The sequence below is a fragment of the Scophthalmus maximus genome, chromosome 21, assembly GCF_022379125.1.
Source record: "Scophthalmus maximus strain ysfricsl-2021 chromosome 21, ASM2237912v1, whole genome shotgun sequence".
Taxonomy (NCBI): Eukaryota; Metazoa; Chordata; class Actinopteri; order Pleuronectiformes; family Scophthalmidae; genus Scophthalmus; species Scophthalmus maximus.
This window is the reverse complement of record NC_061535.1, coordinates 6,624,145-6,768,323: the sequence shown is the minus strand read 5'-3', so window position 1 is coordinate 6,768,323 and position 144,179 is coordinate 6,624,145. Positions and strand designations below refer to the sequence as shown.

The window sequence follows — 144,179 nt, the reverse complement described above, 5'->3', positions numbered from 1 at the left end:
TGTGTGCGTCTACATTGTTTGGCTTTCTCTGTTCGTCTCATCTGGCCGCAATCTGCCCAACTGTAAACTTTTGTCCAATGATGGTCTTTGGATTAGGTTTTCTTACACATGGAGCGAAAGCTGATATTACCTTGGCTCTCTATACCGAAAACCCTTTAAATAAAAATCCAAATCTCTCTTTTTTTGGCATAGATGCACTGTTTTCTTTGCAGGTCAACGATGCTGACGCATGAGGCAAACTGAGCCATGTTTACCAGCTGTGACACAAAGTAACAAGCGAAATCCCTCAAGACTTTTCTAAACGAATAATCTGTAAATTAAGGCACGGAAAAACACACTAATGATGCCCAGGAAAACATTTGACACCGCAGCCTGTCATGTTTTTGAATGGCCCTCAGACTTCACTTTGTTGCATTATACATCAACCATTACCCTCCGTATTACATTTGCAATCCACGGGCAAATATTTTCAATTGTGGTTGGGGGTAGAAGAGGGGGGATTTCTATGCTCGAGCAATTTGATAGCACAGCACTTGAGACTTATCACCGGAGTGGCCGTAAGCTCCGGAGCAATTCATAATTGTGTTCTCTCATCTCATATTGCAGCTGCTCAAGTTTTTACTTTTTTATTTATTTTTCTATGCTGTGTGTACACACACACACACACACACACAGATATCTCATCCCAGCACTTTTTTTGAAGATACATTAAATGGTGTAAAGTTGCATCTTGCTCTGTGTGCACATGTACGTACTGTATGTGTGTGTGTGTGTGTGTGTGTGGTGTGTGTGTGTGTGTGTGTGTGTGCGCGTGTGTTTGTGTTTGAAGCAGGGTCCCTCCACCTGTGCTGGTTGGGAGTTAATCCGGTTAGGACCCAGTCTCGTCTCCACTGCTAAACAGTCTGGTTGAAGCTCCACAGTGCCCTGGGGCCTGGGGCGCCTCTCCAGCCCAACGCCTTGGCCTAAGCGTGGCGCGTTAAGGAGATGAGACCGGCTTGGCCCTCGTTACAGAAATTAGATGGATCAGGGAGTAAACATAACCAGCTTTTTATATGATCTCCAGCTCAGAGCAGAGAAGATGGAGGAAGAGAAGGCAAGATTCCTCCTCTAATTACTTCATGGGTCACTTCTCCTGCAGGCAGATGTCAAAATCCAACACTTTCTGATGCGAGGAGAGGACTGGAGAATGGGCTGGGATTGAGTAGTGGGGGGGGGTAATGAGGACAGGAAGAAGGATGAGATGTAAAATGAGAAAAAAGAGGAGATTTGGGAGGAGAATAAAATAGTGAATTGGAGAGTGGGTAACAGAAATAAAGCAAGGGTAGGAGGATGATAGAAGAGCAAGAGAGAGGGTGGATGAAAGGAGAAAGTGAGTGGGGATTTAGCGAAGCGGGGAGGGAGGGGTAGAAGGCGCTGGAATGGACGAATTGGAGGGGTGGAACACGTTGTCAGGATATAGTGGGTGAATGTAGTGCTGGTGACACAGATTGGTGACCTGGGATGGCCTGTGTCTGACGGAGAGGTAGCAGACAAACACAAGGACCTTCAGATTTGCCACATGCCCCCCGGCTCATTGAAAAACCACTGACACCCCAACCACAACGGCAAACTGGCACTGCCCTGTCAGGAATTGTGATGCACCCTTTAGTATCCAGAGAAGTGATGCCTACATGTCAAAGTTCCACATGATCCCAATTATGGTTTTGAGAGAGACAGTTGTTAATCCAGCACTTGTTTTCCAAAATTCTCCTTCTAAATGTTTTATAGTACATAAACATATACTTATTTTTGCCACGTACTGCAAACAAACCACCACGTTTAAAACCTTTGCTAACCAGACTCAACTGAAAAAACTCTTGTCTCACAATGGTGGTGTTCAGTCTGTGATGAGATCTCCGAAAGCAAAATATCGAATTTTAGCGGCAAAGAGAAGCGAGGGGCTTCTAAAGATGTGGGCTGATGTTTCAATGTGATACGTTGATACTTCGGTGCCAAGGATACTGAAAAGCAGCTGGATGGAAACTGTTTCAGTTGGCCGTCAAACAAGTACTTCTACTATAAGCTTGCTCTGAATGTCCATCCACAACCATGTATTCCCCCATTTGCTCATGAAAGCGAAATGTAACCACTACAATCCAATCCGTAGGTTTATGTGTATCATAGTGTATACTTCCAAACTGTGCTACTGTTTTCAGAGAGGAGAAACAAAGCTATCAGTCCCAAACACCTCCACACTGCACAGAGAAAGCAGGTAGTGTTGTGGGTGCTTAGGAATTGAAGGGAATCTTGAATATACTCTTTGGTTGGCTTGGTTTGATTGAAACATCCGCCTCAGTTACAATTCCATCATCTGTTTGCACTGATTTGTAACGGAAACCAACTTAACGGAGAAATGCTTGGGAAGTGAAATGATTAGGCCTCATATCCATTTGACACACACAGCTACACACACCTCCCACACGCGAAAAAAAACACAGAACCTGTGTTTGTGGGTGGCTTGATTTTCAGTCAGTGGTGCACGGGGCTCTCTGAGGGCAGATTGAGGCTGATTTGGTCTCAGTGAATATGTCTCACTCCCCCCCTCAGCAGACCTGGCATGCCCCCAGGACCTACTGATTTGTGGGCTGCCTCTGTCAAAGCTAGGAACCATTCAGGCCTCGAGGAGACATATACTACAGTAAACACACACACACACACACACACACACACACACACACACACACACACACAGCCATAATCATACACACACAGTACAATATTTATTTGTGTATTGCTGCAGACATGGAACCTGCCCTCTACCACTTTGCACATACCACACAGGATATAGATAGATAGATAGATAGATAGATAGATAGATAGATAGATAGATAGATAGAAAGGGAGGCTAAACGTACAAGCAGATGGAGATCCCTTCAGCAATGACTTCTAAGCCCTGGTCTCCAGGGGATGGTGGGATTTTCATTTCAATGGGCCCTTAATATTCATCACTTTCCCTCTCCCCCATCTTTAAATCCTTCTGTCGGCTGTTTGAGCTGTAGATGCTCCCAAAGTGGCGACCTAGCCAGGAAAAGCGAAACAAACACTGGGCCTGGATAGACCTTCTAGTGGGTGGATGAAGCGGGCAGACACACACACACACACACACACACACACACACACACACACACGCACACGCATGCAGTCATACATGCAACCCCCTCTTCATCACACACACACACACACACGCGCGCACACACACCAAACGAATTGTACAGAGCCAAGAGCCAACAATGTGCTTTTGTTTTAAAGAAGGCTCTTTTATTAAATCAAATATCAGCGCGGTCTTTCAAGCCAGCCTTTGTCTGTCTGCAGCTCACTCCTCTCTGGCCTCTCGGCCTCCGACGGCCTCTGCGTGAGTGTTAAGAGAACCCATTGACATCCCCGGATTAACATATATTAAGGGGTTAAATGAAAATGCCATTATCGTGGTTGAAGGGTGAAAGCGGCCTGTGGGATATTATACTACCCACTTGAAGCTATGAATGGCTAATGCTAAACAGCACTTCATTATGAGAACACGCTCCATTGACAGTGTCTTTCAGAACCGGGAAATCTCCACTTGAAGAGTTAAACAGCCTGAATCTGAACAGGTTGGGTTTGAAGTGTCAAGGAGTGAAGGAGTCTATGCAACGCTTCACTGGTTAATAAAACACAATTGTGATTCTGTGTTTTTAAGGATTTTACATGGATTGCTTGTCTCTGAAAATAAAGAAATAAATAAAAAATTCAAAATAACACATTGCATTGCATATTCACTATACTGAGTAGTACATTAGCTGTCAAATGACCGGAAAAAAAAAAAAATGTTTAGAATTCTGCAACAGGTTCTGGACTAATTCCCTTACCCACCGTGATATGTTGCATGCTAATTAAATGCAACAAAAATGTAATGTACACAATTACAAATGCGAGAGTTACTAATTTTTGAATACTTTAGAGGAGCAGAAAATATAAGCTCATGAGTCATGAGGTTGTTTGTGTCATCTATTGTAATAACACATTTCCACATGAAACAATCCCACCCAATTACAGGAAATATAATTATCAAATGAATCTTTTAAATAAGTGATTCACAGTGTGGGGACTTTTACTCCAAAACCACAACTATTGCTTTCACTTGTGAAGTGCATGTGACAGTAGGGATTTAGTCAGTTAAAGCCATGCACGTGTACGTGGATGTTTTTCGTATCAGAAATCCTCTCTGCGACGGTTCCTCAAGACAAACTGACACTTTGGAACTATTTTACGTTGTCCGTTTTTTAGCAGTACGACTGCAGCAACAGGGCTCCTTCACAAATCGGCCTTCAGTATGAGGTTTCAGCCTCTTAGCTATACTCACCACAAGACCTGCCTGCATAACATTGTTTCTGTCAAAATGTGGTCTTGTGAGAGCAGCCGGTTGGGGACGCTGGGCATTAACTTGATCCAAGCACAGTTCCAGTTTAGCTGCATGTTTCCAGCTGCAATGATGGTCGTGATAGTTTTTTCATGGTTTAAAAAAAAAAAAAATCATTAGAACCACATCTCTGCAAATGGGGCACACTGGCCTGTCTTTTCTTTTACTTTTACTTTTCTTTTTCTGACAGTCACCATGATGCTTGTCAGCTATGAAACATAACAGCTACACATGTGTGTTGTTCACCCCAACCCTGGTCTACAGACATACAGCCACAAGGGGCCACCCTGAAGGATGAAGAATGTTATTTTCTTTTGTAGGAAACCCCCCCAAAAAAATCATTGTCATGAGATTTGTTTTTTTCATTTTTGAGACATGGGCTGCATCAAATTGTCTAATGCTATTAAACTGAAACTGCTTCTTTGCATAAATATTCAGTTACAAGAAACATTAAATAATCACAAATACATACTTTTGCTCTTCTCACAGAAGTTTTGTGAAATTGCACGTGTATGACTCTTTCATCCAGATAAAAGCAGCAACTGGGAAACAGGATTTTGGCAGATCATGATCACCATTAGGTGTCCGCACATGTGCACTCATCTCAGAGGTCTTTTCTTTTCTTTTTTTTCTGGAACCAGGCCTGGATGCGGCATAAGGATGTGGCCGCAGGTATTCATTACAGTACAGGGGATCTGTGACGGGGTTTTCCAGAATTTGCTGCTACTGACATGGATCTGAGGAGCAAATGAAATTGAGAGGCATTATACTGTGTTGTGTCATCTCCACATACAGGATCTGGTTACGGCCATCATGTCTAAAAAAAACCCTAAAAAAAAACAGTGAAAAAAAAAAAAAAGGTTGTTGTCATGTGAGCTATAGAATGAAGAGAATGAAGAGAGGTACACTTAGAAAATATACCTCATTAGTAGCTGCAAACAATTCATGATTTACTCAGAGGGTTGGTATATTGTAGATTACCTGGTTGGACTGACAGATTAGTAGTCAATAACACTTCTGTAAACTCACACACACCAAACAAAAGTGGAAATGTACAATAACCGGGCTGGCTTCACGCTTCTGCAGACAGGCGGTGTGAAATGTCTGTGTGGGTGCAGACAGGAAAGTGTGAGAGTAAGGCATCTATCTCCCGCTTGCCGCGCCATATCTGTCAGAGGAGAATAGACATAAATGAGAGCAAACTGGATGGAGACGGCATTCGTCCAGTCCGAGGCCTCAGCGTTATGGCTGCCGTCCTTTTGATCATCCCCTTTTTTCCCTCTCTCTCCTTCTGCCCAGCGTGTCTGTCTCTTGTCTCTGCTGTTACCCTGTTGCCTCAAAGTGGAAACCACAAAGATTTGGTCCCGGTTGATTGTGTGGTGACACCTGGAGAAACCGGCAGAAAATAAATCCAATGCAGTTAACAGGTCACAGAAATCTGGAGGCTATAAAACTAACTATTGCAGTTTTAATAAAGAAAAACAGTGACCTGGTTTCATGCAGCACACAGCATGAGTCTGCGAACAGCAGGAGAAGGTGAATGGAGTTGGTGACCTCGCTGAGAAGTTGGAGTTGTGCCGCCTGTCGTATAGACAACTGCCCAACCATCAGCTCTCTGTGGCCCGATCCTTGTTCTATTACTCCCTGCAACAATTCAAACTGATCCGCCGTCGGAAAAAAGACAAAAATGTTTGTCGTTTTGTAGATGCAATTTTGAAGACCGATAGGTGCAAGTGCTAAGATCAAACACAATGCATCTCCTGTGATAATATCAGCAGGGTTATCCCCACAGACACTCAGTTTACAATACTGTTAACATATACATTTTTAGAAAGGTATTTAACAAAATGTATTCATAGTAAAATAAATACAGAATGTGAGTTAACTGAAAATAGGTCAAATAGTTAGTTTGACAGTATAATAATTAGTTTGAATAAATTTGAGACAATTTCAATAAACATTAAAAAACGTTAGTTTGAATTGATTGTTTGGTGACATTGGCAGCATAATCACTGACAGGCTTTTTCTTCCTTTTATATCTTTGCATTGCAACAAGCCACTTTTCATTTGAAATGAAGAACTTGCAGCTGCAGCTTTGTACCAGAGGCAGTACAAATACAATCGGGCAAAGCTGGCTGTTCACAGTGACTCTGTTCAATTCAAAGTGTACGGTTGTAGGGACCGAATTTAATACTAAACTTCATTGTGGTGAGCATTGTTTTGATTATTATGAAAAGAAACAACCATGACTTGCCTTTGTCTGTAAGACACAGAAAGTTTACACCACGTCTGTTTTCTTTAAACTACAAAAACAAAAAACTATACATTCTATTTTTGTTCCTTGAGTTTTTTTCCATCACACTGACCACCGTGACCAAACCAACCCCCACCTACCATGCACATGCATACACACAACAACACACTACCGCTGTCTCTCCAGCATCTCATTTCACTTTTCCTGATAAAGATTTAGGGTTGGCACTGATCAAATTCATACATGTATGCGTATTAAATCTTAATACTTGATAAATAAATAATTTAAACCAAAATTGACAGGTGTTCCCAGATATGTGCAATCTCAGTGCATGTCTCTGAACCTGTTTTGCAGCAGCTCTGACTTGACCGTAAGTATCTGTCTCGGGTATTAACAGAAACACAGAACTGTGCAGGAAGTGGAAGCCTTCTGAGTGTTGATGTGCATGACACCTGTCAAGACAACCCAAAGGTCAGAGGTGAAATCTACTTTTCTTCTCACTGAAGGAAGGGAGCAGGTAATCCAATCTAGGTGAAGTCACCGGTTGAGATTTGGAATCCATTGTGGAGGCAGCAGGGTGCGGCGTAAAGGAGAACTGATGAGTGTGCAGTTGAATCTGTCATGTGTCAAAGTGCAGCGCTTTTTTAATTGTGTTACTTTTGAAACACTTTCAAAAGTTAAAGAGCAACAGCGGATGCTATGCTTCACTCATTCACATTACCCATCACGGTACACAACACTTTATTTTGACGAATCATTTCTTGAGATAATTTTCTTTCTCAAACCTACAGGCCCATCAGTGGCATGGCTCCTCTCATCATCAGAATAAGAACATGCCCTGAGGATTACACAGTTTTGTCTCTGGCTTTCAGCAACAAATCTCTGATCCTTTGTTATTAAGATGAAACTACCCCCCTCCCACCACTCAAGTCTCTCCAGACTGAGTAAACAAAGCCAATAGAAAATAATGCCAGCCTGATTAACCTGCCTTATGACATTGTTTGCATTGAACATTGTTAGCAACAACAGTCACTTCTCATGCCAAAGTAAGAACCACCGCCTGTAGATAATTTGTACAACAAATAGACTATTATTGAATAGAAGATCAAATGGGACATTTGGCAAAAAACAGAAAAAAAGGTCATGTAGTACAATTATATTTCCAAACCTTAAATCAACAACATTAAGACTAACTATGATTAATTATAAAATATTAAACTTTACGTTTCCGAAGATACAGCAAGTAGCTCCTGTCATGTCTCTGAAACCCTGTGTGGGATCAGTAATAAATTACTCTGTTCTTGTAGTAATGCAATAAAATGGTCAAGGTAAATGGTATGGTTAATTAAAAAAACAAAGGGGGAATCCATCTAAACTGGTGAGTAATGCAGATTATTTCTGCAGCAGGTCAAGTAATGCAGCTGACGTGTCGTTTCACAAAAACAAGTAACACCAGTGTGTAAACGTATCCCCCCTGTTGAGTGATAGATGGAAGGTGGTGTTTTTTTAATTTTTATTTTTGAAAGGTAAAGTTTATCCCTTCAGAGTTCTTTCACAGGGAAAAGGCCTGCTTCGCTGTGTGACAGACCCAGATCATGTGACCAGGCAGATGAGGAAGTGTTGACAGAAGATTCCCTTAAAATGCACGTATAATAAGACGCACACATACACAAAACACAATCTTGTGAAAGGTGATATCTTGTGAAACCCCTTGCAGGCTCTTAAAGAGAGGAAGAAGGGATTAGGGGGGAAAAAAGGATGGAGAGAAGGGGGGAAAAAAAGGACAAAGATGGGAGAGCAAACCAAATTCATGCTCTTTTTTTACTCTTTTCATCCATGCACTGTCTGTCTCCTTCCTTGCAGCTATGAACCAGAAGTGATTGTCCCCCATTGGTCCCAGGGTCCCCGTGGTGGAGGCCCACCCTACAGCTATGCTCCCAGACACAGAGTCTGATGAGGAGCACAAGGCCACGAAGGCTTACCCTGAAAGCCCTGGGGAACACACACACACGAACACACGAACACACACACACACACACACACACACACACACACAGAGGCAGGCAAGCACAAACACATGCACAGAGGCGAGCAGGCACATGTACAATCAGCCAGACATATACAGTTCACATATGAACACGCAAACAGACAGATAAACACAAAAGCAGGTGGATGCACTTACTCACTGGCACACTCACACACAGACTGGCACAGAATCAAAATCACAATAAACCACAGACCAACACAAACACAGACCCGCTGGTAATCCCTGGCACAGCAACTTGCCTTTACATCAATCGTGTAACTGTACTAGCAGGGGAAAAAAACTGTACCAAATCAATATTTTCACTTTTTCGGTCATATTCAATCTTTATATTCCGATAAGTCGCAATGGGATGGACATGGCTTTCACTCATTGTAGTGAAAAATGGCATGAATGAAAACAATATAGCAAGTTCATTCAAGAGGAGGAAAAACAAGCAGTGTCTGCTGCTTCATCTCTTTTGTTACAGTTATTAGTATGAAAATGTATCTGCTAAAAAGGGTTAGGGTTAGGGTTAATCGTATAGTATAAGAATGTAATTATTGTTGAGAATGCAAAAAGGCCCAACAATCAAACCGCAAAAGATGGAGAAGATGCATTTGTTGTGAATATTGTGTTTCTATGATAATTTGGGCCAACAGAAAAAAAACATTTATACAATGTACTGCATGTTGCAAGTGACTATCCTAACTGGACCTTTGTCGACTTTGTAACAATAAAACAGACATGATTAAGTTTAAATGTAGCCTAACAATAATGTCTGGGTCATAATAAGCTGTTTCACAGATGACCTTAGGATTGTTGCGGGGTTTTTTTCGTTACAAGGGGGGGGCAGTCTCGTATCTCAGTGGGACCAATTTTCGGATTTTTCCCAAACAGATCTGAACCAGCGAAGAAGAATAAAGCGTCATCTGCTATTGACATAAAGAGCTTAATCCAGTACCATTAACTGGCTCTTCTACGACTGCACCTCTCATCTCTGCCTCGGCTAACTAGGCACCACTCCTGCCTGTTGGCTACACACCTGCCCCGATATCACCTGGAGGCACAGTTGGACCCCACGAGAACGTGCACACACACATTTATGCATAAGCCCGCGTATGTGTACTCACATCACACAAACACAGATAGAAAAGGCTCATGGGCCACTCCTGCGAAAAGACACACATACATGCACCTGCATACCTCCTACACACAGACACACACTCATATTTCCATGCACACCCAGTTTATGTTTCCCTCACTGACTTTCCTTTTGTTAGTGCTGTGTGCAATTATAGCCAACAAGCACACACCATGGTGCTGGGCAACCTGGTGTGCCAAAGTAAATTAGTAATATTAAAGAATGTGCGCTCATCATTGGCAGTCAATTTCCTGTCGCTAATGAGATTAGAAACAATGTTGTCAGTCAAGAAATAGTGGCAAAACATTTCCATTTCATTATTTTCTTTCCCCCCCTCTCCATAATCAAACCATTGGAACCATTGGTTTAATAATCATGAAAATAGCAGGATATGGCAGCGCCGTTTAATTACATTTTGAATATCATGGAGTTTTTAGTCACTCGAAAATGTCATTTCATATGATATTGGATTAATATTAACAGTAAATGAGGTATATAATATGAAATTTGAATTTCTTCCTGGATATGACAAGGGAATAGGATAATAACCAGAGCACAAACAAACAATTTTAATTGTTATGTTGAGGGTTACGCAAGATAACAAATACTAATGGAAACCGCCTCGTCGTATTTTCGTGTTGCTGTCAGACGAATGTGCAATTCGTTTTAAAGATCTACCTTGTACAGCAAGTTCTTTGTTATCACATATTTCCACATCATCTGTTTCTTGCTCTCTTGCTTTTCATCATCATCTCTTCATCACTTGTAGTCTGATGTTGGTTGCATCACCCTCAACCCGACCCTCCCCACACCTCTCGGACACCGTTTCCCTGAATCCCCTCCCCCAGTGTGGACTGTCAGTGTGGATGATGGTGGTGGTGACCAGAAGAGGGCAGACATACTGTATTTAATCTCATATGCCGTTATACATTCTCTCTCTCTCTGGTGTCTGTACTTTGATAATCAAGAGGAATTTCTGACCCCCACCGACCCTCACCTTCACCCACTTTTCCCCCTCCTCCTAACGTCTCTGGTGTCCACATATATATATGCATACATATGCATTGTTTTTGTGGTATTGTTTACATTTAAATATTAACAGAATTGTTATAAACAGTTGAGACCAATTGACCTGCAGGCATATAATGTATTTATGCCAGTTTACAACTAATACGACAAATCTGAAAATCGCGTGGGTTATTTTATACGACGGAAGTTTGTTTTGTTGCAACAAAAATCATACACTTGTTAACTTTGTTAGTCCAGTTTTAATTGTATTGCAAAAATGTATCCCTGCTATTCACAATTTATATTGATATTGACATTTCAATGCCGAATCATTAAACATATTTAACTTTTTATTTGAGTATGGAAGACGTGCTTGTATATATTTCTCCTTGAATGTATTGCTCAATATTTTTCATCACAATTTTCTCTTTGCTTACAGTAATTCAAAACAAACCTTACAATGAACTTCAATTTAAATTGGATCAAATAATCATGAACCTTAATGTTGTAGAACGTCAACTGTTTAACATTCCTTGAATTCTTTAATTTTAACAAATAGAATTCTTCCATTTTTGCAACATTAAGGAACAGGGTGTATAGATCCATGGTTGTATAGTGTTATTGGATGCGGGTGTACCTCTTTAGTGTATTTCAAGTTAATGAGACAATGGTAAAAAGTTTTTGTGTCAACTACACAATGAGTTTGGACAGGATTTCTGGGTTCTATTAAAAATGTCTCAAAAATGTTAAACATCTGAAGCCATGTTTTCATAAATGTTTCTCTGAGGCCCGAGGCCTACAATGACACCTAATCCTGAATTTTCACATAAACAGAAAATCATGTCTGTTGGTCATGGGAACAAATTTATCACCGCTGCCTTGATGTACACTCACAGAGCACTTGTGTTATTCATGGAATTATGCAATTAGCCAATCATGTGCCAGCAGTGCAATGCATAAAATGAAACAAATACAGGTCAGCAGCTTCAGTTAATGTTCACATCAAACATCAGAGTAGGAGGAACACGTGATATCAGTGACTTTGACCATGACATGACGGTGCCAGATGGGCTGGTTTAGAATTTCTGAAACCTCTTGGATCCTCTGATCTTCATGATAACGTAATCTCTAGAGTTTCTTCTCAGAATAGTGGGAAACACCTTGTTGATGACAGAGGTCAGAGGAGAATGGCCTGGGTGAAATGAGAGGAGTGAGGGTTATGGTATACCCTTAATTCCAATTAATTGTGGTTTGAATGCAACGGCCTATCAGAATATTGTTGCTGACCACGCGCTTCACCTTATGGCCACAGTTTACCATCTTCCACTGGCTTCAGTACATCCAGCATGATACTGCATCATGTCACAAAGCAAAAGTTGTGTCAAACTCATTGCAGGGCATTGTGTACTTCAATGGACTCCGCTATGGAATTATATCTTTATTCAAGACTGTGGTCTCTCTTTTTGCGAGCATTGTTTATTAATTTCATATCCAGATTGTGTGATACTTTCCCTCCAAACCTTGGTCACGTACAAATTTCCTTTGCTCCTGCTCAAAACTGTTTGTCTGCACTCATGTATGCTGTTGCTTGTTCTCAACACGCTCAGGCGGCTTCTGTGAAACTTCTGCTCTCAGTTTTCTGATCTCGCTTTTGCATTTTTCTGAAATCATCCTGTCGAATGCCAGGTGTGACGTTGACCAATGGAACCTCGACAGCCTCATTGCGGGGAACGTTCACTTTACCTCTTACAACCTCTCTTTAAAGGCAGATACTGTTACTACCAGGTTCAGCACATCACTCGGCCAGCATGGATCCCATTTTATTTTATTGGTTCTATTACTTTCTTCAAATTGAATAGCTAAAGTCATATTTGCAGCATTGGAAAAGCAGTATTTCTTGCTTACCTATTGCTGGTTTTCCAGCAGACAGCTAACCAGGATGGATAGTTTTCTACGGGCGTTTAAGGATGTCTGATGTCAGTGATGCATCTTGTTTTGCAATCTCAGATGTGACATCTCCCTGTAGGAAAAGTAAATTAATAAACGCAGTTACATTTTGTGAAAAAAAGAAATCATTGTGCATTTGTCTAATATAAATGTAGTGAGGCCAATAAACTAAATTGATTAAGTCAATTAAAGCTGTGTGTTTGTATGAATTCATTCTCCACTATCTTAAAATCAAATCATGAGTAGATTAGAAAAATGGATTTTTTTGTATTTAGAAAATCCAGTTGTTGGTATGCATAGCTTAAAAAGTACACACATTTCCTAAACCCTCAAGGAGCTGAATCCGTCATTTTATCTGTAAAATTCAAATTCAGTAAACTTTGGGGCTATTTGGGTGACATCATTTTTCTACAGGGATGAGCACTGAAAAAGAGTTAACAGATTATTTGTTTGTTTGTAAATGCAGCCAACCAAATGCTTGACAGAGACTCTCGTGCTCGGACTCATCCAGGAAAAAGGTAGGGCCAGAGACGGCGCTGGGCATTATTACATATTAGTGGAAACCCCTCCTCCTTTCCTCTGTTTTATCTGATCAGACACAGGCACAGCGGCCAACCTCTCTCTCTCCTCCATATATGCTTCTATCCTCTGTTCTTTTCCTGAAACCTCCCTCTGGTGCATTTCGGATCCCGGATGCCTGAGGCTTTTGCACCCCCCCCCCCCCCCCCCCCCCGCCCCCCAAAACCACCCACCCCACACCCCCTTCAGTGCTAATGAGTCCGTGGTGCTAGCAGTACAGTACAGAGGCTAGGTAGCCCGCTGATGAAATGTAAATGGGCAGTAATGAGCACATTCACAGTCACTTGAGGGGAACATTTTGCCACAGCCAACTGTACTGTCCCACCCTGCCTCTGTCTTCCCATCACTGTGTTCCTGACGGACAGGCCCCGGTCCCAGGGTGGGCATGAGACTGACAGGGCTCGGCGCCTGAGAGGAACCTAGTGGGCCTCTAGAGTGGCCCTCCATGACTGACCGTAGGGAGAGGGATGGTGACGGCGACTTGGATCTCACTGGCCGTTCTAAACTGGTCCATTAATTACACCAAACCCTTAGAGAAAATGAACAGGCAAATTTAATAACATGGAGGAGGAGGAGGTTAGTGTGTATGGGTCTATGTATTTGTGTGTGTGTGTGTGTGTGAGAGAGAGGGATTGCATCCATACACACTGGTGCTATCCACCCCCTGCTACTGTGATGAAGGACCGCTCCAAGCTTATTGTCACCACAGACAGCCATCACACAGGGTCTTCTGTCACATAAGGTCAATTATTTAAGGCCCAACAACAGGTTTAGTGAGGTTCAATCGTCTTCAATCGTGATTCGTGACAAAGCATGAATGGTATTTCTCCACATGGAACTTTGATCATATTGAAAAGCTTCACTAGCTTAGAGCAACTGACTCTATGTTGCATTTGACATAGGATTAGGGATATATATATATATATATATCCCTAATCCTATGTCAAATATATATATATATAACTCTTGGCGTGACTGGATTCTGGAATACTTTTTGGCTTGATGACAAAATCAGGTAGTGTAACTTTAAATCTTTAAATCTGAATTGTTCAGCACAAGTTTAACCCAGGAGCGAAGGGGGCTCAGAAACTTACTTTAAATTAACTAACATAACAACAGACGTGATGGCATTAACCAAAACTTCACATGTGAAACGGTCTTGTCATACTGATCTTTAACCAGGAAATTCCTCTGCAACTCACATGCACGTATCTAAGAAATACAATGGTTGGAAGCACAAGAAATGTGTATGTCACTGCATAATATCAATGTGCTCTGGGAGATTTGTAAAAGGAAATTCAACTTGAGACAGCAAGTGGAAATCCCTGAGTGCAATCACTACATTTCAATGTTGTGTTTTGCTCAGTGAACAGTATGTCACAGCCCGTGTCTCACTCGCTGCACAGCTCAAAAGATAGATATGCTAATGCCGAAAGTAGGTTGACTATATGGGTATTATTCCTTGGAACACAGTAGCAAAACCATCAGCTTGGCATATATCAAACTCTTGTGTATGTGTACGTGTGCATGCGTGCAGATATGGGAAACAGAAGAAGAGAGGAGTTTTGGGGTTGCTGTGGCCCACTTCTTCTTCTCCTTCTGCTCTGAATTCCCTCTTTCTCTGCGGTGCTGTCAGTCTCCCTGGGGTCGGATCAGCGCCGCCACAATAGGTAGGCCGAGGCTATCAAAGTACACGTTTTAACTTTTTAAGACTTTGCAGGTTGGCTTTGTTCTCCTTTTCTCTCTGTTGTGCGGGCTCTCCTGGGTCCTGGGTTGGGGAGTCTCTCTGGGTGCTGGCGAGTGGCTCTGGGCTATTAAATTTTTTTTTTTCTAGTTATCTACTGGGAGAAGTGAAGGAGTCTTTCAAATTGGAGTGAGAGCTCACGACCAAAGACGGAGTTTGGAGATGAACGCGGGGTGCAGGTTGCTGGTTATGATGTACATGTGAGGGTAAAGGGGTATTTTTGAGTGTGTGTACACAGTGTCCATGTGCTTGATGCAGAGGAACATAATTATTAGACAGTAAAGTGTCTTTAGTGTTTCTTGGTATGTTTTGCAAATCACTGAATACCCCTCTACCGTGTGAATGCATGCATGCGTACATGCATTCATACAAACACACACAGACACCTGCTTTATCACCTTCCCCCTCCATGTACACACACAATCAGCTGCTTCCACCACCAGTACTACCACCACCACTTCTCCTACCCCGGGCCTTTGGGATGATTTGATTAGCAATGATATCGGAAAACGGCCTCATCGTGCTAACAAGATTAAGCTGAGGCCCTGTCTGTTTTCAGTGCTGGAAATTTGCTAGGTGATTAAAACTGGCTCTCTCTGCTGGAACAGGAGCCTTTGTCGACTAGTGGGACCGTTGCCAGGTAACAAGACTTGACTGCTGTTTCAATGGGGCTTACATACGCAAAGCTACGGTAGGCTGGTAGGAGATAAAGTGGAAAACCTCTGTCCCTTGCCAGGCCATACAGCCCATAAACCTTCCTTCACATGATGTACAGAGCAGCTAGAGCATAGCACTGAAAACAACCATGGAAGCTGCAATCTTTGATCACAATGAGACATGAAATCGCCAATATTAACAAAGAATTACTTTCAGAAAAAGTGATTCTTTCATTTCAAGTCATTCTCTCTTCACGTCCAAAGTTCCCTGGACAATTCGGCTTCCTATTTTGTTTTAATTACCAGGCTCATTTGCATTGTTTCAATACATATCAAAAATGTGCCCATGTCCAATATCAAAAAAGTTTTTGTTTAATAATCTTAAGTGCCTCAGCATTATGGATTGTCAGGATGTTCTTTGGCAAAGGGTAGACAGTGATGGCTTATTGCAGAGCAGAGGTTTCCTCTCTGGTGTCTTGCCATAGACTACATGCCCCTTCAACGATTTGTGTAAAGAACACTCATCAATAAAGATGTTAATAAGCTCAATGATGCCTTTAAGCCCTTACCATGTTACTTTGGCCCACTTTTGGGGAGAGCTACAATGCAATTTTGTCTCCATCTATAGATATTTTTGGCCTACTGTTAACTTGGAAACTCCATTTCCAAATGTGTGCAAATTAACAATTAATGATCACATGTTTTGGACACGGTCTACATCAGCAGACGCTTCTTGTGGATAGAAGAGTATAACTATTGTTTTTTTATTTGTTTTGAACTTCTGTTAATGTGATTTACTGACAGGGTTCCAACTTTCCCTGTGAATGTATTCAATATGGACAAGAACAACACTATGGTGTGTTGGTGTGTGTGTTATTTGTTGAAAAATATTGTGATGGTTTATCAGCTGTTACTTGGTTGAAGATCTATACACAAATACAGGTAATAATAAAGGATTCACATACTTTTTTTGTGCCACTCATTAGTTTAGTCTGTATATTAAATACTTTTACTCTAATACGGCAAGGGGGATTTCAGTAGTGATATATTAAGCCACTGAAAGGGTTTAGCTGTTCTAAAACATTATTATTATTATTACATTTGTACACCTCAGAGTATATTTCACTATACAATTCCATGTAAACAGGAGTCAAGGTGCAGAATCTCCAACTTTCAGTTTACCATAGGAGGGCTATTAATTCTTCACTCCAGCACTGTATTTATTCAATTGGATTATGCATGCATGGGAGGCCTAATGAAGGCTTAAAAATGCAATTATTGCTTAAGAAAAAAATGTGACTTTTTTGATAAATGTTTCTATTACCTAATAAATGGAGAATCAACAGACTTAGGAAACTGTTTTATTCAGGGCTTGAAATTAGCCCATCAATCATTTGCGGGTTTTGTTAACTATTCCTCTCCTTCTTGCTTCCTTTTTTTCCCCCTATCGCCCCATCCTCAGAAATCTGGCAATATGCAAAAACGAAGAAGAGGAAGGAGGGAGAGAGAGAGTAGACGATGGGACAAATTGCACATGATAACTCTGGAAAAAACAACGGCGGAGAAAATAGTCTCAGTTAGAACAAAAAAGGAAACACTGACATGTAGCGTAAGGACTATATGATAATGTACATTTCTAATTAATGAAGTCTACAGGCAGAGGCCACTGGTGCAATGTGAGTAGGGTTAATCAGAAGCAAGGTGGTCATGGAGCGCCAAAAGGTTGTTCTGATTTTTTATGAGCGTATTGATTATGTTTTCACCACAACGAATATCACATAGGCATATGGGTGTGCTATTGTATTGATTTGGTGAGTTCTCATCCACATGTGGCCTGCAAATAAAATTTGACCCCAATCAATGGGCTATTACAATAAGCAAGAAAGTCATTCAGTGGGTCAGAAACTGACCAATAGGACTGCATCAGGAATAAAATAGTATTAATATTTGAATTTGCAAAAGCACATGAGCAGTACATTTATATAATAATGTATAAAACAAGGATTCCAACACCGTCATTGTTGTTGTTGTTGTTTTTTGTTTATTTATGTTAATCAAAAGTCATGGGGTCTTCTGATATGTAAACCTCCATCTATTGGTTATTCAGTGTCGTACACACTTACATTAAACAGTAGGTGGGATATGGGACCACACCTGGGGGAAGCTGGGGGTTTGAAGACAGATATCCAGTAGCTTCTGTTATCACTTATGTCAGTCAGTTCAGCTTAGCCTCTATCTATCCCCACATACAGTAATCTGAAGTATGGGAGAGAGGCCAGCACATTTCTATGGAGGAAAATAAACAAAAAACATTAAGGCCATTTCATTGTATATCTTTGCATACCTTCATCCAGTCTAAATGAGAGGAAAGTGTCACTTCCTTGTCAAAATTGTTTGGGAAATGTTGTAATATGGGTGATGCGTGACACGGGACAGATGACATGAATGCATATATGCCCTGCTGTACATCAATTCAAATGCAGGCGAAGGGAATATTCAAAATATATTCATGGAATGTTCAGAGCTATTTCAGCGAGGGATCACAAAATATTACCTCCACATGGTGATAAGATAAGGTATTTTTCATATTTCCACGTGTTTTCATTCTTTTCCCCATTTTGGGGAAGGAGGAGGAAGAAATTGGCCCTGGGCAAGATTAATAAGCATTTAAAACGGTTTCACTGCTAACCGGCAAATCACAGTGTGTGTTTCAGAGTATTGTTCACTACTGAGTGGCCATGAATGACATAAATAGATTGCCCTGGTATACCTTGCCAGCGAGCTATTGAAGGCACGGCCAAATAAATAAACAACAGAGCACACAGAATCTACCTATAGAATTCTCTCTCGTACACACATGCAAATGCAGTGTGTATACATACATAGAACCAAACACACACCAAACAAAATGTATATGACACATATCTCATCTCCCTTCCGAGCTATGATTAAATGAAAACTTGCCTTCCAGTGTTTTTTTCCCTCTCAAAAGAATTCAAAACACTTAACCCCCTTTTAGATACCAACTGGCAACCCAGGCTAAAATGGGTGCTGAAGCCATTGGCTAAGACCAAGTTAGTGTAAATGTCTGGATGACAGTCTGCCCGACACATGAATTCTCAAACACCAATCAAAAAAAATCTTACCATCCAACAGGAATCACCCCTACTGTATACATGCACACACGCAAACACCCAAACAAACTTGTGCTCCAGCCGTACAACTGTAAAATAGTTTAATGGCTGATGTTCAAACAAGCGAGTGCTGCCGTCATAATTGAAGCCCTCCCCAAATTGTGTTTTTATTTTGCTCCCCAGTTCTGAAATATAATCAGTTTACCTAATTTTATTGCATTTCCTAATGATGCTCGCCCAGAGCAATTGTTCTGTGTGTTCCTTAGCAAACAGCCCGTGTCAGCTCACTGAGATTAATCTTGATTACTTTAGCCCTTGATGAAGTAGGCTACAGTAATGCTCTAATTGGGGAATATTACCACATAGAGAAAAAAAAAAGAAAACAGTGATAGATAGACCGGGAGATGGATGTTTGACTCCAAACTGCACTAACCGTAATGCCGCTCGGAGTGATTAACTTTGGATGGATCAGTGGCGATGGTGGAAGGCAGAACACAAACAACAAATAGGGTGCCACATCCATGACTGCAGTTGTTGTTATTATGTTTTCACTGTGCCGCAGACTCAAATTTATTACCGAGACAAAGATAATGCTCTGTAAAAGTCAGTGCCCTACATGATATCCAGTGTTGATCTTTATTTTTTCCGAGTAATTTCCTTACTGCATTTACATGTTTTCACTGGTTTCATTTGGTCCTGGCATTCATATTATGGTGGCTGCTCCGAATAAATGAAGCAATATAGAATGACAATTAGATCCTGCCTATTTCAAAGCCATATGACAATAATAAAAATATTAATAATAGCATGTGTTTTTAATTTTGAAACCTAAGTGTGTCATCACTTCAATCTTTTCTGTATTAAGCAGAGCTAAAATGTGTACAATTTGGTAATGATTCAACAAAACAATATCATAAGGCCATTGTATACAAAGATAAAGCAGTACTTGTCAGGTATAACAGAAGTTGAGAAATTTGCTTCATTATTGTTGTGTTTTTATGTTATGGGACTCACATGTGTGCAAAGTGGCCAAATAGTCTTTGCGTGCAAAAATCACAACATAGTCCTTCTTCTCACACAATAGATGAGACAAACAACAACACACAAAAGTCTTTTACTTAACTGAAAATGCCCTGTGCTGTTAGCATAAGTTCCTGGTGGTGTTCAAGTATTAGATTCATAAGTAGGCCACCCCAAACAGCTGTAATTTGCAGCATGCGGTCATAAAGGGAAACCGGCGTGGATTCTTTGTGCTCAGACTCCTTTCTTTGTCTCGTCTCGAAGCCTTAAAGATTGAATCAGCGGCCATCCCTCCAGCCTCATTACCTGGACCTGCAGTATAATGAAGCCCCCAAAAAACGCGGGTCTAAGGCCTGTCATGTCACTGCTTATGGAGACTACAGTACACACCCTGGGGGCAACGCCCAAATCTGCTCATGCAGCTCTCCTGCTATTCTGCCCCATCTTCACTTGTGTAGTATTGTACATGACACGGATGGGAACACACACACACACACACACACACACACACACACACACACACACACACACACACACACACACACACACACACACACACACACACACACACACACACACACACACACACACACACACACACACACACACTGTAAAGTACAGTGCATCCTATGCAAACACACAGCTGCATGCCACACTGTGCCGAAGCAGTAGGAGAGAGACCCAATTTGCTTGGTTGGGACAGTTGTCTTGCGAGGTGTTGTACGCTGACTGGACGTATGCTGACCCCTTCCATTTTTTTTTGTGCTGACTTTCTTGTTGGTGCCTCTTTGTGTCATGACTTTGTCCTTAGTTTTCAGAAGGGATGTGCAAAGAGAGGAAAGTGGTTGTTAGTAGTGTATAGAGAATGTTCCTTATTTGTCTTTGTTTGGAGCAATGGTTGTGAGTGGTGCAGTTGTTGGATTGTGTGTATGTGTAGCTGAAATATGCCATCTGAAAAGTGTAGATACGTGAATAAAATAATGTACACAAACTCATGCACATACACACACTCACTTTTTGAGAAGGTGAATGAACCCAACCTGTAAAACAAAATGATTTTAAACGACAAAATAAGTTTAAAATCATCATCATTGCTGTTGGCTCAGAATTAAACCTTTCAAAACCCATCATGGACATACACCAACGTGCCACAAAATTATGTGTGTTCAGACAAATAGTCTTTCTCAAACAACACAGTGTTTTTATGTTTTTTTTCACTCCCAGCTCAGTCTCTCCCCAGTCTATGTGAGTGACACCTGACAGAATGTGCGAGCAAAGTTAAAGGTAAACATGCACACTCGCACCTCCAGAGAGCAGCAGGCGAGTTGACGAGAAGAACCTTGGATAGGAGAGGGGGGAATGGGGACAACAGCCTAACAGTGTGGACATTGGTACTGTCTTGTGAAGGTGTGAATGTGTCATTATAGAACATCACAGCTTGCACACGCACAGTCTCAACAGGACACACATTGGCACGCCAAATGCATGTACACATAGGCAAACAGAATCCTTACTTGGAGAACATGTACAAATACAAGCATGTGTATATTCTTGCACACACAGAGGTGCACACGGTCCTTGGTTAGGACTAGCAAGTCACCCACCGTAAAAGTCTACTGTTCATCATGCCACGTCAAATCCTGCTGCACCGTGTCTGTGCATGTCAAAAAGGCCTTTCTCTGAGTAGCCTGACAAGATGCAGAAGGATCAGTCATGCTGTACTAGAAAGATAACGTCACCAGAATCTGTTAGGACACATTGCGGGGGGAGGGGAAAAAAAAAAGTGACACGTTCAACAAAAGCCATGCTTAAATCAGGAGCTGTACAGTTATTTGGTGATATTAATGTATGACGACAACTAGCAGGAAAAAAAATCAATAAAATGTTTTATGACATCTCCCTTGGCCAGCGTGTCTATAATACTATTCAAATGGGAGCAATGATGATAAGGTTTGGCCAAGGCATCTATGAATGGGGGTGGGGGGAGTGCGGTGAGGCTGGAAGACAAGGATGATAGAAGGCCCCCAGATAGCTCGCTTCGGGCTGTCTGGAGTATAAGCTGTTGTTCTATTTGTCGTTTTGTGGATGGAATCAGAGGAACAAATTCAGTTCATAGTTGGCAGCGAGGTCTGAGGGTTACCCCCGTCTCTGAAACCATATAACGCACAATCTACATACTGCATGCTAAGCAATGAATTACACAAACTGTGTCATCTTGTATCTGTGCATGGGAACGTGGCCAGAGATTGAAGCTGTGTGTTGGTCCAGCAATGCTAGCTGTACAATCCGTACTACATGTTTAATGTTGTTGTCCAAAACATATATATACAAATAACAACAATCAATATATTAATTAATGTTGGATTTGTTATAGTCCAACCATAACAGTACAAAATACAGCTAATCTATATTTGCCAAAACAATTAATAGAAATTCTCAAAGTGGTGGTGGTGTGATGGTACATGTTTTCTCCTCTTAGGCCCCCCCTCAGTACCAATCAATCATCGTTTGAGTGCCACAGCCTATCAGAGTATTGTTTCTGATTTTGCGCATCCCTTTATTTGCCCATTTTCTAATGGCTGCTTCCAGCGCGATATGCACCGTGTAACAAAGAAAAAAAGTTGTCTTACTGCCATGAAGAAGGCGGTCCCAAAGGCGTTCCCAATAGAAGGCTCGGTGAGTGTATTTGCTGCTTACGAGTGTAGTTTTCTCAGAGAGTTAGAGTGACTTTCATTCTAATCTTCTGGATTTACTCCATGTACAGTCCAACGGCAGCTTCGGCTTACAGGAATGTTTGACGGTTGACAGTCGGCAGTCTTGTCTTGTTAGAGCTCAGCAAGCCTAGCGCAAGCACACAAGCTCATTTCACACATAAGAGCAGAGGGAGAGCCAACTGTACACTAAATAAACCTGCTTGTCGTAATAATGATGAGAGCCGACTCCATTATGTTCTTTTGAGTTTATTTCTCTGATTTACCGCAGTCAAAGTGACGCGTGCCTGGGACAGTCTCCAAGGTTGCTGTCAGGGGGAATTTAATGTCCTTGGCTTTAGCGTCTTTCTGAGAGCCTGTCACATCGGCTCAGCGCTGACTCGCATACCAGCCGGGACCTCTGGCATTGTTAATATTAATAGAATATTGATACCACCAAAATATCGTGGTAGAATTCTCATGTCACCCCCCATGTCTCTCTGTAAGGCTAAACCCCCCTATTTCCTTCCCCTGTCTCTTTGCTGTTGTGCTCTTTTTCTTAATCAAACCTGCCACTTCTAATATTATGCAAAACCAATTAATTAGTATTTTTTTACTACCTCTCCTTCTCATTTAATTAATTATTACTTAAGCAAAGAATTCAGGTGTATTTAATGTGTTTTTCAATCATCAGCAGAGACTTCTATGGTCTGGAAGCACACTAGTTGGAGCATAGATGGTTGAGACTTGGCTATTTCATAGGAATAGATATAGGCATAAGCCAGCCTATGGATGTATCGTCATCTAGACATTTTTTAATAACAATGACTCAGCCATGGGGAAACTGGGAGATTGTACAACTATCTTTATTCATGTTTCTGCCTCCGCAGTTACACCATCAAGTACTGGCATGACCCCAAAAGGGCTTTAAATAATCTCATAATATTACTTAACTGATACTGGTTTCCTTTCTCAGGCTCCTTTTGGACTGACTGGGGGGGGGCAAATGCAGTTATACAGCACACGTTTAATTGGTTGAGAACTGAAATGTCACTTTGCTGTTGTACTTTATACCCCTTAAAAACTTGCTTTTGAATATTTAGTATTTCTGACAAAAAGTCATGAATATAGCAGCAACAACCAAAGCTAAATGGTGTTAGTTAAATTTGACTATATATATATATATATATATATATATATATATATATATATATATTAATACATACCTATGTTTTGGGCATGTAGGACCCCATTGCTTATAATAGGGAGCTCACAAAGAAAAAATAAGATTTCTGGGCCTTCATATAGTTTTACTACAGTAAATTCAAAACCCAAACTTTGAAAACAAAACTATCATGAAGTATACAACTTCACTGCGTTACGTTCATATAGTATTGAACCGCATGACAAACTAACATATTTTACTACATGGGCAATTGATTTGGATGTAAACATAATTATCAAAGAGCGTCAGACTAAATTGGCCTGAAAAGATAGAGAGTTCATTATCAGCCAAAACACTTGGGAGTGTGTTACTCTAATTAATTTTCTATAATGAACCCAATGTTTTTGTTAAGATCCAAAATACCTCAGTGACACATTGCTGACTCTGAGACCTCATCCAATCTCCATTGGGTTTTTCAGTGAAGCTTGTGTTGGGTTGTGAATGGCAGTAATCTGGTGTACTGTACATCAGCACTGGTTGAAGTACAAATTCATAATCACATTTAAAAATCTGACATCATGTCGCAGGATTTAATGATTTTAAAAGAGCTTGATGAAGTTATTATATTCTGCACTCACGTCTTGTCTGCAAAGAAGTTCAACCTGGAATTCAACGCTGTACTTCTTTTTAAAACATTTAAAAAATAGTTTCTAAAGTTTCTACATTTTGGTGAAATCAGTGTTGTCCCCTCTCTGCGTGCAACTCTTGGGCGGTGGCATCAGAAACTATTTTCAATAATTGATTCCACACTGTAATTGAACAGCATGAGTGAACGACATAGCTCATTACTTTACTCATTAGTTAATTATCGGAGAAGTAGGACAAGTCAATAAAAGTGAAGGCAGTAAATTTCGATACTAATTAGCCGCGCTTCCTTTGAGACATACTTAAAGGCAGATTAGTTACCTGAATGTCCCGCAACGGGATAGGAGGGGGCTGGTGGAGGGAGAGTGGCGTGTGTGTGTGTGTGTGTGCATGTGTAGGAGGGGTGGTGTTGGTGTTGGCTAAGGTTAGCTGCTTGATATCAATAAAGAGATAATAGTTAAAGCAACGTGATAGAACTCCCTAGAAGACAATATCTTTAACAATATCAGGATTCAAGGTAATAAGAAAAATTACTGGCAAGGAAACATAAAATTGGGAGAAAGTCTCAATTATGGCATTTTCTGTTTGCCTTTCTGATGCAATTATACTTTGTTAGTGTTCTGGTTTTATTTATCTTTTTCATTTCAATAAATATAAATGTAAAAAAGTAGTGAAATATAAAAAAATATCTTTCCAGAGTAAATGCCAAAAATAATGGGAACAAATATAAAACCACAATGATCCCTTGTGAATTATAAGCTCCACAGAACAATATTGTCTTTCACTCATCAACATTATCAGCTGGGCTTGTGTCTTTGACGTATTGCTCCAAAATTGATTAATGAGGAGAATCGATTAAAGCAATTTCATTATGGGCCTTTCTGCCTCTATTTGTTTTCTTGGCTAACGCTGCCAATAATAACCGTTTGACATACAGGGCCCACTGTGAATAACCGTGACTGGGTTCATGCACTCCTAACAGGGGGTCTTTACAACAGTGTATAGCGCAGATGCCCCGTCAGCCAATCGTGAGGCACGAAAGAGGGCCAGGCGACGCGAACGCTAGTGTCTTTTTCACATGCAAATTCTACAATGTGATAATAAACACCTGACATGGAGCATGACTGAATTATCCTGCCTGTTTAATCAATGGCGCTGCCTATTGCAGTTCCCAATCCTTTGTTGCCCTCCTCTTTTATTCACCTTCTTCAATGTTTAACATAATGTTACCTTCTCTTCCCTTATTCTGTCTAGATTCATATTCCTATTTCTCTCTATAACCCACCTTTTTCTCCTCCTCTTTACTTTCTCTTTCTCTCTACCTTCTTCACATCCACTTCCTGTCCTTTTAACCCCCCCTCCCCTTATATCACTCAGCTGTTTCACAGTCATACATTATCACTTTTTCCGTCAATTGGCTTTAACCGTGCTAAGTTTTGTGAGGAGCCATCAGCAGGGTCCCCTTGGGGACAAGGAAATGACAGAGGGCGGCCTTTATTTACCTCTGTGGCCCCTACCGTGTCGTCTGCTTAATCATGTGGCTAATCGACAACACTGTCTCCCCGCTCGCCCGCACCCGGACAATGGGGAACCTCATTCATATTTGATACAATGGAGTGTTTAAGTCACTGCACGTGTCTGAGGAGGAGGATATTGTGTTTCATTGTGAAGGGCTCCACAGGGACCTCCTCCCTGCCCACCCAGGCCTCCCTATCTGTCCTCCTCCTCCCAACGAGCATATGCTTGGCACTTCTGGTGTTAAGCAGGCTGGGCCCGGCCAGTGCAGCTGGCTGGACGCAAGGGCCCCGGCTTGGTATCAAAGAATTAATTCCCATGATTAATTCAAATGGTTAATTCTACTTTATCGTGGCTTAAGAAAAATTACCAAGACAAATATGTACTCCACCGAAGAATGAATTACACAGAGACGTGTTTAATAATGCAACAGGGCGTATAATAGGGGCTCTTTTCTGCACTAATCTCCTCCCCACCTCCACTTTAGAGAGCGCGGTGTCAGACACTGGGCGCCATGTGCTGCCTCTGTTGTTTAATATCTCTAAGAGGGGAGTCATCCCGCAGAACAGATCATTGTGCCCTGTATCTGTTTAAGTGTTGCTACTTAATCACTCCCAGCAGCCACTCAAAATGGCTTTTCAGTAGTCCAGCTTGGCTTTAGTTGAAAACTACTGCAAACACTTCTAAAGATGTGAGCAGCTCATATCTAGTTCCTCTCTTACTTCCTGTGAGTCCCCCCCCCCCCCTCCCTCTCTCTCGCTGTCTTTTCTCCTCCCTGTTACTTTGAAAGATTAACCAGGGTCATTAAGGACACTGAGAAGGTTCATTTCGTTGTTACGAGTGGCAAATTAATCATGGGGGGATGCCATTTAATGACACACTTCCCTGGACTGATTACTTGTGTTCTTGCTAATTACATTGGTTAACTACAGTGCACCTATGAAGGTCCTTTTGGTATTTGGTCTCTAAAGTCCACGGGCCTCCTTAAAGACACACTTGCACGCTTTTTTTTTCTCCTTCGAGCAAATTAAAGAACATAAAAAAAACAGCTGTGTATGGCGCGGCGCCCTGACGAGCCCATTACTGACACGTTTGCCTGTACCACGGAAGGAACTTAACTGTGTCCTATAACCTTAAAATGAGGGTGCGCCATTCACCGCAGTTTTACTGTCGCAGTGCTGCAGAGGTTTTCCTCCTCATCTCTCCTCATCCCTCACTCCTTGTCTAAATGAAAAAGCACAAAAGCTCAGTGTCATTAAAAAACCACCACCATCAGGGCTGGCTGGCTTCATTTGTCCTCCATTATTACTGAAGACAGCTCAGCCATCAGAGCCTCAGCGGTGGGTAGGAGGGTGATGGGCAATAGGATACAGGTTAGACACAGGGCCAAAGAGCAGTTAATAAGGGAGAGAATCTTGGGGCAGGTAAGGGTCAAACTGGACACTTCCTAGCATGCAGCGAGGAGCCATTCATCTGAATGGAAATGTCAGTGGAGACCATCAGGTCAACAGCTCCGGGCTAACTTGGACCTGGGTGTGACTCCTGACACTCAGCAGTGGACAGGGGCCAGATAATGGGTTTAGGACCCTGATGGTTATCTCTTCGACTCTGGCTTGTTTTCATTCCTCCCCTCCCCTCTACCCCTCCTTCAATCCCTCCATCCTCTTTCCCTCCCTCCCTCCCTCTAATGACAACTGAGGAAGAGTTAAACCACAGAGATATTTGGATGGAGAAGATGCACAGCAGATGTATCGCGATGAACGGATAAAAGCAGCGCTGGCGTTACTTAGAGCAACTCAGACCCAAAGACATGAATGGGAATGTTGTTTCCTTTGTGATGAGTGCCAGAACTACTCACTCTGTGTGTGTGTGCGTGTAGAGGGGGTATGTCAGCTAAGGTCAGCTGCTTGCTATCAATAAAGAGATTATAGTTACAGCAATGAGATGTGTGTATGTGTGTGTGTGCGGGTGTGTGTGTGTGTGTGTGTGTGTGTGTGTGTGAACAACAGGAAGTTCTGATTTATTTTTGTACTTTTTTTTAAAGATAACCCAAATTATTCCTTTTAATACCCTCCCTAAAACATTAAGTATTTTATTAATTAAAGTGAGTCAGTAGTTGGAAATTACATATTTTATTTGATGATTTCAACATAAACAAATCCTCAAGGGGATTAATGTACTCTCGACCTGCCCAAGGTGTGTACCCCGCCTCCCACCCAATGTCAGAAAGGATTGTCTCCGACCAGTGCGACTCTTAAAGGATAAGCAGAAATGGACGGGCGGAACACCCTTTTTTTCCAAGCATGCAACCCATTTGTGTGGAAAACAGCAGACAAATATCCACATCGTCCTCATGTCAAAATCTGTCGAAGCATTTGGAGTCCTTTGATTCCCCCCCGCTTCTAGCTCATATTGAGACGGCTTAGAGGAGATCCTGAAAAGACCTTTTGAAATGGACCAGAGCTGGCAGTCTGGCTATTTGGTAACCCCCTCCTTTTCCTTAGCCTGTTTTACAATCTCATTAAATCGGCCCTTTGTTTTGCCACTTTCCAAGCTCTGATCTCTGGCTTAGGACGAGTCAAGAGGCCAAGACAGTTTGAAAAAGCCTCCCTCCGCCACAATGAGGCCTCTTGTTCGCAATCATGCTCCACTTCAACACCACCCGGACAAAAAAGAGAGGGAAAGAGCAAGAGGGTCATTCACTCGTGTGATATCGTGAGAACTTAATGAAAGTTTTATAACTCTTGAAATGTTTATGACCTCGTCACTCAGTAGCTTGTCCCGCCAATTAATGGCTTCTGACAAGAGTCGAAGTCTCTAGCCGGTATCAAATATATATAATAATAATGAAAATGATAATAAAATAAACAAAAGTAGAGCAACTGTTTCAAATATGTGACATTGCTGAATGCACTATATTTATTGCCGATAAACTTTTTAATACTGTGAATTTTCTATTTTAGTCTAGATAGGACAGACTACACTTGACCTGTTATTTACTCTTTGATACTGTACATCAAGACATATGCCATCAGTACTTTACCTCGGCTGTTTAGTTACCACAGGGAGTCACAGCACACACAGAAAAGGCCTCTAAGGCACTGCGAACAAACTTCTTCTTCTCTTCCTTGCCCATTATCTTTCCAGCTCTTGATAAACGCTGCTCTTATTATGCAACATTCGATTCAGTCATGTCACTATATTTACGTGGTGCAAAAACGAAGTAAATGAAGACTTGAAAAGGCGACAATCAACGTCTGATTCTGCTGTTTCTGCATCAAGTTAAAAGCTAACTAATGCATTGAACAGTGTTGCACCAAAGACCAAAATGAACACTGAATGGAGCTTCATTTGCTCAGCAGACAGCAGTTACTGAATTATTCTTGCAGGGACTTAGCACAGCTCCATCTTGGTACTGTGAACCTGTCATGGAGCAATGAAGGGGAATCCAGAACCCATCTGAAACAAATGACAAAGTCTATTGCCCAAGGCCCCTCTCTCCCTCTTCTTAACAGCTATGCTTAGAAGCCATCACTGTCCACAAAATATGATAAAACCCATGCCATAATAGGATTCATAAACATGCCCAAATACAATTTGCTGAGATGTATTTCAGGAAAAGACAATCATTTACAACTTCTGAGGGGGATTTAGAATAAGTATGTTTGTATGCAAATCCGGCAAACACGTTTTATGTACTCCGCTCCCACAGATCATGAAAGCGCATTAGATTTATGGCAATGTCTGTGCATAATTGTGAAGATGGTGGGGAGGGTGGGGGGAAATAAGTAGAAGACGAAGAAGAGGAAGAAGAAGAAGAAGAGGAAGAAGAAGAAGACGACGAAGAAGAAGAAGTCTCTGGATTTATACTGAGACCTTATTGGGGGTTTTGATTAGTGTAGAATGAGCTCAGCTTTCATGCCCCAGACATGAAAAACAATCGCTGCCACTTGGCTGAGTCGTGGGCATCTAGGCCCCCATTGCTTCCACATGGGATGCCGCCAACATTTGCTTTTGGCAATAAAGATAGCTGGGGACAAAAGACAGGCAGCAAGTACCTCTTGGCAAATTCTTATTTGCAAGCAGACCTTCTTAATTTATAGTTGATTTTTTCTTCAAAACAAGGTTTAATAAGAATATATATATATCACTGGCAAATATAACATTGTTTTATTAGTGAAGGAATTTATCTTACACCATTAACTAGTCTATATATTTGTGGACTAAAACCAGAGAGTTGTTGTTATAACATGTACGAGAAAATTTAAGTTAGTTAAGGTGGTTTCGATTTTCTGTTTTTGAGACATAACTTAGAAAAAAAATTCTCCAACATATGTCCTGATTATTTTTTTTTTCCATGTCCAATGTCTGAATTCTGAACTTTTACAGGATATATATATATATATATATATCTGTGTAAGGTCAAATTCTCCAGTAAAGAAACTGAGGTAACCTGGTTGGCCTTTTACAAACGTTTGCACTTTAAACGTAGTGCTATAATGTCTGAGAACTTTCTACTACATTGGCCACAATTGGAACATTTTATCCAATAAAGACACATTCACAGACTCATTTACTACCAATAAAGCAGAGGAGAATCACCAGATTCATGCCACCTTAATGTCATTTTTTTTTTCAGGTGTGTTTTTCTTTTGTCTCTCACTCAGTTTGGCGAAATCATTGCAATGTGGCATGGATTTGGGGGTCTGAGACAGCAGCCTCCTCTTCCTCTATCTCAGTCATTGGTGGGAGAGGAGAAGGAAAGGAGTGGGGGGGTATGGGATTGACCCAGGAATCTGGAGTTTTTTGGGAATTAGGGTTCAAAGGAACTCCCCGCAGTCTACATAAACCACCCTCAATTGGCACAAAGAGGAAACTCAATTTGCAGGGAACTGTGCTGTATACTTTTTATAGAGGAACTTTTAGTCATTAGGCCATATACTCCATCTCACTCAAAGAGCCAGGCAACGCGGCAGGAGGCCCCAAGTGCTTTTGTACAAAAAAGGAGGGCAGAACCCCCCACCCCCCAAAGAAGAAAAATGTCTCTTAATGAGAGCCCAGTTAGTTCCTGTGTCTTCAGATGGTGTCCTGTTTGTTCAGCAGAGCAGGGGGATCTGTGTTAACCCTTCCACAACGAAATCTGCTTAGAAGGTGTAATCCTATCTAGTATGCATGTAGCAGTCTTCAGGCAGGGCTGTGCAGGAAAAACAGCCAAAGATGCTGTATCAAATTAAACATATGTGCGCACTCTTTCGGGCAACAATCGGTCCGCATTGAAAGAGAATGAATTTTTTTGAAAATCTAGTTTAAGGTTGTCACATACATTTGAGTCAAACGGGATTTGGGAACAAAACACAGTTTGAAACATGACAAAAAACAGACCCAGTAGTTGATCTGTTTACAAAAACATGATTCACTAAGCATACTGTACTTTCATCAAAGCAAGGCCATAACTGCTTTCATGAAATATGATTTAATTCTAAATGCAGATTTACAATGCATTCATTTAATATTATTACATTAAATACTTGAATGTATGCCATAAAATGAAATATATGTGATCAAAATGTAATAGGTGTGTAATTTTATGTAATTTATATTTCAAACAACAAATGAGAAAATGTGGACCCAATCTGTTGATTGATCAGTACCAAGACAAAATAGTAAAAATATTTTATGATTTAAGGATTTTAATCATTTGCCCAGTGATCCCACTAACTAGTGAAGAACAACAAAAGCAAAATTCAAGAATGCTGAACCTTTATTTAAACTTTTAAAAGGGTTATTACTGATAATATTTTAAAATATCATATAATTATACATTTTTACCCTTCCAGCTAAGGCAGTGGGTAACATAAATGCCTTTTTTTTTTTTTTTCCAATGGCCGAGGTACCAGAAAATGGTCATGGCTGTGTATGAGAATAATACATTACGTCGAATAGTTCCAGGTTTTGCAGTAGACCTCTCTTTAGTTCACAATGTGTGGTGTCCATGTTTTATAATAACCCATCTTGCAATAAATGTGAATCAGAATCCCTCACAAGGACATAGTTTTGTTACGATTGCTCAGCTCTCATTTAGGCAAGAGTTGATAATAAATAGACTGTAAGTTACAAGAAAAAGTGTACAAATGTAAATACGCAAAAGCTAAAAAGTAACATGTGAGGTTGGATTACAGTAGGAACTAAAGTCCAAAACTGAAAAGTTAACAGGTTAACAGCAATTTAACAGTAAATCATTTGTAATCTGCAAAGGTAAATTGAATGTAAGGTGTATTGTGGGTCAACAGTAAATTAACAGTAGTTTAACAGTAGTTTTGATTAAGATGTGCAAATGTGGGGTTCAGTGGAGCACTTAGTCATTCTGGCTCATTCTGAGATTCTGGCTGAACCTGCTCCTCTGACAAATATAAGGCTGCGAAGAGGGTGGGAGAGTGTTGTGACAACATCCTTCCTCTCCACACGTATATGCTGCAGGTCCAGCTCCAACCCCTGGACTCTTTAAACACACTGCTGATGTTGATATGCAGGTGATTCAGCTCACACCAGTCCAAAAAAACTGTCCACCACCCTCTGGCGCTCTGACCAATCCTCCTCCCTGATGCATCCAACTACTACAGAGTGATAGGAGAATTTCTCTACATGGGAGTAAGGTAATCTGTGATTCAGGACCCCAGAAGAGTATCAATCTGCATGACAGCCATCTTCTTGGCCACCAGGGCAGAATGGATGGTGTTAAAGGTGCTGGAAAATTTCAAAGAACATGATTTATGATTTATTTTAATGTCTAGTCTTTGTACGTTGCAAAACTCCTCATGTGTGTGTTCCCCGTTAAACTCTCTGTCCAACCATCATCTTTCATAATCTCCCTCTCCCTTCGTCCACCTGGGTTCTTGCTAACCCCTGTGAACTTTGACCTTACCACAGAGCCCTTGCCAGCCATCATATTTGTCTCTTTGTGTCCTTTGTTGCCCTTCTGTCCCCCATTCTCCCCCTTCGCCATATATGGCAGATTAATGACAGCTAATAATATCTGATGTTCCTGGACATTGCGCCTGGTAATGAGATGCATTCCCAATGGGTAGGCAAGGTGTCACCACTAACAAATTCCCCGTTGCTGTGTGCAATTAGCCTGTAAAAAGGGTGGAAAAATACACTAAATCAGTATCGGCTAAGATGGATGAAGTGCGCTGAAAGAAAAATACCCCTTTGTTACCAAACACCCAACACGGAGGAAGAGAGAAAGAGAGAGGGAAAAAAAAATGTCTCTTTTCCTCCTCCACATCTTTCTCCTGGAGGAGATGTGGACAGGTTACCTTTATGGAAACATTATTCCTTGACTGCTCCCTGGCAGGAGTTCATTACAGCTCAGCCTAACGTTGAAATATTCTCTGCAAAATGTCAACATATGTAAATGAGGACTCAGCCCTCATTCCCGTGTCATGTTTTGTTAAAAGTTGTTGCAACCTTTCTTTCCTACTTATTTCTGGCTTTCCCTTCCCCAGTCCTCCTCATTACAAGGAATTCTGTTGATTTCCGAAATAATATATACCCATTTGGAGGAAAAACAAAGAAATAAAAGGAAACTACGTACATATTGCTTGACAATGATCATTTACATCAGTAAAGACACAAAGGATACACTTCGTTGTTAGTAATTATCCCTGTAATGCTGACATTTTGTCAATAAATAATGCCATTACATGCATATTAATATATATATATATATATATGGATAGCTCTTGAAATGAAACCCATGCGATTTGATTCCTGCATTACCAACATTCTGAAGAAGTTAAGTCAAACACCGAATAACCAATTCCTGTGTTATGTGGCTGCATTTATATCTGCAATGGTAGGCCACATTAAATCATGTTCAACAACATCGATCCCTCAGGGCACTTTAAATATTAGTGAGCATTAAATCAATATCAACGGAGACTGTGGTTACACACTAAAAGGACACTGGCATGATTCAACATTTATGCAAAACAACAGCTAAACTGTGGCATAATGTCTTGGCTGGTGCCATTCTCAGTGCGGAGCCCCATGGCTACTGCGGGTGACGAGAATGGATAGAGCTTCCATTCACAGCCACCCATGTGTGCCCAGTAGCTCAAAGCATTGACTAGTTGCCCCGTCATCCCCCAATGTGACAGTTAGCGCCACTCTGAGCAAGCAAGGCTAGTGTTACACTAATACTGAAACACCATCTACTTCACCCATAAAACTCACAGAGGCTGTGCTGATGATGTGCAGCATCAGGTTCAAAAAGGCTCTCTTGCCTCCCAGGGTGAGTGTGAGGCAGCTACAGATGCAGGGCTTCATGGTAAAAAAAAGAATTAAAAAAAAAAAAACACCATGGATGGGCTTACAGGGGGAGTTCTGTTTAGTTCATGCTGCTATGTATGTATGAATGCATCAACTTCTCTGTCTTGCATTGTCGGGAATTCATTTCATGCAGGGGTACTGAAGATGCCAACTAGTTCACCTCGAGCTCCGAGTGAAGGGGTTCTGGCGCATTGTGCCTCTGAACAGAACGCGGCATCACTCCCATATTCAGCAGCCAGCTCCCTGCTCTGCTTTGTGCCCCTTACTGTACCCTACTGTTCACAGGCTGAATCTGTGGGGGCTCTATCAGCCTAATGAAAATTACATTCACGCCCGCGCCACTCCTGCCTATACAGCCTACATTATGCAACAGATGAGCATTGGGGGCCAGGGTGTCTAAGTTTGATAGCATTTCTTACGCAGGATCAAACTGGAAGCACAGGAGGAGTATTGGCAGTGATGTGAATTTGATGAGTTCAACAGTAAAAATATTCACTTTTCACGTATAATGAGAACGACAAACCCGCTCGGAGCCGGGTTGATTTTTGGAGATTTTTTTTTTTTATGGGGGTGGGGTGTCTTCATTGCAATATCATTACGTGGGGTAAAATTGATATAAAAATGAACTTTTTGGAATAATTGACTCTGTGCTCATAACAAGAGGGGATCCCATCATTTGTTATGAGCCAAATGTATGCTACAATATAGGAAATCCAGTTAGTAGAAAAGTGATGAGTTTCAGGAAGGCACTGAAATCTACATGCAAATGCATAATAATCACACATCTACAATATTGCAGAGTTAAGAAAAAAAATACCTTGGATTCAATTATCATGTGGGCTGGAATAATCATAATGTTATTGGAAACTCAATTATGGAGGCAAGCCATGTCTGGAAATTAGCTGAACTTAGCTAAGGCAAGTCAGCCCCTTGAATTCATCAAGTATGGATTATCACAATATTACATGATCACTTTGATTCCGCTGTCCAAAGACAAACATTCACAGTCACTGCTGCATACTCCCCACGTTTGTTTTATTCATGAACTGCGCTCTGATCTATTATACATACAAAACTGATTCTATGCTGATCGCCTCAGGCTAACAGGCGCAGACATAGAATTAATTATATTATATACACATGCAAGATAATTGTGTACAATTCGGCCAAAAACAGAGGTATTTCTCTATGTGTGATTACCAGTGTTGCTTCACCGGCAATTATTTTCATTATTGTTGCTAATATTGTTAATGTTATTGTTTTCTCATTACAGCATTTCTCTGGGGCTTATTTTTAGGATATTAGGATGTATGTGACCGCTACTCTGGAATGAATCATGGCATTGGCTGACGGAGCCCATGACATTAATACCTAAGCTGCACTCTCATATACCAAGAAAATTACTTTGAAATTAAACACAGGGCTAACACAGGTCGGGCACAGGAAGTACAGATAAGGGTGCTAATTCATTAAAAAACATTAATGAAATATCGCCCTCGACACTGTATTCACGGAGACAACCATACTTTTGAATATTGCAACACATTGAAAAAAATATATTTCTTCTGGCTGATTTGAAGGGTAGATCTTTCTCTATTATTCATATCATATTGGTTGATACTTGTGCTCTGCTTTCCATGCCTGAGCATGATTGAAAATATAATTTCCATTTAATACTGGGAGTGTCATGCATGGTTTGGTTATCAAATTCCAACACACACTGCAAGGTCCAATACGATCCCACCTTAATATTGTCCGAGGACATTTACAATAAATAACCAGGCTAAGGCAGATTTTTCTATGGAGAAAAAATAAAAGTGTTGGACCTACAGAGGTCAATTGCATGCCTGGGTGACATTTCTAATAAGCATAATCTATTTAGGCACGGGCCAGAAAGGTGTAACAATTGATATTTGCATACATAAATCCAGCTACAGCATGAGTGAAAATACAGTATAGCAGGAACATGTATGTATATGCTGTATATAGAACATAAAGTTTGTTCATAATGTGAAAGTGAAAATCTAAATGCTTTTGTATTGTAATTGGGTAATTGCAACAATTATCAAGCATGTAAGCAGCCTCAACCCTTCCGACTAACTTGTAAGATGAGGATGGGGGAAAAAAAAATACAAAATCAACCAAGTGCTAAAATCCCCACTCGCCAGCAACAATGATTGTAGTACTTTACATGCTCCTGCTTCGGATTCTATCAACTTCGAGAGTTCCTTTCAGTTCACTCTGTCACCAGCCTCACCCCCTGTTTTCCCCCTACACTGCTGCCTGCCATGGCTGAGCTGGGAGAACATGCAGCCTCGCTCCGAGACGACTTCAATCCCCTATTATCAGGGGCGCGCACATTGCCGCTCACAAGGGTTTAATTTATTTGTGCCTGTTTCAGCCCAAGATTAAAGTTTAATTGGCACTGACTGGCAGCTCCCAAGTTTTGACTAATTCTCCTTATCGGGAATCCTTACCGAGTAGCTCTGGGCAATGTGAGGTCTGCCTGCCTGCCTGCCTCCCTGTGTGCGTGGCAACAGTGCCCACACACGCACACACACACATGCACATGCACATCCGCACACACACACATGCACACGCACACGCACACACACAAACACACACACACACACACACACACACACACACACACACACACACACACACACACACACACACACATGTTGTCAACATCGTAATCTCTTATTTTAATTGGTCCATACCTGTGACTATATGTTTATTTGAGTTGCGTCTTTCATAGGTGTGCGCTTGATTGTATGCAATTATGCATGTTTGCATTTGGTGTGTTTGAGTGGTAATACATGTGTTAGCTCCACACGCAAGGCCCCCAAAAGCTTCTGGATTGTTGGGTAATTAGACATGCATCCCATTATTTACTCCAGACTTTATAATTGATTAGTAAACGTGGAACCATCATGCTATACTGCAGACCGCTCTTGTGTTTCCAAAACACAGACTGAGCCTTTGCTACTTGATGTGTATGGATGTACATTTATAAGCGACATTACGCAGTCAGTAGGAAGAATGCTGGCTGAAGAAAAAAAATAAATATTGGATTGTCGGTCGATGCTGCTTGTTTTGCCATATTTTCCACGAACTGTTCAAACATAAATCATTGTAAAGCGAATTACTGTGGCGGGATCGCATTTCCATAAGTGCATCTTTATGCCAGAGTGATACACAAGCGTAAATAACACTGATAATCTCCGCCTGTGTTTCATCAGCCAAGTCTGAGTGTGAGGGTGCAATCATTTGTGACCTGTGATATTAGTGGCAGCTATTAAAAGCTGTGGAGGATTTGCAAAGCGTCATTTAGTCGGTCGGGGAGATGTGCGTGAAATAGCGTTCCTTTGGTCGTAACTAATGTCCCTAATTCTAATGAGCGGAGCTTTCGGTGTTGCAGCTATGAGCTCCCACACTGGGAAAGCACTGGATTAAGAGAGTTTGTGTGAGGGCAAATGGACTCAAGTTCAAAGTCACTGGCTTTGATCCGGCACGGAGATGAACACACCGGCACAAAAGCTTGTGTCTAATGATTCTAATGATGCTCTTTAAATGTGTGGCTGAACATACACACTTGCTTTCATCCTACCAAAATAATGACGATAAACTAGAAGTGTTACAAAATTTGCATCAGCATTTTTAAGCGCATTTGAAGATATGACACATTTCCAACAAGGGTGGCATTTATAATGTGTATTCCCAGAGATTTGGCAGTAAGCACAAAGTGATTCATCTTCAGGTTATGTCCTCTAGTGAATCACGAGTGTTTGGAATGCCTTAACGAAAAAAAGAAGACATGGGAGATCCACTGCAAAAGAAGAACAGATTCAAAATTGTTTGGGGGGAGAAGTAAAAAAAAAAGGAAAGCCACATGTAGTTTCAGGGAAGGAGAAAAGGAGGTAGTCAACCTGGCCAAGTTTGTCATTTGCCAAAGCAAATCTTGGAAAATGCCAAACTCACAGGTAACATGCGCGCTCTGTCCAGCCGTGGACAGCAGGCTAATGCAAGTGATGGGTTAATATGACATCCGTGGGCTTATTACATTAAATGTCTCCTATCTCCAGCCCCTGCTCTCTCCTCCTTCATCTCCCTCAGATCTGCCATCCTGCATCCTTCCACCAGATGTCCCCTGACTTTTTTCTGATATTGCACTTGCTAACTTTTTATCTCAGCTTCCGTCACCGGCTCCTTGTCGGTTTATGTGCCCTCGTGCCTATTAGCTGCGTTTTGTAACTACCTGCCTGTTTACCAGCCTGCATACCTGCCTGCCAGCTCGTCTGCCCGTCTGCCTGTGAGCCTGTTTATTTTCAATTAAAATATCTCCGCTCAATGTGCTTGCGTAAAAATGCTTGTGTTTGTTTGCGTTGGTTTCCAGTGGCGTGACAAGATACCTGTATGCCTACGGAGGACAAAGTGAAAACACAACCCTGCTTGGAGTTGTGCACATCAGCCCATTTGTACGGTAGGTCGACAAAGACGTTTCTAAGTTGTATCGAGTCGGTCTGCAATGATCTGTAGGAGATCATTTTAATTCCACTGAAGTCATTGTCACGTTCATGTATCCACTGTGAGACATCAGCGACAATACTCAGACAGGCTGGGGCATTCAATCATCGCATGAGGCTTCATTTTTCATCCTCACCTGTCCAGTTTAGATGAGCCTGTGCCCACTGCAGCTTCAGATCTTTGGACTTGGCTGACAGTTGTGGAACCCAGCATAGTCCTTTTTTCTATTGTAGCTCACTGCAGTTGATAAAAGTGCTTATCTGAGATACCGTAAAGCCTTCTAGTCAGCTGAAACAAGTCTGGTGATTCTCCGCCAACCTCTCTGAGCAACAAGGTGTTTCTGTCCACAGAACTGTTGCGCCTTGTTTTCTTTTCTTCTTTTTTTTTTTTGTCCCCATCTTGGGTAAAAGCCCTGTGACAATGGCCTATATCTGCACAAATCTATGTATGGCACTGCTGCCATGTGAATGGCTGATTGGATAATTGTCGGACAAGCAGGCACACAGGTTTTTCTTCGTGAAGTTCTCAGTGAGTGTACCTCACAATCACCATTGTAAAATAGTCTGCCCTGACGTTTGACTGGAAGAGACAGCAAGCCTGTTGGACCGTGGAAGACGATACTTGTGACTGATGTTTTGTGGTTTGGCCTGGTGTTGGCTAAAGTGGCCTGGAGCATTGCACATCTGCACAGGGGACGACAGAAAAGATCGGAGGCGCACACATGCGCTGAAAAACAAACACATTAATTCACATGGATATATCCTTCTTGAGAGTTGGCGAGGCTTTTAGCTGGGAGTCATTATTTGGAGCTGTGGGATCGGACTGGAATGACGTGTGTCCGCTGTGTGTTTGTTTGTATGCGCGCGTGTCAACGGTTTAAGTGTGAAGGACTGTCGGTGCACTGCGATGGGGGAGGTTGTCCCTAATGAATCCCCCAGGTCTGAGGGGTCTTTCGTTGATGGCTGCTAATTTCACCTGACACTATACTGAGCGGCTGCCGAGCAAGGCCTGGCAACCAATCAGCACACATCAGCTTCAATCAGGGGGGAGATGCCCCCTCTCTGGCGCCCATACTCTCACGCACACAAACACACCATTTAACACAGGGTCGGGGCTGGTATCACATCGTTCATCCCCAAGGTGAGCACCTGATCCTGACCAGAAGGATGGCTTCGCTGCTCCTGACTTCACCTGACCTCCAGCTGCTAAATACAGACATGACACGGTTGTCACACCTGAGGGAGCAAGATATATCTCTGTGGAGAAACACACAGATACAATGCTCAGGGCTTCTTCTCTTCCCTGCTTTATATCTGAAGCGAACTCTTGATGGCATCACCTCGCCTTATTGTCACCTTTTGCCTGCCTCATGACAACTCCTCTAGAACGCTGCGTGCTCCACCTGTGGAGTGGTAGAGTGGATTCCTTTGTAGCCCAAGTCAAGCAGCACCAAAAAAACAGCACCCAGTCGACAGATGGTGTCACGGTGCTGAGCTGAAGCACAGCCAATGAAGTTTGCCAATTATTATATAACTGCCTGTGTGGATGCATATTGTAAAGGCCATTTTTTAGCATTGCGGTTGCACTTTGGGCTCTGTATATTTAATGTAGTCTATTATGAATCTATTATGATGAGATGAAATACCCTTAACTTTCACCTTAAAATAATAAGAGTTATTGTTGGAAGTCCTAGCTTCATTTAAAATTTTATTGATGATGTGCAGAGATGTAGTCTGTTTTGTTGTATACAGTAGCACCCACTGCTGTGCAACAAAAGCTAAACAGACGCATCTTTAATTCATAAATATAACAAATGCACAACCATCTTCTGCCTTAATCATCCTGCAACTGGTCCTTTTACTTAGCCGTTTTTCCAGGGCTCTTACTCTGGGGCATGTTTCTATCTGCCATCCAGTGTTGAGTTAAGATGGACAAGTGAGGCAGGATTTGTTTACAGGAGCAAATGAAAGAAAATATTGGAACGTCATTTAGTTTTCCCAAAACAATTAATGGTGCTTATGGCAGACGGAAGCACTCATGGCCAAAACCCATCTCTCGGCCTCCTCATTGATGTGTGTTGTCAACAGTGTGTGTTCCTCAATGTGTCATAAAGGAAAACATTTAAATATGTATGACTAAAGACAAATGCCAACAACAATGCATCATCAACAAAATACAAAATTCTCAGCAAACACCTGAGCTCTAAGCTTTGGCATTGACAGAAATGTCACATATAATATATATCATATTGTCTTGAGCTTCCAAAAGACAGAGATTGTTCTTTTTCAGCGCCACCATAGTTTCACATTCAAAGACGATTTATATAGGTACACAAATTCCCACTTGGGAGCCGCAGGCCAACACAGTGCTTTGCCGAAGTGTGGGAATGACAGCACTATTATAGTTGTTAGCAAGATAGATTGTGCTGCGGCTTTTTTTAATGCATAAATAAAGTTCTACAGTTCAAGTTGAAAAAACTGTTGAGCCACTTGCATCAACTCAAGCTCTTTTCTATTTGTACAATACAGTACCATCCTACATTAAGAAACTGATCACAAGCAAAACACAGAGATGTCTGATGTGGTCGTTCACAATGTATCAAACTGCAGAATTAATTATTATTAAAAGTATTGGCGAACAATTTCATTGAGTGAAATGTATATAATCATATTTTTGCATATTTGCTTTCTGGGCCTCTGACTGTATAAGCCATGAAGCATTGTCTGGAGGTGAGTCAACTGTCTTCTCTTACACACACACTAAAGTGCCCCTGTCATTAGCACTCTGACGACCCCCAACACGGACCCACCTGACAGCTTCTCCCAACCACGTCTGCAGAGGAAGACACAACACGCACTCACACCCCTCATGACGCTGAAACAGAGTCCCGGAGAAGGAAACTTCCACGCCGGAGTTTGAACTGATGTTGCCTGACATCGTCAAAACAAAGCTCAGTGTTCCTTCGCTGCTACGTTAAGCATCAGGGCACTGCGCACCAGGTCTTACCTGCTTCCTGTTTGAAGGCTCCACGGAAACCCATTGTGACGACGCCACCTGGTCAGTGTCAGCTGAAGTCAGCGCGAGCAGTCTGGAGAAGAAACAGAGAAGGGGGAGGGAGACCTGGAAGAAAGGCACACCGTATCCTCCTATGCTCCTACTGTATTGCTTACGGAGACTGTTCTGGGGGAGCAACATGGTGTACCATTTGCCCAGGCTACACTGTCCAATAAACCAACCTTTCCACTTAAGTTAGACAGCAACAATTAACTCAACTCTTAATCACTCAGGATTAATGTCAAATAAACGCTTAAATTCTTTACTTATTTAGCTATTTTCAGTACAATAGTTTGCACATTAGTAGTAAAGCACAACACAGATTCATTCATCCCCTGAGTCCACTGCTTTTTTTCTTTTTTTTTGTTGGGCTGTAGTGTTGTCAAAAAGTTGCATATAGAGGCTAGAGAGTAATGTTATAGCTTTGGGGGATTTTTTTTTAAGCTACTGGTGAATTTTAAAATATTTTACATAAGATTTATTCATTGTGTCAGCCCACTGTTTATTGATCACTCAAGTTGTGCCACATGCTTTCATTTAGTTCAAGATTGATTAATATTATTGTTATTTTTAATAAAAACACAAATAATAATAGTAATACTACTACTTTTAATAATAATAATAGATTTAGGTCTAAGATAGGGGAGCATTGTATTATAATGTGACTGTGGGCATAATCGAAGCTGTTAGAAGATTCAAATTACAGTTGAATATGTAAAATGTAGTGGTTTTTAAAGGAAGTGAAAAACAATAAATACATTTGCCTAATAGAACATACTGAAACAAGTCCGCAAACCTGCCTACTGATTTGCAGCATTTGTTTGTGTGTGTGTAAAAATCACAATTGTGAACGATTACAGTGAAAACAACTACTAAAAAAAGACAAACACAGTGTATGCACAAGAAGATGCAAAAGGAAGGAAGAGCAGGGTACTAGTATGTGTTTACAGCCTTACCCCAGATTGAGGCCACACTTTTAAGGTCAACGTGGGTGCGAGGAAATGCAGCGGGTTGCAGAATTTTGCTGGCACTTTGCTCGGCGCACTTCTGGACCTCATAGATGTTTGTGGCAAGGTCACTGCAGGAAGCGCAAATGGAAGTTGATGGCTCTGTTGTTCCGCGTCATCGGCCGTGCTCTCCACCACTCTTAGGAGACGGCACTGGTGAGTGCAGCTGACACTGTGTACCATCCACGATCAGGGAGGCAGGGGGATGTTGAAACAGCCAGGCAAAAATAGAGCCCGGCTCAACACAAGCTTCAGTTAACCCACACAATGTGATGATGGAATATAATTGATGCATTTCCTGTCCCTTACCCAAGAGAGCCTTTCATGCTACACAACGCACATCTTTGTTTCTTACTGCATGTTAGTGCAATTTTTTTTGTAAGTATTTGCTGGCTATTTTGTTCGCTCCTTTTTTTTTTTTTAAATTGAGAGGGATAATGGAAATTCATGATGAGAGGCTAGAGTGGTCCTGATGCTCCACTCACCCTTTTTTCTACTCAAGACTTTTCTTCTTTTTTTTCTACTTTGCAGATGCATTGTTTTACTGCAAATTATAACCATAAAAAAGACTCTGATCACCCATTCTGTTAAATTAATAGAATTACACAAAAAATGTAATGATAGCAATTAAGTCTTGAAAATGCAAATTTTATAGTCAAGGACGATTACCTCATTTATAGCATGTGCTGGAATGATGCCAGACGAAGGTAATTTAGATCCGGGTTGCTCACGGTTACATCATGATGAATATCAGACGAGCGGGGCCTCATCACGCACCTCCAGTCACACAACTCTCAATCAAACGGAGAGATGGGGGGTTGGAGTTTGGGGGAATGAGGGGACATGAATGCTGTCAGGGACAACTCTTCTGCAGGGAAGGAAGACATACATCAGGACGACACCGGCACCCCTGATGTATGTTTGATTGGACTGGAGGAGTATGAGGATAAAAATGGCAGCTTTTATCCAAAAGGACGAGGTGAGTGCTAAAACATTTCAAGGGGCTCCAAAAGGCTAACTCCTGCACTGACCATAAACTCTAAATGGCCTATTCTTGACTTCCAGGACATTACAAACATTATGCATTCCAACAATTTCACACAGAGAAAAGCTGATGAATTTTACAACTAATGCTGACATTTTAGAGCGAAATGGATTCCGACGCAGGTTTGATGGAAGTCTTTTAGGGCGACGCGGCGACGCTTCCTTCACCGTGCCCTGTTAACCTCACCAATGTTTATTGCCCGAGATTAAAAATCCATATCAAAACTCAACGCCTCAATGACATTTAAATGCAAGGATTTTTAAACCGTAACTGCGTTTGGCTGAGTTAAATACTCACATTAGTTAATTATTCGAGAAAGGCAGATGTACCGGCATGAATCTTTTATGGGGGCCTGCCTGGTGCCATGATCCCTAATAGCTTAACATTTCACTTTAGCACTTCCTTCATTCCAGGGCAAACTAAGACTCTTCTTATCAACAACTGTTTAACACGCTGGACTATGATACAGGGGGCAGCATGACACTTTAAAAAAAAAAAAGATCGCTGCCTCAGTCTATCTGTCATAGAGGAAAAAAAAATAAAAATAGGATAAGTGTCATTACTTTTCCTGAAAGCAAAAAATGGATAACTTACAAATGATGAATGACAACTTTACTCAAAATTTCCACAGAGCTGAAATCATCATGTGGACCAGATATTTCCCACCCATAATGTTTTGAAATATGATTTGATTTAGTACGATATCACCTCTGGGGAGATTTTATGGTGCAAAAAGCACTGGGATAAAATAAGAGAAATAGCACAGGTATCCCTCTTGTTTCTTTTAAAACTGGAAAGCTATTTAACTAACATTTCACCCAGGTTCAGCTATTACACAGTCTATTGACACATATTGCACCTGGGTCGGACTCTTTCTCAACCCCATCCATCGGTCACACAGATTGTCCCCTGGTAGGCAGAGGCCTGCGACGTTAATGGAAATGGGGCAATGCTGGGAGCATAGAGCCTGGAGAAGCCTGGATGATCCCTCAGGCCATGGCTGCCATGGGATGAAATAGAGAGACTATTACAGTGGAGTTGTAAAACCCCACACGCTCCACACACTATCATAATAGAATATTGATTCTATCAGATGCCAGGCCCCAGCCTGTCCCTGCAATGAAGAAAAGAGCACTAAAGGTCATTGTGTGAAAGAAGAGAGTGTGGGGGGGAGAGAGAGAGGGGGAGGGGGGGGGGGGGGGGGGGGGGGGGGGGGTTGACGGAAGAGCAGAGAGGTAGAGAGGAACAGAATAGACTGGACAGAGGAGAAAGAGTGGACTCCTGCTATTGTGATACTGTATTTCTGTTCTCGCAGCACAATGCATGAAACAAAGCCATTACAAAAAAGGTAAGACGACAACTAGAAATTATTTCAGTGTATTAATAAAGTCGCACAAAATTTTAACTTATTTCTGTTGTTCAATTACCCCCCCCCCCCTTTTTGTTTTGTTTTTGCATTGCTGCATCTGTCTCCACAGCCATAAGTAACAGAGAAGCAATTTCAACCATTAATTGTTGATCAAGGCAGTTGGGAAAAGCGCCAAAGGAAAAGGATGACAAATAAGCGCCCACCATGCGAACAGCAGTTCAAATTACACCACAAGCAGGATACGTTTATGCTTGATTGGAGCAATTTAATGTTTTCTTCCCCAAAAAAAAAAAAAAAAGCTCGCAAATCCTGGGAGGACAGTTAAGGAAATGACTTTTTAATCATCCAAGGAGCCGCTGCGCCTTGTCTCTCCTGATAGCCCCATATTGAAGACTTTGAGCCATTAGGAGGAGGGGTTGGTTGGTAGAGGCCATTCTAGGCAACTTTTATAGGATGCAACTAGTCCTAACTGAATAGGAAGAGTTTGAACTGGGGATGAAACAGTTGAAGCAGGCCTCTGATGATGATTATCTTTAATTCTTTATTTTGTTTAGGTCTTAAAAACATGCACTGCTTGATAGATACTTTTTAAAATACGAAATATATCAACACACATCAACATTGGAGTGCTTACACACAAAAAAATCCCCTGTAACTTTAAATGTATTGCCATTAAACTTTAATACTTAATAACAAAGTCATTGCAGTCCGTCTGTTACTATCATACTCGGTAACTAAGTCAGGGGAGGCATATGTTTAACAGTGCCACAGTAACATGCACCATACATTACAAGGAATTGACTAATCTCTGCTGTGACATTATGGCCTGTACAAAAGTCATGATGAATTCTGTTTTTCCAGGGCCCTTGGAAAATATATTCATGAAATTTCAATGTCCGACGAAACAAGCCATCTTTTAACCAGAGCTTGACTGTGACATACCATTCATTTCTATCCCAGGCAATGGTTTATTTTAGTCAAATAAATATCCATTTGTCTTGCCGTTTTTATTTATTTATTTATTATTATATTTTTTCAAATTCACACAGCCACGGTAATTGAACAGCAGTTGTTGGTGCGGGCTTCGGCAAATGAAACTGCCATTGTAGCATCAAAAATAATCAATTTGATGAGTCTTGTATATACTCCCATACTCAAAGTAATGTGATATTGATTCGGCACTCTGATTTAGTACTCCTTTCCTGCAACAGAATGATTATTGGCTTTTGACAAATTCCAGCACAAGCTTTAATACCTCCCACCTCCATTGCTGCCCGGCCTCCTCTTTTGTTTCCAAGCACCGGTGCCAAAGGCCTCAACTCCAGGTCGACTCTGCAGACTGACGTTGTGTCTGTAAACACACTTAGGCAATCAAGATCATAGCATCTTTCTGTCTAACCACAGCAGGGATACAACATACCATTTCAGTTATTATATTATCACGTATGTGGTAGCTCTGAAAAATAATTTTACATAATTCAATTCAAAATCACCCTCCTTTGTCCGGCAATTTTATGCACTAAATAGCAATAATGCCAGTAATGCTACCTCTCTCTCCGTCTCACACACACACACTCACACACACTCACTCTCACACACATATACACACTCTTTGTTGATTGATAATGCCTTTGTTCACACAGGAATCTCTCTTTTTCCTGGAATACCAAGGTCCTGAACTATTATGGATGAAGTGCTACTTGAAGCTTATGGTGAAGGAAGGAAGGAAGGATGGAATGATTGGAGAAATGAATGGTGGCAGGTGGTGGAGGGGAAAAAGAGATGACAACAGAGAACAGAAGTAAAGATGGACAGGTGGCAGGCCCCAACACCAGGCCAGTCTGTATTGAAAAGTGTATGTAATAAAGAAAAGAATACACTTGGCCCCAGAGAAGACATGGTTCATTTGGTGTCTGCTTTAACAAGGGGTGTACTGCATGTGTGTGTCTGTGTGTGTGTGTGTTTGAGATCTAAAGCCACTAAATATGCCGATGCGTGCATTTTACACACAGAAATGCCTATGGGTGTCTATAGAAATGAATAAATGATGTATGTGTGTGCACGAGTGTGTGCACCTGTGTATGTGTCTATTTGTCTGTGTCGGACCTTGTGCAGTGCGTGCGAGCATGTGTTTGTGCACACTGCGGGCTGCATCCCCAATGTGCCGTGCATGAAAACACCTCCCGCGCACAACAGGGGCCTGCTCATGGAAAAATCAATATGCTGGTGGTAGAAATATGCTAGAATGTTCTCTAGGTGAAAGATTGATCTGAGCTCCACAGAGGATCTGTCCAAAACCAAATAATGGTTAGGGGCCAGCGACCTCCAGATCTCCACAGAAAACAATAATTATAACCACACTGTGTATGTGAAGACTAAGCATAAAGGCTGTGGTCAATGAAGGCTAAATGCTACCAATGCAATCGTTGTTCACCATGAGGAAATACATGAGCTTTCACCAATAATTAAGTCAACAATGTAAACAGTGTTTTAAAGCCTCTATTTTCCAAAATTACAAAAAATAATATTTCATGTAGATAGTTATTACGCTGATTTTGAGATATGCAACCATAACCACTCCAACTGAACAGCGGTGAGTGGAATTTTATGTGGCCCTCACGGCGTTGAAAAATTATAATATATGATATTACTATAGTACCTTTACCCACAGAAATATCAGCCAACGTGTAAAGAGCAATTTGGGAAAAAAAAAGTTTCACAATTTTGATTGATGACTAAGGTCGTCAATGTCTTCAGCTGAAGAGGGATGTTCAGCCCAAAGCAACCTGGATCATGATAATTTCATCCTCGAGATTGCATCTGGTCACACGATGAAAATTCAGTGTGACCAGAATTACTGTAGATGCATGTATGCATGGTTGCTATAGCACAGTGGCCACTAGTTAAGCTGCCCAGCACCATGCATGTGTAACGGAGCCACACCCAGTCTATCTGCTATGTGTATAAACCAAATAAAGAGTACTCACTCAGATTCATACATGTTTTGCCCATAGGGACATTACAAAAATCTGATTGAAACCAACAACATGGCCGTCGAGTGTGCCTTTGTTTGCCCATCGATAGAGTGCCATGGCGTTGTTGTCCAGCTCTGTCCTGGCAGGTGCAGTAATGTAAGATGTCTGTGTCGAAAGCGACCAGGCACATGGACACATCAACTCACCAACACTCATCAGGCATTTTCTCTGCTATTCATGGTAATTTTATCTGAATATGTTACAGGGGGCTAATGGTGTGCATACCAAACATGTTGCTGGGCTAATCTTATTGTATTTGGTTAAAAATATGCTATCTAAAATGGCCGCTACATTTTTTGAAGTAGTTCTTAATAATCTCAATATATACTAACATATAAAGTGGTTTTATTTTGCCGATCTCGATTGGCATGCAGAACAACCTGATATCACCTAGCCAGCATATCATCAGCACAGCCACTGTTTGAGTGATGAGTCTCCTACAGGAACCAACAGCTGTATGTGCAAATCATGCATATAAATCAATTACTGGGGCCCTATGTACTTTAAATGCACCCATTAATTAAGCAATGTCAGACACAATGAACCGTGAAGTTCATTACATTTTTAGCATTCAAAACCGGGATTATTTGAAGAGTGCACGGCAGAGAGAGAGACCGGTTTACCTAATGATTAGCCCCATAGCTCAATGTCAGGCAGACGCCAGCGGAAATTATAGGAAAGCTGTTGAGAGAGGAGTCAGAACAGCAGCAAGCTGTCTCAGCAATCTTCAGAAACACGGAGGGCGTTGATCAAAAGGAAAGCAAGAAACAACAACAGCTATGAGCTGTGCCTACTTTTGAACTTTAAACTCAAGAAGCGATAGAGCCAGCCTCGTGCATTCTTACACAACGGTCCACACAAGTTCCACCATGGTGGACTGATATGGGTCAAATGTTTAATACTCAACTTGCATTTTCATTTTCGTATGTTAAGTTCTGCACAAATGAAACGTGCAACATGCAGTTACCAGCATGGGTATTCTGTAAATATTGACATGCAAGGATAGTATATACTGACATGGCAAATATGACACAATACAATTTTTTTACTTATCCAGCATGTGCGTCGCAAAAGCTAAAGAATCAACAAAATACGAATCTACAAGGTTGTGTGTGTGTGTGTGTGTGTGTGTGTGTGTGTGTGTGTGTGTGTGTGTGTCCTCCATGTTGCCTCATGCCAGGCTGTAGTTTGTTTCAACTTGCTGTGAGATGACAGGGGAGGTTGGGGGGAGGGTGGGAGTTGCAGAGAGAAGAAGCTGGGCCCAGATGACTGGCATTAAACAATGACCTCTGCATAATGAAAGATGGCGACAACGTTTCCCACTCATTACAAGGTTCCACACTGTGACAAAATTAGCATATTCATATATTTTTTTCCCTCTACCCCCCCCCCCCCCCCTCTTTTTTCACCACAAATTATTTTTTCCCTGTGAGCAGGACATCTGCCTCCCTGACACTGCTCTGGAAGAGGAAAAATAAATAAATATGTGTGCAGAGAGGCACATGATCTGTCCAGATGCCACAGAAATATGGCACGATGTTGACATCATCGCACACCCCGACCGTGTGTGTTTTCCACGACTTAAGCACCAGGAAATCATGTTCGGGGTCAGTGGAGAAGAATACAGCTTCGGAATGTATATCTGCTTTGCATATTATTGTTCTGCCACAGTGACATGAATTCCATCGTAACACTGGTGTTGCAGGTAGTCAGGTCCAACTAGGATTCATATCAAAGGGGAGAGGATCGATACACGTGTTACTGAGCCAAACACAGCGGCTCTTTCATCTGACTAGTTTGGTATAACCTTAAAGCGGATGTGAGTTTTCTTTGGAAAAGAAACAGCATTAAAAGAATGGAGGGGAAAGAAAGCACAAAAACATGGAACATACATTTAGTTTTGTGTATGCCACAACACAGCTTGGAATAAAGTTGTAGTAGCATTGAGATTTAATATTTACGATTATATTTTTCTTGTGAAAATGCTCCAGGTACACACATCAAAAAAACATCCGAACACCAAGCTCTTCCACCGTCTACAAGACATAATTACATTTCAACATCAAACAAATGAAGTTGGGCAAATAGAAAATACAGACATGTATGCAAAGACAGTAAATGTGCAAACTGTTTCATCAAAAGAAATGCTTGTGGATTCTTAGAAAAAAAGAAAAAATAGCCAGAAAATGTTTGCAGAGAATAAAAGTGGGAATTTGAATCCATTTTATTTAGTTGGGTAACTTTAATTCAAATGAATCAGGCAGAGCTGCTCCCGCCAACCGTGCCCGAAGAGTTGCCGATCTCTACATGCAGCATAACGATCACCGCAGCACTTCTCAATACAAACTGTTTTATGTGAATACCTCAAGCTGAGGGCTATATAAATATAGAATTAGACAAAGTGTTATTTTTTTCTTTTTATGTTTTATTTTTTCTCACTCTCCAGCAACATCCCCAGGTTGGGCTGGCTCTAAGCAGATGCAGGCGCTGCAGTTCTCTTGTGATAGTTCTGCAGAAAAAAAGGTTTTCTTTCAACTTAAATCAGCAAATTGTGGAGCAGTGACCTTGGGGTATGTTCCTCTCCCCCCCCCCTTGAAATACTTGCTCCCAGGGATCAATTTGAAATTTAAATTGTGTTGAAATGGTGTTTGTCATTAACAATCAAATATTTGAACCATTGAAATACCTTTGCCCCTTCTGCATCTGCACCCTCTGCCCCCATTTTTGAAAATACTGCACAGGGCATTGTTTTGAAGACGATGATTCAAAAAAAGGTGGTGACGCGCTCAGAAAACGCCACACGAGACCGAAAGCAAGAGGAGAACAGAAAAACCGCTCATTGCAATTTGTAGATTCATATATTGAAATATCGGAGGAGAAAAAAACTGGAGACCGGTAGAATATTCACTCTTTTCAACCGTGTTGATGTTCCTCTTCAGATCAACGTCAAAGATAGACAACAGAGTAGGCAAAAAGAAAACCAAAGAGTTAGGTTAAATGATGCAGCCAGTAAGGTAGGACAAATGGAGAGAGAGAGAGAGAGGAGGATCCTGTCATCTCTGAGAGACAGTGTCTCTGCTTAATGTTCATTAGGGGGCTGATTGAATTGGGGGGTGTAGCACTGTCACTGTTAATGGAATGATCTCTAATTGGGGCGCATTAGCTCTATAGGATCTGGCTAGTGTCAAAGGCAGACAGAGGGGCAGGTTGCAACATGAGAGTCTATGACATCCGACCATGACGATGTGTAGCGTTTTCCTCATTCCACGTCTTAGACTAACTTCTTTTACATTTGCCCTTTTTTCTTTTTATGAGAACCTCAAGGCTGGAAAGGCATTTGCTCCAACAGACCTCCGTGGATCAGAAACTTAAGTGTTCAATGTGTGTGTGTGAGAGAGAATGTGTTGTGTGTGTGTACATATGCACTGTGCACCACCCAGGGGAAATGACCGCGAAGGTTTAGACATGGAGGTGAGGAGCAACTCCAAGGCCAAAGTAAGGTGTATTCATGATAATGACGAGCACAAATGACCGCTATCGCCATCGAACAGGACCCAGAACTTGATCTGTAATGGCTGCCCATAAAGGAGAATCATCATCAATGAAAATGACAGGTTATTAAGATCCAATTTTAGGGGGGCTATGGCTTTAGTATGATAGGTTAGCTATCTATAAAACCTTTACAGCCTTGGCCCTGAACGACATCGGCCCCGATTCCCCATCTCCCTGAGCCTCGTGCCACAGACACATGCTAATAAGCTCACAACCTTTAATTAAGCAATATGTGTAAGTCGGTGGTCATTATGGCCTGATTTGTGAGCCACTTCATTACACTGAGCACCAGCTAGCAGACACATATTCAATACAAATCAAGCTGGCCAGAATATTATCCTGCTTAATGTGAGGCCAATATTGATATTTTATCACTCGTGTTCTGATTAGAGACTTTTAGAAAATCATGATTTTCTTTTTCATCGTTTTGAGGCACCACTCAACTACCTGCCTTAATTAGATGAGCTCCTGAACATTGTAATTTAAATTACAAAGAGCTAATCAGTTCACATTTACTATGTTTATTAAAGGAGACATATTATGGTTCTTCAGTTTTTCCCATTTCTCTAATGTGTTTTTTTTTTTTTGTGTACGTAAAAGGTATGCAAAGTTAAAAAGCCAGTCTGCGGTAAAGAGAGCTTTTCTCCCTGACAAAAAACTCTGCTCCTGCAGCCCCTGAAACGCCTTGTCAGTAGTCCGGCCGATGCTTCCATATCATCTATCTTCATACCATTGTGATATATGATATCACAATGCTAGTTAAGTGGCACACCAGCAGCTAGTCTGGCACGTCAAACCAGGCCGACACTTCCTACATACGCCGGAAGCAGCTGACCAATCAAAACCATGTGGGCCAGCTGGCCAATCAGAGCAGAGTTGAGAGAGACAAGAGACAGGAGCTAAAACCATGTGTTTCAGAGAGAGGCTGCAAGAGGAGCTGCATGAATGAACAGCATGAGGAAACTGGTGCATTTTCTGAACATTAGAGCATGTAAACCTTTCAAGTAATAACACAAATTACAATTCTGAATCTGAATATGAGCATAACATGTCTCCTTTAAGGTTGCAGTTAAAATAAAATCTAGTGATTTGTATTTGGATGTTTGTCATCGTTTAGTTGTCATTATATATATATATATATATTACTGCATTTTCTTTCAGTCATTTATGGGTAAAGTTCCCGCAAAGTACAACACAAACATATAAAAGAATATTCAAATATCCAACAATAACTAGTTTGGCAGAATACTGTAAAGTCTTAAAGTCAAACAGACGGTTGATGAGAGAACTTACATCAGTTAAGGCTGCAGCTATCTCTCTTTGCTTTGATGTCATTGGTTGAGGTCTTACACTGCAAAACTGGAGCCACACCCGCTTCCTCCTACTGGCTCAACGCGATGGGACCCTGAGGGAACCAAACACACGATGTAACTGTGTAAATTCAATTGAGCAAACAGAAACTAAGAAAAGTTGCACAGGGAAGAGGGTAACGTGTGAGATAAGGTGATGGGTTAGGTTTGAGTGTGTACTCATCTTTGTGTGCTCTCAAATATGGTGAGCTACATGCAAATACGATTCAGGTTAACACTCACGGCAAAATAGTTTCTTCCGTTTCCGTAGCTGCTGTGGAGCACTTACGCCTTCTTTGTCTTCCCTCTGATTGGCTGAGCCCTGACCTGGGCAGGGGGCCATCCTGGGATCGCTGTGTGCCCCCTCCATGTCACCTATCACCTTCAGAAACCCCCCCCCCAAAAAAAACCCAACATGCAGTCAATGATGCTCAGACAGGCATGAATGGAAGAATTATAATAAATGGACTGTAAGAACAAAGATGAAAAAACATTGCTTCTGCATATTCCGGGGGTCAAAATTTATCAAACATCTCAAAGTACGGGCTGAACTTGACTGTGAAGATTAGCAGGAGAAACACTATTTTCCTCAAGAGCGCTTTTGACATGTATATTGTCTTCCCCTGACCTGGTGCTTACAGTGAACTTGGAGGACAAGCAGGAACTGAGACTCCATGACACACTCCCTCTCGTCCCAGAGGGGAAACAGCTCTCACAACTCTGAATTGGCCTACTTATGTGCAATGATCGGAAATACGACTTAAAGCTCACTGGTATAGCCCACGATGAAACCATTGAGTGTAAATTTGTCCAACAACAAAATATGGTTTAACAATTAATATATGAAGAAATTAGATTAAATTAAAGTATAAATAACCGTGTGATGGGTTAAGTCAAAATTACTTCTGCATTCTTTTCGCACAACTTACACTCAATATTTCATTACAGCAGCATCGAGTAGTTAAGTCAAATATGTAGGCTGGTATTTCTGAAGCTGCAAATTTCACAGATAAGATAAGTGCCACAGAGTGCTTCTTTGTCTGAAACTAGTATAAACAGGCCAGATAATTATGTGTGGTGTACTTTGGAGAAGTCCTTCTCCGAAGCAGATATGGCTGCCAGGGAGGCATTAATCTGTTCATGCAACATAGTACGTAGCCAAGGACATTCCCCTCCCTCTCTCCTTCTGAGAGAGACACACACACACACACACACACACACACACACACACACACACACACACACACACACACACACACACACACACACACACACACACACACACACACACACACACACACACACACACACACACACACACACACACACACACACACACACACACACACACACACAGAGGCAGAGGCAGGCAGCAGACAGCGCAAACTCACTTCCTGTATAAATCATATTCATATTTCTGAGGGCTGCCGATGACCTCACGGCAAATGAAGCGTGGGTCCTCAGCTCCGCAGCGGCAATCAAACGTGCGGCAGAGTAATTACAAAAGAGGGGTAGGAGGGAAAATTGACGTGGTTTGTCAATTAATGTTGCTGCAAGGTGTTTTTTCGAAAGGTTAACTTCTTCATATTCTCTGCATGCTAAATTAGGTCAATATTGGTCCGGCGAAGAGTCGTCGCGATGTGCAGACGGACGACGGGCTGAGTCACGGAGCGTCGGGAAAAAGAGTCCTCGTTAAATGGGAGATTTGAGAGCATATCATGATGATGAGGTGTCCCTCATGTCGAAGATCAAGCCCATGTGCTCTCTCCAACTTTGTATTTTTCTGCTCTCTATTTCTCACACAATAACGACTGGTAATTATACAAACTATGCTCAATACAACTCAGACAAGTCTGCTGCTTTTAACCCTAATGAAATCAAATGCCGTTAAACAAACCTGCTATGTGAAGAAACTGCACACCTTTTGTTTCTACAAACGCTTAAGCACATTCCCAAAAAAGGGAGGGGGGAAAAAAAAGAAGGAGCTTGGCTGAAATTGCAGAGAAAAGTGTTTTTATTTATAGAAGTCGCAGGAGATGCTCATCATCAGCGTTTTTTCCGAGCCATAAATAATTTGTGGAGAGAGGTAATATTCAAGCTGGCAGAGCCTTAGTTGTGCATCTTTAATGGAAGTTTTACAGAAGCTGAGCCAGTTCTTGCATATGCTGCTGCCTCCCATATGGAGGAAAGGAGACAAAAGGAGCACAGTTGGCTTGTCCTATCTTTTCATAAGTCCATCTACACTTAAATGCTAGCCTGGGAGGAAAAACGACACAGGGGGACATAAACCCACTGTGGTTTTAGGAGGGAAGATAATGGCTTTGCCTGCATTAATTTCTTCATCAGCCATCTTGTTTCTTCAGACAGAGTGGTTACGAGGCCCTCTCTGAAGGTCCTAGGTTATATAGATGCATTTCCCCGCATAATTTTGGCCCCAACAGTTGTTGTCAGCAGCACATTTTGTGAGTGAGCAGCTGGTGAACATCTGTTTATAGGTAATGAGTGTTTGAAAAGCAACACCTCACTTTACCTGTAATGTCTTTTATTGGAGCGCACTGATGGGAACGTAGCTTTAACTTTTTTTTTTTCGCATGCTTGCGATTCAGCCAGAAGATTCCTTCAATGTGGTCAATATTACAGATGCCTGCCTTGGGCACCAGACTGAATGAGAGCATATGATGGATCATTAATATTAAGTTTCTTTAAACAGAATTCAATATGCAAGTCAATAAAGACTTCATTATTGTTATATTTTTTACTACACACACACACACACATCAAATTGTCTCCTTCCAATCCAACTAACCTGCAAAATAATGTAAAACATCTTTCAGTCAAAATTGCTAGTTCAATAATAGCTGAATAAAGAACAGAAATATTTAGTTTCTCATGACTCTTGCTCAGCCTCTCGCATTCCAGCAAATCAAACAGGACACACCTCACTGTTCTGTTCCTTCCAAACAGTGTCTAACAGTGTCTATAGCTCAGGGCACTTCTTCCAGGACTTGCTTTTTAAGGTGTTCGTTTAGACAAATATAGTGTGTAAATTTGTGGGTATTATGCAAAGCTGCCGGCCCCCGAAGCTGTGGTCATGTTAGTCTAAGGGAGGAGCGAGTCCTCGGGGGCATTGGTATCCAGGACACTGCCTGCGAAAACAGAGATCATAAAAGGAAATAAGTCATTCGTCAATATTTCCTCAGTGAATGGAAACAGACTTCTTAAAGTAGCAGGATTAGCCTTTTACCTAACTGGGATGGAGGAGAAGTTACAGTATCACACAGTCAAATTAAGTTAAATATTTTTGACACATGCATTAAACCCCCTGCTCGAAGGACCGTCTTCCCTGAAGATCAAGATTTTAGGACAGAAAAACAAAGAACATACTGTGTACTATATTACTACTAATGTCAACAACAAAAAAGGGTTATCTATAGTGTATGGTACATAGCTTCAATTGAAATGTTAAATTACAAGTATGTTAATACATTGCAAATTGGCCTCTGAAAATAGCAAAGCATACCTCAGCATATCTGGATTAAAGTGAAAAAAAGCTATATTAGTTATTTTTGTATTATCCAAATATAATTCATGCCATGTAATACTTAATAAGTTACATAGCAGTTTAACCACATCACCATAAACCATCATATTATTTGGATAAACCACAAGCCTATACTATCAAACCAATTAAATTCCTCTATAATGTCACGGCAACCACGATGAACTTATTTGCATTAGTGTGATCACTGCACCCTACAGTAGAGCATTCTACAGTATATTTTTGAGCTATTTAAATTTTGTATAAGTGGCCTGCTTGGATGTTATTGCTCTCTGAGGAGCTGTCACCTTACATCTGAAGGCAGTTTGTACACAGCACCCCGTCGCAGTGTGTGTATCGCTGCCAGAATTATATAAAGCACTAATAAAATCAGCTCAAGTGTTCTTCCGAGTACTGGGGATGCCCTTTGGTGATCCCTGGATCTTGCTCTATACATAAAAACCAGTCTACATATTCAGGGGAGGATTAGTTTTGAATATGTAAAGTGGGGGGTCTGTGCTGTGAGGCGAAGGGGATTGGCATAGTGCTCTCTCGGCGACGCCGAGCACCGGTGTTATCGCTCCCCACTACCAGCGAGTGAAAGAGGACGCCATCGGCATCTTTTGCTACTGGAGGCCCCTGCCTGTTATGTTGCAAGGGACAGACAGCAACACCCACGGGACACAGTGGGTGTGAGAAAAGAGAGCATCAGAGAGCAATAGAAAGAGAGAGAGAGCGTGTGTGTGTTTGTGTGTGTGTTCCAAGGACAGTAACACCTATATTTCACTTAGGTGGCCTCTATGAAACTCCCTTCACAGCTTTAAGAATCGAGAGTTGGCAGGGTAGAAATGAGTTCTCGCAGCAGAAATGTCAGGAATTAACTGTGTTTCACTCAGTAAACAGCAGAGGTGTGTGTGTGTGTGTGTGTGTGTGTGTCTAGGTTATACGTGTAGTAAATATATGTAGGCCTGCGCATTTGCGTGTGTATTTCTTTTTCATTTTGTAGGAGGCAAAGAGTGCTTGTCTCAATATGTGCATGCTCTGTTTGGCTATATAAAACTTGAAAACCAGATGTCTTATCTACTATGCAGAGGTCTGGAGGCCACGCGCACACACACACACACACATATGCACGCACGCAGTGAAAGTAATAAATGTACCATGCTATATGTTTACTCACATAAGCTCACCATCACTCAAATTATGCTGGAGAACCATTAGAAGAAAACAGTGCCTCAGAGCTAACTGTTTGTAACTCCTCTGACACTCAAATGTCAAAATATTAATTTCATTGGGATGATCCAGGTTGCTCTTGGGGGGACTGACAAAATGATCGAAGAAAGTTTTTTTAAATCATTTTTTTAACCCTTTTTTTTTCCTAAGTCATAAACACGGTGTCAAACAGGATTAGGTGTTGGGGTTTATAACACGATACATTTATGAAAGGTTGTTACCATTTCTGCAGAAGGCGCAAAGGGTGATTTTTGTTCAATAAGTTTTTGCAAGTTATAGTTATGGGATAGTATGTTTTAAAAAAAATTTTAATTCACCCATTCAGTACTGTACTTTTGTATATATTATTGAACAGTCTGAAGAATAAGGAAGTAGTTTCTGCATCAATTGCTGTTAGATGGCAGAATTGTTGGACTGTTAAATTTCTATGGTAAATTTGTGTATTATATTGCAAAAATAAATATTTCATTGAGAAAAAGCAAGGTATGATATAACAAAATAAACTGAACATTTGCAAAAAATTTATGCAATATGTTGATATCACACCTCAACGATAGCCCCATTTGACTGTCGGAGGAAGTGTCGGTATCTCTGTTTCCGGCCACTCAGGTACAGGGTGTAGACGACCACATGTGTGCTGGTCTCGCCCTCTGGCAGGGGCGCACCCTCCCTCGATGGGTCATCACTGGAAGCTGCAGAGCCTGAGAAGGGGTCTTCTGCTGTCCAGATATAGTCATGGACTGCCACCTACAAAGTACACAATTTATTTTTTTATTCAAACATTATAACACACAAATAAACAGACAAGGGAAGAAAAAATATATATCACACCTAAGACATATTCCATTACATACTTTCAAGCCTTTGCTCCAGTGTACATTGTAGTTGAGTGTGTGACCAGAAAAAAAGGGTCAATAACTAAATGTTTATTTAATTAATACAACCCAAGTTTAAAAACCCAGGCGCGTCCTACTAAAATACATCTAAACCTACCCATGCCGTTCATTTTAATTACACACAACTGCAGCCACCAGATAAGCACCACTGGTGTGCAGTACATCAGCATGTTAATTCCTAGTAGTGCATGAGTCCTATGGGGCCTGATCTGTGGCAGATAAAGAGACAGGTTGTTTTTGAGATCATGCATTCACGTATAATCCTGATGGCAGGCCTGTTTATGACTCATTGTGTGTGTGCGTGTGTGTGCATTCGGGCCATACACACCTGTAATGTGCTGCCCTTCTCTATTAGGATGAGACACAGGTAGCAAGCGGACCGTATAACGTGTTATATAGGTCATGTAACTCGAAGTCATCCATGTATGAAGATCATGGAAGCTCTCTCCCTCTTTGATAGTGTGATAGTGCTGGTTAAGGCTTGGAGGTCTACCGATCACGTGCATTACAAAGACAAAGCAGTAAATCCACGCAGAGTAAATATAATTATAGAATAGCAGAACTGGTTTGTCCTAAATTAATCCCAAATTCATATTCCAGACTGCCAGGCAAAATGTAGGTCCAAATCTCTTGATTTATGATGTGATAAGTAGTTGCAAGACCTCATCTACACATACTGCACAGCCATCATCTCTATCACTGTAACTTTCATTTCAAATTTGAGACACAATGATGAAACCACACACACACACACACACACAGAGCCCAAATGGGAGCATCCATTGCTCTTGTGATGTGCGCACAATCATGGAAAAGGTGTGTTTTCATTAGTGTATATGAGAGACTCTTTAGATGGATTTCTGTTTGCTTGTGTGTATGCATTCATGTGCTATAAGGTAATATTGCAAACTCACATGACAAACACACAGAGTTTTGTCAAGTAGTTTGTGAAACTCAAGGTGACCCTGTTATTGGTTGAGTAATTATGAGTTGTTTAAAAATACACGGAGAAAAAAAAAAAAAGCCGGTCTCATTCAGCGGGCCAATATGTGGCAGGGTCAAGCTGAAGGAGAAGTTTAATTTAGTGGCATATGGATGTCACCCCACACTTGTAAACACTTAGCCAAACACAACTCTAGGCAATTCACTGTGAAAACAGTGGGAGCCATTATCACACTTGTAATTAGAGACATTGCATGAATTGAGAACTCGACAGCCAGTGAGTAGGAGAGACCTCATTGTCAAAAAGTCAAAAAGTCACGAGTGCATAGAAAAAAAGAGTACAAGCTAAGAAAATGTAAAGGTGTATGTGTGTGTGTGTGTGTGTGTGTGTGTGTGTGTACACGTGTGTAAGGAAGGGGGGATGCATCTCTTCGATGCTAATTCAGCCGCTCATTAGTGAAATCGCCTCAACTGTGCCTTGCCTCTAGCTTGGCCTTGGTCCACACTGGGGCAAAGTGATTACCTGAATTCCGTCAGTAAACAGCAGCAATCAGTCTGTTTGGATAGTGTGTGTATTTTGATTTACTGCTTTTTTTTCGGGGTTGGGAGGACTAAACACAAGCAGGAGTGTGCAGAAAACCCCAGATCTCTTCCTATATTGTGGTTCTCAGCCTGCTTATGATACAGTTTAAAAAAACAAACATTTAAAATCTTTTACGAAAGAGCGAGAAATCACCCTTTCCTCCTCTACTGGCCACAGGAAGTGTTGGGACCCGGCCCCAGTCCAGGATTTGCAAGAACTGTACAGTGTTGACAGGAGCACCGTGTATTCACCCTGTGTTCACCTGTGCCCTGTGTGGTGGGCATGTGTATGTATTTTGACTTGCATGAAAATAGATTTTTTTCCATGTTAACCACGCCACCATCCTATGCTTATAAGCATGGGAAATCTAGTTGACAAGATGAGACAAAAGCCTGAAAAGGTGTTTGTGTGTTCGGTTTGGGTGATGCCATTTCATGTAATGCACCATGGCTCCCAGGATGCATCATTGCTGAGAGACACAAAAAAGCAAAGAGCATTAGAGGGGCCCGTCTGCTCTACACTACTCTGTTCTGGTCTGTTGTGTTGTGTTTTGCTACTAGCCTGGCTCCTAGTCTTAGCCTGAGTGCTCTCTCCACTCCACCATTGTTCCATGTGATAGCACTAAGTGACTGATTTAGGTTCAATGCCTGCACGGAGCAGACAGGCCAGCTGTGGGTTAAGCAGATAGCATTCAAGTGAGCTAACCCAATTCAAATCCAATCAAGCTGGGATTTATTGTTGGGGTCTGTATTTAGAAATCTGATAGAGTCTGCATCAGTCCCTTGACTTACATCAGGAGCGACAGGCCTTATTTCTTTTAGCGGATGACTATAAATGGCAAACCATGTTTTCCAGCAGGGACATAAATTTCAGGATTTGTAGACATTACTGCAAATGCACATGGCAAATGGGAGGGGAGGGGCAGGGACACAGGAAGTGGGGATGGCACAGCTGCAGACATGGCTCCACGGTTCACAAATATAGTCTGTCTGTCTTTCTGGGAGAAGATGCGATTTCACACCTTCCCAATCGTACCATATACCACACATGAATGCAGAATAAAAGCAATCAGTGCTTGAATACAGGTGACTGTGGAAAGGTTTTGTTTTAAAAAAATCCACTGCGACAAGTGATAAAATGTGTCTGACCTGTCAATCATTTTTATGCAAGTGTGTGCAATAGGGATGCACCAATCCAACATTTTTTGTCTCATACTGATAGAGGGGCTTTGGGTGTCTGTCGACACATTCAATACCAGTGTGCAATTATTCAGCTGTATGCTTTACTGTGCGAAACAGCACAAAAAAAGCAAGTTGGAAATACTTCCTAACTGCTGACCCTTTGATTTTAGCTGCCTCCATGCTATGTGAGCTCCCCTTCTGGCAAAATATACAGGTCTACCAGCAAGCTGCTGCTGCATGAGGTAGTACGTGCATGTAGAAATAAACAACATAGAACTGAATTGGATAGATAGGCGCAACTATCAACGATACCCAAACCAGGTATTTGAGTCAGTATTATACAGATATCCAATATCAGCATTGGATTGTTGCATCCCTCTAGTGTGCAAATACTGTCTATCATCTATCATAGGGTGAATTTGGAATTTCTGTCACTGAAATCATAGTTTGAGACTACAAAAAAGGGCATCACTGCCTCGGTAATAAGGATAAATGCACTTCATTCTTAAAAGGATATTCCTTTGTGTTATATTTAAAAACTGACCCATATTCATACCTAAATTAAGATCTAAACTTCCAACTAACAGCTAAAAAGAGGGCAGACAGTTTATGGGAATTAAATAGTGATTTTCCACTGGGTGACACACTGATCTAGTAATAGGTTTGTCTGGGAGTGAGGTACACTGGATTTTAGATTTTTTTGTCTCACACGTCCTTGACCGTCACAAATATCAATGCCTGACATTTTCCTCCATTTTGTCACACATCAGATACAAACACAGTGTCTAGAAGAAGTCTAGTGACCCCATCTGCACAGTCTCTGCTGACAACCAAGACAGTTTGCAAACTTCACCTTGTGACCTTGCAGAAAAATATTGCCATAGCCAGTTGCAAAATGGGAACCAATTACAGGGTCTAGAGAGCAAATATGAAGTCACCAGCAGCCAAATAATGTATCCCAAAATCCGCCTTTTTGAAAATACTGCCTTAAGGGGGGGATGCATCACTGATTAATAAACACAAACTATCAAGGCTCCAGAGTGAGCTGTCCATTGGTATTAAATGCTAAGCTTTTATTGGGAATGTGTGGTTATATACATGTGTCCACGTAAGTTAGTATTCCAATGCAGCTGTTTGCATTTGTGTATGATATAGAAGTACATATGCTTGTGTGTGACTGGAGGGATGAGAGAAGGAGAAGTCTCCATGGGCGGGCAGGCTGATAAGCCAGGCTGGCGACTGTCCAGGCCAGGAGCCTAAGGCGTGGGCACGTACGGGCCTGTCAGTCGCCCTGATCCTTATGTGACTGATCCAAACTAGATAACCATCATTACAATTTATGCACCCTCTCATCCCCAGGTATCTTTTCCTCTGTCTAATTTTACCTTCCATTTGCATGTTCCCACGGACTAATTAAATCTTTCTCTTCTCTCTCTCTCTCTGTGTCTCTCCGACTCACTCTCTCGGTCTTATTCTCTCCATGGCCATTGGTATGAAAAATAATGCAGCACATTTTTGGCACATTATTATGTATGAAATGTGAGGGCATAATGTATTCCAGTTGGTTGAAGTTCTCTAGACCCTGTATGTAACGAGCACAACACAAGTAGGCTCATTACACAGCCTCTGCGAATGTTATACCTCCCTTTTCTCCACGTCTCTCTCTCTCTCACTCAAATCTTAGAGACACGAGATGCTGACCTTCCCTCTTCACCACACATACACCTCATACACTTTCCTCACTCCCTTACCCACCCTGTACCAGTCATGCATAGGAGGGCTGGGGTTTTCTCCTGCCTCCACCATGATCCTTTTGGTTTGTAATTCTGTCCCACTTGGCTTTAATTTACAGTGGGAAAAAAAATAATTAGAATCTCACTTTTGCAAAGAGTGGAGTGAAAATGTAAACAATGCTTCCCTGCGGGCGGGTGCTTCATCACTTTGACAGGTGCATTTGAATTTGCCTGGGTGGCGGACAGGCTTGGTTATTTATGTGTCAGTCGCACATGGAAGCCCCGGCTGTGGCTGGGACTACGGTTGGGACTGAGACTATAGGGAAGAGACTGGAGCTATGTTGAGTGTTGAGTGTGTGTGTGTGTGTGTGGGGGGGGGGGGTTCCAAATCTGGTTCTGGACCTGGTATTTGGAACAGGGCAGTGGCTGGTTCTGGCATGAAACTTGAGATTTGGCACTCCAATGAATAGAGCGCTGAAGATGGAAAAGTTAACTAGTACTGATACCCTCAGGAGAAAGGATTTAGACAAGGGTAGAGAGAGATATAGTTGTCCATGTATATTGCGTCGTGGATGGTGCTTGAGTTGGTTTTGAAATGAAAATAGAAGAAAAAGGTTTTCTAAGGGGTTTTTCTTGGGCTGGTTGGAGCATGTTATACTATTAAGAAGAGCTTCCTTTGTATGAGGAGTAATTTGACCTCACAGATCCTCAGGTATGTCTTATACGGTTCCAATTCACCTGGTTATTAGCCAGCTTTCTGTAATAAAGTTTTGATGCTAAAGATGAACCAGATCTGAGTCAGGGATAACATACCGAGAAATATTTGGAACGATTTACGATCAAGACCACTGTACATGTTAAAGCCAGGTGCTCAATGAGTCATGGCAATGGATTGGGCCTAATTGTGTCCATGATGTTTTTTATTTTAATGAGTAAAGATGGAAATCTCAATTCACTTTGCTGATTCCAATCATCTCAGAGGCGGTCGGGTACACACAGCAGTAGGCTCATGGGTGATTTAATGCATGGGCTTTCCTCCGCTGAAAGAGAGATCAGCAGTTGATGTTTCAAAGTTTCAAAAAAGGCTAAAAACGCAAATTGCGAAGCACGTGCAAGTCCCTGTGGCACCACTGCCAGATGCATTGGCTAGAGCTGCTGTTGGTATGATGCCCCAAGAGAGTGGCATAAGGAAATCCCCTTGCCTGTCCACGCTTTGCTTCTGCCGTAGAATTAAAATACATTTAGTTTTTTGAACTTTGCCTTTTGGAGTTTTTGCATTTGGGTCCAATCTGCCTCCAGTCACCCCTTAACAGTTATACTGGTGGTAGTGTTTGCAGTTGTGCTGAAATTATGCATGGTTACATGAAATACTGTCGGAGAGGTGTTTATGTTACTTGGAAGATGTAATGAAGTATAAATTAAGTGAATGCATGTACAGTAAAGTTGTTATGGTGAGGCTTAGCAGTATCACTATGTGCAGTAGTTGTATGTGGTTGTTGGTTTACAGGCTTAGTCAGGCCCAGAGGCCTATGACAGGATTAAATCGCCCCTGAGTAGGTGAACGTATGACAGTTCAAAGGCACATCAGTTCAACAGTAAACAAATGCATCACTGTTCACGCAGCCCAATGTCTTCAAGTTCAGTAGTACGTTCAGGCCGCTTGTGGTTTCGTCCGCGCCAGAACTGAACTAGCCAATACATGCACTGCACATGAGGTTAATACCAATTATTTATAGCCGAGTTATCATTTTGGGAGTGTTTTTTTGGCTTTCATGGTCTTCTAATGAGCTGCTGATGAGGAAGTAACGTACTGTGAATCATAGCTGAGATTAAAACTGTGCTCTTAGTCACTATAGTGGGCAGAGCTCTGCTGCTCAAATCCAGGGTTTTCCTTACTATTATACGACGTATTTTTGCACAGTGCCTTAACCTTGACTTGTATGCCACATAGACATTTCATCTTGCTCATGATAACTTAATCAGCCGCTGTCTGGAAGCTTCTGAATCTTAAACCGGACAACAGAAATACACAGGTAGAGAAAAGAAACCATAACCGTGTGAGAGGGTAGACATTGTTACTTCTTTTGTCCACAGTTACACACACACACACACACACACACACACACTCACGCACACACACACACACACACACACACACACACACACACACTCACGCACACACACACACACACACACACACACACACACACACACACACACACACACACACACACACACACACACACACACACACACACACACACACACACACACACACACACACACACACGCTCACAAACAGACAAAGCCTCACACAGTGAGGCAACGCATGCATGCATCTCCAATGCCTGCAGGCACTTGGGGGTAGGCAGCAGGGAGAAGGGGGATTGATGAAGGGGGGGATGTGGGGAGATGAAGAAGAGAGGGCAGGGAGGGGGGGGTGGTACTGTGCAGATGCTCTCTAAGCTATAGAAGGTCAATCCCTCCACTCCACAACCACCACCACCACCACCACCCTGTGAATCAGAGCTGGCCTGGGTTCATGGCCCGTTTGCTGAGCTCTGGGCTCATACCACGGATACAGATTGTAAGTAGGCATACAAACACATGTGCCAACACGGGCTCCTAGACACATGAACCAGCGCATATGTACTGGGTTCACACACTGTCATACAAATTTGAATAAATGGGCAAGTATACTGTAGCACAGATGCACAAATGTTATACATCGTGGGTCATACTGCATAAGTGCACATGCTCACTCACATTGGTACCGATGTATAGACGTACAGTATGAACCCAGTTACGTAGCCACACACTGACTTCATGGAACACACACACAAGCACAGCTAAACCGGGGCTACAGCACATTGCACATGGCAGGGAAAGGACCAAACCACAAAGCATAAAAGACCACAGACATACATGCATGGATAAGCCAAGCAATGTCAGCCATTAGAATGGAAATAGATATGCTATTATTGTAAATTTGGCCAATATGTGGTTGGTCGGCAGATATAATTGGAGCAGCTTGAAAATGGCATGGATGCACACTGTCTGCGTTGGGCCTGATTTGGCTGAAGCAAAGGTCTGTGTCTGGTTAACGCACCACTGGACAAGACAAGCAACCCATTCATATTTGCATGCAGGGACACAAACATACTGTATGCACAGCGTAGTGACAAAATGGCTAGTATGCTACAGTAGCTTTCATCCACCCTCCTCTCATTACTGTGCCTATAAAGCAAAGATCACAGTCTATGAATATTTCAACTTCAATAAGCATAGTTAAAATGCAATAATACTCTCGATCCTAAAGTGGCACAGACCAAATTGGACGTCAGGAAAAGATAAACAAGCAACAATGACTATATTTACATTCAGAATAAACCGAACAACTTTAAAAGAGATTATCCAGTGTGATAGTATCTCTGAGTGGCTAAAATAATCCAGAAAATAAGATATGCATAATTCACTGTAACTAATCTCCTTTGCAGAAAATAAAGCCTACTCCCCAGCCTACAGTAAACAACTCAGATAGCAGCCCATCTTTTACTTCCAAGCAAAGTCTGACTCACCCTGGGCCCCAAGGAGATCACTTTTCCAGGTTTGTTCTGGAGCATGTCTAAGTTACCTGCCGCTTTATTTATCAAGGGAAAATTAGTCATTTCCATATCTTAATTCTAATTTTAATTTCTAATTTTGTCCATTTTGTTTTGTCGGGTATCATATGTATAGGTGATTCAAATGTTGCACAGATGAAATTAATTACTGGACCTGCAAATATGCAACCTCAATCCGGCAACTACACACACACAATCCTGATATAACATAATTAACGTGTGTGCATCCACTGACATTAAAACACATGTCTCTATATGAATTCATGCCATTCGACAAACAATTTAGTGCACTGCAACCAGAGGCAGTTAACATACCTTTTGTATTATCAAACCCAAACCAATCACATCACCTAGACATGCCTCGCTCGTGTGATCCCTTTTGTGGTCCTCGCTCTCACTCTAGTTGCATGGCAAACACATTTTAAGATGTCATGCTTAGTTCTGAAAAAAATTCAGGACACCAAGCGTTGTATTACGATGCAGCAGAGACATGCCAAAGTTGAGCTTTGCCTTTGATATCCAAAATTTGACTTTGGATTAGCTTACATCTAATCAGGCCTTGGAGGCTGAAGGTGATAAGTATCCAAGCCAATCACACACACACGTGCGCGCGCTCGCGCGCACACACACACACACACACACACCACTCTGTCTCTTTAAGGTTATGAGCTGAAAAAAAAAAAAATCCAAATGTCTATCTCTCCTTGGGATGTCATGTGGGGCTGTTAAAACACGACACCTGTCACAATCACCAGACCTTCTTCATCCCCTCCAGGCCACAGGAAGCAGCCAAGGTCAAACTCTTTAAAGCAAAGGAAGGGACAGAAGGGAAAAGAAGTGACTAACGACGGACAGTCACAAAGAATCAGATCTGTCAAGTTCAAGCTGTAAAACCTCTGCGAGTCAAAGGCTGCATATGCATGTTTGTGTTGTGTGTCTGAGTGTGCAGACAATACTGTCATCTCGCAGGTCTACACGTCACTTTAATCCATATATTTATTTTTTTATGTAAACCATTTTCTACACACAGCACACACAACCAAGCCAGCCGATGGCGTGAGATGAGCCCTCTTAACATGAATAACGTGTTTGGAGAACGTCTGCAAAAATATTTTCTCATTTCTCAACAGTCCAATGTTGTTGCCGTCTGTGTCACATTATGGAATGGCAGGGGAACAGGCCGGAGAAAGACGTCGGAGGGGGATTTGACAGCTGATGGGTATGAAGAAGTTAAGGGAACAAGCTCTTTCTCATTGATGATGACTCATAGAGAGGCATTGGAAGAACAAAATATTTTGCAACAATCCCTAATCATATTAGCTTGATCCTTCTATGTGACACAGAGGTTGACCACATCACTGGCGTCTAACCAAGGACACTTCCTTGTTTTGACTTGCTATTTCTTCTTCAATTTCTCATTCCCTCCCTCTTTTCCCTCTGACAGAAAAGCCTGCCCAGGCCCATGCTTTGGTAGATAATGACATCCTCTCCCTGGATTAATTGTGAGGGACACATTAAGCAATGGGGCTGACACTCCCTGTAATTAAACTGTTCACACCGACGAGTTCATACTGGAACACTTTCTCCTCTCTCTCTCTCTCTCTCCATCTACTGCAGGAATGGTGGGATGGTCTAGAAATAGTATGTTATTGGAAAAGGAATATTATAGTGGGGTGTTTGAGGGAAAAGCAAGTGTATCACCTTGTGGAATTTTAAAACGGGATGTACTTTGAAGTATCTGTCTGTGTTCATAGAATGACAATGATTAAATCAATTCCAATAAAATAATTAAATCAAAACCCAAGCCTGCCAAATCAAATCCTACCTGAGAAGAGTGAACCCTAACATACAGTATTGGTATTGATTGTAACCTAAAGGAAGATTAACATGCAGTAATAGTGATCGTCTGTCCACTTTACCAATCAACCTTTTAAATGAACATAGTCTGCAGAACTACTGAGGCTCGAGAAATAGTGCTTTCTGTGTCCATGCCTCCACATGTCCAGGTATCTTGAAAAAGTGGTAGGTGGGACAGGATTAGAATGTACCATGTGACCTTTTGCTCCTGCCAGCAGGTGCTAAACAGAAGTCAAAGAAGAGGCACATATGTCATAGAGAACAATGCTAAGAAAGGGGGGGCAAAAGTTATACAAATGGGAAACTTGTCTTCTATCTTTTTAAGACACAGTACAAACAAGTTGAGTTCCCGATGCACTACACCCACTTGCAAATGGAAAATGTGGCCTGCTAATAAAGTATAACAATTTCTGTTGCCCATCTGTACAAAAAAAACTTTGAATATATGCTTGTATTTGTCACTGAAGCTTCAAAGCCCAGAAAGTGGTATTTGCGATATTTCACAAAATAACATTGTGGTAGATAAATTGGAAGGAGTGTACACTATTTTTTTAAACACTATGCACCACTTTCACGCATGACTGCCCAGCAAGGTCTGTGTCTTTTTAAGGGAACACAGGCATGTAGCGTTTGCAATCATATCTCATATTGAGCTCCCTAATGCTCAGACTGTGGATGCTGTGTTTGCTCTTACGTCACTCCTGTCCTTTCCTGCCAGCTTGCTGTTGCCTCGGGCCAGCGGGGCCCTCAGCGATGTCCACTAAAAACAAAACCATCCGCTGTAATTGAAGAAGCCACTCTAATGTGACATGCACACGGAGGCACGCGGCAAGGTTTGCATGCGTGTACCCACAAATGTGCATGACGATACACACACGTGACCAGACGTACTGTGTAAATGAACTCTGTATGTAGGTTAACAGCCCTGCATTCAGAGACATTCAGCTAGGCACATGAATACACATGCACGCATGCCCGCACTCTGACCACATTGCTCTTTGGTAGAGGTGACTGGGGGGTTGGGACGACTCCTGTGACCCGACAGTTATGCACATGCTCTCTCTCTCTCTCTCACTCTCACTCTCACACACACACACACACACACACACACACACACACACACACACACACACACACACACACACACACACACACACACACACACACACACACACACACACACACACACACACACACACACACACACACACACACACACACACACACACACACACACACACACACACACACACACACACAAAACGCACGCACGCACACACACACAGACACACACACAGACGCAAGCACACCATAAACCCATAGATGCCCTCTGATTCCAGATGACCCTTCCTTTGCCACCGAAGCACTCAGCTCCTCCTCTCCTCTTCTGCTGTTCCTGTGTTGCTGTTATGGGTTCCTGTTCAGGAGCTGAGGGCTCTTTTGTTATGTGACAGCGGTTCCTGTGTATTCTGCCACGGCCTGCCGCTCCCTCTGTTCGCCTTCCTCTCAGAGCTCCGTCTTCCTTTACTTGACTTGACTTTAGCTCAGCGTCTCAGGTGGCCTGATACTCACTTTACTGTACTATTAGCACTGTTGGACTGATGCATGAACCAGATTAAGCCCCGCGTTATTTTTGATTTGTTTCTAATGAATTGCTTTTTTTTAGAGTGTCAGAGATAGTCCCGTCTGTGGTTATGGTTAGTGGTTTTGGTGAAAATGTCAATAAACAAGTTGTAGATAAACAAGTTATGTCTGTACTGAACCAGATTTTTTTTCCCATCCCTAACCAAGTGCTGAGCATAAACATAAATGTATTTGTCAAGTTGCAAATACATGAATTATCAATTTATCCTCAATACGCAATAGAAAATGTAATACAGCAGCAATTATAATCCATATAAAATGGCTCTGTTGATGTTGTACATTTGTTGCAGAGAAGCATCATTTTCAGGAGACTTGTTCATGTTCTGTACCCAAATACATTTATATCATGGTAGTTTGCCTGAAAGGCAAGGTAATTGATACAATTTCAAAATCAACTTCTCTGATGAGATTTAAACTGTGCTTTATATTGTCCTTAGGTTATTAGTAGAACGAGGATGAACCTGGTATCTCTGTATGGTCAGGTAGTAGCATCATGCTGCTATTGTAGATCAAAATTAGAACACATTTCATATGATTAAAAGCCAGACTCCCCGACTCAGATTATCATTAACACTCCAATCTGTGCTATTTGACTCTCAACAGGTTTACTCCCCACCAACCACGCTGCTGTTGCAAAGCACCTTGGGTGTTCCCAAACTCAGCCGCTGGTAACCCATTACCCAGACATATGGAGACAAACGTCACGAAGGTACGCAAATGTTCAGAGTGCGAAAACATCTCCAGGGCCACCATACAAACCCCCTCTCTGCTTTCTCCTTCCTTCCCCACGTCTTTTAATCGCTCCCCCTCTCTTTCAATTATCACAATGTCACCACCACCACTGGGAAAGTTTCCTTTTGGAGAATTAACAGCCAAAGAGCTTTGCAGAGGGTAAGCCAGCACTCTGTCATTGTCAAAGTGGTGGCTCTGACAAAACAGTTTGCGTACCTGCTTAAGTATTACAGAAATTAACACCTCCCTTCCAGGTACAGTAATCAAGAGGGTGACAGGAGACAATTAATTAGGTCTATCTGCATCACTGCCTTTACATAATTAATGGGGCTCATTACTCAACCCCCAGTATGGTGTAGAGCATGCTAGCATTAGCTAAGAGCGCCATAGCACTTACAGAAACTAGTGAAGTAAAGGTTTTTGTCCATGAGTTTTATGTCTTACAATTAGCATCCAATGAGTGTACATTGCCTGTGATGTTAAAAGAAATAAAGGAACAACAACACACTTTGCTGATACAAACCTTTCTTTTTGGTGGGGAACGAAAGGTGCAACGTAATTCTTAAAAATGTTCAATTATGAAAAATACCTTAATTGGTGGGTGAACTTATGCCCTCTCTCTGTCAACCTGTTCATCAACAACACTTGAGGCTAATGGTCTTTGGTGGAAGCTAATTCGCTTTCCTTCCTTCCTGAGATCAAATTAAAGAGCACACAGGTAGGTCCCTGACTCATTCACCCTCTTTGCTTGGCCAGTAAGCTCTACTGCTGACATCTGAACCTGAGAGTAATATTAAAACCTTGAAGCAACTCAAATGATCATATGGCAAGGAAGGATCTCCAACATAAAGTTAATTGGTGAGAAAGTAGATATTAGATTATGTTTAATGACAACCTTGTGAAAATTACAAGTTTGATAATAACAGGCCATTTGAAGGTTGGTAATTGAATGTGGATTCATTTTTTTATTGTTTCAGTGCTGGAGGGAGACGCAGTATCAGAGAGATTTTGTCAAGTTTTCAGGTACCACACAGCACAGACAACTTGTGATAATCTAATTAATCATCACGGGATCACTCAACTTAAGTTTCCCAACATAAACAATAGCAAAGACACAATACTTTACATGATTTAGCCAAACCTTTGATGCTATGCACACTGCAAATGCATTTCCTCCATCAATGCCACATTTTATTACCTTCTGTCTTATGTTATAATGTTACAGAACTCTATACAATGTTTCTCTGTAAATATAATGAAGCGTTGTTCCATTAGCCTTAGTCTTCTAGTTATTGTAAATAGTGCAGATGGTTTCCAGATCTAAAAACTGGAAACAAACAAAAATAGGATTCCCAGTCAAGCAATGTGCAAATGGGCTGAAAAACTTCTAACTTGAAGCACAGTCAAGCAACAGGCAGCTTCTACCTGTGATCCACTGTGGCTAAAAAACGCCTCTAGGGTATATACAGAAAAGGTTATAAAATCACTATGCATGTTAGCCTCTTCTTAGTACTATATTAACCGTAATCACCACTTGTGATTCTTCCAATGATTTTCCATTTTCAGTTACCCCGCCTGGCACCTGACATAGAACTGGTATCAAATTGGGGTAAAACACACAAAGGACCTTTGGTTCCTCTTTACCCAAGGTCTGATTTGTTGAAAATGTCATACTTTATCCTTTTAAGAGTGTACTGTTCAATAACTTTCCCAAAATTTGCTCAATATCAGACCCCTGCTGTTCCTGTGACTGCCTTGTTTTCTTCCTCCTCATCCCTCCTTTCTCTCACTCTGCTAATGAAGGCCTTGTGGCCCACTGTTATTAAAATTACGCCCTTGCCTCCGATATTAATTGGGTCCGTAATAAGGAATGCGTCAGATTCATTATTTAATTGCAAGGGCACATTTGGAATACAGTTTCTGAAATGTATTTTTAATGAAAAACACTACATCCTGACCTAATCATATCAACCTTATTCTATCTAATTAAGGATTCAAAAAATCATTAGAGTTGCAAAATATTAGTTTCAGCTCTGTCAGACTGCTCCTGTGCTCGCCTTCATGAATATTTTTTTTTCCTGTCTACGATAAATAGTTAATGAGGGAAAAATGACAAAAATTTGCATGTAGGCAAATCAGTCTAATCGGGATATGTCTTTGCTGAGTTAGGAAAGTGACCCTTTTTACACAAGAAATTGTTACAATAATTATGAAGTGATGGTGATGCCTATGTTATTTTCATGAAAAATGGTCCACTTTAATAAAATAATATGTATAAATTACTAAATGAAATAGCCCTATATTTGCATCATGCTGGAGAATGTGTTAATTTGTAAACATTTGATCAGTTTAATAATGCTAAATTAAGGACAGTATGAAGTATGCTGTAATTGTTGCTGTGGAGGCAGGTGCCAGCAAGAGGAAATCTAAAGGCACCTAAATGAAGAATTTTCTTCATCAGAAATGTTGGTGTAACTGATTTCAAAGTCTCCAAACAGATAACATTTTCTCCCAATAAACATGTTCATCATCCTCCTTTTATATTTAGTCTCCACTCTGCCAGGGTTGAAGTTCATTAATGCTTACAAGATAGGTGAAAAACAAATTGGCCCTTGGACTAATAAAATGAGAAGTTTAAAACTTAAGCATTTATGCAATACTGGTCATACCTATCAACCACCCAAAGCCATTTGGAGATTATATCTCACTTACCCATCCACTCACACATCTCATACACTAATGACGTAGCTTCTTACTCTCAGAGCCGGTAATGGAACCAGGAACGTTGTAACATCTAACCACTCTCTCACTGTGGCCATGACGCCCCATTAACTCATTTGAACAATTTAGATTGAAACAATAGGAGTTTCCCTCATTGACTTAAAAACATAAATCTTGTATTTATTTGTAAACACTGGATACATTTGCAGATATTTTTGGACTTCAGGAAGCATCTTTTGGTGTTGGTTAAATCTGTTTTCACAGCCTTGTAAGACAGAATGGTACACCAGTTCCCGGCTTTCATGTCCATCTTTTGCCAGAACCAGAGAACGTAATGTGGTTACGGGTTCTATTTTTACCCCTCTATAGCCACATGAACTTGTGCAAGCAAAGAGCAAGGGAGTTAATGAACATGGTGAACACTGAGCGATGTATTCAACTAACAAATCCTGCCTATTAAATTAAAGGCAGCTGCAGTTTGATCGCTGCATGCTTCATCCCTTATCTCAACAAGTCACATTTTCAATCACTATGCAAAGATTTTACATCGGGTGTGAGCTGCAATGCACTGCCCTACCCTGTGCCATTACAATTGACCTACACCAGGCTGTCATGTGACAGCCTCTCCCAAGCGATAGTAATTTCATGGGGACATATATTTATGCAAAGTGGAGTCCCTCATTCCCAGACACCAAGTTTTCCACATTCAGAGGATTCCCAGTACAGCATATGTATCCTACTACTGTTAAGCATTTAAAAAAAAGGATGTTTGGAAATAGGTTTCCACAGACTAATCAAGCAACTCACCGGCTGAGCTTTTGTTTGGGTAATTATCTTGTACGAATTAGAATGTGAAGTTAGAATATGAAGTATAAGAGGCATTCTGACATCAACATGGCTGCCACTGAATGTTTCAGCTAGGATTAGCTGTAGTGCCATCCTGTGACAGTGACGTCCCAGAGGTACAAATAACCAACTCTAATCCCTATCCCTTATGCATACCAAGTCCGAGTCCTATCAATGACATTTTAGCAAATCATGTCATCCCAAAAACAACACTGAGCTCAATTGGTCACCAATGGTTTGAGGTGAAGAGCATTGCTTACCTTGCGCCTCTCCCCATTAAAGCCTCTCCACTGCTCTGCCTTCTTGACAATGTAGCACAGTTCCTGATTGGACAGCTCCATATCTTGAGGAAGGAAGTACACGCCCTCTTTGGCTGTTAGCCGCTGAAAGATGTCCAGCATGTGGCCATCATTGTGGAATCTGGGAGGTTCCGGGTGAAACAAAAAGTGAGAAGGGTTAAGTGGAGGCAAGAGTGCTGTGTATTGATTCACTGTCTGTGCCATGCAAAGATCAAACAGGGTTAAATGCCAAAGCAAGGAAAGACATTCATCTTTCCCTTGTGTCATTGAAGAAATAAATGGGTCTTTGGTTACCTCTGTGCCATTTGTACCATCATGTCCACTTGTATCGTCTTTATTTTTTACTAGTGTTGGCTTCTATTGAACATGTAACGCTATAAAAGTCAAAGACAATGAAAGAGATAAAGGAATCAAACAAATTGCCCTGTGAGGGGGAGGCACTTTGCTTAACACAAGCTGGCACTGTAGACATGCCTGTGTATAGTTGTGCATCTGCATGGCCGTACAACTGCTAATGTGTGGGAGTCAGATCCTTGGTGGTTGTTCACTGTGAATGCTGAGCTTCAAAGATGGCCGATGCAACAGATGTGCTGGCTGCAGATGTGTCAGTAGAGACCACCCTGAGTCATAAGAAAACGTTCAGCCCAGCAGAAAGCATATTGATTCATACCTCCAGATGAGTGCACATCACCAAAGTGTTATTTTTTTTTCTTTGCCACACAAGGCTGCATGCAGCCAATCCCTAAAAAGAATCACCATGTCTGTAAACAAATGCCTTGGCTGACCATCAAATCCAGCAGACCTTGTGCCCTTCCATAGAGATTCTAGCCTGTCAGAGGGTAATCAACTCTCAAATAAAACCAACATCAAGGAGACAGGGATTTACAGAAGAAGCTGGTAGGGAGCTTTGAACTCAGCATCATTCCCCATCGCTCCTGGGAGAGGGGTGTTTGAAGAATCTTGACCTCAGACACAGGAATAGCATGCATTCATCCTACACTTGAGTTGTGCTTCTCATTCATTTATGCGTCTTTTCACTTGGAGAGATTCACCATCTTTGCAGCTCTGTGCTTCAAAACAGGTTGATTTCCTCAGTGTAGAAAGAGTCTAAATGTGAGATATGACCTGGACCATATGGCCCACATCAGTTCTCTTTATGTCTAGGGGTCACCATAACGACTTGCAGAAAATGATGGAATACATTTGCACCGTGGTAGGCAAAAAGACGAACAGGGTAGGGTATATTTGTGTGGGGACACATTATATTAATATTACTAAAATTGTTTCTAAATACTGCATACAATATTAATATTTCATCCATTGCTATTTGTGAATTCATGGTCTTTCTATCTCATTACTGACTACAGGAAATTTTCAAAAAAGGAATTATATATCGTTGCCGTTGCTTTGACTTTAAATATAATTAAGATGACTAAATATGCTTTCATTCAATGCCAAACACAATACCTCTTAAGCTCTTACCAATATGTATGAAATGAACAAATACAACAACTAATCAAAGAATGTTCCTGTAAGAAGAGGCGGTCAGTGATGGAACCTTTTGTACTATAGGTTAAAAAAAAAAGTGTCTCTATACGACTTAACTACAAACACAAATATGTTTTGTATGAGACATAATTACAAATTCCAATATACAACAACATATATTTAAAAACAATCAACCTTACTCAAGCTTTTCATAACTTTAACTAAAGAACGTTGGCTGACTATCACGTGACTCCCAAACCACGTCGTTGGTTACTGCACTTCATGCCTTCAAAAACAATTTTGCCTTCGAACATGATACAGCCACCAATTAACTTTTCTATAGAAGGCATTTTCTGTTTCAGTTTAATTGTATAGAAACAGGATTTTTTAGGAGACATGCTTGACTGAATATCCTTCCAAAAGATGCTCACAAAAATACAGAAAGACACATTATTGAACCTTGTAACTGTCTGGATGAGAGCTGCGCTGCTATCGGTGTAAAATTGGTGTTTATTAAGTTTCAAAGAGAATAGAGGTGTAAAACACATCGCTGATATGTATTTTTCAGCCAATGAATAAAGACTTCGTAAAATGTAATTAAAAAAGGATAACAGTCCATTCTATCTATACATATAGCCCTAGGCACTTTTTAAGAAATAGGTCACGCTCTGTGTCAGAGCCCCTTCCTTGCAGCCAATAGGAAACTGTAACCCATAAAATTATCATCCTTGCTTCAGCCTCGTGGCCTACATTCAATACAAACCCGAGTGGCGGCTGAGTGGCAGAAGTCATTATTACTAGCTGCTGTTTTAATATTGTCCATTTAGTGGGAGCCCGATAAGCGTCCCGCTTACTGAAATTAGATGGCACCTTCTCCTCTGCCGCCAATCTCAAACTGATTAATTCAATAAGGGTTTTCTTACATTTTGAGCCATTAATGGAATTTTAGTCTAATATGAGGGTGGGGGAACACACCTTGGTTGAATGCCGGGTTACATTATTCAGTCATTTATCACCCAACCTTATTCTTTTTACTTCCATGGTGCAAAATCTGTAAAATGAATAACATCGATGTTTTATAGATCCCATATGGTAAAAATCAAGATTCACATGCATATTCTGATTATATCACAGGCCGAGGTGCTGTATAAAAATACTGTGATCAGTATCAATCCACCAAGACATGCATTCAGCTCATGTTCAGAAACTGTGTCTCTGAACGCACCATTAGGACTAAAATGTTTCGATGTCACAACTACAGAGTCGCCACTTTCAGCCACGCCTCCAGGATAGCCTAAATAGACCCATCGTCCAGCCTCACAGGATTTGGTTTCTCAGAGTATTTCCTTTTATTTGTTATATTTCATTTTGATCAATCTCTTAAAGACTCTTAGAAGTGTTTTGCATCCCCTCTCTATGATCATTATTACACGTGGACAGCCATTGTTATGGCTGAGTGTATGGGCTAGAAACATGCTTAATCACAGTTAAGGGATGATATTGAACTCAGTGGACAAGGGGCTTGACGGCTTTGTTTCCATAACTGCTGCCCAGGTGAAGCGTATTTCATATAAATGCAGTATTCCAACCAAGCTGCCCAAGCTGCATGATCATCTTTCATCCAAGTAGTCTCTCTAGGATTCTGTGGCAACACATAATGGCTGACCCTTGGGTAGCAGTCATTCTTATAAAATTAAGAAAAACAGGCAACGTTTGACTCAAAAGTGAGGAAAAAAAGCATTTAAAGAAAAAAAATAGGTTGTGAGGAATCCACATATTAATGTTTTGTACTTCTCTGAAGCCTCGGTAGAGAATTTTGCTCAGATTTGCTGTCTGAGGTGTTGAATCACAATACAGACCTAGCAAGTAAAATGCTTCAGCATGGCTGACCTTAATCTGCAAGACATGAGTGGAACACACAGCGCATTAAGATAGAGTATGTGCATTCACCGCCATGTATACGCAGTCCATTTCAGAATGTATGAAACCTGCAGTGACACCAACCATGCAAAACATTCAGCCTAATCGGATAATGTAAGGCCTTACATGTTCACGCTATATCAAAACACATAACTTTTGAATTAGAAACGCTTTAAATTTTTTCCTACCGGTTGCAAAGTATGGTATGTTCCAAAAGAAAGCTCTATTGAGCATTTGTGTATTTCTGCTTTTTTGTTTCTAATAAATCAATGTGCGTGTGGGTCTGGATGCATAAGGTTGATGTCTAAACTCAAAAGTAATTCCACGCCACTGTAAATTCAAATGAATTAATATTAATTTTCATTTTCTGTTGTTTTCGGGGGGTTTTTGTAGACAGATAAGGGAAAGAAGTGGCGGATGCTGGGGAATGGCCACGAGGCTGCAGGGGGCGGAAGGAGTTATTTCTGAACGGACGCTTGAGAATAGTTGGCTGATGAGGTCCACAGTTTTTCAGAAAGGGTCTTCCTTGTCATTTACACACCGACAGTCTAGGGTCCATGTCAATTCAAAAATACCAAAATGATAATTCTAATAGTTTGTTCTAAAGTGTACAGTACCTACTGTTTGACCTAAATGACCTCTGTCACAGTTCTTTACTTGACATTGCCCATTGTACATTTCGACTGTTAGACTATGCCAGATGGAATTCATTAGTCACTGGTATATGTTTTTTTTTAAATGTATGATGAAAAAGGGGATAACTGTGGTATAGAATTTACTGAAACTGCTGAATCACTGTTGGCCTTTTGCATTAACTCTTACAGGTCACTGTTACCTTTGACACCAGAAGACTGTAGTGTCTCAGTGTCTGAGAGATTCTTATTCTAAACTGTTCTCACTGGAATATGTCATTCAGAGAAGAGACTGACTATGACCTTGGCCTCATTGCAGTTTTGTGTAGTCGGCTGTTGGGGGAAGGAATGGTTAAGCAAACTCTGTACTTTACTTTTTCCTCAAGTGTGCAGTCTGTTTCCTGGGCCCAGAGTTAATACATTAATTTGAGACAACAGACACTGATCACAGAGCGTCTTCTTTTTTTTTTATGTACATTAGCATGTACACCATCTTCCTGTTTGTCTCACCTGAGCAGGTAAATGGAGAGGATGGTGATGGAGAGCAGAAAAAGAACTGCATAGAGGAAGAGAGTGATGATCACTCCCGCTGCACCTGATTGGTCAGCTCGGTAGTAGTGCCAGTAAAGCTTGGCTGCATCTCCCACTGGTGTGTCAGGGCTGTAGGCGAGACGCTGAGGAGACAGAGATTGAATAAGTTAAAAAAAAAAAAAAAATGGACATTAGTAAAGAAGGGAAGATAAGAACAAAAATCACATGATGGCTTAAAGTTTAATATTCAAAAACTTAAGCAGGTGTTCCTTTCACAGTTCCTTACAGGACATAAATATAACAAATATAATTATTTAAATAAATATATATCATTAAATAGTACAACATGAGTTATAAGGTCAGACACAACCATCACAGCCATGTAACTGTGATTTTATTTAGAGTTCTTTTGTCAAATGATTCACTATTGTGAACAGTCAAAATCATTTTGGTCCTCCTCATTGACAAAGCCTTAAAAAAGACACCCATCTATCCTTGCATATTTTCATTCTCACCCTCTCCCCTTTTTTTTTTGTAATTTAAAGTCACTTTGCCAAGATAAAGTGAACTCCTATTTAAAGTGCACAAGTGTCCAAGCTATTTTTAAGTGACTTACCCCAAGGACGGCGTCCACTGCAAAGACTGCCAGAGGGTCGAGGACTGTCCACACTCCCTGAGCCATGATAAACTTTGACGTGAAGGAAGGGAGTGAGCCAAATATCTGTTGACAGCCCCATCTGATCAGAACCAGCAGGAACGTTAATGCATTCAAGGTCAGGGGACCCACCACCAGCATCACCAGCTCCTCCCAGATGTGGAGCAAGGAACTCTGGTATACAAGCTCCACCGTGTGTGCGTGGAACTGGACCCTGGCGGAAGAGGAAATGGGGGCGGGTGATGTGCATGTATGTGTGAATCGTGTGCATGTGTCAATATGAGTGTGTAGTATATTTGTGTTTGTGACGCTTTGCAGCTCAAGGGCAACTGGTTACAGTAGTTCCCACACTATGTTATATATTGTTTGTGCTTGATTCAATCATATTTAATTAGTCTGATGACAATTAACATTATAATTGGCTGTTTTACTAGTCTGTGCTGCCTTATTGATTACATGGTTACGTGTAATATGAATTAAATTTGATTATTTATTAGCTTTAAAATTTGGAGTTATATTAATAAAAGTAAAAGGCAGAGATAAAGTAACAAATCTGACGGACGCAACAAGTTATTTTATTAATACATATACTGTTTGATGACAAAGCTTCTCCAGGTCCCCTATTGTAAGTTAGGCTCCTCATTCACAGCAAGCCTCATGAATCTCTTAATCTTGCCATCAGTCAGGAGGTAAAGCCAGTGGTGGGAGAGGAAAGGTCCAGTTTTTGCTCATTAATTTCCATCTGATTTGCTCCAAGAGTCGAGCATTTCTCAGATTCTCTCCATTAATCTGACAGTAGAGGTCCATTATTTTTTTGTGTCTTATTTTCTTTCATCTCAGACATATCTCTAAAGTGTTTTATACGTGCAGCAATTTACATGGCTTTATCTCATTGCCAGGGTGAGAACAAACTGAGACCCTGCCTTAGTTCTCAGTCACCTGCAACAGGCGTTGGACTGATTTCTACATGTATGTAAAGGATTAAGGGGGAAAAAAAGAAGATCTCACAGGTGACTGAAGCAGTACTGGGGTCAGAGACTCTGTTGCTACTGGGGACACTTTGTTGTCTGCTGATGTCCGACAGCGGATTGTTGGGAAGAAAGAGGCTGAGAGACTGAGGTAGAGAGGAGGAAAAGGAGAGTGAAATAGAAACAATGGGGAGGGAGGCTGCAATCACACCAGACACTCTTAATGTCACTTGGTCTCTCTCTCTTCCTCCGTCACTGGGCACCACCAGCTCTGGCCACTGCATGGAGAGAGAAGTGCTCGGAGGGAGAGCGGCAGAGTCGGACATGTGGAACTTGTCATCCGACGTTGACCCCCTCTGTTTTCACATATTCGTTGTTTTTTTATCCTTCTATAGTCCATCCATTCATTTTTTTTTTATATATGGACACTTTTTCTTTTTCTTTTTCTTTTTCTCTGTGCCTTCCTCTATCACTTTCCATGATTTAATGTGTGATGTTTGCACCCCACATGTTATTGTAATAAAATCCTGCCCGCATGCATGTTTGCAGCCGGCTCTTTTTATAGTGATGAATTAAATCAGCACCATATGCTATGCTGCAATGCGATTTAACCGTTCTGTGGTATTTTATTGCTATTTATTATCAATGCTGTGTACCAAATAATAACAATAAATTCCTTCCAAATAATGTAGCCTTTTGTGGCTTAAAGCCGTGTGGTGAAATCAACAAACTCCTTCTACAATGGGTTTGTTAATATTGAGAGTCTTGTTAAAATGTTAACGGGGGGATTCCAAACCAATGATTTGGGTGTATCCAGTTTGGTGTGTGTGTGCGCGTGTGCGTGTGCAATTTCCCTAAACACATCAGTGACCTATGTATCTGTCCTCCACATAGTGGGACTTGTGTCAGCAACGATGGGTGTGCTCCAAAGGTGTCTGTTTACAGGTAGTTCTGCTCCCTGTCTGCGCATGTGTATTCATACGTTTCCCCCCGCCGCCCGTGTGTGAGTGTGTGTGTGTGTCTGTGTCAGTGCAGGGCGATATCAAAGGAAGCAAACTCACTTGTTGACAGGAACTGCTATGGCCTGGAGGTAGAGCCACTGGCTGCAGTAATGCAGGTAGAGCCTCACAAACCACATCAAAGCCATCAGCAGCATAATGAGGCTGAGCTGCCGAACAGAGCAACGCCAGCTCGCATGCGGCTGCCGTTGCCCCAGCAACGGCGGGCCCAGGTCGGACAACAGCATGCGGAGGGCCAGGTGGGCTCGATGAGACAGGCAAGAGGGGCGGGAGCCCGGCCCCGTCAGTGCTGATCTGTTTTCAGACACACCACATGACAACTGAAAGGTTTTTTTTTTTCATGCTTTACGACATTACATATGCAGCTGGAACAGTTGAACACGGGATGATTAAACCGCTCCTGCACATTGGCATCACTGTCAGTTGTGATCATTTTACTAGAGACATTTACCATGTATTGACATTTAGTGCACTTCAGCAGGTACCACACTAGATGCAATCACTTTGGATTTACGGTGAAAATCTTTGCATCACATATAAATGTTATTTAAATGCATTTTTACCATCATCAGATAAGGCAGGAAAAAGAACTGACACACACACCAACCACACAACCACAGAGACACACACAGATAGGAATCCCTTCCAGCAGTGCTCGGCTTCCTTCAGCACCTCTGCCTCCTCTGTGCCGCCCTTTGTCAGGCCTGCTCAACTATTCCCTTTCATATAGAGGGTACAGATGGAGTAGTGAGAGGAGAGGAAAATGAGAGAAATGATATCCCCAAAAACCCTTTTACATACATTACTGTACAACATGTGAAATAAATTAGATTGAAAATCTACAATGTGCACAGACCTACATAGATGCATACTATAGTTTACACATATAGTCAACAAAGCTGACATCGATGACCCCGACCCTCTGGCTGAAAGTAATTAGACCAAGGCTGAAATAGGTGTATACAGTAGATATGTGAGTATCACAGAGTGTGACTTCAGGCCTTTGCCTGTGGACATCCCTGTGTCTTACCACTGTGTCCCAGAACAAAGTTGGAATTCACTTTGTAGTGTATATCTAGGGAAAATGATACACTGCCTAAAGACAAAAAATCTGGAAAAAAAACCAAAACAGAATCAGTTGTATTGCTTTCTCATCCTCTCTGCAAATAATTAGGCTAGACTTACATCAAAATGCAGCATTGCGTTTTTCTGCCCTGCTTGTATTGCCGCTGAAATACAAACAGTCCCACAGTTGCATTTAAAACAACAACAACAATAAAAAGAAAGATAATCTTTGCTCTCCCAGTGAGGTGGGAATAATCTCTGTATTGTTAAATTATTTGAAGTTTCTTATTGGATGCACATGGTACTGTAGGGTACAGTTCATGTGGGAGAAGTCAGGATTCATTTTGAGCTCAGACAGCCAGTTCGACTGATAAACATTCACAGCTTGGCCGGAATGAACGCATAAGAGTCAGTTATACTGGTCAGTTCTGTGGTTGCAATTTGAATACCGCATGATTTCAAAGTTTGCCACTGTATATACAGTATATGTACCATATATTTACTGTAAGGTCACAGAGATGCTGTGGATGCAAAATAATGTATGCGATAGGGATGTAGAGAGACTTGCATTGCTTATGTTGATTTCTCATTTCACATTAAATCGTCTGAACGCAGTGTTTATTGTTTTTTTTAAAACGAAACTGCTTCCCCGTCTGCAAAAGTGGAATTACAGAGTAAAAATTTTAATTTTGTGTCACAGACACAGGCAAGATGCTCCCTTGTCAAGTGGCATTATGAGATAAATAGTAAATGCAGTGTGATGCCCATCTCTCATGAAATGAAGATATTGATGATGCATGAAAGAGACATATTTTTAGATATTTTCCACGTTGTGGTGGCCTCTTCCAAAGTAAAACGGGAACGTGATTGTGAAATCTGTTGTCGCCAACTGAATTGATTGCATTGTGGCACCTCCAATTACAAAAGTATAATACAGAAAAAGAGGGGAAGGCAGGGGGTGGAGGTGGGGGGGGTTTATCTTGCAGGAAAGGAGGATATTTCATTCCAATATCACAGCTTGTCTCCCAAACGACTGATGGCATGTGGCATAGCGGCCTACAGATTAAACTAACCATTTTAACAGGCATGCATTGGCACATAATGCTATATTTTAACTGTAGTTTATATGCATTTGTGAAATCCAGGCCAGAAGCTGTATCCTCATTATCTTAGTCCTGATACGTTTGTTGCTCATTCCCATGTCATCAAAGCACATTGCAAAAGGACTCATCATTCTCTCTAAACCTTTCCCGAGTGTGCCAAGGCCTGTGAATCAGATTTAACCAGCGTATATCTGTCAACCGTTGGAGCAAGAAGCATTTCCTGGACTGGTTTTCTCAGACTGTGTCGCTATATGTTGTACGCAACGACAACAGATAGCTGTGCTGTTAAAAATAGCACCAGCAAGTACAGATCAGTATTAAACCTTTAAGATGGCATGGGTAATGAGAGATGCAGGGGGAGGGGAGGAGTACCGTGGGGTATTACATTTTAAATAGCAGATTTATTGTGAGAAGGCTCCAGGGCCGAGGAGAGTGAAGGTAACTCTCAGAATCCCTCTGCATAGCCCTAATTGCTTAAACCCCCCGGTCTAAGGCCACTTTAAGTATTGGACTTATCCCTTTATTTAGAGGATTACTTTCTGTCACTTTCTTATTTGGGCCACCGGCATTGTTTATAAATGTACCAAAACCACACATCGTATCCCCGCATATTCAAAGAATGGTTTGCTGTTGGGGGAAATAGAGGAAGAAAAAAAAGTGTGAAAATAGATTTAAAAGATTGACAGATAACAATGATTGTTTTTCAGTGGCCCAGATGCACAAGTTTTGTGGTGATTACACCTGTTTTGAATTTCTCAGGTGTCAAGAGATAGAAGTGAAGATACTACAGCTTCATTTACATGTCGTTTTTTTGAAGAACGCTGAAGATGCGTTTTTGGATTGTGGCAGTATATGTCGTCTGTCTTCGATTGGTTGTGAAACCATTTCCTCTTTTGAGGTGTTATAAAGTGATAGATGCAAAATAAACAACTTTGTGTAACTTGGTAACGCATCAACAAATGGACACGTGAACGATCTCATGTTCTAAATCTAAATGAGAAAAAGGAAAGGATTTCAAAACCAATTAAAAATGTGCAACCCAAAATAAACAACCATTATGAGAAAAGTGTCTCCATGATGAAGTAACAATTCTAACCGAAGCTTTGCTCACTTCACAGTTTCCTTTGCAATTTGCTGTCTCGGAAAGATGTTACAAGTTATACAGTCAAGTGTAAAGTCATTACTTTAATGAGATTTTGCTGAGATTTGGTATGAGAGTTTACGCTTGAGGTTTAAGTTAATATGTCTGAAACATACCATACTACTGTTCAAATGACATACGAATCTGAAAAATAAAACAATTTGGGGAGCGGTCTGTTTGTTCAGTATATATACAGATCCACCCTCATACCAGTTGATGTTATGCATATGTCTGTCTGTGCATAGATAATGCATATCACATTCAGTGCACTGATTGCTCATGTGTATGCATTCCATTCGTGTTTCCATTCGTTTGCAGAAATAAGATCCAGTGTACATGTTTGGATATAAGGAAAATGTTAATGTATGTTAACTCTGTGTGCGCTTGCCAATTTAAGTTTACAAGTACAGATGCTAGTCATTCCCATAGTACAAATATTAAGCTTTAACTGCCTATTTATTGCATTCACAAAGAAGCGCTTTTAAAATGACTGGCATATATGCATGGTTTTGCACAGGTGGGGAGAATACACTGCAAAGTCAAAGTGGAAATCATAAAAAAACCTGCTCCCACAAGATGTAATAAATGTTAATCCAATAATAATCCATAATTTCCAAAGCATCCTGAATGTGTGTATAAAAACAAGTTAAACAGAGCAGTGGTTTCAAACTGCTCTAAGAACATTGAGTAATTTTTATATCCTTTTGTAAGAAATGTTCTTAAAGAAATATTGCAAAGAATATAAAAACACTGTGCTCCATTTTACTCTCGCTCTCACACCTCTTTTTTTTTTTTAAATCATAGTTCTTCCAAGAACAATTACCTCACCATTTGAGGGCTTTATAAGCACAGTGGTTTACAGAGACCCTGGCAGAGCAAGAATACACATAAATGAGTTTCATTGACAATATGGGAGTACAGTGGCAGGTATTTGAGGTGTAGTTAAAAGAGAATTACAGAACTGTGACTCAGCTGCAAAACTGGAGTCCATTACCATGTAATTAAAATAGTATAACGATGCACAACCAAATTATCAGAATTATTTGCTGACAGGGACCGGAGGAGAACATAATCAGAGGCAGTGAAAAAAAAAAATGTTCCACTTAATTAGGAATCCATGCTTGACTAATAGTTGGCTGCTCATTTTTACAATGCAAGAGAGGTTCTCACGTACAGGCAGGCAACAGGGCCACGGAAAACACCACAAGTGCTTTGTGTTGTTGTTGATCAGCTGGCAGTGCGTGAGAAGCAATGGTTGCACAGAATCTGAACCTGATAGAAAAACTAATTAATAACTATGTAACAAGCAACAGATTTTCAGAAACATTCAGGTTAGCACTGGCAAGCAACTTTAGGCAGGCAACTACAAATACTAATAACCATCAAAAATGGCCGGTAACTTCATTAACCCTGACACCATTGACTAAAACAAAAGCATGGAAAAAACTATGTGTAATTTTTATACTTTGATTTTCTTTCTTTTGATATTAAATAAACAAGATTTAGAGCATCTATATAATATAATCTGTTTTTATTAGCCCTGGACAGAGATGGGCGATCTGTTGCCAGTCTGTTTAGCGAAACAGCTGGTGACTGTAGCTTCATGTTTAATGCACAGATGTGAGGGTGGTATCGATTTTCTAATGAGGCCCTCAGAAGGTGAAAATGTTGATTTATGCCTTTAACACACCATAAAAACATGAATATAATTCCAATTCCTGGTGCAACAGCTGACGTCCCATCCCTCTACCTCCTCTACACGATCAAGGAGAAGGCGAGCGTGTGTCTCTTATGATAACATGGTCAGATGATGAAACTGAAAACTACAACTCAATAATATAATTTGTTCATTGGCAAGCCTCTAACGCTACCAATACCATTCCAGAACAATAATTCGATGAGCAGTAGTCCAGCGTGGCTCTGGCCAAACATATGTCCCCTCTGCAAAAATGTGTTTTGGCCTCCTCACACACCTTGGAATAGTTTACATGCATACATGAGGTAGCCGTTTCACTGCCGTGCAACATGTGGTGTTTTTTATGGAGAGCCTGACTTAGCACAAGAGGGGATTAAAACATGGAAATGGCAGGTCCCTTGGTGCACCATAAACTAGGGTGGAAACATTTCAAATGCAGATGCACCTGGGATCGGCAAACACACAGGGACTTCCCAGGCACTCGTTACACAAGCAGTTACTACAGCTAGCCACATTAGTTCTTAACAATAAAGAACAGGTTGTTTCTCTGTCTATAAATGTTTGTTTTTTTCAGGGCATTGAGAAAATACACACAATATAGTGCAAATAAAATTTTAATACGTCGAATGATTAATGCAGGACAAATAATATATATAATGTTCTAAGGGAATCTATCTATTCATCAATTTGGATGAGGCGTACGGGGAGGAGTGCTGCAGAGGCTGAGTATGGGCCTCCGGAGAGTTGCATCAGTATTTAAATGGATTTCACTTCTCTGACCTTGCCTCATTACTGCAGGACATTGTCACCAGAGAGATAGAGACACAGAGAGAATGAGGAAAGGGTGGAAAGAGAAAGATGGAGAAAATTACATGCAGAGAAAGTGAGATAAGAGAATTAACAGGAGGGAGAAGGGAGTAATTATGAGCCATGTGTTATGAGTGTGTATGCATGTAAAGAGCAAGTACATGAGTGATGGACAAAGAATAAAAATAGTTTTGTTTTTTTTATGTGGCCAGCCAATGACCTGAAATGCAAAAGTGAAATGGGCCGAAAAAGGTGAAGAACCACGCTGTTCACTTGTCCTTTAGGCTTTTTTTTCATAAAGGCAATATCATATCTCAACGTATTCTGAATTTTATTATACTCCGATCAAATTCTGCTGTAAAATTGTTTTCCTGTATTGCTCCAACTGTCCACAACTACTACATTACAACTCCCATCACAGAATCAAACCTTGAGGCAAACAACATGGGGAAAAAAAACACACCATAAATTAAGTGTGGCTCTAGGTTGTCACTCAAAGTCCTGCAACCCAGCTGACCATATAGGTCACTTGTCCCTACCGTTGGATAGGAGATATACGATTAAAGCAAAACAGGGGCAGGCATACCAGCCATTTGTTGTCATGGTAACAATAATCCGACCTGAAGGAGCGTACATGCGGCTGATGTACTACTTCCGTCATCATGTTAGCAATAATAAACATGCGGATAATGTTTAGACCCAAACACTACTTGGTCCTGGTTTTGAAACGGCCGAGGTTTGGGTTACACGAGTACTTGAGGTTAACTTTGTTGTCATGGTTACAATAATACAAATGTGGCGGGCATCACATCATACTCGTGTATACACAAACATTACACTGTGCATCGAATTGTGATTATATCTAGAGCTCGTCAGTTATATCACAAGAGCTGTCTTTCAGTGATGTTTTCATAAAGGTTCATATTTATTTACGCAAGGGAACAGCGCATTAGCAACTGTTTGCACTACAGTGCATTAGCTAATAATTTATCTGCATGTAAGAATCGACTTTTGAATTCTTGGGGAGCTGTTTGTTGACTTTTGCCATCTTTTTCAGATGTTTATGTCAGGGTGATTACAGATGAAAAAAGAAGAGTGTGAGGGGAGCGTCACCTCTGGCCTTGCTCTGTCACACACACACACACACACACACACACACACGCACACACACACACACGCACACACACACACACACACACACACACACACACACACACACACACACACACACACACACACACACACACACACACACACACACACACACACACACACACACACACACACACACACACACACACACACACACACACACACACACACAACTCATATGTTCTCACACATTGTTCCTGTGAGGTTTCTCTCTCTCTCTCTCTCTATCTCTCTCTCTCTCTCTGAACCTCCCCTCTCTAACGACACATAAGGGTGGGAAAGACATTTATTTGACCCAGACCACCAATGGGACCGCAGTCAGCTCTGACTGACAGCCATATCACCACAGATTAACCAGTCATATTGCAACGTTAGCCTGTCAGAGAGCTGACAGCTCTGATTTCCATAAAGGAAGCAACACGTTGATTGTGTGTATGTGTGTGTGTGTGTGTGTGTGTGTGAGAGATCCGAAGTGACCTCGGGCACGTCTGGCCGCACAAAACCCTAACATGTGCACTCGGTTGCGGTAGCCAGGGGCCTCTCTTTCACACATGCACGCACTAACGCATGCACACACGCAGACACATTCCTCCTCCCTCAGAACAGGAAAGAGCCCTGGAAAGCACTAGAGACCACGGGGTGACCGGCGCTGCCATCTCCACCCACCTCTCCTACCAGCATTACATCAGAATTGATTGACCCTTGCACCGAGTTGTGATTCGGAGCCGCAGTGTGCAGGGGATTGACAGCCTGGAACTTGCTGTTATTTCAGGTGGTTCTCTCTCTTCCTCTGTCCTTTTTCTCCAGGCCAATCTCCCTCTTTCTCTCCACGAGAGTGAGCGGTTCCTCTTTAGCAAAGGGACGACACGGCAGGGTGCACGGTATCAAGGCGTATGCTCCTGTGTAATTAGTAGCACAGACCAGTGCGGAGGAGCAGCCCCGAACAATATAACTGTACCGTCTTTACTGCTAATCTTACTCTTGAGCATGTATAGAGGCTGGAACAGATGGAGGGCACGGGAAGACAGAGACAAACAGTGAGTGCTCTGATGGGCTTGGCTGGGGGAAATGGGTGCAGAGGAACGTTGGTCCCCAACGAGCCGAGCTAACTGGGGGAAATTAGGTCAGTGTGTTCCCACTGACTCCACAGCAAGAACAGGCTGCGCACGTGTGTGTGTGTGTGTGTGTTTTGCCGGTGCACCTACATTGCCATACCGCACCACTATAGTAACATACTGTGCGTGTCTGTGCTTGTGTTTGTGTCGCTCGTTTGCAGCAGGGTGAATGTTGGGCCTGATTTCAAAACAGGTGATAATTATTTCCACCACGATTTCTTCCACAGCACGGCTTTAATCCAGACTCAAGGATAAGCTTGAACTCGTCCTTTATTTTGACACATCACTCTTCTAACTGAAACGAGCTAGCATTTAACTAATCATAACATCATAATCAATAACCAAATAGTTCTGCAGATGACACACATGAATAAAGGTTATGTGACATTAATCCCCAAATGGCCATATATACAGTCTTTTGAAATAAAAGCTTTGGGGACAGATGGGAGGCAGTTCTGCTGTGATTTGGCCTCCAGAGGATGAGTGTACTCTTCTATCCCACCTCCTGCAAAGCTTTGTCTTAACTCTCTCTCTCTCTCTCTCTTCATGTCTCCTGATCAGGACAAGCCAAACATAGTATAATTGATATGAGATTTAGGGGGTATATTTCAATGTAATTAGAATCTTGATAATTAGACTAATTAGGTCTAATTGCTGTGTGAGAATGACTTTGATTAAAACAGTTTTCTCTCTTCCAAATCAGAAGCAGAAAGAAAAAAAAAAACCTAGGTGACAACGCCGAGACACAATGCTAAGGCTAATTGACAATAACCATGGATGGATAAGAAATCAAAAGCAACACATATGATGAGCTATTTTCCTAAAAAAAACAAGAATGAATAATTCTTCAATATTTGTGAGGGTGGAGGCGATTTTTCTCCCCGAAATGTAACATAAGATGAGGTTTTAAAAAGCGTAAATGCCAGCCAGTAACAGGAACTTATCACCGTGCTTAGTTTAAAGCGCAGCTAAAGTCCCCTCTTTAGTGTAAAATTAATTCATTTCGAGTATGTTTACCTTTGCTGGAAGTTGCCACGCGATCCGAAAGCATTAAATTGGCCATATCAAATAACAACAGCCGTATTGAATCAGGTGCTTTGATTTTGCTCAGTGCTGTTCTGTGAGAAAAAAAAGGTGGTTGAGATTACATAGACATCAAATAAGCTGGAAGGTCGGCGAGAGACTTTCATGCATGTTCAAACAGACGGCAGCAGCATAGGGACTCTGCAGAAAGAAAGAAAGAAAGAAAGAAAGAAAGAAAAAAGACAAAGAAAAGAAGAATCATTCTTGGCTTGTTTTCATGATCTTTTTCATTTGCCCAGAATAGACTCACAGTTGTCAATACTTGCAGTAAAATGTGTTTTATATTGTTTTGGAAATTATTATATGGTTTATGGTTATTATGATACCATGTACCATTTTTTAGAGGGGAAAATGTTCTTTTGGGGTCACCGACCAAGAACAATTTTAAATGAAGTGAAAATCAAACAAAACATAGAACAATCAAATCATTAAGATGGAAGCTGATCGGGGAAAAAACAACCTTTAAATATGAAAATTCATCTTTGGATAAAACCCTGAACACACTGAGCGGTGCTTTCAAACAAAGCTCCCAGATGTCGAATTTTTTAATCAATTTGTCTGTTTTTGGAATAGAGGGTTTAAGTTGATGCCAACTTTTGTGTGACTGATACCTTCATTAGATGCATTCATGCAAACTGTATATTGATATTGGCCCTACCTCACACAGTATCATTTTATTTTTAGACAACCGTTTGAGTTCTCAACATGAAGTTGTCAGACACTTGGAAACCCCCCACCTGCTGCCGCAGCCTGAAGTTAAATTATTCAAAAGAATGTAAAGCATGTACTGCACGTATAGCGTGATATCTATTCATCTCATGAGTACATAATGTGGAGCACTGGGAGACGTCCGCTTGCTTCATTTCGATACATTTCTGTGCATTCATTTTACATGGTGAACCAAGTGCTCTTGCACGCTGAAATGAATACATTGTGCTGAAGCTTGTATGATTCTCTCACCATCCTAACTAAATCTTGCTGTTTCAAAGTGTTTGCTCAATAATGCATGAGCATCTGATTTGCACGTCTGTGTCGGAACGCCCTATAAAAATCTCAATGAGCTCAGTCTCTCGTGGCTCAATAGATGGCAGTAATACCCCCCAATCACGGCGCTATGAATAGTGATCCTACATAAAGTACATGTACACACAGACACATAGCACACAGTCAAGACACTCCAGCACACACGCCCGCACAGATGCAAATACACACAAACACAGATACAAAGAGAAGTCGGAAAATACCGGAAGATTTGACATTGTCATGTCAAAAAAAAAAGAAGAAAGAAGTAAATAATTCCTTTTGTCTGCATGTCTGTCAGTCCTCAGGTAATGTGGAGAAGCTGCAGAATAAGTCAAACAGCAAATTGGGGGAGACGTCTGAGCATAAAACTGTGTCTTTAAATTAATTGTGAAAAAAAACCCCTGATGATTTCTTTCTGATTAGGTGAGGGCACAGAAGCAGCTCGGAGATTCTGTAATGTGTGTGCTTGTAAAGATGGAGTCAATAGCTCCAGCACCTTCACAGGGCACCAGGGAACAGCCAGGGCTCCGACTCAATACATTCCTTTCCCCTCGCTGACAGAAATGTCTCATCTCACGGAACCTGCCGACTGCTCAGAAGTTAAAAAAGAAAAAAAGCAGCACTATGAATAATCGTGAAAACCATTTAATTGTGTCCCTTTTGTGCGCTGCCTACATGGGCTTCTGTGTTCGTTTTGTGCTCGCTTTCCCTCAAGATAGTCTCTGTGGCGTCATTTATTGGCAGGATACGCTGGTAATCATTTGAATTCCCCAAGTATGTTCAGAAGATGTCAGGGAGTAGTCTCTGATCTTGTTTAATATGTGACCAGCAGCTATAAATTACCAACTCCCAGAAATGAGGAAACATGGGTTCTTTTAAGTCTCCAGGGAGAGCTCGCTTTCTGTCTCCCTCACACATAGACTCCCTCTCTCCAGCAGCCCCCCCCCCACACACACACCCTCTCCCCCATGTTGTAGTGTGTGTGGCAGTCCCCTCCCCTTAATTTAGTTGATGTTCAAATAAAAACAAACCTGACATTTTCTTTCTCTCTCTGTGGTTGAAATAAGCAATTTAGCTTTTAGCCTATTTTGAAGGTCCACGGGCAGACGCTGCTGCACCTTGAAGCTTTCATGCTTTTAACACATTTGGCCAAGGTGTTTCACATGATGTGCTTTCCTGCTCTGTTCATATTTCACATATTCCTGCTTTCTCATTAAAATAAAAATGCTGTGAGACACGATGAAGAGAGAGGGGGGGGGGGGGGGTAACAAACCTCTGTTGGATTCTGTTGTACAGAGTAGTGAGAAAGAACTAAACCGCAGTGACATTGGGAGAGTAGGTTGAGCAATGTTTGCTTTGGCTTCAATAGGAAACATTGTTTCCGTACCAAAAAGCGTTTGAATGAAAGTTGATGGGAATACATTTTCTTTTGGAACTGAAAAATTTAAGTTCTGCAATTGACTTTGAAAAATCTACTATAGACCTTGAAGTCCAAATTAATTCACATGCAGATCAAGGGGCTAAAAGGGGAAAGGGACTTTTTTTAAATTCTGAGATGTAAAATATGAGCCCTATAAGCCCCCCCCCCCCCCCCCCCCCCCCCCCCCCGGGAGAGGGACTGGCTATAGGCAATGAGGCTCTTGAAATGACTCTGCTTGTAACTTTTTATGTTAACAAGTTAACACTCAACTAGATAAAATTAAAGCTATAGTAGAAGCAATCTGGATTCCCCCTGAAGGACATGTGACTACTGCGCCTATAGCTGCGGAGGACGTGTTCTCGGCACGTTGCGTTGTCGGTGGCTGTCTGCTCGGTGCCATGCACACCACTGTCTGCGAGGCGCAGGAACCAGTTGTCGACCATTTTTTCTTTTTCTTTTCGTGTTGAATTTTTAGCACGGCTGAGGCGGGATAATGAGTGGTGAGACTTACTGTAGGGAGAATGTATACTCCTCCGTCTCCTCCGTGGAGACGCTCTCCGTTGAACGCTGCATCTTCTGTTTGCCTGCCTGCCGAGGCGGTGCGCCGCCGCTGCTCATGCTGGGGCCGCAGCTATTTGTCTTCTTGATTGGCTTCTTCTGTGAGGGGCAGAAATCGGGGGGAACACATGCGGATGTCATTTGTAATCAAAGCAGGAAACAGGCCTCTGAATTTATCTTGGGGGATGCACACGGTGACAGTGACAGTATGCGTGGCACTTTGGAGCCTCTCCTATATCTCAACCGCGCCTCAATTGACACGAGACAAGACTGACGGCAAAATCGCATACGGCACGCCATCATTCAAGCTGGGTTCATTTGGGAAGTGTGTGTACAGTGACGGTGGTGTTAAATATGTGATATTTGAGCAGCTGGCACTGTTTCCCCCCCCACACAAGTCGTTTACTGTCGACGTTATGAACACAGTCAAATGGAGTTAGGAAGTGGGGTTTTAAATATTTCACCGAGGTACTTGGGAGCAGATATTATTTGTTAAGCCGCCAACCTGTTAACGGCTTCCTATCCCTGGCCCTGTCAGTCCCGCCTGTTTTGCCCTTGGGTGGGCTTAGTGCTTTTCTTCTTGAAGTTGTGAAATATTCACTGATGTATGTTAATGAGATCCACAGTTGGAATAAGCAACCTCTCGCTTTCTTCCGCCCCTGTCTCACTCAAACTCTAATTCTCTCATTTATTTCTTTATTTATTTTGTGTCTTTTCCTCTCCTCTCTCTCTCTCTCTCTCCCCCCTTCTCTTTCTGAGATAAACTAGAAGTAGTAAATGGGCAGGGCTCCATAAAGGCTCCATCAGCTTTCATAGGGCAATCTTTGCCAAAGCAAGCTTGGATTCCAGAGTGATGATCACAATAAAAAGGTGAGGGAAAGAAAGCGGAGGGGGGGGGGGGGGGGGAAATGCCTCAGATATATAAACCGCAAAGTTCTCCGGTGTCTCCCCACAATAGATTTAATGCAATACCTTAAGAGCAAATTCAGTATATAGCTGGACTCTTGCCCTGTGGGCAAAGTGGTCGCCTGGAGAAAATTCATTTTAATTAGGCCTGCACTGCAGGTTGAAGGGTTGAAATCTGATCCCTAGCACTCCCTGACTAGGGCAGGTTGGAGATCACACCACTTAATCATTAGACAACTGGGTTCCACACCACGACATTTGACAGATTTAGCAAGGTTTTAAAGATACGGCCAAGAGGAAGGAGAAAAAAAAAAAAATACACGGTCTACAGAGGCTGCAGAGAAATAAAACCTCATATCAACAAACTCATTTATTTAACAGGTCACTGCTGATTAATGGCGGTCTGAAGAGCCTCGTACATCAGTAGTAGGAGGTTAGTGGGAATAAAGACTTGGAGGGATGGAGGAGAGAGGCATGTGTGTGGGTGAGAGAGGCCGAGACCTGATGCTCGGCTTCTGGCTACCTCAACAGCCACACCACAACAAAAGGCCACAGAGGAGACGCAGTGGACGGGGCAGACCAGGGAGGCAGCAGTGTCAGAGCAGCACACAGAGTCATTTTGCATTTGCTACATCAAAGTATGGCAGGTAACATGCAGGCTTTGATTCACTTAGCTTAAGTCCTCTGTGGCACAGGAAGAGGCGTGTTCAGAGTGACTTGGAAGAAAAAAAAGGAAAAAAAAGAAAAAGAAGAGAGGCCTGCTGGCATTGCTGATTTCATAGAATTTGAGCTGCTTTGGCTTGACAAGCAGATCAAACCGAGCTTTGAAGGCTGAAAAATACCTGTTAGTGTGAAATGTATTTTGACAAATCTTAGATAATAAGCCAGGGAGGTGTGTGTAGGGGCGTAGAGAGGGGCCGAGAGGGTAGGCAAAGGGGAAAGCGTTATTTCAAGGGCGGGAGCACTTCCCTTTCAAATCACAGCGTTACCTTGTGGTGAATTCCACCCTCTGCTTTCCCCCTGCACGGATCACCCTTCTCTCCTGTGTTTCCAGAAATGGCTCCTGAGGAGGAATTCTTCCCTGCATCCCCCCCCAAAAAAGAGGAGTGATGTTCAAGTGATGTGCATAAGAAAGAAAGAAAGGTTTGTGTTTGCTTTCATTCACAAACCGCATTTGGCAAATACATCTGGTAATATTTAGATTACAAAATCATTAACTCGCATGCAACTGATAAAATATCCAAACACGCAATGATGGAAATAAATAAACATGTTCAACTGTAAAAAATACTATATTTAAACAGAATTTAATATTTATATTTAATTTAGCAAAATGAATTCAAAACGGAGCTAAAAATTACTGAAATGTCGAGGTTTGTAAAACATAGTTCAAACAGAAATAAAACAGAATAAAGCAAATAAAAAAAATATTTGCACATCTGAAAACACGTCAAGCGCGGCTTTTGTCTTGTGCTTCTGCTCTGGACCAGGTAGTGAGATTGTTTTGGATTAATATCTGGAGACATGAAAAATACAAAAAAAAAGCAGATTTGACTTTGTCCAGAGAGAAGTAGGAGTGTAAACTTAAGGAGGTCCGAACGCACATCTCTGTCTCCTACTATCTCAAAGCTGAACCTTCCCCAATACTCTAACGTATACAATTAGAAATGATGAAAAAGCCCCCCAAAAAAAGAAAGAAAGAAATATTTTATTTGGTTGTAATACATTTTCCCATTCTGCTCTGCTTTGGAAAATTACTTTTGAAGTGAGTATTTTTTTCATCCTCACCCTCTTTTTCTTTTCTCTCCTTTTCCCCCCTTTCTATCTTTCTCCCTTTTTTGTATTTTGCTGTAATTTAAATGGTAAGCGGCCAGATGTGTGTCTCATGCTTGACGAGTCAGAGATCTGCATTATTTAGCATATTAACATTCACAGAATTTAAAAAAGGGTTCCTGCGTTGCCTGGAGGTTGTAATTAAGTAAACCTTAGCTTGATACATGTAAAAATCTCACTGTGTGAAACTTTGTTTCCCCCTGTGGAACAAGTCACATCTATATAATACATATAGAAACCTCTGCGATGAAATAATTTTTTCTCTTGCAGTAGGATTAAATATATTACTTATAATATATTAAACACAGGCAACACAGAAATCATTCCGACAGCTATAATATTCTCAAATGACAGAGTAAGTGTACTCCCTCATCTTAAATTAAATTCAAATATACTAATACATAATATTTAACTAAATTATTCAAGTATGGTATATTTTTTTTCTATTTCCAGAATGATATGAATCATATTTGAAGCTTTATTACCCAACTAAATTATGTGTCAGTGTCAATATTCCAATAATTATATCTAATGTAGATGGTATAAACATATCTTAAGATATGTTTTGAAGTGCTTACATTTTTTTTAACAAAAAACTTTGTGTTGATGAAAGATTGATGAAGTCAGAGACTCTTTTGTGTCAAAGTTACAAAATATGAAAACCTGATCAGTATTGCAGTTTCTGCATTTCCTACTTTTGTCAAAGCTGAAATCCATTTTTCATTCAAGTTGAAGTGCAAGGTTTCAGTTTTTTTCATTGCTAAATTTCTAGGTAAAAGTGCACACGAGCAAATATTACATTGCAAAGTTGATGTGTGTTTCTTTGCAGACAGTCAGAGACACAGCCAAGCAAGCCTTTGCCAGCTGCCTTTGCACGCACGCACACACACACATACACACACACACTCATTACACCAGGCTCGACATGCTAATGGGCAGAGCGCTGTGGAACCAGAATGAGCGCGGAGGCAGCATCGACAGCTTCGACAGCTAAGGGCTACGTCCGTGAACTAAGAGCGCTGGAGCTGCCACAACTCCAGCCTCTCCGGGCACTCAAGGCCAACAACAAACTCCTTGTTATCCCCTGCGCTCTGAGCTGTGTTAAGACCAGCACACACACACACACACATACTCATCCAGTGCATAAACTGCATTGAGGCACCCACACACGGGAAAGACATACAAACAAACAAAAAATATTAATATTGCATATACATGCACAAACATTTTCCAGGGTAGAAAGTGAGTGTACCTCACACATGCATAACTGAACAACTCAACACACCTCTTTTGCTTCTGCTTACACACAAAAAACGGCCAAGGAAGGCGAAAAGCCCGAGGGCTGTAACACTGTTGAAATCCCATCACCGCGTTGCCGGTGAGATGCAGCCAAAATGAGATGGCGGCTCTTGCTCACCTAGGCCCCTAATTGCCTGATGACTGGTCCAAAGTTACAGAGGAATCGGAGGTCAGTGACTCACGGATTTCCCCTGAGTCCATATCGGGTGTCAGGATCTTGTGTTAAGGTTGCTATGATCCGGTAAGGTCTTGGTGTTGTTTAACACAAGAGCCTATTCCTGTACATATTTGAATACTCACTGGCAAAGTCTCTCACTCCAGACAATCAAAAGTGCCTTGGATAATGGTAAGTGAACAACACAGGATGCACTTGTTACATCACCCAAAAACTAGGAATTATCGGTGTGGCTTGTCCCATACGCTCTGTATTGTGTCCTTTCGCCTTGTTTACTACAACCACTGTGAGGGTTCACTTGTGTATCCCTGCAACCACGGCTTCAAAGGTTGAATCCATCCAGTTGGAATCCGGACATTGTTTGAATTAATTGGCAGGATGCAGAGTGCGACTGATTGGGATGGTATGATGTCATATTGTGGTCTGAAACTCTGAAGACTGGGACCAGCCTCGAGGGGATCACATCCTAAAAGTGCAGCGCGGTGCTCCAACGAAGACATCAGATGAGGAATCCTTGAAAATCACCCTCTGTGTCCAAGGGATGGATGTTATGATGTTTTTGAAAAAAAAAACGAAGGGAAAAAAAAAAGTCAAGAAATAAAGCAGTGATACAGTATGGCAGAATCATCTGCGTGCTCATAGTGATCCACTAAAGGCAATCATGAAACAAGATGCTAATGTAATTAGTCATGTGGATTCAGACAAACCCCATGTAACTAGATCATTCAGTTAATGTAAAAGGTCACTTCACCCAGTTTGCCTCGGGCTAATTTTGATGTTAAAAACTGAAATACACTCTAGGATGGTTAGATGTGTCAACTCAGGTAATTCTGAATATTATCATCCAATGGTAAGTCAATATGAAACACTCAAAAAAAAAAAACAGAAAAAAAAAAAACATCAGACCAAATTAAATCCTGTCAGTAATCATCTTAGATTTGTATGTCAGACTTTGTTCTGTAATAGACACCTCACCATTCACTGTGATTTTTCAATGGGGATTAATTAACTTCAGGCCTCAGGAACACAAACTTCTAGTCTTACTGTCAAACTCCGCTGCGTTTACGTTATTGCAATGACAAGAGGACTCCCGATTCTGAGACAAATGGATAATGACGAAAATCCTGCCGTCACATGCGCGGGGAAAGCGATCCCCACACAGCACACATTAGAAACAGAGGGGAATGAAATGGAAAGGAAATGCCTGAAACCCTCAGACTTGACGGAGGAACAGAGGATAATTTGCTCCTCTTTTCCTCGCTGAATTGGATTTCCATTTTTGGCTAGGTTAAAGTTGTCCGTCCAATCATTCCCTTCAACCTCTTAATAATCTCCTCATCTCAATGCCATAATTCACTCCAGAGGTAATGCAACACGAACGGATCTGTATGCAAATGCGGCACAGACGTCAGGTTGGTTTAGGGAACAGCGTGGATGAGGTGTTGTGCAGGACACCTTTTGATCCATTATTTCACTTACGGATAGGGTTCACTTCCCGAGCAACCTCCTCACCTGGCTGTGATCATGTGTGTGTCCGTGACGTCCGAGGCTGTGTGAAAGCCAGAGTCTGCAGCCATGTGTGTGTTAAAGAGACCTGGTACCTTTTGCCTTGTGTGGCAGAACATAAATCTCCCATCGTGAGCGACTCCCTCCATTGCACGCTCTCTCCTTCTCTCTCTCTCTCAGTCAGTTTGTTGGGGACACTTCCCTTGTGGGCGTTAGGATCTCTATGGGGGGTCACAGGTCAGCCGGCGGAGGAAGCGACAAGCTGTGAAATGTAAAAGACCAATTTCTTCCACATGTTTCAGTGCTGGGAGAACACTGCCAAGCTGTCAGCCGGCATCATGTTTAAAATGGGCCAGGGTGCTACCCAGCAGACCTGTCACAACTCATTTGTAATTAAAAAGCCTGTGTGATGTTTAAAGCAGAGCACCCCAGAAACTTTTGAGGACTGTTAAATAAAGATGAGCTGTGCATGCAAAAAAAAGAAAGAAAAGAAAAAGAAAAAAAAAAAAAGAAAAGAAAAAAAAGGGGGGTGTATTAATAACAAAGAATCTAGCCAGTTGTCTTTGTAGTAGATCAATACCAAATGAGACTGGATTTGATTTCTGGCTGTTGCCAGCATGCTGGGTGACTTGGAACTAGGTGGGAAACAAGAAAAGTGTGTTTTTTAAAACAAGGAAGTGGATACAATTACTATTAACAGAAGTCATTAGCCACCTCCAGATGTGGTAATAATTGTGGTGTGACCTTGTGTGGACCACCAGAAAAGCAGGACAACTACATCAGCATCATTCATCCGCACATCTGACGGACCATTCGGGATTGTGTTGGAGCTCATTCTAGCATGCACTGAACAAAAAAAAAGTCCATCGTAGTACTAACACATTGCAATTTAATCACATTCACACTTTGGGACTGTAAGTTTCAAAACAAACTGACCTGCACGTCTTTGGACCGTACGAGGAAACCAGAGCGCCAAGAGGAAAATCACACGCGGCGGAAACACATTCTTCAAGAGAGCTTCAAAGTTTGGAAACATAGACCGCTGCCATGGTAATAGATGTCAAAATCAGTTTAGAAACCCTGCCTTTTTTTTTCAATGCATCACCACAACAATCCCCATGGCCCATGAAACGAGAAATTGTCATCCAACAATATTCAACCAAATATTCTACAATGCAAGCAAGATGATCCCCAAAACGTCGAGTGCCAGACACGCCCATGGAAACTGGAAAAATCCAAATGTACAGTGCGCTTAGCAAATCACCTGAAAGCTGTAACTAAAATCGTGGCCATCTCGCAATCCCAATCGCAGTATCAAAGCACCAACATGTAACAACAAATTCACACAAAAAAAGGGCAGACATTTTTTAATAGCTTAGGAAATGTTTTCCATACTGACGTTTTTGTGTTTTTTTGGAGAGAGTGGTGGTGTTGGTGTGTATCTTAATATGTTACAAGTCTATCAGCGTCCATGCTTGCTGTTCAAATACATGTATTTGCCTGAACCAACACTAATGCTACAGTCTATCTGTTGGTTTTTTTGCATATGATCTAACCGAGAAAACATCCTTTGTTTGATGTAACTTCTGTCTGTCAAGCTTGACATACTGTCTCGAACCAACCCTGCCCTCGAGCACACTCACCTCAGTGGAGAACTGCTCTAAGTGACACCTGCCAGTCTTCTCAGCCCAATGCTGGTGACATTAGTGTGACATTTTCTCCCCACTGTGGCATAGTTGGGGGTTTGAACAGTGGACCCCTACCTGGCAGAGATGAGGAAGAGCAAGCAGAATCAGCTGACAGGTGGAGAGGAGACCCCCGGTGAGAATATACCACAGTGAGCTCCGCTGCTCTGCTGCTGGGGCCTGCGTGCGGCTGCTGCTGCTGCTGCTGGGGGTACAACTGGGGCTGAGGGTGAATGGACTGAGTGCAAAGCTGCGGCTGCAGTGGCAGTTGGCTCTGGAGTGGGTCATGGTGCACCTCTGGGTGGGGCATTGCTGGGGGTTTAGCAGGGGGTATCAACACAGTGATGCCATGCTCCGGCCCCTCCGACACTCCGGACGGGAGCCTTTTTACCTGGAACACAACAAACAAGCAGGGAGTAGGTTTGTCTGTCAGTGTGTGTTAGAGGGCAACACATGGGTTCAGTGAACATTAATATAACCTCTTCATGTTAATGCCATCGGTAGTTATGTTCATAATATTCCATTGCATCACCATCGTTTGTGGGAAAACAGCATGTGTGCATCACCACAGGTGTTAGTGATCAACCTGCAGACAAAGCCAACTATTAGAGTTTGTCATGGTGTTTCCTAATGTTATAAAATAATTCAATTAAGACCATAATCGTGACTGTTGTACATGCTGTTCGGCAGAGATGTTCAAAAATGTGGCTGTTTACATCCATCAGATATCAAAGCGACTGTAGACAACTGTGATGATAATACAAACAACATGTCACAGTCAGAGGGACAAATAACAAGACAAACCCAAGACAGAGGGCTTTGTTCTGGCTTTTAATTCAATTAAGATGTTTACTAATCTAATCATTGCATCCGGTCAAATGCATCCAGAATTGCTGGGTAAAGATGTGGTTCTTGTTTGCTCTTGTTTGCAGTTTGCTCTCTGGGAGCAATTTCCAATTTCTCCGTAAACGCTTTGTATCACAGAAAAAGTCCAACCCCCATCTACCCAGATCCACCATCCTGCCTCCCAAATAGTAAGGAAGGGTCAGAGTGAGGGTAAAAATGACACACACACACACACACACACACACACACAAGTCAGAACCATAACTTATGGTGTCAGTGTCAATATTCACAGTCATGACCACAAAATGCAGAAAGAACCTATTAGAATCTTTACAAGAAACATGCATGCTCATACACCAAGCACACACACAAACACACACCTGAAAGTACATGTTGCACAGCCAGTGGTCGAGATCAGAGGAGAGGAGGCCTTCAATTTTTCGAAACTGGTCCAGTTGTGTGTTGGGCTCACCCCTGACGAGAGGGGTTTTGAACCTGGTGTGATAACACATTAGCAGTCATTGTCATTGTGCAAATTTTTTTGATTAACACCTTTAACACTTTTAATCAGATGATTGATTGTTATTTTATGTAATTGTATGCTACCAATCATAGTAGTTAATTGAGGTGAAACACAAAGTCCTTGCGGTGCAACAGCTCACTGTGATCCGCAATTGACCCACCTGCCCTGGACTAGGCTGAGGCTTGGGCCGCAAACAGGAAATGCCCCCCAAGCCACAACAGAGCGGTCTCCTCGCAATGCAATCAGCTGAAATATCAGGACCATGGACGGGATAACCTGACAGGCTGCAGGTAAGATCTGCAGAAAACATAGAAAGCCACAAAAAGTCACTCAACATATAGAGTACAAGATGAGTGAAGCATTCACAGACTTGCTCACAACCACTAAGTCAATGACAAACAGAAACACAGAGGGTAACTAACAGGACAGGAGCCCTCAGGGAGCCACTTAATTACATCCTAGACTTGTATCCTCCAACTTATTCCTGGGTTTTTTAGAGCTTTCTTAACTGCCATTCTTACCCGTCCAACTAAACAAATTGCCTAAAAGGAGATGTTGGAGTGATAAAAACTGTCAATAGCAAACACAGGGCGGAGGAGAACCCGAGACCGCCGCTGTAGTCTGCGGAGCTTACAGTTACTGGATTTATGATGAAGTGAGGCCACCATCAATCAAACTGATGATATTGAAAGTATCTTGCACGAAGAAAAAGGTGTTAGTGGTTAGCAGTCGATGGCAAACATTCTTATTTACACAGAGAATGGGGGGGTTTACTTAAAAATGAACTGACAGTGAGGTGTGTGCCACTCCATTCATCACTGGGTGGGAATATTTTACCCCTTTATTAGTTGTAATGGAAAAAGCAGAGGATTTGTTTTAACACATAAATCATGTGTATCCCTCCCACCCCCATGCTAATCTGCTTGTGGTGTGCACCTGCGAAATGAAGGGTAGTAGCGTATGACGCGGGACACAAATTTATGGCATAATATCGCGGATTATGGATATTGAGGATATTTCATATTATTCATTTACTGTAAGAAATATGACCTGCATAAATAGTAATTTGTGTGCATGTATGAGTGCATATGTATGAAGTGCCTGCATGTATACGTTTGCATATGCCGTTTTACTGTGAGACTGGATCATGTGCATCAGAGGGTTTTCTCTCTCCCGTCTGCTAGAGGAGCCTCTTAAATCCTTAGAAATATAATGTTTATTGGGAAATAGACTGTTTTCCATTTTTCTTTTTATTTGTGAATTTCTCCACAAAAGGAGTGAGGAAAATTGTGACAATCATTGTGAAAGATGGCTAAATGCTTTGTCAAATGTTGAACTCAGTAAACAGTAAACAAAAAGATTTAAAAGGGGCAATAACACATCCTCCTAGAACACCGTCAAATCTTCCTCTCCTTTATCCTTTGATATTAAAATTTGGAATAGTATACATCTTTGCATTTTGTGTAAAAACTGCAAAAAACACTGGCTCAACTGTTCTGAAGCCTACCCACGCCCCTACAGCCAGCATATCCAAGACATCTCCAACTGAACTGCACTGTTTCCGTCTAAATCCAAACCCAGACACACAAAGGGTGAATGAAAAAAATAAATAAAAATAGAGCGAGAGACAGAGAGAGGGAGGAAAGGAAAATAAGCTCCTGGCTTCCTCCTACCATCAATAATTCCTCATTTCCTCCTCAAAGGCACTGCGAGCACTCCTGAAATCACACGCTATCGTGTGGGGAAGAGAGAGAGAAAACATCCAATCCAATCCTGATAGTCTCAGACAAATCTGATCACCGTTTCCAAAACTATCAATGAGGACAAAACAACAACAGGTCTGTCTGTAAAGTGTGACTGAGAGTCTGTGGAGGAGACGAGTAAAGTAAGAGTGACATGAGGCATTTACGACGCCCCGCTTAAAATCTTTTGTTTTTACCCCTGAATCAGATCCCAGGTCCGCATTCAGTTTATGCCAGGTTTTACCCCGTCCTTTATGTGTGATGGGAGCTGGAGACAATATTATCTGGATGCTCTGTGAATACGCCCACCAGCACATTGACAGTGTCCACATGCGCTAAATGCTCCAGCTAAGGCCTTTAGAGTTGCCGTCGGAAGACTGACGAAGTCCTCACTGAGCCTGCGCTAAACTCTATGGGATCAGGAGGGACAGTGGATTAAGTGGCTTCTGTTCTAGGGTTCCTCTTGTGGATCTTTTATACGTTGCTGTACACATCAATGCATAAACGCAGACAAAGATTTCTAATCCACTGGTCAATTTCAACCATCCGAAATTTGTATTTGTATTTTTTTTTTTAAGATTACAGCAGCTTCTACAAAAGATTTTTTTTTTCTCTTTTCCTTGATATGAGGGGTTTGGAAAGAGGTTGGGAAATGTACATGGATTTGAATTAATGCAATCTAATGTGTTAGTTCCTGAAACACACTTTTTTTTTTTAACTCTGCCTTGGAAATAGAGGTTGTGATTTTTACTCTACTCTTTGAAAAGAATATAGTCACTTTTTCATTCTCTTTTTGCCTTCCAACCCCTTGCCACGATCCAGCTCAGCTAAGTTACAGATGCTCAAAGAAATACGGAGAAGACACTGAATTTTTCACTGCATTTGTATTTCATATTCATTCCAATAAAGCATTACTTCCTTATATAAATGAATAATTGATCTTGGGTTTGATTTACATGCATGGATTAAATGTCACGTTTGAAAAGTTGTTGTTTTATTCATATGGAGATTCCTGGAGAAAAGAGGAAAAAAAACCTAGAGGCTGTGTGTGTGGCATGTTTTCATATGCCATCTTTTACAGCAATATAACTTCTCATAACCATTTCAATCTAAAATCTGCTCCCATCTCCACTGCAACTGATGAAACCATGGGAAACGGCAAGAGGAAGAGGTGTTTGGAAATACTGTGGTTTTGTCATATCAGCACATAATGTTTTTTTGTTTTTTTTTGCTTTTATCTGAGGAGACTTTCTTTTTTTTTTTAGATCATTTTACTTGAATTTCCCATTGAATTTTACATCAAAGGATGTGAGCATGTCATTGGAAGTCAGTGTGTTTTAATTCAGGGTCTCTAAATGTCAAAATTGCTTTCAGATGACATGTTTATATTTATTCCCTTTTTTGTTGTTGAAAAAGAAAAAAAATACATATTTTCAAAGCAGCTTCTTTGAGCATCACATAACAGGGTTCTTATTTAATACCACTGCAGCGTCACAAATCACAACCTGATTCTGTTCTTTATTTGTTTAATGAAAACATATTAGTGTCTCTCTCAAGTCTTAATTGTGAATGCCAGTGCATTACCATTTTATTTTTGACTTACGTCACATATACTCCGTCACACTGAAGAGTTGGCAAAGTGTTTGTGATGTCCTGTGGAAAAAAAACTGCAATGTTTTGCAAATTATCCATTTTGCGTTTGGAGCCTTGCATGGGGCTGGGGACAATCCCAGCTGACATTGGACCATAGTTGGGGCAGGCTGCAAGTATATGATGACTAGAACCCAAAACACTCACATTCATAACCATGGGCAATTTAGAATCGCTAAGCAACTAAACTTGTGGAAATCCAGGTACGGGCAGAGAAAACAACAAGCAAACTCCACACAAAAAGGGCCCAGAGAGGAACCAAGCTTCAAACCAACAACCGTCCTGCTATGAGGTGCCAACCACTGCTGCCCTTTTTTTTTACCAGCCCTCATCAAAAGTTCCTCACCATGAACAGGTTCTGGTTAATGGGCAGGTCGGTGTCGTCGAAGCGGCCTCGGTGCTCGACCGGTTCAGTGCACACAGGCCACTGTTGCTGCTCCCTCTTACTGCACCAAGCTAGAGCTGAACCCCCCAGACGACTGTCAAGGGACACACTGACAGCGTAGAGGCCCCTGGGTAGTTTGTCTCTGGCGGCTCTCAGGCAGCACACGCACACCTCCACAGGCTGCGGAGTTCTGCTCTGGTTCACCTGTGACACAAAAAAGTTCAGAACACGTCACACATGTAAAAGTAAATCGTTCACCTGCAAGACAAACAAAAGATCTAAATGATGATCTTATCCAAATCCCTGCTGCACCACAGCTTCCATATTGAGCTCACTGTTCACTTCCCCCAGATGCTATGCAGACCATACGATATGAAAACAATGAAAACAAAACTGGGATTGCACATCTGGAGTTAAGAAAGCACGGCCACAGTGTGACAAGTTTTTCCTGTGTTACTCACTCTCCATTGGACATGATATAACCCCCTAACTTTGGAGTCATCTTTTTCTCAACCTAAGGTATGTTTCCTGAACAACGGATTTGTTTTTGTCCAGCTGCATAGTCAAGCAGGCGTACACTCTTACACACTGTGTACGACCCAATACAGCTGCAGGCTCCTATCTATTGATCTCCATTCAGCCATTGATGAGGTGAAGTGCCCTGCTCAAGCAGCCACCTCACTAACCTTCAGATACAACCCTGTCTCCTGGAACCGGAAATATGCTTTGTAGAAAACATAGTTGACTGGATTATATTCAGAGTCAATGTGTACTGAAGAATGCATCAACACAATGAATTGTTTGATGTCACTGGATTGTTTTTCTGTGTTGAACCAGAACCCCATATTGTTCGCAACCTTGACTAAATAATGCGAGTGCCTTGTAAGTACCCTAACCCTAATGGAGAGAATGTATGTAGTTGATCTGGATCAGGACGACGGAAACTGTGGATGTCTCACGCAGAGGTGTTTATTACAGAGATCAGTATTATTGAGGGGGATTTCTGGTTTGTCCCACAGATCAACGAGTGGTCAGTGCATGCACATCCAAAACGCCTCCATGTATTCAACCCTCTCAGAATCACGTGTCGTCGTCGTCCGACAGACAGAATGGCTCCTTGTCATTCTCCGTAGAAACTCAGTTTCTCTGTCTGAATATAATCTGCCACACATCCTGACCTGGCAACATGTGCTTCTGGCTTCATAAGGCGCCCGAGCTGAAGACCAAACATTCCCTCTTAAACACGTCAACAAGCAGGGCAGAAAGTTCCACAACACTCCCGTCACTCACTAGGATTTGATATTATGGCATAAAACCCCAAAAAACGGCAAAACATGCATTTGATATGTTCGGTATCAATGTATTTGTATTGTGCCAATTGCGTATATAAACAAGACATTCTTCATGTTAATAGAAAACATAATTCATTTCCTAATCGTACATAATGTATTTGCTGTTGTAGTACAGTTGCATATAAACATAATTTCTGCATCATTGTTGTTCATCTTGTTGTTTATTTTGGTGCCTCTTTTTTTAGGGGTGAGGAAATGGATAAGCCAGCAAGACACTTAAGTATTGATGAAACAATCAAATTACAATATAAATACATACATATCCATATATATATCCATGTAACATATTCAGTGTTTTGTCCCCTATGGCATCTGTACAGAATGAGCTTCAACCTTGTTGGTATTTGTCACCATTTACTGAAATAATAGTGTTGGTCCATCGTCACTCAAGTTCAACAAACTTTAGTGATGCCTTCAATTGATATGGATATTGTTCCCCTGAAGATGATTTTAGATACTTTTGATATACCTTCTCCTTAATGCTGAAGTCAAACATTTTGACTTGTGTACAACATTATACATTTCTAATTAGCAGCTTGCAAATGTAGTGACTGCATTTTCTTTGTGCTCCTCAAAGTCTTCTCACCCTGGTTTAAACTGTTTTGTCAATTTGTTTTAGTGATTCACTTTTCTTTGTCTTTGAGTTACCGTTTCTGCTGTATCAGTCCTCCTTCCTGGTTCGGCCAAAACATGTGACTGAGGGCGGAGTCAAGTTAAATACAGGGGGCCCGGTAATTGGATCAGACCAAGAGCTGCATCAACATGGGGGGGTGGGGTGGAGTTTCCTTGTGTAGAGTTTTGGTTGTTATCTATGTTATACCCCTCTATTGTTTCAAAACTGTCTGATCAGCCAGTACATATATGTCTCCCCCTTGTCTCATTTGTCAGGTCAGATGTTTGAGTTAATGCCAAGTTTTATATTTGCTGTATATTTGAGTAGAGTTATGTTTGTCGACTTATTTTTTAAGGGGAGCAGTTTCTACAACATTAAGCATCTTTTCATTCCTGTGTTTATTGGCATGTTTTGGATGAAATAAAAAATCAATTTTTGAAAAATAATCCTGTGCTTGTCTGTCCTTTGACTGCTTGCTTCCTGACACCTATCACATCCTTTTTATCAGATAATTTAAGTTATATTTATCAATGCTCATTTATTTTATGTTGTCAGATTTATACTGTAACTGTAACTCTGTTTGACTTTTGAAGCACTAGATTACACTCAATGACGTTGTGGCATGTGCACACACACACACACGCACACACTGGGGTTTGTTGTACTGTACAGTACAGTGTCCCTCTCCATGTTACACACCTTCACACACATTTACCTAGCAGCAGCTGGTGGTGCCCATTACTCTACCAGTCTGTGAGGGGGGGGGGGGGGGGGGTGCTGAGGCCTGCAGTAATGCCCTCAATCCCCCCACTGTGAGCATCTTTGCATGCCAAAACAACTACGAGAGAGTGCAATTTAGTATAACTGGTGGCAAAGCAGTTTAGCCCACACATCTCACATATAGAAGGAGGTGACGCAGGCCTTCAAACCCTCTCACTGGAAAGAGATGTATGCATGCAGACTGGGAAAAAAAAGGAGGAGGAGGAAGGAGAAGAAAGAAGCAAAGAAATAAAAATTAATAACATCACAATTTGCACTATCTATGATTTTAAGAGGTATTGTTACTATCTCGCCAACGTGCATGCAAAGGCATCGTATGAGGCAGCCGAGAGAGCAAGGCGATGGTAAAAAGGTGAAGTGAGCCAATTTTCCATATCAGAGGTAGTTTGTTTGCCCCAAGCCTGAGTTGTGCCTAAAGTGCCATAACATTACAGCACTCCTACAGATGAGATCAAAGGCTCGAGCGAGGGATCCTCCGTGGTTTTGCTGGCAAGCGGCCGTCCTTTCCGCTGAAATATCTTTTCAGGGCTTTCCACACATTGACTGATCACACAAAATGTGCTCTTAATAGAGACAGGAAATGCCACATACAAAAACTTCCTTTCTTTCTAAGTATGGGCTAATATTCAGAGATTAAGCTTTCTCGTTAATTATTTTCATTTTAATTAGTAAATCTTAATTAACAATGAACATTTACCCTTAAAAATTTTTGGCTTTGGAATGAAGGAGGGGGGTGAAGAAAGGAGAGAATAAATATGACAATCTTTTTGGGACCTCCAGGCAGGATTACAGATGCAGGCTGCCTTAGTTATTAAACACATTCTAAATTAAATGCCTTCATGAATTTTGCACAGAAATATATTTTCATAGTTTTGCATGCCAAATGTGACATTTTATATTTCAGATTCATCTCGCTGCAGTAATTTTAGGAAAATGTCATATAAACAAAGATTTTGTCATTTACCAAAGGAAATTACTATGCGTGGCAGGTTTGGCCATTGGTTTCTCTCGCTCTCTCTTTCCCTCTCCCTCCTTTGCCCCTTATTCTGCCTGCGCCGGTTGTTTCAAGTCAGCAAGCCATAAAAAATCTTTATCTCAGTGAAACACAGCAATTTGGGAGATAATCGAATGGTGACTGGGGGGCACAAATGCCAGTCTGAGGAATTATACCACAATCTCCCCTGCATTTACAACCTTCCTCAAAGCCAGTTGTCACCCTGGAAGGAAAGCCCCCGACTGAAGATTCATTACATCTTTAAGCCAGCATGGTGGCATGGCAGCCTCATCCCCAGATGCAACACAACAACACACTCCTCCCACAGCTGGAGATGCTACCGTGCTAAAGCTGCTGCTTCCTTCTTTTCTCTACTCTCTCTCTCTGCTCCCCTTTTTCTCCTCCAAAGACTCCTCTTTCCTCCTACTTAGATTCAGAAAACTACAGAAAGAATACACTCACAGCTGGAAAAAAATGAATCAAATCTTTATACATGTATACTGTATCCAAAATAATGCGGTTGGATAGGTAGCATATTGTATAGGCGAGAATTTTGCTCTGTGTTGCCTCCGTGTGACTGTCTGCGCCTTTGTGTACACATGCACATACAGTACCCACTGGTGTGATGAAAGGAATGAAAGAGTAAAAAGAAAACCTAGTAAGGGAGATATTTTCCCCATTTTCGAACAGGTCCCATTCATCACGTCGTTTCACACCATTTCATCATTTGACTGTTTTTGAACAAACAGCCCAGCCTTTTTTTTAAGATTAGTAAACACTTGAAGGGACAATATCTTCTCCTGTGATTCAACCTTGCAGAGATTAAGGAATGTGACACGTCCGGTGTTGTGTGCTTTCTGTGTCGCGTAAAAGTGGCTGCGTCCACAGTCACGCCGGTTAACAGACCTTACCTGCCACATGGGCCGGGATGCGGAAGAGGAGGACACTGGGATCTCTGTCATCTGGTGAAATTTGGCCACCGCTTCCTCTTGGCCTTCTCCCAGCACTCTGACTGACGGGCTTTCGGTGGCTCTGCTGCTACATGCACAAACACAGGGAAATAGCCACCTGCATTTTTGGACCCTTTGTTGCTCCAGCCTGTATCAGCTCAATCTAATAACACCACAACAGCCCCCCCCCACACACACACACACACACACGTGCCACCACCACCACCACCCTCACACCACCACGCCAACCCCCCTCTCTTTTTCTTGGCCTTTCAATCTTATCAGTGGTAATGTAATAAGCGGTTGCTTCGCTCTGTCTCCTCGCCACCTCTCTTAATTCCTCAAAATAAAGCAATATCACAGGGGCCCTGGCCTGCCTGTGACTGGGGATAAGATGGTTGTAAAAGGAAGGATAATTCAGCAAATAATGCTCGGCATCAAAGGCAGACACTGGGGTCTTTCTCTCCTTTTTCTCCCTCCTCTGTGTTCGCCTATCAAAAATATTACATGTGCTTTCATCAGTTCACAACAAGGCACAGTGTGCTTCCTAATGCAATTACTCGACCTCCATTAAATCAGAAACAGTGGAAACAAATGAAATACACATTTGTTACAAAACTACAAGTCAGCTCCACGTCTCCCCTCTTTATTTTTATTTTTCTTCCTTTTACAGGCATGGGGATAGGAAAAGTGAAATCATTTCTCATTCAATTTCAGGCAAATGTAGCCCTAGGTGATGCATAGAAAGTCTCCCATGTCTAATAGCCACCCACCATTGATATCAGAAGGAATTTGCAGGGTTCAAGGCTGTCGAGAGGAGGTCATCTTGCCAAACTCCGAAGCACATTCATCTGACAGGGCTGGTGTCTGACAACCACCCACCCATAAAACAACCGAACACAAGAGAAGATACTGATGTGTACAGTAGTTTCTTGATTTTATCATGTCAGCCGGCATGGTAGTCCATAATTACTAAAAACTTAAACATGCTAAGCGAATTGCCCGCGGTGCTCCCGCTGTGAGATGTGATGTGTGATCGCTAACGTGGATGGACCAAAAATTGATGCGCCTCCAAGCCCAATGACATGGACAGATTTCTGTGCCCTCAAGCCAAACTACCCACAATGCAATCCCTGCCGACAGGAGAAACCATGCAGAGGATATACAGTATGAATTTCATTCCTTCTCGGATGTCAGTGGGAATACAAATGGTTTTCACAAAAGTAATGATTACAGTCATGTGACATAAATTGTACATATGGAAAGAAATATGACATTGTATGAACGTACCACTGAAGCAGTGCGTTCAGCCTGGGTTGTGGTACCTCTCCTCCGGCTTCGGCAGAATCTCTTTGTGGATGGGGCTCCTTTGAAATATTAAAATGGATATATAAACAGAGAGTTAATATGTTAACCATCATTAACATTGAGCTAATTGACAGTTTCAGTTTAAAAGAGGTTGCTCTATGTGGCTGACTGTATTTCCTTGTTTTTAGTCTAAGTTTGTAAGCATCAGATTTGGGTTTGAACAATAAAGAGTTTGATTGGATAAATGTGTTCAGCTAATGAAAAGATTTATAATCAGCATTTAGTATTTCAAAAGTGAATATACCATCTGCAGTTACACAACTTAATAAAAGCAACACATCTTCATTCAGTACATGGATCTTTACCTTGACATTCCCGGTAAAGAAGGCAATTAGTCTCTTCTTCCGCTTTGCCCACTCTCTGCTCCTCAGTGGTCCCCTCTGAGCCACTTGCTGGAAATACATGTAATACACATGCACACTTTCTCTGGATGCAGCTTCAGGAAGCAGTGCAATGCACCATAATGGCGGAATTAAGCACAAGGAGCAACCGCAATCTGCAGGCAATCTATACTGAGCCAGACCCTAAAGACATGTAGCGTTTGATGAGTATTTCTGCCGGTTTTACATTCAGTCAGCACATTCACTCTCCCCATTCAGACTCATCGACACTGCTAAGTGACAGCGTCTTGCTCCGTCGAGGCTTTGTGTGGCAGAATAGAGGAAGAAGAAAAACACTATTATTTTAAAATAGATGTGAAATCTCTGGTGGATAATGTGTTTTCAATGGGAGGTGGGTGTGGAAACAGTAGGAGAGCGCACACATTGTGGCAGAATAAGATAACGCTGATCTCAATACTGATACAGTACACGGTGCGACTTATTATCCAGTGTGAGAGGATGAGTCAACTGTTGCTGTGGTATCCAACTAACCGTTAGACAATGTTGAATCATATTTTTTTCCTAAATTACATTTACTTGCTATTCATATAATTTGATACTCCTACTCCTCTTTCAAGAGAGATTATACCTAAAAATACAGTGGATAGAAGTTCTGTATTCTGTTTACATGTGCGTTGATGTTTGGGTTTCTTCGCAATCGAGATTTGCCAACACAATGGAAAACCCTATTTTCTTGTTTCCATTCAAATTAATTTTTTTCTGACTAAAGGAATACACATCATTGTATCAAAAGACGCTTCATATCTTAATGCTACTTCACAAAATCCCTATACTCCTCAGCTCAAACAAGGTAGTCACGCTCTATTTTTTCCTGAAAAGACCATAAGGAAATTCAGAAAACAAAATGTGCATAATAATGCCAAACAAAGTTCAAAGACAGAAAAAAAAGTGTCTCCAAAAAGAAATGATTATGCGAGGAGATCACTGCATAAATTATGGAGTTGAAATCCATGCACAGATTTTAAGATGAGAATGGATGAGTAATATAGCCTCTCAAATGCCTTGAATATGTGTTCTACAATACACAATTTCACACGATTGCATTCAGCTGAGATTCTGACTATGTGGAATCAAAATGAAATGCAAAATGGACAAAAAGTAGAGCAAAAAAAGCAAATGTTAAAAGAAAAAGGAAGAAAATTAGAAAGCAATATAAGTAACACACACACATTAAAGTACACATGGTCGTCTAACCAGACGAAAATACAGATACATGTACATGCACACATGCACACACTCTATGTCCATTAGCCCGAGCCACTGATACACAGCATAATGGACATGGCTGATGTGTTGGTGAGTATGGGATGATGACACAGATTTTCCTCTTTGTAGCCCTGACCTGCTGCAGTGAAAGGCTGCCAAGCGTGATCATGTCAGGCTGCACACGCTCCCTCAGCTGCTGGGTATAGTGGGGGATCACCTCCTCAGTTATCTTCACTGCAAGAAATAACACGGCGGCATCGAAAATGTTCAAATGTTATTAATAAAAAAGAAACATTAAAACGACTGCAGCATTGTGTATATTTTTTTGTCACTTCACAAATAAACTCTGTGGGAATAAAATACTGCCCAGAGACAAATAATTTCACAAAATGTTATATAATGTCCTGGAATGATGATGATTTTGATGTATCATGTATGCACAAAGAAAAATACATTTTTCTTTATAGTATAATACTATAACGTGGTACATTTCCCCATAAGACATGAAATACAGAAACAAATAAAAGATAGCATTACTTTTTACAGTGCTCTCTTTGCCCATTACAATCCTCCCTGCTTCGAGTCCGGCTCCTCCTTCCAGCCCAGCACCAGCCTCCACCTGGGCTTTGGCAGTGGTACGGGGCTGGGAGGGCCTGGAGCCTGAGGCGTGACCACCACCGTGGAGCATCCGTCGCCGCTGAAGCACCGGATCACCTGACTTCACCTCCAACACCTCCTCATCCCTGGAGGCTTGCAGCGTACCTGGAGAGATACGCATCAGTGGGCAAGCACAAACACACAACCACACACGCACGCACACACACACACAACCAGACACACACACACGAATCAGAACACCTAAACATAACAACATGAATTCTCAAGCTGATGGATGCATACACTTAACACACATAACACATCCACAAGCAGACACATACTCACATATCTGAGGCCTTTTGATGCCCTCCAACTCCCCACACACATATTGCATCATTATATACAACTTAGGCCAGAAAAAAAAAATTGGTAAAGAAAATAAGTCCCCTTTCAGGGCAAATGTAGAACATGGCATATAAGGTAGAAACTTTGTAAAGCAATATAGGAGTAAAGCAATATAGGAGACTGTAATATGTAATGTTTTTTTGCCCCACATAAGATACAACCCTGTCTGCTGACCAGGGTTTGGATCCAGAGTCCTGTCTGTGGTTTGGTTTAAGCATCAAGAGTGCTTTGGGAAAGGTCGTGGTCTTGGTCAAATGAAGAAAGAAAAAATAAGTTCTGTCTCAACTGACACCAATTTTTTTTTCACTATTGAACCAGACCATAATATTTCCCTATTAATAAGCAAGCGCTCTGAATGCCTAAACTTAAGAAAGTTTAAATGTGGATATTACTGAATTAATGCAATATATCCATATTACTCACCTTAAAATAGTCCAGTTAAATTTTTGTTTCCAACGCAAGGATCATTTTTAATTAGTAATATAGAAAAGTTATTTATTGGAGACCAGGTAGGATAAAGAAAATAACACGTGCTACATGTTTAGTGGCTGTTGCTTTGGGCAAATGTTAGGTCAAATTTCTTCACACTGCTATTTAGAAAACAAACACACAAAAGGAAGTTATATTTTTTTTTTACATCAGCTTCTCCAACTGATTGTGAACATCAAGCACTTACATTGTAAGAAATAAGGTTTTCTGCTGCATGATGTGTGAACTAGTTTATAGTAAGTAACCTAGAATTCATTACTGAAAGCAAAGAGGCATCATCTACTGTAGCTAACATGACTGCTGCGTGCGTGTCTCAACAATTTTGCTGTACTCTCTTGCTGGTAGAAAGTATTTAGGTAGCCTATTCTTTGAGGATCTGTGTATTCATCGTGTGCAGTCCAATATGTGTAACAGCCGAATCTGTTATCACTGCCTAATGCTTTTCACAGCAAAGATGATATCAGTGCCTAATGCCTTACAGAGAACTAGAATGAACAGAATGCCAGTTCTGTGGTCTTTCATCTCCAAGCCAAAGCAATAGAATTTATAGAGATGAAAAGGAGGAACTGAAGATTTTAGACAGACAGACAAGGGATTTCTCCAGGATTTTCTTTCTGAAAAAAATGTCTACAGCACTGGCCACTGTCCATTTCATTAATACTTTGTCTTATTCATGCTCTTTTCTTCTGAAACGTGTAAGGTGCTTTGTGACATGCTGTAAAAGCAAAGACAAAAGCCTGAGAAGCAGTCACAAAATGTCAGAATCAGTACTGACACGCACTACAGTTCTACAGTTGCAAAGACTTGCAGCCTACACCAGTGGGAGGCATCCATACAACGGCATAAGGTGATTGTCTTGAATTCTCTTGTAGATTGGTGAAGTGCTAACTGGCAGTCACTGCAGTTGGAATCCAACGGTACAGAAGTAAGAGCTCTCTCGTTCCTTCCCTGTCTCTCAGCCTATTGCATGGAGGAACTGTTAATCCAAGATCCTCTTTACTTTTTCTGTAGGATTTCATGAACATTCCAGGACAATGGATGGGGCTGCTAATCTCGGTGGTACAGCTAAATCCGAGACAATGGCAAATAATACGAGTCGGCTAAATTCCATCGTGTTGAAGCGGGCCTAAACCCATCACTTGTGCACTGGAATTACAAGGGAAATGTGCGTTATGTCAACAGGATCTGGTGCGACTGTCTTCACCCAGAACAATGCAAAGCTTAAACCACCTCAATGTCGCCTGGTTGGCTACATATTTAAATGAAACTGAGCTAATGAGAAAAGGCACGCCTACTGAGAAACAATGGCTGTGCTTGGAAAGCACTGACTTCTGTGAGGGTTCGTTTCTAGTCATATTCTTTGTTCCACGTTCGTGCTGCTTTCAGTGTAAAATGTAGCATCATATTTTTGTCTGGGTTGTTTATGATTTCACTGTCTTGAGCTTTTCTTAAAGATGATGTGCCTGAAAACTGTATCCCACACTGCCACCCTCTTTAATACTGTGGCAACTGTTTGAAATATGGCAACTTTTGAAATCTGGTTTCATGGTGTTAAAGCATTAAGTTTTTTATCAATACATCATTCAAATTAAAACTCAAAGCTGGTTTTAAGGTGTGAAAACACAATGCTAACAGAGCTTAACAACATTCACCAGCATGTACTCCTGTGACCAGATTTTTTAAAAATCTATTCATACACGTAATCACTACAGGGAATTAATGATACATTTAAATGATGTTTATGTATCCCTCAAATACAATGAACATTATTTTAAATTAATTTAATATAAAAATAAAGCAACTGTTTACTTATTAAAAGTTGTTTTTTCTTTGCTATTTTGATTAGGGCCAAAAACTGCTACCAAAGTACCAAGATGCAGTAGCACAGTAATATGGGAATACATACCAGGTAGGTCTATGAAGGTATCGTCCTCATCCAACAACGCCGCCATTCTTTGATACAGTCTGTTTTCATCTGCATTTAATAATTGTACGAGTTACAACAATTATAAAATGGGTACACCTTCGATGGTGCTGGAAAATTACATGTATTTGTGTGTTTCAAAATGACACCCTACTTATCATGCAAATCAATCTAGACCACATCTAGAGATATTAGCTGTGGCTGGAGAGGGGCGAGAATCAAGTGTATGCAGAGGAGTAATGAAATAGGAGCATTAACATGCCTGTTAGCCAGCCTGTCATCATGTGATGAGATTTGGTTTAGCGAATCCTTTGATATTACACGGCAATGATATCCAAAAGATACAGGTGAAATGGCTTCTCCATTAATAGCCATGTTTCATTATAACATGCATATTGCTTGGCTCCCAAGAGCTCACTTTTAATAGGCCTACTTTAGGAGGGGGGCTGCAAACTATTGATATGACTCCACGTCTGTCACTTGACAGGGGAGAGAAAATGCCATGGTGAAATGAAAACTGGCCAAAGATACGTGACCTTCGACAATGACAGCAAGTTGGCTAGCCAATCTAGTGATGCCATCATTTAGTGTATTTACATAGACTGTCCTGTCATCTCAAAGGGCGGTCTGCTGCCAGTGATCTATCTCACCTCACTTTAATGAACCGAGGAGAACTATTATGACAGAGAATGGCATACTTAATTCCAGCTCATCTTCAGTGCTGGCCCCGGCCATCCTGCAATGTCTTGGGTCTGTCTGCAGTGCCGACGACGGGTCAAAGTAATTTTGGGCACGTTCATCTCCTGAGTAAAGAGCGGGAGGGGACCGAATGAGAGAAAAGGGTTGGGAGTAGGTGGGGGGGAAAGGGGTTGGTGTTGTAAGGAGGGGGGGGGGGGGGGGGGGGGGGGGGGTACAGGTTCAGGTTAGTGGTTATTAGAAGCACATGAAGTGAAATGTTAATTCTGAAACCCGCACTGTCGAAGGGCAGGAGCAGTGGCTGCTACTAGATAAGGCAGAGCCAAAATGAGACAGGGGCACAGAGGCAGAGAGAGAGAGAACTGGGAAAGAGGCTGCTGGGTTTCTCAGTGCACCTCTCCATGGCCTGCGGTGCTCTGAGGCCTAATTAGCATGCTGCAAAAGGTCACGGCAGGCAATCTCTTAAATACGACCACCATATGTTTGCCATGTTCAAAAGGAACTAATGAGAAAGTCTACGAGCCCAAAAGTACCTGGAATTTCAAAGACAATACCTTCTAAATACTCCAAGGTCAGTGGCCCAGAGGACTGGGCAAGTTTGGAGGAGCAGATCCAACAGAAAATAACCTGAGCCCATGTCTCATTGACTTCTTATTAGCAATCACTGACCTATGGGTATCAGGCTGCACCATAGAGTTTATGTGAATCCAATGGCTCCGGGGCCACCAAGCAGCTTTCTTAACCCCAAATCATTCTCATTACAGACCTTGAATATTTAACTCTAATCTAAATTGCTTTACTTGAATTTCTCAGGTTGTGGGGCAAAAACATGCATGGTACATTAAATCATGTTACATATTCCACACAAGGATTGCCTTTATAGAAGTCTGAGGGTATTGGTGCTTGGAGACAAAAATATCAGTGTGTTTGTGTGAGAACACCACTGGCCCAGTGGGCCAATGCCCCAAAAAGCTCACTGACTTTTTCGTGCTCATTCTAAATGAGATTTTGAACACTCTCCTCTTACTCTTAGTTGAACAGTCACACTGAAATACTTATTAAACAAGGAGCAGCCATGTGACTCCTCAATGGCATCACAAATTGACTGTGAAATGCACATGCTAAATCCCTCTACATCGTTAACAGAGAGTTTGAACAATTTCCACGCAAATAGCTCTGAGGTTATGAAATCCTTTTTTCAAACACAAATTTGCATAATGGTAGTTGCTTCGTGGATCGCTTTTTGAATCATATCTGTGATATACCTAAATAGTCTGGCTGGCTTCCAGTTCATCTCTCTAATGAAAATATCAATTCTCTGTTCTTACATGTGTAATATCAATAACTAATACTTCTTGTCAGCCAGAGTTACAGTTAGCAGAGAATGACAGATGATTTTGGTAAAGGCCAAATAGTTGTGTCACTAACGAGGAACAATCTTTGTAATCTTCCAATTAAGGCACACAAGTCACTGAACTATAGTGCACATTCACCCTACTCGGTAAAAGAGTTGCTTATTTTGTGCTGCCAGTTTTGTTTCTTTATGCAAATATCATAGTCAGTGCAATAACCACAAACCAACCAACTTATCTCATCTAAACTCATCACTATGCCAATGTATGTCCAGTATATGAAGAGACAATGGATCCTGAAGTCTCAATAAAGTTCATTTTTGACAACTGTCTCCAGGTGACCCAGTCAGTGCTGCGGATTGCTCTCCTCTTCTTAACCCTTGATGCCAAAATTACAGACGGCCCTGGTTAATGCAAATCCCCTGCATCTAACCTCCACTCAGACACACCTAACCCTCACTCCAGCATGCTGACAGTTGTTGACCAGTTATTCTTGCTGTACTTGAACAGCTTCCCTTTAATGGCCTTTTCCAAATGAAAGATTAAACTCCAGCATCACATATTTGTGGACATAATAACAATGTCCAATCGGTGGCTGCAATATGGTTGGGGAACATCAGCTGCTCTTTGAGGTCCATCAACAGCTGCTAGTCCCTTGCTGAGTTTAGGATCCCTGCAGATGTTCTTTCCGCTGCCCCCCAGCTCTGACAGAGATGATGGCCTGCTTGCTTCACCCATTCAACTCCTGTGCTGATGGCTTCAGCGATGGTTTTTAGGACTCGATCAAGCCTCTATTGGTACCCCTCCTCTCCAAGTGCCTTTGTGCAGCAGCTGAGGATATGCTCCAGGATCCCTAGCTTGGAGCACATGCTGATGACTAATTTTGTCCCATGTGCGCAGATTTGATGGGCTTTGCACATTGTATACAGCCTGGGTGAGAAATTGGATGCCGTGTGGTTCGGCTTTCAAAACGTCAGACAGGTTCACATCTTGGTCATGCTTCCCGTTGATTCATTCCCAACACCTTGCAGCTTCTGGTCTCCTCCTCTGCTGTTTTCTTCTATACTTCCCTCGGATAGTGTCAATTTGGGAAGTTGGAAAGGATCCTTTTTGGGCACAGCCTTGCCTATGCTTCCTGAACAGCTTTCTCTGCCCTTCACTTCCTGCCAGGCCTCACTTGGATTCATGTTTTTAGCACCTTTGGATCAATTGAGTCCCTGTACTGTACCACTTCCTTTGCTCTTTCATGCTTGCATTCCTCCTCCAAGGATTCAGAGGGCAGATACAAATTTGTGTGTCCATGGAGAAATAAACAAACAACTAAAAAAGATTGCTTTTTGTTTGTTTGGTATGCTTAAAGAAATTTAAAATGTCAGTTTCCCACAGCCACTGACTTGAATGCTCACTTGTTTAGATTTATTATTATTCATCCTTATCATGTATATTTATAGTCTGTAGTTTTTGTTCATACAATACATTAAGCATTATCATACCTTTTGTGCTTGAAACATAATGCAAATAATTGCTAATAATTACCAGCAATGTAAAGCAAAAAACAAAGTAAGCCACATTAAATCAAGAATCTAACGTGACTCATCCCTGAGAAAACTGGCACGCTTGCAGCCTTGAACGCATCCTAATTTACCATCCCATTCCTCAAGAGTTCTCCCTGACATGCTGAATTATAAGGGGGCATATTCGTATGCCTGATTGGCCTTAAGCCGTGTTTCGGGGGCGTTCTGAGTACAGCACAGACAGTGGATCGGCGTGGTAGCATAGTAGCATATGTAAATGCACTCTCCTATGACTCTAGCCCACCACAAGGCATGTAGCCGAGAGTGGGAGTTAAGGCTGATTGTGTTGAGGGTACTTCTAGATAGAGATAGAACACCCACTGCTGTAGCGTTCTCCGGGAGAGGAAGAACTTATATGAGGGTTGCTTGTTAGGACACGCTTGCTTTGGAATGCAGGGACCAGGGGCCTCTCGAATGGAGAGAGAGAGAGAGAGAGAGAGAGAGAGAGAGAGAGAGAGAGAGAGAGAGAGAGAGAGAGAGAGAGAGAGAGAGAGAGAAAGGTTAGATCAGGAACACATCTACTGTCAACAAATTTGAGGCTAATGAAGAATGAAGCTTCACCTCTTTCTTTGGCAGAGGCTTGCAGCTCCATTTTTTTTTTGGTGAGCTGCAAGGGTGCTATCTGGCCTGTCACCTCGAATTTCTCTTCCCAGCCAAACCAGAGGAGCAGAGAGCTTGGCACTTCTTCCTCCATTAAAGGCTGAATGTTGTATGCTTACCACTGCAGTGCTCTCTTCTTTCCGTCATACAATACGTATAAACATTAACACAACAATAAAAATAGGGACTTAAGAGGGCAATACAATAGTTGGGTCAAAGTGACTTGTCAAACACGCATATTTTTTTGTTTCTAATGTTTCTGTCAGTGATTTTTTCTTAAAAATGTCCAAATGACACTAAACACATTTAGGTTGAAATTAAATCAGAATCTTGCAGGAGGAAGAGAAAAAAGAGAAGAAGAAGAAATGATTAAAATAATTACAAATTGCGCCCTGACAAGCAAGAGCAAAATTTAGCCCAAAGCCATTTGTCTGTAATTAGTTAATTAATCCTTACACAAATTATGAGCAATAACTCATCAAGCAGGACTCACCCATCAGAAATTCAGCCGACTTGGATTTCTTCTGCTTAGGTTGCTTCAGAGCCTTCTGCTTTAACTTCTGGAGGGAAATTGTTAAATGAATAAATTAGCTGCAGAGTGAAGATCATCATTTATGATCCGCAACTAACACAGTATTTTAAATATGGGATGACACTGAAATGTCATTTAATTTACATCGCCGCTAAAGGGGTCAAGCACTAATTGAACAACAGGAGTGGAAAAAAATGTAATCATAAATAGATAAGAAAAGTTGACATGAATGTGTAATGAAGGTCACATTAAAATACTTCCTCCTTGTTTCTAAAATGAATGGGCAGCAACACTCTCTCCTGGAAAATTATGAACTTTTACACACAGTACAGAGACTTGGTGTGTAAATAAATATGGAAATCCAGACACACTTCTCATACTTTCATTTACATGAACTCAACCTAAAAACTCTTGAAGTAAAGAGAAAAATAGTTTCCACTATGTTCAGTAAAGAATATATATGTGTGTGTGTGTGTGTGTATGTGTGTATATACGGTATAATGTATAGTTGTATTGTAGGTGGTCTACCCCACAATAGAAAATACAAAAGGATGTATTAAAAGTATAGGTTTCTTTGAAATCAACAGTATGTGGAACAAACTCTGCAGTCCCACATTTCTCTCATTTCTGCGGACAAGCATAACAATAAGGAAGCTGAGGAAAAAGGCATGAGTAGTTGTTTTCGTTATGGATATGTTTACATAGGAATGCACCATATAAAAGAGCTCTGTTGCTCAAAGCGTATGGAGCTCTTTAAGCATCATTTTATGCAGATTTCAATGATGAACCGTGCTCATCCCCATGAACAGCATGTATTTGTATACAATATTTAATTTCAAAGACCAAATCAAGGGACAGAAATGGCGGGGGGCTTATTTCAACTCTAAATGACAGAGCAATTAAAATAGAGGAGGACTACTTCCAGACCAATCTGGTAAAAGGAGTTTTTGTAAATCTGTTTTTACATTCAACAAGCCCTACAGCAAGACATTCATTTATACCACTGAGATTAATGCTTATCTAATTGTAACTTATTTAAAAACCATTTTCTTTTCGACTGGGTTCCAATCAGTTTTTCTGAATTTCCCATACTGTGGAGTATGAGACTGGCAAATGCTGCATCAGTGGCGATTGTTGCTGTGTGTTTTATCCACTTTTATTTCCCTTTCATCAGACACTTTACACACCTTTACGCAAGATGAAATAAAATGTTGTTTGGGTGAATACAGTATAACACAATTATAGGAAAATGAATGAGTTTTTTTTGTTTTTTTTCCAAATAAAACAATTGCACCCAATCTCTTGCAGTTTACCAGGACACTTAACCAATATTGTGTTGTAAATTAAAACAGTCATTTAAAGAGGCTACATGATATTTGCATCCATCATTTGTTATTGCAATTTTGATTGTTACTGCAACCTCAGAGTCAATTCTAAAATCCTATTTGAAATAATGTCCCTAGACAGTAAAATCTTATTTTTACTTAAGTCTGTACGGTTTTTGTACAGTCATTTAACAACAGATACCATGGAAGTTATGGTTGGGGTTAATAGTTTGTTTGCTATTAGAACAATGGAAGATGTTTGCTTTTAGGACTAAGGACTAAGGACATTTTGGAAAGATGGGTGGAAACCAATGGAGAAATTATTGAGTTATATTTTATCACTCACATTGATGCACCGAGTAATTGAAAATATCATCTTCCTTGTACTGTGCAGCTGCCTTGTATACAAACACATAATACAGACACTACCATGCAAAATAAATCATAACATTTCTTCTTAAAAATCTTTTTTTTCATTTATTCCCCTTAATTAATATGGGTCCTTCTCTTTTCTTTGTCTCTGTTTTCTAACGGTGACAATTTTTGCCAAAGTTCATTAGCTCCATATCCTGCAAATGTCAATAAGTCCTCTGATTACTATGACTATATCCTCGCCTGAAGTTCAGTGAATAAAGCTTTGCAAACACACCAGCAAAAACATACAGAAGGAGTACAGTACATACTCCCCAGGCCTAATGCTTTGGGTCATTGTCACTAAAAATCTAATCCACACAGTCCCATGTAAGCCTCTCTGTCTAGAGAGCTAAGAAAAATTCCTGGTTCTCATCTCGCTCCCCAGACCCCACTGACATTGACAGCATGCTCTTTGTAATAAAAGGACTGTTGTTTAATATGCCATAACTGGATGGAACAGCAGATGTTGCATTTCTAAAACGATAAACAACAATTCAATCCTGGGGGAAAAAAAGTATCACAGAGGTTTCTGAAATAAACTGGATTTTCTGAGGTAAAAATGGTCATTTAATACATAAGAACTATGATAGCGGAAATGTAAACTGACTCGGTGCATGATTAGATTCCTTTGAATTTGTCACATCACACATGTTGGTTAAATTTACGATGCTAAATCAAAGTCATGTGCCAAGAAATTTGGGTATATTACAATATACATATAAAGTAGCAGTATGCGGCAGCCTCTGAGTGCATTGTCCTAAATATAATCTAAAGGCATTTACACAGTGTGCTTTCTTCATTTCACTGGGTAGCACACAATATGCCTACTTTGCAGTGAACATGAGAAATGAAATCATTTATAGCTGGTGACGAAAGAAAATCCATGACTTTTTTTGACTGTTGTCAAAAGGAATTGAACACAACAATCCCTTGTTCACTTCTTGCTGCATTCACAGGCATAGCTAGAAGGGCTTGGGGAAGACCGCTAGCTGCTAGGGGCTGGTGGGCACAGACAAGCTAGAAAGTGAATTTTGCATACTGTACGGATCATCGCCCAGTTCAGCACAGTCACATTGAATCTGCCATCAACCAATTGTGCTTCATGAAACCGTCAACCCTCATTTACGTCTGCCTGTTTTCTTCCCCACGCTGCTGTAAACAAGGCCCCAGCTCAGAGCTGTCTTCCTCTGTCCCTGTGTGCGCTGCTTGCCAGGGGAGTGTAGACAACAGAGTCTTCACAGAGCTACTTCAAGCTACCATTTCCCAACAAGCTCCCTGTGTGCATGGGCAAAAGATTCAAGGACGAGAGTGCTTCTGGAAATGACAGGGGTCTTACGGCTCTACACAGAGATCCCTGCATATGTCTTGTCTCTTCCTCGAGTTCTAATTTGTACTTAAAAATTCATGACATCAGGTGCGTTTGTTCTCAGGCTATTCTGCAATGTTGCCCCTCATGGTGGCAAATTTGAATGTGAATGGATGTGCACACACATTGACAGCTGGACAAAATAAGTTCTTAATATAAATATAATGTATGTGTAGACATACATTGTGTCAAACAAAAAATACTTTAGTTTTTCTGTTAATAAAGTCTCCTTTAATCTGTCAACATAATTCAAAATGACCATCTCAATACAATGTCATAAAAAGGCTGAAAATATCTACAAATAATTTTGATGTAGATAATGAAAGATGAGGTTAGCGTTTTGTTTCAAAGGCAAGCCCAATTCTACACTTAAAATGTGAAACCATCTTAATTTATAGAGCAGCCTTATATATGCAGAGTAATTGTGACCCACCAAACGGTTTCTTATTAAACAACAACCGTGTCCGTTGGTGTAGACAGAAAACATAATTAGTATTCAAGCTTAATTAATCTACGCTGGCCCCCTTTTAAGTGAATTACTCAATTATTTATGCATGTGTGCTCCTTTGATGCTAACAGATTATGTATGTTACTGGGAAAAACCTTGAAAAATGACTTTGAAAACTTTCCACCATAAAATGTCACTACAAGCTTCTGCACCGACTAAAACAATATCTGTGAAGACCATGAATGCTGAATAATTATGAAGAAAAAAAACTTCCTGGACTAAACTGCCAAACAAATTTTGATTATTGCCAAATCGCTATGCAAAATATTTTTGTGCCTTTCAAGAAAAACTAGCCATTCCCTATCCAAAATCCAGAGCGAAAGACAAAATAAATCAGCCAAATATGTACTTTCTATGTGCCCTAATGCGTGGAATGGAAATCTAACACAGGTCGGATCAAGGTCTTTCCTGGGATCATGGGAACTCTTTGGGATTTTCAAGAGCCTTTTTGTTTTTACCCTTGAGAACCAGGCACTGGCCTCTGCACCCCTCAATCCCCCATTGAGAACCCAGAGGCAGCGTGGAGGAATGTTAAATGTCAATGGTCAGACTGCACCAGCACCTTCAGAGAGAGCGAGATGGAGGTAGCCTATATGGCCTGATCTCTTTGTGTTCGCCTAAACTGCTATGAGGGGCCAGAAGTGAAATTGCACTCACACTGCCAAAGGTGTCCATCTCCATAAACTGCAAAAGATCATCACTGCGAAACCGTGATCCTTGATCAACAACAAGGACTGCAGAACAGAATGTGTGAAAATATGGTGAGAAAACTGTCAAAACAAGATACATCTAATGCTGCATAGCTTCCATGAATTTGAAGTGCACACAAACAGAATGTTATTGATTTAACTATAATTTTAAATATTCCTTAAAATTCAAAGTTTGTTTGAGTTACCAGAGCAAAGGTTTGCAGAAGAGCTCTTTTAATAGCTTACTGCGCAGCACAAAATCCCTCATTCCAAGCAGTGTTACATTATCTCTCTCATGCTTGTGTGTTCAAAACTGTTATCTCTGCAATGCATCTCGGAGAATAAAGGACAATAAACACTGTTTATTATCACGGATAAATTATTTGCCCTGATTATTCAAATAGTTTATTCATTTATATCTGATACAATACCATTTGGTTTTTTATCATCTTTTCCTATGGTAATTCACATGGCTTGCACAAGTTTCTGCTGAAATAGCAAAACAAACCCCGGGCAAAATGTGAAAGATTATCCCATACCATGCGAGCTAGGATGAAATGCTATACTTTTTCACACTGAACACTGCTCCACTGGGTGTGATTGAAAAACATGTAAAGCTATTGAATCTGTGGTTTGTCTATGTGAGGGGAAAATGAGTGTTGTAACAAGTGGGCCAATGTTTTTGTAATTGTTTCAAATTACACTCAGTGTAATAACTCAGTGAAAGTAGAGCCAGTGTGCGGTCCGTACACATTAACTAGGCAAAGACCACAGGATATCCTTGCACCTTATCATGGCCCACAAAAAAAGAAGAAAGAAAACACGTTGATTGTGTAAATGTGGAGAAAAACAAAACAATTTAGCCATAGTTCCAGCTGTGTCTATCACCAACAACACAAAATATGTTTAAATAAAAAAGGTGCTCTGCTTCATCCCCTTCACATGGGTATTTTCTTGAATTAAAGACACTCTAACATTGCTGTTTTATATTCTGTGTTACTGATATGAATGTGTGCGTGTGTGTGTGTGGGTGTGTGTTTGTTTGTGTGTGTAAATTGTTTTACAATTGTAAAATTGGGAGGTTGTGAGAAAAATACATCCATTAGTTGTTAAAACTGCATGCCTCCTGCCAAACACTGGCTCCCTAACCAATGAGAGTGCCAACCCTGTCGTTAACCACATAAATTACTGATTCACTTTTTCTGCTCGGGGTTCAGGCTCTCCTTCAAAAGTTACATGCGAATATATTAAAGTATGTGCAACAAACCCCTGAAGTCCTACCAACATAATGCACTTGCTGGAGTTGGTGTCCAAATAGCGAGCCATGTTTGAGTTCACTGCTCTATCAAATAATGTAATGTGCTTACTGAACAATAAATACACCCATACAAACACGTAACCACCAAAACCTGCCAACATGCTGCTAAATTATCCTCGCAGAGTTTCCTTGCAAATTAATTTGTTTTCAATCCATACACCACAAAACAAGTCCCCTGTTTAATCACAGCAATGTGCCTGGAATTCGCAAACTGTGGTCAGAGTTGAACAGCAGAAAGGCAACGTTGCTATCACTTCAATGCTGTTTTGAATTTAGGCACTGAATACCCCTTTAATCAACGGCTTTCTGACCGCCTGTCAGTCGCAAAATTCCACTGATGTTGATATACATTTCATATATATGCACCGATTAATTAAAGAAATAATTATAAGATTAATGAAGAAGTTGCGTTGTCTTATCCCTAAATACAATTGATGACAGTACAAAGACACGGCATGAACCAAACACTGGCCTACTGCTTATATACATTGACACCTAATATGACATGGAACTGCATTCGACCTGCGACCTTTTTTTTTTTTCCATCTCCCTCGCCTGCCCTGAGAATTACCATCTCCTCTGTCATCTACTCACCTAAACTCAATCAATTCCCAATCCAGAATGACAGTGCGTGTTGCACTAGACAAGGCACTTCCCCTTTTTCAATATCATGCTACCTGAAATCGTCACTTGACATTCTTTTTTTCTACCCACGAACACAGATAAGGGATGTAATTCAATAGTCACTGAGGGACAAGGCACCATGCACAGCTGACAGTGAGGGCAATGTATAAATATTTCACAGGCACATTTACTCAAAATGTACTCTTTGCACTTTAAACTGCACTTACAAGCGCACATTTATCAGCAGTGTACTGAGAAGTGAACAGCAGTACATTGTTGGTATTGGAATAATTCATGCAAGTCTATTGCATTTAATTATGGGAATGACAGCTACATGGGTTTAGTACAAATTTCAAATAAAATATGTAATTTGATCCAACTGGATTATTCGGCTAAGCTATTGCAAATAACTGCCACAATTTATCAGTAAATGTACACATACATATTGTTATTGTTTAGGATTAAGAGGGTTATGTTACCTTGTGAGGCCCGAATTCTTCTTCTCCATGGCTAGCTGCGCCGCCGTTGTCAAGGGGATGATGTCGCAGTACCTAACAACACACACACACACACACACACACACACATTCTCTCTCTCTCTCTCTCTCTCTCTCTGTCTTTGTCTCTCTCAGATAACCTCCTCATGTTCACTTTCACTCACTGAAACAAAAAGTGCAACAGGACCTGTGGATTTAATTATATTGAATGTATCCAATTAATCAACTGTATCTCACTCAAGATGGTTTCCACCACTTTTACAGCTCCCACTATCTTCTGCATACATTGTATATGTGAAAAATTGAATTAAGCAAAATAATAAAATAGCACATGAATTGAAATAGGAACTGTACTGGAATCCCCATTACATCTGAATCATTCCAAGGCCAAAGCATCACATGGGTGGGAGTTTTAAGGGCCTGAGTTGTGCTAAGATAAAGTTTCATCTGTGTGGCAGTCTCATCTACCAGATGGCATAACAATGTTTTCATTATTGATAGGGAATGTGGCATACACTCCTGAACAGAGAGATTTCTGGGAAAACAGGCTGCTTTGTCCCCTTGCAGTGACGATACCAATAAACTCCCCCGAACTAAAAGTGAGGTTCTACTTCTGCTTGTGAACATCCATTATGCAGTATATGAAAATTCCTACAAAAGCCCCCCCCCATGCATTATTTAGAGGGAACTCCAGACAAACATGTTTCTCAGCCAAAGAAAACCCAGTGAGCTTCACAGTTGCAGTGAAGAATAGGTACACGGCGCCCGGCGGATAGGTTTGCTCACGTTTAGAATAAGGCATATCAACACTAATGTCCCCCTCAGAACAGATCATGAACTACAGCTAATGATTCCCCTCGGAACCCACAGTCACACTGTGCTTTACTTATGACTGCAAAGCCATCGGGCCATTGGTGGCCTTTTCAACTGAGGAAGAAAGATTGCTCATACGTATCAGTAATGAATGGTCCTCATTTGTTCGGTCAATATGGGATGGTGAATGTATTGTTTTGTCTTAAGTTCATAACGGCCGCTGTGGACTTTTGTTCATTTGAGAGACCATGTTACGATCTCTCCATGATTATCCCACAATACTACAAACAATCAGAAGTTAACAAGGCACAATAATAGACCCTTAATGCTAATTTTAATCAATGCAATTTCATGCAAAGGGGATCTTTGCAGCACCTACATTACAAACCGCTGGGATCCTTTTTGCTCATTAAGCTGGTTAAATGTGATCTAAATAAGATGCCCACCGATTTGGACCTCCTATTTCTTGTCTAAGCTGTCGTTGATCATTTATGCGATTAAATTTAGACCTAAATCTCCATCTTATCCAATTAATTCTCTGTGCAGGCATGAGAGTGGCTAATGATGTTATCTTACCTAATTAACCTGTATAGGGATTCAACTCCAGGACAGGGGATTGTTCATCCTTCATCCGAGTGTTCATTATTATCATTACAATCATTATCATAAAGGGGCTAACTTATGATGTTGGCCATTCCACCACCATTAATCTACATTGAGTCCTTTTTTTTTTCTTTTAGGGGAGGGGAATCCTTGGGGTCATTTTTAATTATCACTAAAAGGATGGGAATCCTGGCAAAGCCCAATAAGTTCAGTTGTGGTCACAGCAATCACTGGAATCCCATGAGACCACATTACACGAATGGGATTTGACTGCTTATGACTGAGGGGACATTTCTGATTTTGTAGTATTCAAGGCCTCGTGTTCAGTGCACGCTGGGAAATTATTCTCTCTGTGTTCTGTCAGCTTCCCCATTGAGTGATGGCTTCAACCTATTAACACAGCAGACTCTCAGCAGATCAATAGCCCTCATTGGGCCATGTGTCATTAGTTAATCTGATATTGATGAGGGTATTGACATGCACCTAATTAATCTCAGGCCCAGTGCCGGCTTTCATATGTATCCTTAATTATGCACTTCATCTTAGTTCTTACACATCAGCACGCTGCCACTTTCTGTTCAGTGACAGTGAGTAAAAGTTAGCTGTCCTGTCTCACTCTTCATTTTCCCTTGCTCTGCTCTTTTCAAACTGTTCAGCCAACCTGCGTGGTAAGCACCTTAAGTTTTGACTCTACAGCACGCAGCCTTGATGGCTTACAGTTACAAACATGTTATTCTGTTTGATACAAATTTAAAACAATTCTAAATATGGTCCTTGTAGCAGAGTTATTTCTGCCAGTATGAAAGGCAATTGCACAAAACATGAGATGCTTATGGAATAATCAGACATTTCTGCACTGACTATAAGATTATGCACACTTTCATATACAAGCACCAAAACAAATTAATATCAATGTATAAGTAATGTGAATGTAAATTCATAAATATATTGATACAAGTAGCCTCATCTGGGGTCGGGTGTTTGTATACAGCATAGTGTAGGTGCCTACGAAATATGCATTCATGCAACACCCTGTCTTTGTATGAGCTTTTAAATATGAGCTCATATCTGTCTGGTTTGTGTGCACATGCATGTGTGTGTGTGTGTGTGTTGACACGCACGGGCTGATCAATAAGGCTGCGCATTAGCACACTAGTGCACAGATGAGAGAGCACCTGAAGGTGACCCTGACTCCTGGCATCACCACAGGGCTCCAATAAGCTGCTCCTCAACCGCTGCTCTGCAAACCACAAATCTCTAACTTTTAGCCTTCTGCTGTTGGTTTGATTATTGTTTATAGATACAGCCGAGAATTAAAGTATGGCCCGCAGGCAGCATAATTATTTACAGCTGAAAACTCATATCATTACCAGCATGCTCCTAATTGCCAGAAGTAATATCAATGTTAGTTGATTAAGTGTATTTTTTTTCATCTTCAGTCTCCATAATGTGCAGAGACTGTTTCCCCTCAGCATATGGGGTGACGGTTTATCTCAATACAGCTGTTCATCTGGCTTGACTTCTATTTTTTTTTTTTTTTTTCACTCTTAATTCCGAAATACAGTGTTGTTGCATCTTCAGAGGGTTGCGATCAATTGCTCCCCCCGTTTGTAGTTTGCTGCCAAGGTCAAAGAAAACATATTCATATTTCGCTACTGAAAAATAATTCATCTCTGTAAAGATTTTCCCTAAATAGATACAAATGTGACTTGCAGGAGCAACAGCATACCTTCTGACTCAAGATGATGTCAGAGCTACAGTGAAAGGCCGGTGTGCCGTAAAGCTATCTTTAATTCAAAATGATATGATTAATTAAAACAAATGTTTATTTGGCCTGGATGTCCCTCCCTCTGTTATGAACACGTCAATATATTTCATTCTGTATTTAAGGCGACAAGAAAGATGAGGCTATAAATAACACTGCCTGTGAAGGGGAAAATACATAAACCTTGAAGGCCACTTTATTATTCACATATAGATTACTCAAACATGCATGTAGGGTTACAGCACAGCAAACCTATTTCTTAGATCTGAACTCAGAAATCTCCCATCTCAGAGTTCATACTTTGAGTCTATGTGAACTTTTTTACTTAAATTTTTAAGGGCAAAGGTCAAATTGTTCTAACAGTGAAAAGTAATTTGTTATATATACATTTTCTTTGTCAGCACACCTGCATGTATGTTTTTTTTATGCTTTCCAAGATTATATACCGTGTTGTGAAAAATACACATCATGAAAGCTGTTGGTTTTGACATTAATTGTGTTGCCTCTGTTTATAAAAGCAACATCCTGAAATAGGACATATCATTTACGAGTCAGTCACTGTCTTTTACTTAGACTTTGATTTTTTTGGGGTCTCAATTTCTATTTATTTCTATTGTACTTGTATTTCTCTTTTTCGCTCATGCCACATCGTATTAGTGGGAATGAGTGACATTTTTTAGAAAAGAGCTTATATGTGAAGCCTTAACTTTGCCTTAATCAAACTTACATACAGCATAAGCAATACATTATATAAAGAAAAAAATCATCAACAATAATACGTTTCATACATTTCTACCATTTCCTTGGAATGCATCATGTCTTGTGAGGAAAAAAAAACTGACATGGCCCCAAAAGACTGTGTTGATAAGGCAGTTAACAATCACAGGAATCCAGCTCATGCTTCCAGAGTTAAAATTGTGCAGAGGAGTGGAATAATTGTTAAAAGGGCAATGCAAATAGTGATTAAAAGTGGGCCTAGGGTCATCATTAGGGCATGATCTCAGAGATATTGAGAGCAAGGGGGGAGCGTTTCAGAAACGTCTTGATGACCAACAAGGGCATCTCGCATGTACTGACTTCGCTATGACAATGAGTTATTATGTGCATTTTGACAGGAAGTGAATGTGCCCCTTTGATGAGCACACTGTGAGTTCACGCACAAATCACTTGAGGGAATTAGACAATCAGCGGAATGAAACTTCGTGCTACAATTACATTGTTGTCTTTCTTTGTTATTCGTTCTGAGACGCAATGACGTCATTGCACAGTGAAGGTCTTGTAATCTCTTTTAAAGATCAAGAGGCCACAGGCGCTGGTGTGCCAGTGCCAGTGAAGGATATGTTATGAAATATAGTCTGAGATCTATCTTGCGAGAACTACACTTTGATGACTCATAATACATGGGGGAGAAATATGTAAAACTGGGTGATATTGTTAGGGATAAAGATCGTTTGCTGATCTTATCAATTCATCAGTGATCAGTATCAATTTGAGATCTGATGAAGAAAAAAAAAACGTCTGTACAGATTTTGATGAAAGACGGCTGAACTTCTTATAGAAGCTCACAGTGGGGAATAGAATAATTAACTCGCTGAGCCTCAGTTGTCCATTCTTTAACATATGAGTTTATTGCGAAACATATCTGTAGAGAGACAAACATTATTGGTCTCACTTGCATTCAAAAAGCTAAACCAAAAAGTACCACAGCATATCATATCCCAATGACAGGGACAGGATGGTAAGCAAAAACGCATCAAACGCAATATTACAGATATTAAAAGATATATCCGTCGCAAAAAATCCCTGACAGCATCTTCAAATAGTTATTATCTTATTTGAACTGTTAAACCAAAGTTGATGCCCCAAAACATGGATTTCACATACATATGAAGATTATTTCAATTCATTTCATTAGGTAAAATCTTTAAATAGTTTTGTGTGAAGATTGAGGGTACATATGCATCAATATCTGCATCTAGTGTTCCTATACATTAGATAATGACATTTGCATTTGAATTAGGTGTTTAGCCAGTTGAATTAATTCAATTAGTTTGCAGGACTTGTTCTTTGTAATTTGCTGTAAAGCAGGCTGATTAGAGGCAACCCTAACTACATAATGGTTGAATTCCCTAGAGGTGTTGTAATGACAAAATGAGATTGCCGCTGCTCTAATTGTGGCAGTAGTTAGAGCAATAGTTTCCAAACAGCTTTTGGAGCGGCCTGTTCATTCTCCCATGTCAGAGTAATGTCTTGATAGATGGTCACCAACTGGATCTACCAAGTAAACGTTACTATTCATCCTCACTGAGTTGCAAAGTAAGAGGAACCATGTTACCCTAATGACCCTGTAGGTCACCAATTCTGATAATTTTAACCCATATCATATCTTGTGTCATCAGAGGCATGAATTGGATCTATAGTGAGTTCAAAACCTTTGCTGTTGTAGTTGTAGGAAGCTCGACACCCTCCCCTCTCCCCCAAGAACTCTGGACTCTGAACCCCCCATCAGGAACTGCACCGGTCACTTTACATAGACTCTGAGGAACACTTGTCACTTTCATCAGTGCCCTCTACATTTATTCCATTTAATCTGCAATCCATATCCTTTATATTGCACATTTTCTATGTATTCTATTTATTTAGTTTCCTGTATGTTACACATACTCTACAGTATTTCCTTTCTATTGCACATTTTCAATTTCTTTAGCTTTTCTATCCTGTGTGGTTTTGCCTTACTCTTACTTTTGAACTACTTAAAATGTATTTATTGTATATATTACGTATATTATTTTCAGGGTTTTTTTGGTTTCGTTTTGTGCTATTGCACCTTGGGTGCGAGACAAACAGTTTTTTAATTCCTTTGTATGTCTGGAACAATACTGCAGGATTTGACAATAAAGTTGAGTTGACTTGACCTGACTAGTTGTTGTTGTAGTAAATAGTGCTTACTTTTTGCTTGCCAAAATTATGTCGTGCTGGCCAACCAAGTTGCTAATGTAGTGATATCCTATACTAAAACTAGGAAAACTTCTGTACGTGTCAATACTACTCACCTTTACACTTCTTGTCACTCTCTGTTCTCATTTTCTGTCGACAAAACGTGGCACTGCCAACCGCAAAGAATATGCCTTAACAACATTCAATGATAAGAAGCTACAACAACAACAAGATTTAAAGTTTCAGCTCACGTAGAACAGAGGGGTAAAAAAGTCTTTAAATGCTGTGCTTAATTAAAAAAAATAACTAAGGCCCTATAGAACAGCTTTATGAGCTTGAATTGTGCATTTATTGGTGGCTCAAAGGGATGTAAGTCTGTTTGAATTAACATACCAGGAACTAGTTTGTCTCCGTTAAACTCGTGCCATAACAGCAGCTGCTCACCTGGAATTAGTCAACCCTGATCTCCCAGGTCACTGGCTAAATCACGCATCTGTCAGAATATCTGTGAGAATCTTTGAAATGTAAATGTCTTCAATGACCAACTGCACTCAGCTTGTCTTCAATGGACATGCATCACTGACCCTTAGGGCATTAGCGAGCTCATTGGACTATTCATAGACTGTGTCCTCTGCCTCCTGCCTTTTAAGTTTTTTAAAGGGTATAATGTTCACTCTGTGAGTTTAACCTAGATCTCTTTTTAACTTTTAATGATCTATTTCCTACAGTTAATGATTCAACACTAAGTTTACTACTGTGTGTGTGCGTTGACATATTAATGCCGAGGCAAAGCAAGGACACTTGCTGTTAAAGTTCAATGGGGTAATACTGTATTTCTTATTGTTTGCCCCTTTCTTGAACCAACAGGATGTTTTTTCAATGCCAGGCATAACACTTTTTTGTTTGTAATTTCTTATTTCAAACTAATTATTGTAAAACAATATTTAAAAAAAAATAGAAATGAGAAAATCAATTGAGAAGCTTAACTTTGTATTATAGAAGTGGAGGCCCTTTGAGGTCCTTAATGGTTTCACTTGATCAACCGCCCCATCACTACTCTAAACACTAATCTAGCCGATTAACTGCTTATGTTGGATCTGGATGCTGGAGCACCTGTTTAGTCAAAATCAGACTACAAGAACAAAAAAACTAAACTGAGGGCAAACAGCTGTTGATACATTTCCTAAAAGACACTGGTTTAGACTAATAGTAGCTTGAGCTTGTGAAGTAGTGGTTACTAGAAATGATTACAGGCTATAATTTTACATTGAGGTTTCATGGACCACACGGTAAACACTGTCTTTGGTAATTAGACCCTTTACCAGTTACATTATTTTTTTCTTGCATAACATGTTTGGTATCAGATGATTCATTGCAATCTCACGATTTTGTGCTAACTTAAAAATCGAACCCTCATCTGCTTTAGAAAGAAAAAATGTCAATGACAGATGAACGATCCTTATTTTCAGAATTAAAGGAGGATTAACTGTAGGCCAAGAACTCATGAGTAAAATTCTTGATCATGGTGATCTGTATTAGGCAACTAGACCAATAAAATATATTAAAAAGTGTCATTACATATCACAACATAATATTTTCAGCAGTTTAAGAGAAATCCTGCTGGCATGAACATCGTGTATTTTAATCTATTTTGAAGAAAAACATAATGACACATAATTTGGCTGTTTAGTATAATGACACTAAACAAGTGCCAGTTTTGTCAACTCACGCCTCAAAACTCATACATGGATGGATGAACTTTTAAAATCTTAAAGCCTGATAATCCACGGATTTGTTTGTTTGCTGTGAGAAGGATATGAACACTTCCTCTGTGGCAGTTCTTTAACCGGAGATTAAATGTACATAAAAGGCAGGAGTCAATGTTTATGCAGTTGATGCATGTTTTCAGGATTGATAATTCTTTAATTGTTTGCGTCTTAGTCCACATTTCAGCTCCACATTCATTGGATATCGTTTTTGTCAAGAACTATTTGGTTAAGGCTGTTTGTTAATCGCCATATGAACAAAATTTGTTTTACTTATTTTACAATAGTGTAAATAACGGTGCATTGCATCAGATTCAGTTTCTTTCATGTCCATGTTTTTACAGATTAGGAAACACAAAGTGTATTTTAAAGGCAGGTTATCCAAGTCATCCAAGCTGTGTCAGTTGAACTTTTAAGTACCTTTAATCCATCACAACATAGACAAGAATGGGTTGGGGAAATTAAAGACTCCTGATTGCCTAGACCATGTTTGCACACGTTTCTGATTTGTACTTTTAATCATAGTAATGGTTTTTAAGTACATTGTTTAGATTGGAAGTTACAGAATCTATGTTCAGTTCCTCATGTTCTCTTCTGTTTTGAATCTCAATAAAAACCCACTTATAATGAAAAGTATGGGGCTCCTTTTGCAGCCTTATCATTGCAGGGGAACTTAAGAGTGATGACTGATGCTCAATATTGAGCACTTTCCCTTTTATGTTTTTTTGTCGTGTCTACCTCTCTTTTTCTCCATAGGACAGAAAGTGCAGCCAAAGAGAATGCCGTCAAAGCCGAAGGCAATCAGAGCTCCATTTTCACATGAGCATGTGTTAGATGTGAGCCTGTGTGGGGCATGTCTAAGAGCTCAATATATCCAGTGCATGAAGTTATAAAGAAGACAGACGCAAAGCATCCTCTGTTGAATAAAAGTCATACATCGCTTGCAGGCACCAAAACACAAAAGGAAGTTGAGTCGTGAACGTATTATCAAACAAGATTGGAGAGTGGCAAATTGGTAATTAGCCCCTATGTTGCAAATGAGCATTACAGTCTTGCTTATGACTTTCCTCTCTGGTCCCCAAAGCCTCGTCTATTAATTTAGCTCTGAGCGGCCATCTATAAACAGGCTAAATAAGCTGTTAGCCTAAACGACGAGTGCAAATGAAGGGCTTGCTAAATATGCTGAAGGTAACAGAGATGGCACAACATCCAGTTTTCAAATTATAGTGGGAGAGGAGAGAGTGGAAAAGCTGCGAATCAGTTTCCTCAGTTTTGTCCAGCATGAATGTGAAAGGAATTTCACCATTTGCAATTTGCTTGTTAATATTTTGTAACTATTACTACTGAAAGAAATTCACTGAATGCAAGTTGATGCACCAGAAATCAAAACTTATCATTTCAATTAAATATCCAACAGTATAAAACATAATTATTATGTAAATGATGTGCTGAATTATTTTGTTTGTGGTAGAGAGACAATAAATTGTAATTTTAAAATAAAACATTTTTTGTTCTGCATGTACATGTACCAGCTTGACATGGGAAGCTTGTCTGGCATCGTTTGTCACATATCATCTTCTGTCTCCCGTCTTTAATGGAATTGCTCTCAAGTCCTGAAATCCTGCCTCCCTCCCTCATGAGGTCAGTTTCCTGTTTCGGAATTCATTCAGCCCTCTGGTTGTCTTGCATAAGAGCAAGTACAGCCCATTACTACAAAATGAAAAGGAAGCACGGCAGAAACTTCCAAATTAATTTACAGTAGAACACACCTTACAGGTAACTGACTCAAGTTTGATGTAATTACTCCAGAAACCATAAATGGCTGTAATTGAGAAAAAGCCTACAGCATACAAGGATAAAAAATGGCAAGATAATGGAAGCAGTGAAAGTCTGAGTTAGTCTGATTGATATGAGAGAGTGAAATATCTGGCTTCTTACGATTCCTGCAAATACACCTCACCAACACTGGCAGCACTGCTGCCCCGTACTTGCCCTCCTTTCTGTATGGCACTTATATTCAGATGAGGTGGCCATTAGTGCTAAATGGCCTTTACCCCTAAATTCCGCCATTTCACAAATTAGTCAATTTTCAACATCAGACATTAGCCAGTGGCAAGGGTCAAAAGGTCAGCAGCGGTAAATATGAGCTGCAAACTTGCAGTTAAGGGGGATTAATAAGGGCTTGTTCAAAAGCCCTTAAGTGGAGCATGCATCACGTTTACTGGAAAGGAAGATTGTTACTGGCTGTTCAGGAAGAGTGACACATCAGCTTTTAAAATGTTTGGAATGTTTCACTGTGACTGAGTTATGCACTGGTCTGACCTCAGCTATCTCTCTCTCACTGTCTTTCTCTGTCTGCTCTGGCCCACACGGTGTCCTAAATGGCCACTGCATGGTTTGATGCAATGGACAATATAGCATTAAGATTTTTTTTCTTTCTGTGTGCCAGAGTGGGAAGAAAAAAGGCTTGTCTGCAAAATAGACAGGAAACAGAGAGCGAAAGAAAAAGGGAGAGAGCACTCTCGCATCCCTGCCCTTCCACTCCATCAAGTATGCACCGGGGCAGACGCACATATGGGTGATGCTACATTCTTTAAAGAGAGGAAGCCTATTCTTGACCAGCCCCTCCCACCCCCATCCCTCTCTCCTGCCCTGTCATTCACAAATTACCCATTCGAATGTCACCCCGTCTCTTTATCAAACAAGTCCATTGTCTGCCAATTCATGGGCACTGACGAGGAGTCTATAGCAAACTCTGGAGTCTCTCGCCTGTGTCTTTGTGTGTGTTTGTGTGTGTTTGTGTGTGTGTGTGTGTGTGTGTGTGCGCCTATATATATGCTGGCTAGCTGTTATTAGTAGTCAGCTTTTTTTAAATGGGGGCACACAATCAGACACACAGCCAAAAAAATCAATACAGCTTTGCCTGTGCCTGACCTACATAAAGGGAGGCCAGTAGCTGCCCAGTAGAGGCTGTTCCACTATTTTGAAAGCAAGTGCGCGTTTGGAGAAATGTGCACATGCGCCTACATGCATGCCCTGTGCATTTTCTGAATTCATGGGGAAGCATGTGAGCAAACTTGTGCATTTATAATACAGTTTTTTTGTGTAATTTCGGAAGCATTATAGTTTGTGGGGTCCGAACACCAGGAGCCCACTGTACTAGTGGGTAGTGACAGCTTTGTGGGAACCAAAAATGCTGGACCCCATAAGTTTAAATGGGTGTTAGACTTAGGGTTAAGTCTCGGTTTAAGGGTTAGGATTAGTCTACAATTAAATTAAGGTTAGGGTTGGGGTTAGGCATTTAGTTGTGACCGTGCAGGTCAGGGTAAGGGGCTAGGAAAAGTGCACAAGGGTGTGTGTGTGTGCGGGCGCGTGTGTGCGCGCGCACAATTCTGAATGTTTGGCCCGAGTGGGTGTTGAGTTCACACAAGCCCTTCCTGCTGCCTGACTTCACTGTCACTGATTGTAAGCGACGCAGAGCTAATAAAAGAGCAAAGCTGACTGTCAGCAGTGATTAGGCTGGCTACAGAGACAAGACAAAGAGAGGGGAGAGCACAGCCACATTAGCTATGGTCATTAAACAACTTGAGTCAAGGAGATTTTCAGACTAACCAGGTTTATTAAAGGGGAGGAGGGCGGCTGTTTAAAGCTGCTTGCTCTATGATTTGGCAGACAGGTTTTGAATCGAAATCTCAATTGCACATGTTCAAGTTTGGACAGTGCTAATGACTAAAGGTTGGAATTTACAGCAGGCAACGCAGATGGATTTTTCAACAAAGAAGATATTGTAGACATACACACATGCAAAACGTATTACTTGAACAGACATTGCTGGAAGCTGTCATGAGTTAAACAAAACTTAAAAAATAATTTGAAATAAATCATACCTTTTTAGATTACTTTGTTTATCTGCAACTGTTTGTATTCATCTGTCTTTTTGTAGTCTTTAGTTTATTATTTCACACTTGTTGCACTGTCACACTTGCTTGTGAGGTAAATGTTATTCTATGACAGCAGCAAGAAAGATAAGATCTTCAAACAAGCTTCAACTTTCTATGGATTATTGTCGTATTGCTTGTGTGGTTGTTGTTTTGTTTTTTTCCACAAATTAACCTCAATTCAAGGTCAAGTCCACTTATTAGCCTTCAGCTGGTTTTGTCACAGACCCTAACGGCTTCAGGGGACATTGCTCAGTTGATACTGTCCGTGGTTCAGTTCTGTGTTCAGTGTTTTGTTCTTTAACAGGTAAAGGAAGTGAGGTGATTGTACAACGCTGAACGACAGATGAATCAGCATGACTTTTAATCTGATGCATGTCTGTGGGTGTTTCTGTTTGATGACACTGTCTATCCAACTCACCGGATCTGTCCTCTGTCCTGTCGTAAGTATTGGTGACTGATGCTCAGGTGGCACTTCTGTTGTGGTTTGTCACAAAGCAAAAGTCAAATCTAAACACAAACAGAAATTGTTTCCTTTCCTTTTTTTTTTTTTTTACTCACTCGCTTGTTCAAGCATATGCAAGCATACCCAAACACAAACACAAGTGAAAACACACCGACTCAGTTCCAAGATTTCTTCCAGTGGCTGACTGCCTCCGCAGGTACCTGTAGATCTCCTGACAGGCAGGGGGGATTAGTCAGTCGCCTCTCTTCGCCTTTCAGCAATGTTAGCTCTCCGGATGGCTGGTTCACTGCCTGACTGGCTGGCAGCAAGGTTACCTCCCCGCCTCTGCCTTTTCTGACCCCCCCCTTTCCCTTAAACATTGTGCTTTCTAATATTAACTATAGATATATCAAATATATCAAGCAACTTATCTGCTTTTTAGGCTCAAGTAGGTACAGTATTATAATAATAGTGTGTGTGTGTGTGGGGGGGGGGGGGGATGCCTACATTCCTATTGCAAAGAAGGCTGTCAAAGCAGCTGTCCGCCAATTAAGAACGACTTCTGTCACATCAGCACTGACTGAGGAAGAACTAGCAGTTTGACATTTCCTATTTGGACGTTTCTAGAATAAAATGGGAATCTAAATCTGAATATGGTGGTGGCAGCATGGATAGAGAAACTAAAAATTCACTCACTTTCTTCCAGGGATCAGAATCAGGATGACAACTCCGGTCTATGACGATGCCTATAAAGTATAATTACAAAACTACACCCGTGTGTCTTATCAAAAATATATTTGGGATAACAATTTTGGGTAGTGAGGTTCAGGAAAGTCCAATACGCTTGTGATTAACAAGCTACTTAGCTCCATACTGACTGTAATGTAAAACTTTGAAAAAACCTTTACTTTCACTACTTTAGGTAGTAAGACCCTAAACAAACCCTTTCTAATACAACACACCAATCAATATTCTTTGAGCAACACCAGAGAGCCATCAAAACTCTCAATGTGATCCAATTTGATTAGTCAATCACAAAAAGAAACATACTCAAGTGTCTGTCTCTTGCAAAAAATACACCCATTCTGCTTTGGTTTAAGAAGAAGAGGGAATAGGCGGGGAAGGATGGACTGAGGTAATTAAAGAAAGAGGTGACCCAAAAGCCCAGACAGGAGGCAGTAAAAGTTGTAGTTAGGACTTCATGTGGGAGGTCTTAGGGCAACTTTTAAGTGAGATGTAAACGGATATCTTTCTTTAGAGCATCTTGTAAACCTTTCCTCAGAAACTACACCATGACCCTGATAATTTAAAGTGTGCTGCAGGGAAACAGGTTTACTTATGTATGGGTCTGTTATTTTGGTATGCAATGCAGTCTGTCAAATGTACTATACCTACTGGTATTAAGAATCAGGATAACTCATGAAAATTTACAATCTGAACACAGTGTGAAATGAACAGTCAAAGATTTTCTCTTTTTGACCCTGAGGGAATTTAGCTCAAATAAAATGAAAGGAACGAACACTCTTAAAATTTAGATTCTGTCATTTATACATTCACATATAAATCTAAAATCTCTGTTTCACTTTGATTAAAAATGATGTGGTAACAAAAAAAAGTCGGAACATTCTGAAATCCTTTTGTTGCATGTACAGAAAGTCAAGGGAGGGTGGATTAATTTTTCAGAAATCATGCATAACAAGTTGTTTTTGGTTCTTTTCTTATTCTCCTTTCCCTAACATATTCTTTACCAATGCTTCATTTCATTGTCTCCATATCTATCAATTTGGAGTTGAATTTTTGCCACCATCAATCCATTCACATAAAAACTTGAGCACACACATGCAGGCGGGTACACACACACACACACGTTATTGTATCTTCGAAACAAAAGCCTGCATCAAATGCACATGCCTGGGATGCAGGCAGACTCACAAAAATACACTCACACTCGTATAAAAACAAAAACACACACGCGGAGTGAGTCAGAAGCGCGCGCACACACACACACACACACACACACACACACACACACACACACACACACACACACACACACACACACACACACACACACACACACACACACACACACACACACACACACACACACACACACACACACACACACACACACACACACACACACACACACACACACACACACACACACACACACACACAAAGCTTGTTTTTCCAGCTTGTGTTAGAAATGACTGCCAAGAAGCAGGGGTATCCCACCAGCCCTGTAGCCAAGAGACCAAGGCTGATAACCATATTGAAACTTTCTCTGTCTGTGTGTGTGTGTGTGTGTGTGTGTGTGTGTGTGTGTGTGTGTGTGTGTGTGTGTGTGTGTG

At 41.1% G+C, this 144,179-nt stretch overlaps 1 protein-coding gene across 1 annotated transcript; it reads right to left on the bottom strand.

Annotated features, from left to right (window-relative positions):
* Positions 1–50,257: 50,257 nt before the first annotated feature.
* Positions 50,258–127,112, bottom strand: ofcc1 (orofacial cleft 1 candidate 1). Its single transcript, XM_047329976.1, is given in 24 exon segments — positions 50,258–53,287; positions 53,475–53,613; positions 58,549–58,749; positions 75,021–75,180; positions 79,610–79,773; positions 80,247–80,499; positions 82,315–82,566; positions 94,389–94,534; positions 96,331–96,422; positions 101,918–102,230; positions 103,066–103,180; positions 103,369–103,505; positions 106,947–107,189; positions 107,672–107,757; positions 111,636–111,762; positions 113,348–113,434; positions 114,786–114,883; positions 115,187–115,411; positions 118,047–118,127; positions 118,760–118,867; positions 122,248–122,284; positions 122,286–122,422; positions 122,762–122,846; positions 127,089–127,112. Coding segments are annotated over 24 exon segments (3,369 nt in total). The 3' UTR covers positions 50,258–53,228.
* Between the last annotated feature and the right edge of the window lie 17,067 nt (positions 127,113–144,179).